Below are 126,045 nucleotides of genomic sequence, written 5' to 3'. Positions count from 1 at the left end.
TGCAGAGAGAATTTTATTTGGATGGGGATTTACTTCAACGTGAGATCTAAATTGCAGTGTAAAAATGAAATAGTCAGTATTTACCCTGCACAAAAACAAAATAACTCACCCAAGTCTAATTCTTTATGCACGTTACATCTGCCCCCTGCAGTGCATATGGTTTTGTCCATTTGAGAAGGAATTGGCCTCTGAGAGTGAATCAGAATAAGGGCCATAGTGCACGGGCAGCGCCATCATCACGTGAGCCTACGTCAATGAACCATACTTGCCTACTTTTGAAAACTATTTTCAGGGAGATTATAGTTGGTAATATAATTTTGCACAGTGCCCTATTGAGGGGGCGTGTCATGCTCCACCCAAAGGGCATGGCTAGTTCCATATATGGAGAGATTTTGAAAAGAGATTGTGAACGTGGCACCTAGAAGCGTGGGTGTGTACTGCTACATCTGAGAGGAATCTTTTAAAATTACTTTTATAAAAATGTAGATGGGCCGTTAGTAAGAGCTACTATACTTGGTAAAGTGCTGGGAAATGGTGCTGATGATTCAATGTAAATGTATCTATCTCTCATTCCTTTTTTCCCTAAAACTGTAACAGTGTAATGTGGGCTAGGTGACATGAGGGAGATTACTAGACTAATGAGGGAGAGAGGGAGATTGCTGCTATTTCAGGGAGTCTCCTGCAGAATGCAGGAGGGTAGGCAACTATGCAGTGAACATTTCCCAGAATGCAATGTTCCAGGTTCTGAGAGCAGCACACATCAGCGCCTATTAATGGTTTACATACAATGGGGCATCAAAGAGCTGGGATCCAGCGATCAACCCGAAGGAAGATCCGGATCTTTTAGCTGAATCATCTGCTCGCTTTGGGGGGAGAAAAGTTAATTTCGTAATAATGAAGCATGAAATCTCGCGAGAGGTCAGTAGCTCTCGCGAGATTTCCCCAGCACTTGAATTGCTAAGCACCATCGGGCGGGTGGATGGGCCATATTCAACAACAAAAAAAATCAGAGTTAATGAATGACGGTTCACCTTTCCGGGATCGGCGGCTCACTCATTCTTTTAAGTGATCCGTCCAAAAGAAACGCTTCGTTCGCGAACGCCCCATCTCTACAGGCTTCCACTCCTGCCCCGTAACTTACAGGCACTTTATCTGCAGCTCAGAATCAGATCCGTAATGTTTCCAGTGACCAAATATAGGCATACTAGGTGATTCATCGCGCCCTACGGGCGCTCTTCACACCGTCGTAAGGGGCTGCGCCCCCTTAATTTGTGAACGTTTGTATATGAGAAATATGGTTAGAATTGTATGAAAGATGCCCTGTATTGCAACTTAGGTGTCCGCGAATCGCGGGAGGGGGGGTCGCGGAGGGTGCCACGAATTGCAGGAGGGGGGGTCGCGGGGGGTGCCGCGAATTGCAGGAGGGGGGGTTGTGGGGGGGTGGATGCTACGAATCGCGGGAGGGGAGGGATTGCAGAGAATCGCGGAAGGGGGGTCGCGGGGTGGGTTGCCGCAAATCGCGGGAGGGGGGTTACGGGGGCGGGGGTTGCGGCGAATCATGGTAGGGGGGGTCGCGGGGGGTGTGCCGTGAATCACGGGAGGGGGGGTCACGGGGTGGGGTGCCGAGAATCGCGGGGGGGGTGTGTGTGTGCCGTGAATCGCGGGAGTGGGGGTTGCGGGGGGGGTGACGCGAATCGCCACAAGAAATAATCAACACAGAAAGGTCAACACATGTAAATGTTGACATAAGTGTGGCACTTCATTGGTGTCCATGTCGACACATGAGAATGAATATGAAAACATTCAAAAAATGAAAAAAAAAACTTCAAAAACTCATGTCAACCTTTTTCATTGTCGACCATAGCCATGTCAGTGTTTTCCATGTGCAATTTAATTCTGGAGCTGCCGCGAATCGCGGGGGGGTGCCGCGAATTGCGGGAGGGGGGGTCGCGGCGGTGGGTGCCGCGGATCGCGGGAGGGGGGGTTACGGGGCGGGGGTTGCGGCGAATCATGGGAGGGGGGTCACGGGGTGGGGTGCCGAGAATCGCGGGGGAGGTGTGTGTGTGTGTGTGCCGTGAATCGCGGGAGTGGGGGTTGTGGGGGTGGGGGGTGGGGTGGGGGGGTGTGTGACGCAAATCGCCACAAGAAAAAATCAACACAGAAAGGTCAACACATGTAAATGTTGACATAAGTGTGGCACTTCATTGGTGTCCATGTCGACACATGAGAATGAATATGAAAATATTAAAAAAATGACAAAAAAACTTCAAAAACTCATGTCAACCTTTTTCATTGTCGACCATAGCCATGTCAGTGTTTTCCATGTGCAATTTAATTCTGGAGCTGCCGCGAATCACGGGGAGGTGCCGCGAATTGCGGGAGGGGGGGGTCGCGGGGGTGGGTGCCACGAATCGCGGGAGGGCGGGGTTCACAGGGGTTCCGGTGGGGGGGTTGCAGCGAATTGCGGGAGGTGGGGGGTCACGGGGGGTGCCGCGAATCGCGGGAGGGGGGGTTGCGGGGGGGTGTGACGCGAATCGCCACAAGAAAAAATCAACACAGAAAGGTCAACACATGTAAATGTTGACATAAGTTTGCCACTTCATTGGTGTCCATGTCGACACATGACAATGAATATGAAAAAATTAAAAAAATTAAAAATAAATCTTCAAAAACTCATGTCAACCTTTTTCATTGTCGACCATAGCCATGTCAGTGTTTTCCATGTGCAATTTAATTCTGGGGCTGCTGCGAATTGCGGGGGGGGGGTGCCGCGAATCGCGGGAGGGGGGTCGCAGGGGGGGTGCCGCCAATCGTGCAAGGGGGGGTCGCGGGGGGGGTTCTTTTTGCCGCGAATCGCGGGAGGGAGGTCGCGGGGGGGGGGGGTGTTTTTTACGCGATTCGCGGGAGGGGGGAGTCGCGGGGTGGTGGTTATGCCGCGAATTGCGGGAGGGGTCGTGGGGGGGTTCTTTTTGCAGCGAATCGCGGGAGGGGGGGTCGCGGGGGTGTTTTTGCTGCGAATCGCGGTAGGGGGGGTCGCGGGGGAGCGGGTGTTTTTGCCGCGAATCGCGGGAGGGGGGGGGCGTGCGGTGCGGGGGGGGAGGTTTTGCCGCAAATCGCGGGAGGGGGGCGCTCACCTGGTGGCTGTGGAGTAGCAGTGCTGGGCAACATGGGAAGGCAGTGGGTGTCTGGCACTGTCTGTGGGCTCACTGGGCTGGTTCTCTGTCACATACCTCCCAACATGACCCTCTCCAGGAGGGACACAATGCTCTGTTTCTAGACTTCCCCTTAATGTATGATTGCCATCACCTGTTTTAAACAGGTTAATTTCTCAGAAAGGTGTTCAGCACAGATGAAGGCAATCACACATTAAGAGGAAAGTCCAGGAACAGAGCGTTATAGACACAGACACCCACTTTGAGTGACAGATGTAGCCAAATATATAGGAGATATGGATGAATGGATGCTTGCCTATATCTATATAATAATAGTGGAAGGAGGATTTTTATGATTATTTCTATGATGCCGGTGTCTGTGGCATATTCCAAAGTTTTTGGTTTATAGATCTGCTGAAAAATATTGCCTTTGCAATTGGCTGCTTTGTTTCAGAGTTATGTGGGAAACATCCCTCGTCCCACCCACGATTTTACATCCTAAGTTTGGTGAATATTCCATGACCCCCTGTATCTCCTGATATACTTAACCCATTAAAAATGGTTATTTTTTTAATTGTTGTTTTGGGATTGCGTGCCTGAAAGCTGCATTTAGAGTATGCTGTTCAGTGCAACCCTGTACTATACATATTAGGGCTGTAGTATCAGCACTTGCCACTGTGCTAATTATAAGCAGCACAAGCCTCATCTTCGATGGACAATCCAAGTAATCAGTATCTCCCAGTGTCTCCTTATAAAGGTTTTAGTTTATATACATGTGCTCCCTAGTCCATGAGTTATTTATAGCACTTCAGTATTGTCTATAGAGATGCTCAATTGTATGTTCTTTAACATCACAGTTAATTGTTATCACATTGTAAAGCCCAAGGACATGTGCTGAACACGAGAGGCAAGTAAATCAGTTATTGTAGCGAATTACAGCCACACTAGCAAACCTTTAAAATCTCCCTTTCCCGCAGAATAAAACACAATATACAGTTGGCCCCCAGGTCTGTACATAAGCACTGACTAATAGGTATCCGGACTATTGTTAGACAGCACTTACATAGACAGCCATTACATCGACACCATTAGTTCGACAGCTCAATAGGTCGACATGGTTTTAGGTCGACATACCATTAGGTCGACATGTCATTAGGTCGACAGCTCATTAGGTCGACATGTTTTTAGGTCGACACTGCCATTAGGTCGACAGTGTCTATGTCGACAGTCAAAAGGTCGACATGGTTTTTTTCACTGTTTTTTGAGCCGACATGTGCCGACAGGCGGTATTTCATGCCCTACTATCCACTAGGGCGTGGTGGGAGAATAAAATAGTGTGCCCGAAGCATTGCGAGCAAAGCGAGCGATGTGAGGGGCTGCGGTTCACTTCAAACTGTGTCCATGTCGACTGTGTCGACATTTCGGCCAAAAAACAGTGAAAAAACCATGTCGACCTTTTGACTGTCGACCTAATGACATGTCGACCTAAAACCATGTCGACCTAAAACCATGTCGACCTATTGAGCTGTCGAACTAATGGTGTCGATGTAATGGCTGTCTATGTAAGTGCTGTCTAATATCCGTCCCAGATCCGACACTGTCGACCTAATGGCAGTGTCGACCTAAAACATGTCGACCTAATGACATGTCGACCTAATGACATGTCGACCTAATGACATGTCGACCTAAAACCATGTCGACCTAAAACCATGTCGACCTATTGAGCTGTCGAACTAATGGTGTTGATGTAATGGCTGTCTATGTAAGTGCTGTCTAATATCCGTCCCAGATCCGACTAATATGGCTACAACTAGCGACCAGCAGAAGGGGAAGAGTAGTTCAGGTGCGTACACGAATACTTGCCAATTTATGAGATCTCCTCTCAGAGAGGAGACACAGAGGCAGCGGCAGCATGTCTGAGGGTGCAGGGGACGAAGTGACGTCACCAAGTCCCGTCCCCATACCACACAGAAGTCTACATTTCACACAAACGCCGCTATTTATGGGCCTTTGGAGGGGGGGCAGGGCTAATTTGCTGGATTTTAGCCCCACTACCTCTCCGAAGACCCGGAAATTCTGGCATTTACTCAGCTAGAAGGGGGAAGTGGAGACACCAGGGAACATGCTAGAGACTTGACTACCTTCCTGTGGTGGGGGGGCCTGTTAGGGATGCCACCAAGGTGGTATAGGTGGCGCTGTTGCACTTGCCAAGCAGTCCATAAAACCTCCTGCAGGCTATGGCTTCACCTATAACTGCCACTTTTCCCCGGCGGATTAGGTCCACCAGGTAATGGGGTGCCACCAGGTCTTTAAGGTGGACAAGGCTGCTACAGGAGGATGGGCAAAGCAAATACAGGACTGGAGTCAGACTGGGACACAAAAGGAAGGAACAGACACACAAGACAAATACTAACCTTAACACACTAGTGTGCGACTAGCACGCGACCACTTTGGCAGATAATATACACAAGCTCTACCATACCGGAAATGAAATTACCAAGCACTGGGTACTGAACCACAATGGCATTAGAGGTGCCGGCCCAGGCAGTGTCTAAATACAAAATAGTACAGGCAGACAAGAAACAGGACCGAATTGCAGAGCCGGCACAGGTGGGCAGATATAGAGAGGCTGGGCCGGTGTAAGAAAGGTCGCCAGTAGCAAAACAGACAGTACATATATATTACTTAGCGCAGTAGATGCTACTAGCGACACGACATTCAGCAGGACCAGTCTTTGGGGCAGTTCTGTTTAAAGACAGACAAATGAGTTAACACAGGTACATAAAAAGCTCTAGCACCCAGGAGCCGACACTTGCAGGGAAATAGCAAGCTAACGTATCTCAGGGTAATACAGGCTAGTCAGAATTAGATCAGGGTTAAGGGGCCCATGCACGGTCCGTTTAACGGATCCGTTTGGGTCTTAATTAGCACGCATCGGATCGCATGCCTAGTGCATGCGGTGTGCATGCAATGCCATCCGATGCGATGTATAGCTAGTACAAAAAGTATGTGCAGCACATACTTTTTGTACCGTACTATGTGATGCGCGGGAGCGCGCATCGCATAGTACAAAACGAACGGTCCGGGCTCCTTTAGTTAGGAAGGACTAAAGCAGCCCATACACGCTGCTATGAGGGCGTGCTTTCCGTGCTGTACTAGCACAGATCACATTGCATTGCATGTTCATCAGTTGTGCATGCAATGCGATGCAATTTGATGAAACCTAAGTACAAAAAGTATGTGCTTGCACATACTTTTTGTACTTAGGTTTCATCAAATTGCATCGCATTGCATGCACAACGGATGCACATGCAATGCAATGCAATGTGATCCGTGCTAGTACAGCACGCCCACAGAGCAGCGTGTATAGCAGCCCATACACGCTGCTATGAGAGCTGACCCGATGTGTGCTTTGAGGTGCGCGCTCCCGCGCACCTCATCGCACAGTACAAAAAGTATGTGCTTGCACATACGTTTTGTACCTAGTTCTCATCAAATCGCATCGCATTGCATGCACAACGTGTGCACATGCAATGCAATGCGATTTGATCCGTGCTAGTACAGCACGGAAAGCACGCCCATAAAGCAGCGTGTATGGGCTGCTTATGGGCTGCTTAAAGGTGCCCATACACGTACCAATTACCCGGTACTTTTTGTGCTAAAATAGCATTGCATCGCATGCACAACGATGCTATTGTAGCACAAAAAGTACCAGGTAATGAGTACGTGTATGGGCACCTTGAGTATGATCTGCAGCAAAAGCTAGAAACAAGCAGTATAACCAGCACAGAGCTTAGGGCAGGCTGGGTAATATAGGGAGTAATATCCAATCAGAACAGCAGGAATGGACAAGCCCCCTAAATGAGGAAAGTCACTGCAGGTGAGCAGTCTGACACACAAGGCAGAGTGCTAATTGCCTAATTATGTGACAGGTGAACTGCACACAGAACAAATACAAGAGTCAGGCTGCATTTACACAAACCCACCAGAAGCGGATCATAACAGGGCCTCGAGGACCAGACGATTTTCAGAAGCCTTTACCTGGAGGGAAGGCTAGTGTGGCATATGCACGATAACGACCAGTCAGAATTACATTTTCATGTTTATCGTCCAGTGGGGGTTATTCTGGTTGATTCCCTTGGATTTGTATTCGCATCCTTGCAAATCAACGTAACTCTGCCTTGTGAATGGTGGGGAACACCCACATAATTCGATGGTCGGTGACCATCGAATGACATGGAATGTGCATGCATATGTAAAGGTGCTCTGAGGCATGCTCACTCCCATTCGCTTCAATGGCATATCGATCCATTGTGGTGCATCATCCTTGATGCAATGCTGACGTATTACAGCAAGGATGTAGGAGGAAATATCTCAATATCACATCAGTTATGTTAGGGCTGCCCTTTTATGTCTGTGAATCAGGGCCGGTGCAAGGCACCGGAGCGCCCCAGGTAAGTCAGGGTGAGGGCGCCCCGGTGCCGGGGGGGGGGTGTGGTGGTACCTGTGGAAAAAACTTGCGGCCCCAGCATCCCTGCAGTGAAGGAGCAGTCAGGGGTGTCCGTGCGGCAGTGGTACCTGCGGCGCCGTCATGTGTGTAAAGCTGGCTGCGGCCGGCGGGGTCCCTGCAGTGAATAGAAAATAACTAGCGCTTCCCGCGCCGCCGCGCGCATAGTGCTAGTTATTTTCTATTCACTGCAGGGACCCCGCCGTACCACTGTCGCACGGACACCCCTGACCGCTCCAGCAAGTTTTTTACACAGTTCGCTGGGGGTGAGGGGCGAACTGCCGCCCTCCAGGTGCCGGAGCCCTAGGCAAATGCCTAGAGCTGCCTAGTGGTGGTGCCGGCTCTGCTGTGAATTACATATTTCACAGACATATTGGATGCACACCCACCGATCCATTCACAAGATTTTGTTCATGGATGTGACGATTGATACAGTATTTTTTCCAGGCTGCACCCAGCATATCTCCTGGAATTTTGAAGTGATCCCCAGAATTGACATTGGCACATCAGGAGGTAGGTGACATTCACTATATTCCCCACAGCCATACAAACTTTGCTTTTAACATTTTCTAAGTGCTGGAAATGTTTGTCCCAAAATATTAACACAGCTCTAAAAGAACAGAAGACTGTGGACTGTTGGCAGCAACACGCATATGTAATCTTTATATAAGGCAAACAAACTATTAAAATTGGAGACAGATCCAAGTAAAATAAACCAGGTCTTTGGCCCTGATAACGGGCCAGTCCACTGACATTGTCCATTTCACATTTGTTTCACAGAGAGCAATGTCATGTTTATTGTGATATTTTAAAGTGCTGTAACAGAAGAGAATCTGCATTTATAGAGAGAATCTGCACTTGTTCCCAGGGATGTTTTCCATGACAGGGTATTGTCTAATCGCTGTGCCCATATATCCACCCAAAAATGACACAACTCTCCTGTTGGATAAAATTGGCCACAGCGGCCATCTTTATTGAAACAATACAAGTTTAACAATAACCAAAACATTCCCCACGGAGGTGGTCCCCGAGGCCCCCAATAAATCTATCCACACGTTCAAGCACTTCCAGGAGTTCTTACCCCCAGCCGATAGCGATTGGCTCGAGGGCACCAATTGTCAACACCCAGTGCTCATTACTTAACCTCACCCAGGGGAGTCCAGCCCCCTCATGGGGCCCTCCCCGCCGCATAATTAAGCCTCAATGCCACTAACCTCGAGGACCCCCCTCCGCACAGGCCACTGTGACAAAAAGACATTATATCAATTATTTTACTTAAAACCTTCTAAAAAATAGGGAGGGTGGGTGGGAGCTGTTGAAAAATTCTCCCAGTGACCCCTATTTCCCGCCTGAACCCCGCTTATAAACCCTTCCAACACCCCGTTAAGCCCCTCCCCCTATGACCCTCTCCTTTGACACCCCTTCTATGACTATCCTGCTAATCAGCTCCCTACAAACCCTGTCAGGGGAGCCTACCCCTAGGCTTTGCCTCAAGTCCGGCTCCTACATGACAGGGTATTGTCTAATCGCTGTGCCCATATATCCACCCAAAAATGACACAACTCTCCTGTTGGATAAAATTGGCCACAGCGGCCATCTTTATTGAAACAATACAAGTTTAACAATAACCAAAACATTCCCCACGGAGGTGGTCCCCGAGGCCCCCAATAAATCTATCCACACGTTCAAGCACTTCCAGGAGTTCTTACCCCCAGCCGATAGCGATTGGCTCGAGGGCACCAATTGTCAACACCCAGTGCTCATTACTTAACCTCACCCAGGGGAGTCCAGCCCCCTCATGGGGCCCTACCCGCCGCATAATTAAGCCTCAATGCCACTAACCTCGAGGACCCCCCTCCGCACAGGCCACTGTGACAAAAAGACATTATATCAATTATTTTACCTAAAACCTTCTAAAAAATAGGGAGGGTGGGTGGGAGCTGTTGAAAAATTCTCCCAGTGACCCCTATTTCCCGCCTGAACCCCGCTTATAAACCCTTCCAACACCCCGTTAAGCCCCCCCCCCTATGACCCTCTCCTTTGACACCCCTTCTATGACTATCCTGCTAATCAGCTCCCTACAAACCCTGTCAGGGGAGCCTACCCCATGGCTTTGCCTCAAGTCCGGCTCCTACATGACAGGGTATTGTCTAATCGCTGTGCCCATATATCCACCCAAAAATGACACAGCTCTCCTGTTGGATAAAATTGGCCACAGCGGCCATCTTTATTGAAACAATACAAGTTTAACAATAACCAAAACATTCCCCACGGAGGTGGTCCCCGAGGCCCCCAATAAATCTATCCACACGTTCAAGCACTTCCAGGAGTTCTTACCCCCAGCCGATAGCGATTGGCTCGAGGGCACCAATTGTCAACACCCAGTGCTCATTACTTAACCTCACCCAGGGGAGTCCAGCCCCCTCATGGGGCCCTCCCCGCCGCATAATTAAGCCTCAATGCCACTAACCTCGAGGACCCCCCTCCGCCACCAAGCACGGGATTAAACCCTTAACCCTGTGCGCCCCCCCCACATCCGGAACGCTGTTTCAACTCCCTCTTGTAGTCCCAAAGACCAAATATCTATCCCTACAGCATTCAGGTGCACACCGTCCCCTCTCCAAAATGCCCCGGCACCAGACTCCAGTTCCCTGTGCCTCACCACCACAGCCCCGTTCCTGGCCATAAAACGCCCAATCGCCCTGTTAACTTTAATCCGTGCCTTATTGAGCTTGTCAGCCGACCTTGCAGCCCTCCAATATTGGCGAGGCACAATGTCCGACCAAACCGTGATCACGTCCGGAAACATTGCCCATAAACTCAGGAGATCAAACTTGATATCCCGTATCAACTCCCTAAATGGTCTGCCCCCAAGGTCGTTCCCACCAACATGCAACACTAATATATCGGGAGCCCTATCGAGCCGAACAAAACGGTGAAATTCCTGCAACACTCCACTCCATACCATACCGCGCTTCCCCAGCCAGCGGACCAATGCCTCCTCTCTATCCAAACCCAGCTGGCGGCCGTTCGGTCTGACATCCGCCCGTAAAGCTCCCCAAAAGACATATGAATGTCCTAAAATCCAAATCAGGCACGGAGATTGCCCTAAAAACAGAAAAACACGCAGTCAACCTCAACAATCCCCTAAGCGAACATAAGAACGAAAACGAGACGATTCCCACCGCCCAATACGCTTAATTAACTCATCACCAAAACCCATTCTAGCAGCCTCAGTTGCGGCCCCAATACGGAAAGAGTGACCAGCGTATTCCTCCCCCTTGAGGCCCAACGTCCGCTGGACCGCTCTAAACACACTTGTGAACTGGAACCGTGACAAAAAAGACCCATTTGCATGCACCAACAAAGGATCACTTCCCCTGCCCACTCTGACTTCCTTAAACCTCCTTAGCCGTGCCACCGGGCACATATCCGACCCTGGTACTGAGAAGAGAACTACCCTCTTCCCCCTCCCTAACTGATCCGTCTTTGACCTCCTCACCAAAAGCTCCACCCTATCCGAGTATAAATCTACATCCTCTTCCAACAAGCCACCCGGCCTGGACACACTTGGACTCACGAGCTCACCTATCCGCAATGCGCCGAAGAAGGCAAGCGAGAAGGCCACCCCGAACAACCTTTCCTCGAAATTGGAACTACAAACCGCCCCTAACCTCATGCCCATATTCTGCAACAACTGAAAGGAAACCGGCCTTCTCTGATCCTGTACCACATGGCCTCTCCTCCAACCTTTCAATGCTTGCGCAATCAGGAAATTCTTAGTGACATCAGGCCTACCGCCTGCACGAAACCCAAAAGCCAAGCCTGCCATGCAGCGCGTGATTTTTTCCACTGACCAACCAATCTCCTTACAATGGCCTATATATAACAGAACGGCCAACTCATCGTCATCCTCCTTCAAACCTGCTACCTCACGCCATTCCAACCAGCTCCGCCAGTCCTGATTATACGCCGACCATGTATTCGGGGCCAAAGATTCCCTGATGAGCTGGTCAACTACCCGTCCAGCAGATCCCAAAGCCGACTCGGGAACCCGGTCCCCTCCCTGTCCGCCTCTGGCGCCAACTCCCGGAAACGCTCCCACTGTGAACGAGATAAAGAATCCGCAATACCGTTAGAGACACCGGGGACGTGCCTCGCCACCACCCACAAATTCAACGCCAGGCATTCCAATACTAACTGCTGCAAAATAGTGACCACTGGCGGTGAAGATGCCGACAATTGGTTAATGGCCATGACAACCCCTAAATTGTCGCAGTGAAAACAAATCTTCCTATTGCGGAACAACTCCCCCCAAACCACTACTGCAACCAAAATAGGAAACAACTCCAATAATGCCAAGTTTTTTACCATGCCCCTCTGCACCCAAGACTCAGGCCACCGGCCTACACACCAATGTCCCTGGCAATATGCCCCAAAACCGCCACTCCCGGCCGCGTCTGTGAAGAGGTCTAGCTCCGTGGCCACACAGGCGTCCGACATCCACAAAGCTCTGCCGTTAAAAGCCTCCAAAAATGTTGCCCATACCCGCAAGTCACCTTTCAATTCACGACCTAATCTGACAAAATGATGAGGAAGTACCACCCCTGCTGTCGCCGCTGCCAGCCTCCTGCTGAATATGCGGCCCATAGGCATAATGCGACACGCGAAGTTCAATTTACCCAGCAAGAACTGCAATTCCCGCAATCTAATTTTCTTCACCAGCAATGCCCTCCCTACCTCAGCCTTCAAACCCAGCAATTTCTCCTCGGGCAAGCGGCACTCCATATTCTCGGTATCAATGACAATACCCAAAAAACTGATCACTGTCGCAGGGCCCTCTGTCTTACCAGGTGCAAGCGGGACCCCAAAGTCTGCCGCCACCCTTTCAACCGTCCTCAACAACAAGTCGCATACCCCAGTCCCCCCAGGACCAATACATAAGAAGTCATCTAGGTAATGAATAACTGAACTGCACCCAGAGACATACTTAACCACCCACTCCAAAAAGGAACTAAAGGCCTCAAAATAAGCACACGACAAGGAGCAACCCATCGGTAAACATCGATCAACAAAAAACTCCCCGTCCCAACAACATCCTAACAAACGCAAACTAGCTGGGTGAACCGGCAGCAAACGAAATGCCGATTTAATATCAGTTTTTGCCAACCGGGCCCCTTTCCCAAAACGCTTCACCCACTGAACAGCCGCGTCAAACGATGTATAAACCACCGAGCAGATGTCGGGGTCAATGCCATCATTGACCGACGCCCCTTTTGGAAAAGATAAATGGTGTATAAGACGAAACTTGTTTGCCTCCTTTTTTGGCACCACCCCCAATGGCGAGACTATCAAATCTGGCCATGGTGGCGACCCAAAAGGTTCCGCCATACGACCCAGTTGTACCTCCTTAAACAATTTATCCTGAACCACCTCTGGGTGTTCCCTTGCGGACTTCAAATTCCTCCTAAAAACCCCTGAAACCCGCACGTCGGAAGGTATCTTAAAACCTTCCTTAAACCCCTCCTCCAACAATGCGGCTGTCTGCTGGTCGGGATATCTACGTAGATAGCCCAGCATCCTTTCCAGCCGAACCGGCGTCGCCCCCTTTTGAATTATCGTCCCGTGACTTCCCCCTGAAGCATTTATTTGCACCATGGGTCCCTCCACACGAGGAACATTCATGCTTAAATTTGCATTTTGCCCCAAACCGGCATGACCCGTCGTTAAAGGCAAAACAGAGTCCCTTCTGCATGGCCGTCCCGTTTGTGGCCTCCCTCGGCCCCCCCCCCCGTCCCCACGAAAGGGCTGCCCGCTTTTCATGGGAGACGTCACCATTAACCATAAAGCAATATCCTTATGGTCCCAACGTATGTTAGGGCGCACAGCCTTCCTCTGTCTAAACTGTTCATCGTACCGGAGCCAGGCCAGGCCCCCATACACACGGTACGCCTCCCCTATCGCATCCATGTAACAAAACAAACCTGAACAATTGTCAGGTGCCTTTTCCCCAATCACGCTAGCTAAAATAGCAAATGCTTGTAACCAGTTCGTGAACGACCGCGGTATCAGCCGATACCGCCGACGTTCCTCCTCCTCCTTCTTCTCCTCCTTACGGGGCCCTATCCAGATTAAAACGCTCCAAAGGGAGCAGTGAAAATATATCCACGTATTCCCCTTTCCAAATCTTCTCCCTCACTTCTTGCTTCAGGTGGGCCCCCAATGGCCCCTCAAAACAGACATACACCTCCCCTTTTGCAGTGTCACTGAGCCTCCCACTCTCTTCCTGCGTCTCCCCACTGCTCCCTTGTGCCCCTGCACTACTGCCTGCTTTGCCCACTGCCGGCCACCGGCACCCCGCTGCCAGCCGGCACCCCACTGCTAACCGGCACACTACTGCTGACTGGCACACTACTGCTGGCTGGTGTGCCCGCATTATGCGGCACCCACGCCGCCGCCGGGGACGGCCCCGCCCCCTGCCGCAAACCAGACAACCAATCTGCAAAACCACTCAACAATTCAGTAAAACCCCTGCTCATCTCCCCTTGGAGGGCTAACCCTCCCCCCCCCCTGACTCTGCGCTAAAGCATTAACAGACATAGAGACAGACTCACCAGGCTGCCTGGGGCTGTGAACCCAGCAGCCGCAGATCCAGCGTCCTGACGGGCCCCAGCCAAAGTGGAAGGACCAGGTACTTCTCCATCATCTGCTGCCGGTGGCATCTCTCTTCTCCTGTCATCGCGACCCTCAGGTACAGCGCCAGCCGGCGTGACCTCACTGGGGGCGGAGTCAGATGGGCGCCGCTCGCTCCGTGTACCAGGCCTGCGTTCCTCAGCCGTACGTCTGCCTCCCTGGCACGACTCACCCCGCGCTGGGCAGCAGCATGCGCCGCATGCCCCGCCGCTCCAGGTCCAGTACCCCGCACCGCCGGATCTTCATGCACGGGGGGGGATCCCCCCCGCGCGGAGGGTTCCGCCTGCTAGCTGGATTCCTCCCAGACCTGGTCCTGCGGGCGGAAGGTGCCCGGCCCGCAGCCCGGCCTGGAGGGTCCCTGACGGGGCTCCGTGAACGGCGCTGAACCCTGGGGGACACCGATGGGCTGAAGCGCTCCGGAGGCCTAGACCTCCGAGGCCGTGCGCCCGCTGAAGCAGCCTCCTGCGTTGCTGCTCCCAGTCCCCCCAGCAGACCGGACATCTGCTGCTGCAGTCAATCAGCCCCTCTAGTGCCCGCTGCCTCCCTAAGGGCAGCAAGCGCAGCGGATACCTCTGCATCAGCGTCGCCTGGGGAAGACATGGGAGATGCCAGAGCTGCTTAGCTGTTGAGCTGTTGAAAAATTCTCCCAGTGACCCCTATTTCCGCCTGAACCCCGCTTATAAACCCTTCCAACACCCCGTTAAGCCCCTCCCCCTATGACCCTCTCCTTTGACACCCCTTCTATGACTATCCTGCTAATCAGCTCCCTACAAACCCTGTCAGGGGAGCCTACCCCTAGGCTTTGCCTCAAGTCCGGCTCCTACAATACGTTCCACAACCGATTGCTCACTTCCTGCCCTCTGTTCCACAACCGATTGCTCACTTCCTTTCCTCTGTTCCACAACTGGTTGCTCACTTCCTGCCCTCTATCACAACTGGGTTGCTCACTTCCTGCCCTCTGTTCCACAACCGGCTGCTCACTTCCTGCTCTCTGTTCCACAACTGGTTGCTCACTTCCTGACCTCTACTCCATCACCTGCTGCTTACTTCATGATAACTGCTCAATCACTTGCTCCTTACTTCCTGACCTCTGTTCCTGCAGATGGCTGCTCACTTCCTTACCTATGTTCAGCCTCGTCTGCTCACTTCCTTACCTATGTTCAGCCTCATCTGCTCACTTCCTGACTTCTGTTAGTGCACCTGGAAGGTCACTTCCTGACCTCTGTTCCACCACTGTCTGCTCACTTCCTGACCTCTGCTCCTGCACATGGCTGCTCAATTCCTGACCTCTGCTCTTGTTCATGGCTCCTCACTTCTTGACCTCTGATCCTACACCTGGCTGCTCACTTCCTGACCTCTGTTCCACCACTGTCTGCTCACTTCCTGACATCTGTTCCATCACTGGCTGCTTACTAACTGACCTCTGATCCATCATCTGCTGACCTTTGTTCCTACACCTGACTACTCATGTCCTGACTTCTTTTCCACCACTAGCTGGTTACTTCCTGACCTATGTGCCTGGCTGCTTACCTCCTGACCTCTGTTCAACCACGTGCTGCTCATTTCGTGACCTCTGTTCCACCACCTGCCACCCACTTCCTGACCTCTGTTGCTGTGGCTGGCTGCTTACTTACTGACCTCTGTTTTACAACTTGCTGCTCACTTCCTGACCTCCATACCCCCCAACATCTTAACTCCGGTAAGCATGACCCTGTACGCGCCAAAGGCACTTGTCTGAAATTCATGGCCTATACTCATTACGCTCCCATGAGGCCATGCCCCATTTCCACCACTGTTGGGGCATGGCCAGTGGCTCTGAGTGTCGCTGGTCATGCCCCCATCCCCTCTGTCTCCAGGAATAGACACTGTGCACATGCGCACAGCGTCTATTCACCGCAGAGCAGCGCCGGGCAGTGGGGACTCCCCACGGTCCCCCACCGGATGTGGGACCGTCCTAAAAACTTCAGCATGGATCTTTAATCTGAGTAGGTCTGAGGGTGCCTCTAATCTGCGACTGAGAGAGGCTGGAAGTGGCCAGCGCTGACGTCAGAGATCCCTTCATAACACCTGAGCATGCCTGATTTTTTTCCTGACACACTCAGAAAGCGTCTTGTTTCTGCCTCCAAACGCTGGTTTCCAGTCAGTCAAGCGGCAGCTACATTATGATTGCGATCCATTTGCATTTTCAGTCGTTAATTCCGCTCGCACATGCGCAATGCGAATGTTATGCATGCACAGTCGTTGCATAATCTCTCAATTCAAAAATTCTCTAATTAGCAATCCGTGCTGAATTAGGCCCTTAAAAACGATGGACAGGTCCAGGTTCTGCATTGTCAAACTTCCTGGACTTGGGTGTCCAGATCCGATGGCCATCCTGAATTAGCATACGCAGGCTGACCGGTAACTAAAACCATCGGCAATGGTGACCAGGAGCAGACACCCTGTACAAACTCCTTCGGCAAGTATCGCACTCACCGAGGCATTATGGGTAGTAGAGGAGCGTGGGCAGGGGGAGGCAGACATCAGCACCCGCCCCCTTTTCGACGGTCTCCAACAGTAAAAAAAAAGTAAGTTTTGATTGACTTTTATTGCCGGGGAAAGAAATCCTTCGATGGTAGGCGTTCTCGTACACGTCCCCTTGCATGCTGGCAGGGCAGGCATTCGACAGGGTGGTGCTGACCTGTCCACTAGGCTGCGAGAGTATGCAGCCTACCGAACAGGTCTGCTCCGAGTCGTTCCCAGAAGTTTGAAATGATCCCGGTAATTGACGTTGGCACATGGGGAGGTAGGTGACATTCACTGTATTCCACATTGCATTTCAGAAGGCGAGTGCTGGAAGTTTGTGTCCCAGAATATAACATAGCTTTAAATGGAAATGAATCTCGGAATGGTTGGCAAGCACACGCATATGTAATCTTTATATAAGGCAAACAAACTATTACATTTTGGAGACAGATCCAAGGAAAATAGCCCAGGTCTGTGGCCCTGATAACAAGTCAGTCCCCAAATATTTTCCATTGCTTATTTGTTTCTCAGAGGACAAATGGCCCGATTCACACCTGCACACTGCACTGCGAGTATTCGGAGCCCAGCAAGCTGGTAAACGCCACCCACCGCTCTTCCGAGCTCCCCCCGCCCCTGTGCACACGGGATTTCCCTCCTGCTGACAGGCTGAGTAAGTCCGGCACCGCGCAAGCCATAGAGAGAAGGAAGCTGCAGCTGACGTCACTCCCAAAAAATGCTAGGTTGTCAATCACCCTGCGAGCAGCATGGCTGCCTTCGTACAGCCGGTTCGCAGATTGCACACAGCGTACTGTGCAAATGTGTGGTCATCCAATAATTGCTCATGCTCAAATTCACAGGTCTGAATTGGGCCCAAAGTCACAATGTTTGTTGCTGTAACAAATGGGGGATTTCTAGAAATGTGGGTAATTACTTGTATCGACAGTCAGTAGGTCGACACCACTGATGGTCGACATGGTCTAAAGGTCGACATAAGCTTCAGGTTGCTAATGGGAATGTAGACAGACAAAAGGTCGACACAAGTTTTTCACGTCAACATGGACACTAGAAGAGTCCCCTTGCATCGCTTGCTGCACTCGGCACACTATTTTATTTTCCTCCACATAGTGGATGGTAGGGTTGAAATACCACCTGCCGCACATGTAGGACCAAAAAAATGTGAAAAACTGGTGTCGACCTTTAGTCCCTGTCGACCACTCAGTGATGTCAACCTACTGACTGTCAAACATAAGGGGCGAAATGTAATAGGGTGTGATTTTTGGACATGTGCGATTTTGGGTCAAAAACGGCCGAAATCGCACATTTTCCGAAAATCGCACATTTAATAGGTTGAAAATCGCGGTAAAAAATCGCACTTTTTACCGCGAAATCGCACTTTTAGAAGTGCGATTTTTAGTCACATTTCAATTCGCATCCAGATGTTTTCCCATTATAAAGTATACAACTCGCAAATGTAATAGGGTGTGATTTTTGGTCAATGTTACCAAAAATCGCAAAAAAAATAGACCAGGTTCTGACAGGCGAATTTGACAGAACCATGCACAGATCATTGAGATCTGTGCATGGTCCTGTTAATAAAAATGTGTAAAAGTGTTTTTATAAAAAAAAAAACGGCGTAGGGTCCCCCCTCCTAAGCATAACCAGCCCCGGGCTCATTGAGCCGGACCTGGTTCCAAAAATACGGGGGACAAAAAATCTGGGGGTCCCCCGTATTTTGAAACCAGCACCGGGCTCCAACAGCCCACGGTGTCATGCCACAGCCGGGGGACACTTTTTATACAAGGTCCCCCGGCCAAAACATGAGCACCGTGGCTGGTCAGCCTTGGACGGGGTACCTGGAGGAGTGGGGACCCCCCCAATAAAGGGGTCCCCCCCCCCCAGGCTTCACCCGTCCAGGGCTGAAGCCCGGGGCTGTCACCGGCGTCCGTGGCCAGTGGACGCCGGCCTGATAGGGTTAAATCGATCATACATATCATTACATTGCTTTATACCGGAGAACTACAAGTGCCAGCAGACCTCCCCCGCATGCTGGGACTTGGAGAACCACAAGTCCCAGCATGCGGGGCATTAATGGGCCCCGCTGGGACTTGTAGTCCACCTGTAAAAAGAATGTTTATAAAAAACACACACAGAGAGAATTAAAAGTTTATTACACACACCTCACTTTTACACCAGCGTTACTTACCATTCCTGGATCCAGCGCTGGTCTGGCTGCTTCACAGCCGGCTCCCCCCGCACTGACAGGCAGCGGGGAGAACCGGCTTTCTCCGTTGCCTCTAACAGCTTCTGTAGCGCTGTCCGAGTGCTACAGAGGCTGAGAGCGCGATTGGCCGATACGTCTCCATGGAGACGCATAGCTCAGTCCTGATTGGCTGAGCTATGCGTCTCCATGGAGACGCATAGCTCAGCCAATCGCGCTCTCAGCCTCTGTAGCACTCGGACAGCGCTACAGAAGCTGTTAGAGGCAACGGAGAAAGCCGGTTCTCCCCGCTGCCTGTCAGTGCGGGGGGAGCCGGCTGTGAAGCAGCCAGACCAGCGCTGGATCCAGGAATGGTAAGTAACGCTGGTGTAAAAGTGAGGTGTGTGTAATAAACTTTTAATTCTCTCTGTGTGTGTTTTTTATAAACATTCTTTTTACAGGTGGACTACAAGTCCCAGCGGGCCCATTAATGCCCCGCATGCTGGGACTTGTGGTTCTCCAAGTCCCAGCATGCGGGGGAGGTCTGCTGGCACTTGTAGTTCTCCGGTATAAAGCAATGTAATGATATGTATGATCGATTTAACCCTATCAGGCCGGCGTCCACTGGCCACGGACGCCGGTGACAGCCCCGGGCTTCAGCCCTGGACGGGTGAAGCCTGGGGGGGGGGACCCCTTTATTGGGGGGGTCCCCACTCCTCCAGGTACCCCGTCCAAGGCTGACCATCCACGGTGCTCATGTTTTGGCCGGGGGACCTTGTATAAAAAGTGTCCCCCGGCTGTGGCATGACACCGTGGGCTGTTGGAGCCCGGTGCTGGTTTCAAAATACGGGGGACCCCCAGATTTTTTGTCCCCCGTATTTTGGAACCAGGACCGGTCCAAGAGTCCGGGGCTGGTTTCAGAAATACGGGGGACCCCTATGCTTTTTGTCCCCCCATATTTTTGGAACCAGGTCCGGCTCAATGAGCCCGGGGCTGGTTATGCTTAGGAGGGGGGACCCCACGCCGTTTTTTTTTAAACTTTTTTTTTTTTGCACAAAATCGCATTTATGAAAATGCGCACATTTTCATGACTAAAAATCGCCCGAAATCGCGGCAAATCGCATTTTTTGCCGCTAATTCGCATCTCATTACATATGCGAATTCGCGGCAAAAAACGCGATTTTTAAAGGTGCTATTTCTGGCGAGTTTGGAACTCGTCCAAAAATCACACCCTATTACATTTCGCCCAAGGTGTCGACCTAATGAATGACGACCTAGACATGGTCGACCTAGGGTCCGGATACCATCCGAGGTGGCAAAGAGTCAGTAACAAGGGATAATACAGAATGCTATGATCACTAGGTACCAGAGTCAGAGCTTCAGCCAATCAGGGGCTCAGCCGCTGCTTAGTATGTAGCCCGTTGATACTGTGATGTCACTCCAAGCACATTGCACGTTACTGTCCCTGCGTGTGACTTTGGTTGGTGCATCATTTGGTACTTGTGTATTATCATGGCGCCCATCGCATCGCATACCTTAATTAGTGGTATGCGATGGTATGCGATGCGATATTCGGTTGAGAAGACCCGCAATGTACAATAAATATTGCATAGCATCGCATGCCAGCAAAATGGCATGCGATGCGATTTTTAATTGCACAAGCACCCTAATGGGTGCATACTATGTTAAATGCAACCCAATTGTCAACGCCACCCCCACTATCAACGCCAACCCTCCGACATTTTCATACCCCCACTATCCACGTCGGCGTGGAGTTGATTTTAGATAGTGTGGCGAGCGCAGTGAGGTGAGCGGACGCAGAATACATGTAAAGTAATCCGCTGCGCTCCCACGCTTCGGACTCGGTGGCTCGCTGCGCTCACCACACTATCTGAAATCAACTCCACGCCGACCTGGATAGTGGGGGTATGAAAAGGTCGGAGGACGCATACCGCCGCCCCTCGCGGGCTCGCAGCGCTTGCCACGCTTTGGTTTGGCGTTGATAGTGGGGGTTGCGTTGACAATGAGGGTGCATTTAACATAGTAAGCACACATCAGGGTGCTTGTACAATTAAAAATCGCATGTCATACAATTAATAATCGCATCTGATCGCATCGCATGCGATGTGATCAGATGCCCTGCGATCAAAATCTTGGGCGCCGTGATAATACACAAGTACCCATCATTTTTTAATTCTGCAAATAGTAGCTTTAAGAAAATACAATTTATAATTCTAAAACCCAACAATTGATCATTACGTAGCAGTATTATTTGCGCGGCAATTTGTTTTCAGGCAGGGAATGGGATAGAGCAGCAGACCCTGCTCCCGGCCGTACCTAGTTATTCTGTAAATGAGGATACAACCAAAGACATCACAGTGAGACCATAACTTCTCCAGTTCTGAGAACATCTGGAGGGTCTGGGACAGTGATAATGCTGAGACATAGGCAGACCATATCCATTTAATACAGGTAGACCACTGATAAACTGATAATTTGGAAGGAACCCTTGGTTCCAGCACTATGCCTGACAGATTGCTGGTGATGGTATAATTGACAGTGATATTGGTGGCATCCACAGGTGAGGGGTGAGGCAGAGCCTTTCCTGTCATAGAAATGTATACGCCGGAGTTTATAAAGTATGTCAAAAATACAAAGAATATATTTAAAAAAAAAATCTTTTTTTTGTTATTCTAATCATTTTTATAGTCAAAACTCTGGAGTAAAAATTATGCGGCAGGTGAGGCAGTGCCTCACCTGGCTACTTTTTCTGCACATATCTTATCAAAACTCAGCAAATCTCCAGCAGTATATACTGCTGCACATGTGTATAATGCCGGCATGTATCCCTGGGCTCATATAGGGCCTTATTCTAGTTCACTCTTTCTGACAAAATCTTAGATAGACAAAACCATGTGCACTGCAGGGGAGCAGATGTAAAATGTGCAGAGAGAATTAGATTTGGGTGAGTTATTTTGTTTCTGTGCAGGGTAAATACTGACTGCTTTATTTTTACACTGCAATATAGATCTCACTTTGAAGTAAAACCCCACCCAGATCTAATTCTCTCTGCACAAGTAACATAAAAATGTCATTATTGAAAATAACTTTTCACGATTACCTGCATTATCGTATGCACATGTGACAGTAATGCATCAATACACTTTATCAATATGAGAACAATTGTCCATCTGATGCATGTGGATACTCTTCATTTTCAGTGCATTTAAATCTGCTGCTATTGTACATTTGGCCACCAGAGGTCCTCACACGCACATAAGCTGCCCGGCTACCGATTCTGCTCCCTTTTGAGTGATGGTTGACATTAATCTATATGTATTCCGATTTACAGAACACCAGCAGATTCATTTCATCCAGCCAAAGGTCCATACACACTGGGTGATTTTGTGCTGAAAGCAGCAGTTGTGTCATGTGTACGGGCCAGCAGCGAGCGCTGATACATGCTCCCTTATAATCACCGGTTGCCTCCACCACTCATCTGCCGGTATTGCCAGTAGATGAGTGGCGGAGTGGACGGCTTTCCATAGCATTGCTTAGACAGATGAAAATCGCTCAGTGTGTATGCTCCTATAGACAGTGAAACACTTCCTCTGAATCGACCTTCATGACTATAGCCTAAGCCTATATCTAGAGCACATTTTGGGGACATCCAGCTTTAAAAGAGAGCCTGTTTGGAACATAAGGGGTGATTCAGATCTGATCGGTCAGGTTCAAATCTGCTGCTGCTGCCGCTTCACACTAGTGGTTGGGAAGGAAGGGGAAGCAGGGGAACACCCTGCATTTTAGGGGTGCGCCCAGGGGGGAGTGGCTGACATCACATGACATATGCTAGAAATGTCAGTCCAGGCTGACTTTTCTTTACGAACAGTGGAAAAATCATTTCACGGTAAGCGATCATCGAATGGTTTCTCATCCGTGTGGCCACATGTGAGGGGATGTGTAAGCGTGCTGCACATCCACTTGCATGCTACTGCAGGGATTCGTGCGCGGGGGGGGGGGGGATGTTCACCAGGGCTGTGTTTAACTGGTCTGAATCAGGCTCACAGTCTGGCCCTCGCAGAGCTCATTTACTCTGAGTGCTGCATCCTAAGCTATCTACCATGTAGCCTAAAGCTCCATACACACTAGGCCACCCCCCAGCACCAACATTGGTGCCGCCAGGGCCCAGCGGGAGGTGCAAGCATTGTCAAGTGCATACACACTTGCCAATGCCGGCTACGAGGTGAGCGACGGTGGGGGGGAGTGACAGCCATGCTGCCGCTGCAGCATGGGTGTCGTTAACAGGGACCTTCCTCATCCTGTCATGTTGGAGGAGGGTGGGAGGTCATTAGCGGTGCGCACATCATTAACATACCTCCCAACAGTCCCGATTGTCAGGGCCTGTCCCGCTGTCCAGACCGCGGGCGGCAGTGTCGCGTGGTGTGGGGGGGCTGTTGGGAGTCCCCCCTGTCAGTTGCTAAGCAGCGGGGAATAAACGCTGTGCGCATGCGCACAGCGTCTATTCCCGCAGCCAGGGGGCTGGGGGCATGGCTAGAGGCTCACAGAGCCTCTGGGTCATGCCCCCATAGCGGCAAAATGGGGGCGTGGCCTCGCGGGGAGCCGCGAGTATAGGCCACGCGCCCCCGCCCCCCCCCCCCCCCCCCCCCGAAAATTTCAGAACGCCTCCAGTGTGTATGGGGCTTGTACAAACATGTCCTTCCTCCCAAGCCTGAAGCTCCAGTCTACACTCAGCGTATGTGACACACGGGTAAGTATCAGGTTGGTCTTCAGGCAAGTACATCTTCCTTAGGTAATTCTGGTCACAGAACAACTTGTATAACATATAACATCAACAACATTGAATTTTAGACCACAATAAACTTTAGAAGTACAACAATGTAATTTTATTATTCTGGAACACTCCTTCATTTTTGCTAAGGTAATAAAGGGTTAATGGTTTACGTAGGTATCAACAAATAAAGATAACCATCAAAATAACATTGTTGCATTGGTCAATTTTACAATTGCAAACAAACAATTATTATGTACCTATAAATTGCAAAATAACAGAATAAGTACAGGTTGAGTATCCCTTATCCAAAATGCTCGGGACCAGGAGAATTTTGGATAACGGATTATTCCGTATTTCGGAATATTTTAATATTTCAATGATGTATTTTGAAGTATCTTGCATTTATGCTGTATAAATACATAATATACACACAAATATATTTTATTACCACATAAAATACACACAAATATATTTTAATTGTTCAAAAAACAAGGTTTCAAAACGTGAAACAAAATGTGTGTACTATCTCAGCACTGAATTTGAATGCCAAGCAATCATTGTCTTGCACATATATAGTGCCAGTTACATATCATGTCCCCAGTGATGCTGTTACAAATGTCCCCAGTGAGTTTTTAGCAAAAAAAAAAAATTTTGTCACTTTCTGGAATGTCCGTATTTCTGAATAATTTGGATAACGGATATTCGGATACGGGATACTCGACCTGTAATGATTACTATATATCTATAAATATGACCTCCCTAGAGGGTGAATGGGATGGCCAGTAGGTAATTTCAGAATTTTGGGATGACAGCCCAGATGAGTGCTAAGAGTTCCAACTTAAATGCACTGTAGTTACTGTCGTTTCTTTCGGTTTTCTTTAAGTTTGGCCTGGTAAACGCGATAATGCCTTCCTGTCCATACTGCTGCTGTGAAAGTACCGCACCAAGCCCTTGGAAGCTGGCGTCTGTGTACAGATGAAAGGGTTGGCTATAGTCAGGGTATAATAAATGGGAGTCGTTATCATTAATTGTTTGAGGGTTTTGAATGCTTCTTGTTGGTGTTTGGTCCAGATGATCGGCATACTGTATGCTTGTTTTGTTGGCATCTGTTAATTCCACAAAGTAACTCGTGTAGAGGGGAAGCTGTGCACCATCTTAGAACTAGGTATATGCATGGACTCCCTTGCTTTGGTCTTGATTCTAATTTATCATCAGGTTTTGGTTTGGATTTGGTTCAGTTTATCACTGATAAATGCAGCTAAAATCAAGTCATTTGTACAATCCGAAACTCGACATTCAGATTAAAATCAGAATTCCAAACCGCAGGAAGATCTGAACTGGTACTCGGTTCAGATTGGATCTCCTCCAGAGATGTAGATAGGGTTTTGGTTAGGATTAGATCTTCTGGAGAACCGGAACGCACATCTCGAGCTCAAATCATCCTGCCAGACATCAATCAAGATCAAATGGGCTTTGCTACTAGTAGTGGGGCGACCACTAAGGTCCTTGACCTAATCCATCAGGTTTTATCATCTGCCACGATTCCACTCCTATAGGACAAGAATGGGCTGGCACACTGATTATATGTTGTGTGGCAGGCAGATCATATTCTAGATTAGCTGATATGCATTTTTAGGTGTATGCAAATTGTAATAAATATGAGCATATGGTGATATGAGCACCTAGAAAATCCTGTTTGAAGAAAAAAGCTATACACATGTGAGACGCCATACCACTACATGGGTCTAGCAGTGGCATATCTATAATGGGTGCATGTGAGCCCCTGAGTCCCGGGGGGCCCAGACCAAGAATATTACACCCATATACTTGCTCTTCAGAGTCTAGCGGTGGCAGCTGGAGCGCTGCCGAATCCGCCGCACCATTTATCCAGAGATGCATGCACAGCTGGGTCTGACTACACATCGCTACTCCCAGCTGAGGAGGCTGCTCACGGGCCTCCTCGCTCAGACCCTACTGCACGTCACAGCTACCGGCAGAGGCTGAAGGCTGCATGCGGGCCTCTTCGCTCAGACCCGACTACACATAGCTGCTCCTGGCAGAGGGAGGGGACCCGGCTGAGGAGGCTGCACACGGGCCTCCTCGCTCAGACCTGATTACATATCGCTGCTCCTGGCAGAGGGAGGTGGCCCGGCTGATGAGGCTGCACTCGGGCCTCCTCGCTCAGACTTTACTACACATCAATGCACCCAGCAGAATGAGAGGGCCTGGCTGAGGAGGCTGCACACAGTCTAGTTAGTATAACTGCATATAAAGAGATCCTCAATCTATATCCACATAAAGCAGGCATGTCCAAACTATGGCCTTCCAGCTGTGGTGAAACTACAAGCCCCATCATGCCTTGCCACAGTTTTGCTATTAGGAATGCTAAAACTATGGCAAGGCATGCTGGGATGTGTAGTTTCACAACAGCTGGAGGGCCACAGTTTACACATGCCTGACCTAAAGGGTATAAGGATAACTATTGACACTTCCAATTCCAAACTCTTATGGGTAAATTTACTAACGCTTTTAAAAATTAAAAGAGATGATATTGCCCATCTGTCTGACATTTATCTATTGGATCCAAGACATGATAGATGAATCTGATTGGTTGCTATGGGCAATATCACCTCTTTAATTTTGGAAGCTTTACCCTTCATTACATGGACTGTGTAATTCTGGGTTATTATGTTTTTTTACTGGTGATACGGGCAGGACTGGGAGGCGGATACTTCCAGACATGCCAGAATCCCAGACGAGTAGGCAAGTTTTATTATGGTATTTTCTAGTAGAATAAATTGCACTGTGTCTCCAGACATATTCCTGGATCAGTGACGGAACTTGGGGGTTGTGGGCCCAGGTACAAAATTATAATTTAGCTCCCCCCTCCTCCGTTGGTTCATTCATTCAACATTGCTGAAATTGGTATAGGGGATGGCCAATGGATAACTCATTGCTGGTCTGGGCAGCAGTGGGGCCCCTTAGTCCTAAGGGGCCCTGGTGCAATGCACCTGCTGCACCAATGGTAGTTCCATCTCTGGCCAGGATAGCGCCAGACCTCATTCTGAACATGTAGTAGGTTGGACTATTCATAACGGCCTACTTTCCCAAACTGGCCAGGAGGCTCTTGAAAATCTGAAGGTGCTCCCACCATCCATAAAGGTTTACAGATCTGCCACATCCACCACCAGCCCCTTGCACTACCCCTTCAGCCAATCATGCCACCAAGAAAGCCCACCTCTGTGCTGGCCCCACCCCCATAGGCATCGGGGCAGCTTACTCGTTAAGTATGGACTATTGTGTTTAGTAGTGGCAGAAAAACAATAAGGGGCAAATTTAATACAGCTTCTAAAAATTTTAAGATGTGATGTTGCCCATAGCAACCAATCAGATTCTGTCTATCATTTCTCTGGATCGTCTTTTCATTTGTAGAAAATGTAGTAAGCCCCAGACATTGTTATACTGTATACACCCCAGTGTACACCCGACTCCAGATGTAGCAATAAAAGGGTACGGGTTGTTAGGTCAACAGTCAACGGGTGTCTAGATAGTCAAAATGTTGACACGTGAAAAAGGTCGACATGCATTAGGTCAACATGATGAAAAGGTCAAAACAAGCAAGAGGAGGACATGAAAACAGTAGACATAGAAAAAGTTCAACGTGAGGGTTTAATGTTTTTTTTTGGGTGTCTATGTCGACATAGGTTGACACGGACACCGTATATTTGTGGCTTGCTGTGCTCACCTTGCTTCGGGCACGGTGCCTCACTGTGCTTGGCACACTAATATTCTCCCTCTATGCCCAATAGGATGGTACAAAAAAAAATTCGACCCTTTTCCATGTTGACAGCTTTCCCGTCAACCTTTGGCTTGTGTCGGCCTTTTAACCATGTTGACCCCTTTTCATGTATTGACCTCTTGACCGTTGACCTTATACCTGTCTACCTAGACTGTTGACCTAATGAGCGCATCTCCTATAAATTATGTTTACAGCAAGGAAAAGAAAATCTGGAAGAGTGACAAATACTAATGTGTGTCCGGGACACATATATAGCCCTGTAATATCATCCATATGTTTGTTGTGGTGACCATGTGTTCAGTGTAACTAGGTACCAAGGGCATTGTAGGTTCTAGAAGATCAATCACTATACCTTGCTGCAAACTATCCTAAGTACACACTGAGGGGGAGATGGAGCAGTGTATGCTTGTTGTGTCACAGTACAGATAGTTACCTTGCCACTGTATCAACCTTTGGAGAGAGAAAAATTTGAGAAGTTCTCAAAATAATCAATCAGCAATTAACTGTCATTTCAAAAACTTTGTTAAGAAATTACATTGGACGTGGTTTGGTTTCTTTGTGCATCTCCACCACTTTATCTCTTTCCAATACTTGATGCATCTCTCCCAGGGCGGGATGTACTAAGCAGCAGCAGTACATGCCGCCGCCCATTGCGCCAATGTTCACCACATAGGTACTAACATATGCGGTGAGCAATTCAAAGGACAGCTCTCCCGATAAGAGCTGCCCTTTGCGATCCCCGCCACGGCCTATAATTCCTCGTTTCTAATGGGGAAGAACAACTACGCATGCGCAGAGAAGCTGGAGGCCAAGGGGCATGCTCGTGCCGGATCCCTCACACAGAAACGCTCCAAAAAGAAGCCCATAGGTTTACGCCAGCAAGGGGAGGGACTGTATTGAATTTGAAAATGCTGTAAAAACCCGGAAAGCAGTGTTTTTACCACATTTTTGTTTTAATACATCCCGCCCCCATTATGCTGGAAAAAAAATGTTGCTGACCCGCAGAGCATGCTGGAAGTTTAGTTCTACAAGACGTGGAGCCATCTTGAAAATATCACCTAAAAATATCGTATACTATATTTTCTGTTTAAAAAAATATATATTTTATGCAATCAAAAGTAAGATACTATAGCAGTGTTTTTCAACCAACCACTAGTGTGCCTTGAGCTAGATACGCCCACATCAATTTACAGCCACCATCACCAGTTAACTGTTATTCATTGGTCTCTTCCTGCTCCAATCATGGCTCTGTATCCTGGCATGAGACCACCCCAATGATTCTGTTTTTTTGTTTTTTTTCTGTGGTGGCCAATATGTTTTCCCTGTGGGGGTCTGATGATGTGCCTTGTTCATTTTTTAAATCTTGGTGTGCTGAGAGTTGAAAAAGGTTGAAAATCACTGTGCTATAGCCTAGAATTTCTTAAAAAATGTAATTCCCAGGCTCAGGAGTGAGCGGAGACATCCGTCTCAATCTACGGACAATAGTACTTTGAAATGTTTCCCCCACACGCCAAAGAGGTATGACAACTGCTTACTGTTATCAGTCCTCTCTCAGGGATTAGAGGCCGGATATAAATAACCTCTTTCCAGAGAAATCTTTCCCCCAGCTCTGATCTTCCAATGTCCTTGGCAACTGGGGAGCTTTCTGTCTACTACTGATAGAAGCAGAGTTTGGCCAGTGACAGTGTGACATTCCCGTGGTTAGATTTAAGATTCCAATTGGCTGCAACCTGTCTGTCTTTTACAGGTTTCACGATGTCCGGTTTGGTGGTCAGATCTCCGTATATCATTTACCAAGAACCAGACAAACAAAATAGTAGGACTTCAATCAGGGACAAATAACCAATGGGGCGGCAGATACAGTACCAGGCCTCAACATAAATATAGACCATTTATCATAGCTGCATGATAATGTCCAGCCGCCTAGTCTACTCTAAATCAGGGTTGCCGACTTTAACATTCTCCTCTCCGGGAGAAGCCCGGAGAGGAGAGTTTCAGCAGCCGCTCAGGGGGCGGGGCTTACGAGTGACATCACTAAGCCCCGCCCCCATACTGTTAAAAGCAGCAAATTCAGGTATCTCCATGGAGGGGGCGGGGCTAAAATGACGCGATTGTGCCGTTTTAGCTCCGCCCCCTCCTCTGAGACCCGAGGATTGCGGCATTTTAATGCCGCGATCCGGGGGTCGGCGGGGGTCCCCCCTGAATCCGGGAGGTTTGCCCACCCTTCCGGGGGCCGGGAGGGGGTACCCGATTTTCGGGAGACTCACGGAAATTCCGGGAGGGTCGGCAACCCTGCTCTAAATTACAAGTATTAAATCTGTATTTCCACCAAATTTTTAAATTTTGCCATTTTTTTTGTTTAGGGGCACACTGGATATGGTACTGGTGTGTGGCGCTGGCCACGCCTACACAGTTCTGGCCACACCCACACAGCAAGGTCACAGCTATCACTGGCCTCGTCCACACAGCATGAGTCACAGCTAGCACGGGGAACACCCATACAGCCCAGCACTGAGTACCAGCCAGAACTACACAGCATGAGTGACAACTAGCACTGGCCACACCCATACAGCACTAGTCACAACTGGGGATGGCCATCGTTGGATAGTTTTACATACAGTATCGATGGTCATCCATTATGTTTGACTGATTGGCCTGTAAGCCAATCAAAACACATTGGGCCGGGCTTCACTATTGTCGGGGGTTATGCTCAGTGTCTCGGCACTTTGTAAAAAAACAACAGCAAACCTTTGGTTTTGCTGTGCCATCAATGGAGGGAATGCATCTGGTTCTCCCCCATCGATGTCAAAAGTATTTGACATCAGCCATAAACCATAGATGATTTTGAATCATCAATGGTCATCCCTAGTCACAACTAGCACTGGCCACACCCACACAGTACTATTCACAACTAGCACTGGCCACACCCACATAGTACTATTCCCAGCTCCTCCCCTTCTAAGAATGGGTCCTTGTTCATTTTCAACTCCAAGCCCTTGTGGCCCTTCCTCCGGCCTTAACTTCAGAAGGAGGTGGTCCACAGCATAATTGTACTTCCAGCATGTTTATACCACTTTAATCTTCATTGCTCCAAGTATTGACTGGTAAAATAGGTGACTAACACATTCTAATCTAAACACCACAAAGCAAGGACAAAAACATTACACAATTTTTACGGCTCCTGTCATCTGAGTACAGCTTCCAGAAACACTTCGTCATTTATAGCTATACACAGGCCTTGACAAGTTTATTCGAAATCTAGGAGCCGGCTTCAGTTGTTAGGATCCAGAATTATTTTACAGCGCTGTGCTCACCGTAGGGAGGGATTGACCACAGAATTACTTGTGTAACCATTGCTTCTTCCAAAAAAACTACAATAGCAAAAAACACGAAACAGACAGACAAGCACAATATAATAATGTACCAGTATACATATAGGGCCTTGCTTAGCATGGCAAGTAAATAAGATCAAATTGCAAACACGGGTCTGTAGCTGCTGGTTCTCCTCCTGGGCTGCAACTTCCTTTCTTGGGTTGTGCCTCCCCTTGACTGTTTCTAACTTCCCTTGATGCACCTGGATGCAAAGTGGTTGAAGTACCACTGGGGGCGTAGGGAATACAGGAATACTTAGTGCATTATGGATGCAGTTGACATAAAAAATGGTAGCGCATGACCATTTTTGAGTTAGACATAACCGGATAGTCACAGAGTAAGTGGTTAGTCTCCATTGTCATAATTCCAAAGCTGGTTCTTGACTTGAACTTTTAACCGCTGTGGGTACATTTAAAGGTAGGGATGATGCTGAGCATACTCACTGATGTTGTCAAGTATCCGTGTATGAGGTCAGTGGAGATTTGGATACAGTTGGGTGGAATAGGGGCCGTGCAGCATGCAACATTGCGGCCTTGCCCCATGTGATGTTTTCCATGAGCCTACAGAACCATCTGGTTGAGTACATCATCTATAACAAACCCCCTGTCCCAGAATTACCATAATTTGCTGGCACTCAGCTGTCACCAGGAATTTAACTTTAAGCAGTACATAGCTACAGTATATAATACCAACATTATTTATATCAATTTTTAAATTGATTTTCATAATAGCACTGGTAATTTACACTGAAGAGTATGATAGCGTGTTTTTTTTTTTCAATGCAGAGATAATCTGGGAATACCTTCTTAATAGCACAGGCGCTTCACACATCAGATAAATGTTGACAGCGAACATGTTTTTTGAATAGAACAGATTAGTTGAAATGTGAAGACACAAGGGCAGATCTTTCAAATAGCACAGGTCATTTGCAAAGTGAAATAATGCTGATAAGTAAAGACAGAGATGGAGTAACAATAAGGAGTGTATGCATCAAATTTAAAAGGATAACAATTTAATGACATAATAAAATAAATCAAACAACACAATTGTTAAAATTGGGGGGGACCGGTTAGGAATGGGGGGACCTGTGGAGTAATCAATAGTCACCAATGGGGGATTGATATAACCTGCGTGGATAGATTCTGATGTCCAATTGCAGAGTAAGTCCGTTAGATGGTTTAGCGCTGCTCCATCTCTGTCTTTTTCTTGTTTGTTTATTATTTTGGAGTTGACCACCCCCGGTAGCAGCTCCTTAGTAGAAAATGACCCATATAAAGGCGCTCTTACAATTAACCCAGGTAAATTATTTCACTTAATGCTGATAGGTAATAGTTTTTCTGAATAGAAAAGATTAGTTGATTGTGGAGAAGATCTGGCAGATCTTCCGAGTAACAGAGGTAACTAATACTGACAGGTAAAAAGTTTTCAGAATAGAACAAATTAAACTTTAGAGACATGCTGGCAGGTCTTCCAGATAGCACAGGTAAATAAGCTCCACTAAGCATCACAGAGCATATATCCAAGTAATAATGATTGTTTACAACCTACCAAGGAGTGTTAAAGGCAAATCTCTAAAATGTCGGAACAGCCAATAACAAGTCCAGAAAACAAGAAAGGCTCCGAACTGCTACAATCTAGAGTCAGAGCACAGCCCAGCACAATGACTCCTGGCCTGCACACCTGACTGGTTGCCAAGACACCGATTAAAGCCAATAAAACAAACCTCACAAGGAGATTCTTCCGAAATCCAACAACTTATTCACTTTACCAGAAGTTGGGAGACCTTTCATTGAGGTAATGATGTAACTCTTGACACAGCAACAACATCATATAATGAACACCAGGCATAACACTGTGGCCTTTATTCAAAGTAAAAAGCTGGTTAGCACTGCACAGATTGTACAATATTCAGACACATCGGGCCTTATTCTAGTTCACTCTTTCTGACAAAATCCTTCTTAGATGGACAAAACCATGTGCACTGCAGGGGGGCAGATGTAATGTGCAGAGAGAATTAGATTTGGGTGAGTTATTTTGTTTCTATGCAGGGAAAATACTGACTGCTTTATTTTTACACTGCAATATAGATCTCACTTTGAAGTAAAACCCCACCCAAATCTAATTATCTCTGCACATGTTACATCTGCCCCACCTGCAGTGCACATGGTTTTGTCCATCTAAGAAGGATTTTGGCAGAAAGAGTGAACTAGAATAAGGCCCATCATCCGGTATTGGGTGGGGGATCAAATGCACACAGAACCACTCATTTCTTAAAATGCCTCTGAATTAGCTATTTAGGTAAGAAAAATGACATTGGGCAACTGGCAGAAACATGTCCGAACACATCACATCTTGAGCACATTATCATGGGGTTGCTGAGTACTTACTACTGTGCCAGTGACCACTATTGACTACCACACCTACTCTTTAACATTTCATTATCTTCGAGGTGGTGGTGGTGCTGCTGCTGCTGCTGCTGCTGCTGCTGCTCTCCTCTATTGTTTTTAATATTCAACTTCTGCACCCTGGTGGCCACCTGCAGTATTGCTGCAGCAAGGTCTTACTTTCATCTTGGTGCACCTCAACACAGTCATTTCCAAAGTTCAAAAAAGTTACCACGATTGTTGTACACCTGGTGCTGTGTGTTTGTGTGCTAGCAGAGGATCTGTGATGTCGCCAGTGGGCATTTTTGTACATGAGACAGGGGCTGCAGCATTAGCATACATATCATCTCTGATTTGCTGTGTACAAAGTACCTAATTCAGTAAGGCAGCAGCTTAGCATATGCAATCCTTAGCAACGTAAATGCAGGAGGAGGTGCATACCACCCCCTGCCTCCATACCACCCCCTGCCTCCATACCACCCCCTGCCTGCATTTGTGATCTCAGTTTAAGAGGAACATCGCAACCAAACTGCAGCCTGAGTAAGCCTAACTTTGCCTATAGCAGGATGGCTTACGAGGCCAAGGAAACTACAGTTCACTGCACAGTCCTTGGCCTGGCCATTCCACAAAAGGGTGTAACAAGCCGTCCCTGTCCGTCCCAAATTATGATAGAAAAGGTATAGAATACAATTACTAGAACTAGACCCAGGGACGGATTAAGGTCTTCGAGGGCCCTGGGCATCAAAATTGTGGTGCCCCCCCCCGACAGAGGAAGGTGGTACCTGGGCAGCAGGGATCCGGGCAGTGCCACAGCAGGTTCTGTGCAGTGCTGGGAAATCAGCGGGGTCCCTGCGGCAGATGGGCAGTCAGCGGCGGGGTCCCTGCGGCGGATGGGAACTAGTAGCGCTAATAGTTCCCATCTGCCGCAGGGACCCCGCCGCGGACAGTCCCGGTGCAACCCTGTACACATCGCATCAGTGAACCGGCAATATTGCCAGTTTGCTGATGTCATGCGGGGGCGGGGTTGAGAGGCAGAGCGTCTTTGGGGGCAGGAGAGGAGGAAGCACTTAGAGCTCCAAGCACCGCCTCCTCCATAGTGTAAACGGGAAACGGGTCGCTTGACCCAATTCACCCTTTAACACAGCAAAGCAACACGGGAACAAACTGGTAAGAACCCTTCTTTTTTTACCGGTTCGTATTGTCGTGTTGCTACCGGTTTTCTGTAACCGGTAACCCCTTTCACATCGCACAAATTACAGTGTTGAAGCAGCAGGATGCCGGCATGAACCCTGTAATTAGGTGCAATGTGAAAGGGGTATCAGGCTACCTGCCTTTATATAAATGTATCTAACCCCAAATGTGGGTATTGTAGCCATTATATCAGCTGTGTGTAGGTGACAGGTAAAATATACATTAAGAACTTACCGGTCTCATTATTCTGGCATTAGTAGTAAATGTCACAGTGACAACAAATTGCACGGCAGCTGCTCTGGTAACAGTCATATCATTCCTCTGTATACTAGATTATAAAATGGATGTTAGAGACAGAAACATTCATTATCTATTATTTGGGCTTCTTCTCTTATTTACTACACTGAAGAGGCCAAAAGAAATGCATAATATTTTCCACAATAGCCTGGATATAACACTCCGATGATAAAGGTAGAATGTTATAACAGATACAGTTGTGATAGAATCAGTAACCACAACACTGCATACTGCCCCATTTACTCACCACTGTCACCAGAGAGGAAGCCTGTCCCAGCTAGAGTGCAGCAGGTACCGTAATGTTGCTAATACAAGAGCTGGTATTTAAATTACATTACGGCTTGCATTAATATAGAAGGAGTTTATTCGAGGTGGATAGTTGGCAATATCCGAAAATAATTTTTAGGGGACGCTGACAGGGTGCATCATGCAATATACAATCCTGGAAAACCTCGGAACGCTACAATCCTCGTTATGTCATGCAGCAATTACCGACTTAAGTTTAATTATAATTAGAGATGTGCGGGCTCGGATTCCTCAGATCCGAGCCAGCACGGACGTCATCAATCCGGGCCCGGATACAAGCAGCGCTCGGCGCTTCCCGCCTTACTCGAATCCGGGCGCACGGGCAAAACGTCATCGCCCGGCGTCGGATTCTCGCGAGATCACGGAACCCTTAAATTCCGCAACCTCGCGCCGCCATCTTCACTCCAATCTCGGAGAAGGGTAGGGAAGGGTGTGCTGCTGCTGTGTGTGGTCTCTGCTGGGGCCCGTGCTGCTGTGTACTGTGTCTCTGCTCAGTGATCAAGACATCACCATTGCAAGGATGACTGGTGCTGTGTTCTGTCTCTCCTTTGTGCTGGGGCCTGCCTCTGCTGAGTCTGCTCCTGTATAGTCAGTCACAGTGTGATAGTCCACTGGTGCTGCTAGTGCCACTGCCTGCCCTGCACTGCCTAGTGTCTGCTGCAGTCTGCTCTCTGCTGTTGCCACTGGCTAGTGCCTACCAGTACCTATTGCAGTATATAATTCCAGTGTGCTGTTGCCCCTGGCTACCAGTACCTATCACAGTATATAATTCCAGTTTGCTGTTGCCACTGGCAGTGGCTACCAGTATTTTATTTATTGCAGTATATAATTCTAGTCTGCTGTTGCCACTGGCTACCAGTATTTATCGCAGTATATAATTCCAGTCTGCTGTTGCTGCTGGCTACCAGTATTATTTATCACAGTATATAAATCCAGTCTGCTGTTTCCACTGGCTACCAGTATTTATCGCAGTATATAATTCCAGTCTGTTGTTGCCGCTGGCTACCAGTATTATTTATCACAGTATATAAAAATCCAGTCTGCTGTTTCCACTGGCTACCAGTATTTATCGCAGTATATAATTCCAGTCTGCTGTTGCCACTGGCTACCAGTATTATTTATCACAGTATATAAAAATCCAGTCTGCTGTTTCCACTGGCTACCAGTATTTATCGCAGTATATAATTCCAGTCTGTTGCCACTGGCTACCAGTATTTATTGCAGTATATAATTCCAATCTGCTGTTTCCACTGGCTACCAGTACTATCAGTCCCGGGGTGCCCACATGTGTGCTGTATCCATCCAGGGGTGCCCACATGTGTGCTGTATTTGTCCAGGGGGTGCCCCCATGTGTCCTGTATCAGTCCTGGGGTGCCCGCATGTGTGCCCTATAATTCCAGGGGTGCCCCATGTGTCCCATATCAGACCAGGGGAGCTGCCCTTTTTTTTAATGAAAATAAAATTAAGGTGTTTTTTTTTTTTTTTTTTTACTGCAAGGGCTGTTAAATGCGCTGTAGTCCAGAGGTGAGCCAAGAGTGCTGTATAATTCATGGGGTGTTGCTAAGTAAGGTGTGCTGCTCTTTTTTATAATTAAAAGAATACACATTTTTATTTTTACTGCAGGAATTTGTCTGCCGTATAATTCCATGCCTGCCGCCATGTGTGCCGTAACAGTCCAGGGGTGCCGCCATCTGTGCCGTATAATTCCATGTGTGCTGTATCAGGTCAGGGGTGCCACTATCTGTGCCGTATAATTCCTGGGGTAAGCCAAGTCTGCCGTATAATTCATGGGGTGCTGCCAAGTGTGCTGTATTAGTCCAGGGGTGATGCTAAGCGTGCCATATCAGTCCAGGGGTGATGCTAGGTGTGCTGTATCAGACTAGGGTGGATGATAAGTGTGCCATATTAGTCCAGGGGTGATGCTAAATGTGCCATATCAGTCCAGGGGTGATGCTAGGTGTGCCGTATCAGACTAGGGGCGATGCTAAGTGTGCCATATCAGTCCAGGGGTGATGCTAAATGTGCCATATCAGTCCAGGGGTGATGCTACCTGTGCCATATCAGTCCAGGGGTAATTCTAGGTGTGCAGTATCAGCCTAGAGGGTATGCTAAGTGTGCCATATCGGTCTAGTGTTTGTGCCGCACACTTGTGTGGCTTATCATAGTTATCCAGCTACCTCGGTGCAACCTTTTGCCCTAAAAACAATATTGTAAGGTGTGAGCTGTTCAGAATAGACTGGAAATGAGTGGAAATGAATGTTATTGAGGTTAATATAGCGTAGGAGCAAAAAAAAAAAAAAATTCTGCGATTTTAGCAGTTTTTATGCTTTTTTAACAAAAAAATCAGAACCCAAAACCCAAGAAATCCAAACACAAAACACTTAGGAGGTGTTTTGGCAAAACCCATTAGAACCCAAAACCTCAAGGTAATCAGAACCCAAAACCCGAAAAGTGGCCGGTGCACATCTCTAATTATAATGAACTATCTCGTTGAAATATTCTCTGTAACGCGCTGCGTAGTATGTGAGCGATATATAAATTAACAAATCAGAATTATAGAAAATGATCCCTAGCGTGCATGTGTATCCTTGGGGTAGTGTCTAGATCCCCTTCAGTTTTGACAATTTTCCCACCATGCCCTGGGTCCACGTATACCTGCGAGCATAGCGAGCCCGCGAGGGTACAATGCAGCTAAAGGTACTTGTTTCCTAGCACGGCACCCACGATATTCAGTCGTATGACATCTTATGCATTGTATCGCATCGCATGCCATATACCCACATGTGATGCGATTTTAAATTGTATAAGCACCCTAATGGGTTTTTTCAATGGTAAATGGCCCCCCACGCCTCCCCCCACTATCAACGCCAACCCAAAGCGTGGCGAGCGCGCGAGGGGCGGCGGTACGCGTCCTCTGACCTTTTCATATATATATAGAGTGGCGAGCGCAGCGAGCCTGAAGCGTGGCGAGCGCAGCGAGCCCTGCGTATAACTTTACATGTATTCCGCCTCCCCTTGCGGGGCTCGCTGCGCTCGCCACGCTTCGGGCTCGGTGGCTCGCTGCGCTCACCAAACTATCTAAAATCAACTCCACGCCGACGTGGATGGTGGGGGTATGAAAAGGTCAGAGGATGCGTACTGCCGCCCCTCCCGGGCACACTTCGGGTTGGCGTTGATAGTGGGGGTGCTTTTAACATTGTAAGCACCCATTACGGTGCTTATACAAATAATCAGATAGGGGGCCCATTTAACATTGAAAACACCCATTAGGGTGCTGATACAATTTAAAATCGTATACCATTGTATATGGCATACAATGCGATGGTATACGATTTTAAATTGTATAACATCGGCTGCCATCGCGTAACATGGCTTATGGTATGCGATGCGATAGGCGCCGTGCTAGGAAACAAACAAGTACCCAGCTAAAATAAAACAAAATAACCTACACCTACGTGAATTACAAATAAAATAAAAAAGTTGTGAGGGCATCTAACATAACATCATATCCTGTGATCAAAACTGAAGGGGATCTAGTCTCTACCGTATTCTTGGTAGTGGTGTCACTAGGGAGGGGTGGGCACACGCTCACCTGCAAGAATATGCCCCTTTTTGGCAGACAGGTACACAGCTGTCCCCCCCACAGTTGTTGTGTGACGTGATTGGAGCTGAATAATGACCAGGGTGACGTGTTCACGGTGTCATGTTCTTGGTCCTACCCCTATTCACATCATGGTCCCATGCCACGCCCCCTCATGCTGCACCACGCCCCCCTGCTGCTCCGATCTGGCTGCCTGACTCCTCCTGGAGTGGACAGTCAGTATGTCGGCATGCATGATATCATTTAAACCAGCGCGTGCTCCGTGCTATTCGCTGCCAGATGACGGTTTCCTCATTGGAACTGGAATTCAGTTGAATGGTCGACCACTATTAGTCGACACATGAAAATGGTTGACATGGTTTAATCAAAAGGTCGACATGATTTTCTCATGATTTTTATTTTTTTAAACCGACTTGTTATTACTTAATGATCCAAGTGGGCATAGAGTTCAATTATAATAGTGTGCTGGGCGCAGCGAGGAAGAGTGCCCGAACTGAGTGGTTGCGTTATACTTATAAGGTGTCCATGTCAGCAGATTGACATAGACAACAAAACTCATGTTTACCTTTTTCTGTGTCGACCATTTCCATGCCAACCATTTGCTTGTGTCTACCTTTTATCAATGTTGACATAAGCCTTGTCAACCTTTTTCATGTGTTCATCTATTCACTGTCGACCTAAGGTTCCAAACTCTCATAAACTGTCTTTTGGGAAATGACATGTGACCAGGGGTGCTGACAGTTCTGCCAAGTTCCGGTTAAACGAGGGGGCGTGGCCAATCATGGCCAAATACAGGAGGCCTGGTCAACTTCCTATAAAAAAAATTACTTATTTTGTGTAGGCGTGAGATGGCCGCGTGCATCACGCAGGGAGCGCCGGGTGTCTAATCTGGCAAGCGGTAGGGTGCGGGTGTGATCGCACACCTGTGCGGGGAGAGAGCATATAGCACTGAGCAGCATGTGCTGGGCTGGGGAGAGAGACTGCTGCAGTGGCAGTTTGTTCTCTCTCCCTGCCTGGCTCACTGCAACAGGCGAGAGGGGAATGGGACCAGGGCCTGGTCTGGTTGCCATGGTAAAAAGTACACACTCCCCCTCTCTCTGTGCCACTGTATGTGACCACCATCACTACAAAAGTGTACCTTTGCAGGTTTGCTTTACTCACCACCGAAAAAAAAGATGTTTTCCATTTGTGCGTCGAATCCCTATCATGTTGTCATTTTGCAAGTGTTGACCTTTTGTACCAGTCTTCAAAATGCATTTTAATCATATGTGTCGACCTATTGATTGTCGATTTAGACATTGGCGATTTAACATCCGGACACCCACCCAAAGCATTTATTTATCATACCTCCCAACATGACCCTCTCCAGGAGGGACACAATGCTCTGTTTCTAGACTTCTCTCTTAATGATTACCTGCCATCGCCTGTGTTGAAAAACACCTTTCTTCTCAATTCCCTGTTCGGCACAGGTGACAGCAATCATACATTCAGAGGAAAGTCCAGGAACAGAGCATTGTGTCCCTCCTGGAGAGGGTCATGTTGGGAGGTATGATTTATTACATTTGCATCCAGGGTAAATACCTCCTGCTTGCGCATGTAGACCACACATGTTGGACAGCTTTATTAATAGACTGCAGTTTAGATCTGGTATCGGCCACGCCTCTCCCAACTTTCTCTGCACATTTTCATCTGCCCCACCTGCTGTGCAGGATGCTTTTGCCCAGGTGCACCGTAATTCAGAGATGGACACAGTTCCTTTAAATTATTTTCACTATAAAGGTGCCCACACACTAGAAAGATCTGCGATCTTAAGATGTGCGCATTAATTTAGCCTTCAAATCTTTTGTCCGATCTGGACAAAAGATTTCAGGCAAGCGCACATCTTTACCAAAGATTTTTCTTAAGATCCCGTGTGCGTTCCTATGGATCTTTTGTTAAATCTTCGGATCTTTTGTGCAGCACGTAAGATCAGAAAATTTAGCAAAAGATCCACGGGAGCGAGCATCGGCCGATTTTCGACCGATTTTCGACCGATTATCGGTAAATATCGGCCGATATATCGGCCGATTTATCGAAAATCGACCAATCGGACCAAAAATCGTTCTAGTGTGTGGGCACCTTTAGACATTGGCCAGGCTTTCCGGGATCTCGCCAGTGTCGGTAAAGGTGGCCATACATCAGAAAGATATTGTACCCAATCATACAATCTCAATTGATTGTATGCAGATTGTGTGCACATCTTGTGTACACAATCATGCAGCAGATGGATTGTATGATGGATTGTGTGTAGATTGCGTGACCAAAAACCACCAAGGACTGCCGGGGATTTCAAGGGAAATTGTACACAATCATGAGCACAATCGATCTTAAGATCGATCTTTCTGATGTATGGCCAGCTTTACACACACACACTATTGCATTTACCCCGAGGTGTCTGTTTAAAATTACATTGCAATCCATACTTGCCTACCTGACCCTCTCCATGAGGGAGAAAATGCTCTGCCCCTGGACATCCCTGGTAATGTGTGATTACCATCACCTGTGGTGACACCTTTCTTATTAATTACCTAGCTCCCAACAGGTGATGGCAATCATACATTACCAGGGGAGTCCAGGAACAGAGCATTGTGTCCCTGGCAAGTATGCTACAACCCAAAAGTCCAGAAGTGTAGCGAGTCCCATAGAAATACGTCCCTCAGCAACCATATTCCCTTATTGCAGATTTACCTATCCTACTAAATACATTCTAAAAAAAAAAAAAACTTTTTGCATGCAATTTGTTTTATCTTTGTATATAAATACCATAGGCGTATCTATAATGGGTGCAATGTCGACATTGCCAAAAGTTCGGTACAAGCAAAATGTCAACATGACAATGACATGCAAATGTCGACAATGTTTTTCATGATTTTTCACCACTTTTTTTAAAAAAAATATGCTTTACCATTCCCGAGGCGAGGCTACACTTTTTGGGGGTCCGCATACACGGGGGCCGACACTGACATTAAAAAAGTCGGTATTTTCCACATAAACCTTTTTGCTTTTGTCGACTTTTTTTCACCGTCTAATTTTTGTCAAGGTGCCTGTCCAGTGGCGGAACTCCCAACTGTCTCAATGTTCACTGGACTGTCCCAGAAATAGATGCTTTGCACATGCCATGCGCAGTGTCTATTCACTGTAGAGGGGGGATGGAGGCAGTGCTTTCACAGCACTGGCCATGCACCCATTGGTGACAGAAATGGGGGGGGGTGGACTCACGGGAGCACCACGAACATAGGTTATACCCCCCTGCCCGGGAGGCCACACCCCTTAATTCCTTGTCCCTCCTCCACTACAACCAATTTTGGGAGGTATGGGTTAGCCCAGGTGCAAAAATATCATTTGGGCACCCCTCCTCCACCCCAACCCAAGTTCAGGGGGAGGCAGAGTGTGACAGGGCAGGTCCACCTCTGTGCATGTTGAACTTTTGACTGTTGACCTAGACATTGTCTGGGAGCTGATCCACACCCCTGGTACAAGGCCAAATCCTACTCACTGCCAGAGAGGCGGGGACCACACAAAGCCTGCTCATGGGCCCCCACGTCTCTTAAAACTCCCCAATATAATAGATTTGTAATTACTGCTCACCGACTAATAATCCCAGGTAACACAATAGCCTTGATCCTTCCCTGTGTAATGTTTATAGTATATACTGTCTCCAGCAGCAGCAGCAGCTAAACCAGTAAAACACTGAGCATCCTGTACCAGGCTCTGAACCTACAGCAGAGATGAAGTCACTTTAACTACTAGTAATATAACAGCTTTCCCCACCTCTCCCATGGAGCTGGGCACTTGGATATATTACATGCAGCTGTCACCTAGGGCCCTGTAGCCTCCCAGGCATAATAGGGAGCTGCTATTCTGGTAATTACGGCTACTATAGTTCTGTGTTGCTAAAGTTTAGAGCAAGTAGTTTAGTCAGTGAGTGTGTGAGAGGGGTGTGTGTAAAGACACAGGGGCAGCCAGCCAAAGCACAGGGGAGGAAGGGGGGCGAGATGTGACCTGTTACTACACTGGTGCCTGCAAACTCTAAATCGGGGTGCAGTTATGGGCTGCCCGGCCAGTAAAATGTGCTGCCCCAGATCCAGGAACAAGGTAATTGCACTGTTATGTTTATTATTGCCTGTACTTTGCACTGGTAGAGGAAGTTCAGGGACTGACTTCTGGTTAGTGGTCTCCCTGACAGCCCCATTTCAGGGACTGACATTTCATAGGGTTGTAATGATGGCAGATTAAAACTGCCCCCCCCCCCCCCCCCCCCCCCTTTGTGTTTATGGGGGAAGGGGGGGGGGGGGGTAAATGTTAGGTTACTCTGCTAATGTGATTTGCATAACAGGGCTTTGTGATGTCATTGTTCTGGAGACGCCAACATTTACCACGGCACAGGCAGATCTGCGGCTGCTGGTCTTGTATTTGTCAGTGTTGACCTTTTGCACGCACGTCGACCTTTTGACTGTTGACCTAGACACTGTAGAACTGTCTATCAGCTCCCTTGTAGTGTACAGTGACAGGCTGCTGGGGGCTATGTGTGGGGGAGAGATGGGTGAGTGGCACCATCAGTGACAGAGGTCAGGCTCAGTGACCCTGGGTTAGAAGACTGGCATGTGTCTCCCGGCCTCCCCGGTTGTGCACCAGGTGTACTGAGCTAATCTGGTAACTGTGTAGGTGGCAGAACCCTGGGATCGGTCATTTGTACGCGTTAAAGCTGCATAGTGACATTGATAGGGAAACCCATTGTTAGTATTCAAATAATGGGTTAGTATTTATTATTATTATTGTTTTTAGCATTATTTACTATAATTCAATTTTCATTCAAAAGCATGTTGATTTGGCTGCTGGTACATAAATAAATTTTCTTGTAAATTGCTCCTACAGTATATGGCTAGATCACGGTTTGGAGAGAGATAAAGTAATAACCAATCAATCAGATCCTGTCATTTTTCAAACAATGGGTCAGATGCATTAAGCCTGGAGAAGAGATAAAGTGGAGATAAGGTAAAAGGAGATAAAGCACCAGCCAATCAACTCCCAACTGTCATTTTCAAACGCAGTTGATTGGCTGGTGCTTTATCTCCACTTTATCCCCAGTTTATCTCTTCTCCAGGCTTAATACATTTATTTACAGTTTCTTCTATAGTTCAGAATATTCTGTTGCACTTTACAATTGGATTTGCCCCAATGTTTGGTTCTCTCTCCTTTATCTCTCTCTCCTTCATCACGCTCTCTCTCCTTCATCACGCTCTCTCTCCTTCATCACGCTCTCTCTCTCCTCTTCATCACGCTCTCTCTCTTTCATCTTGCGCTCTCACTCCTTCATCTCCCTCTCTCATCTCTCTCTGAGATTTGCTAAATCTCCAAAATACCAGTGACAGGGTGTACCATTATACTTACTTCTCTGGTTCATTTTTACAGAGACTTACATTTGTGCAATAGATTCACAAATCCACTGCAAGAGTACGGTACACAGGGTTGGGATCATTTGGTCTATTGCATTATGGTAGAAAGTCATTAGGTCGACATGCTAAAAGGTCGACATGATTCTAGGTCGACATGGGAAAAGGTCGACATGATTCTAGGTCGAAAGGTCATTAGTTCGACAGGTCATTAGTTCGACAAGGTCATTAGTTCGACATTGTCTATGTCGACATTTACAAGGTCGACATGGGGTTTTTCACTGTTTTTTTACCTGAATGTCAACACAGTCGACATGTACACAGTTTAAAGTGCACTGCATCCCCTCGCATCGCTCGCTGCGCTCGCTATGCGTCGGGCACGGTGCCTCGCTACGCTCGGCACACTATTTTATTCTCCCACCACGCCCTAGTGGATGGTAGGGCATGAAATACCGCCTGTCGGCACATGTTGGCTCAAAAAACAGTGAAAAACTCCATGTCGACCTTGTGAATGTCGACATAGACAATGTCGAACTAATGACCTTTTCGAACTAATGACCTGTCGAACTAATGACCTTTCGAACTAGAATCATGTTGACCTTTTCCCATGTCGACCTAGAGTCATGTCGACCTTTTAGCATGTCGACCTAATGGATTCGACCTAATGACTTTCTACCATAATGCAGTAGACCAAATGACCGTATCCCGGTACACAGGCCGCTGCTGCTCACAGCAGAGGTCATGGGTTTGATTCCCACCATGGCCCTAACTGTGCGGAGTTAGTATATTCTCCCCGTACTTGCGTGGGTTTCCTCCGGGTACTCTGGTTTCCTCCCACAATCCAAAAATATACTGGTAGGTTAATTGGCTCCCAACAAAATGAACCCTAGAATGTCTGTGTGCGTGTACATGTGGTAGGGAATATAGATTGTAAGGTCCACATGGGGCAGGCACTGATGTGACTGTTCAAATATTCTTTTTAAAGCTGCAGAATATGTGTGCGCTATATAAATACTGGGAATAATTAAATAGTATAGTATAATACTCTTACTATTATGGCCTCTTCTGGGGGTGTGTCCTGGCAAGCGAACCATACCGAACTAAGGACGGGATGTACCAAGAGGAAAATGCGGTAAAACCCCCATTTTACTGCATTTTCAAATGTACTAATACCTGCCGCTGTGGCGTCACAGGGCAGGGTATCACCTCCCCCATGAAACTCCTCCTCCCCCTAGCATATGTCACAGCCGGATGTAGAGGGGAGGAGGCACCGGAGACAGCCGGGATGTGACGGAGACCCCCCTGCACACCACATCACAGGTATCGCGGGGGGGGGGGGGGGGGGGGTCTCAGTCACCACACTGCGTTGCTAGCTGCATATGTTAATACATATGTGTTAGCAACGCTGCGAGGGGCGGCAATGTATTTTAATACAACCCGCCCTAAGTTAACATGAAAACTCATGTCGAATTTTTTATGTCCCGGCCATTGCTGTTAACATTTTTCATGTGTCAATCTTATATCTATGTCGACCATCTGGTGTCGACCTAGACACTTTTGACACATTATACCATAACCCATGCAGGGTGCTGTGCGATTAGTGGTTTACCCCTTGGTGCCAGCTTAGTGTTATGAATGGTTTTGCCCTCCCCGAGCAGCTGGGTGATTGTAACACAGACCCTGTAGTCGGAGGATCTCCTGCCAGGGAAGTGTTGATGGGCAGGAATGTGCTTTGGCTGCTTTAAGTGATTCCGTCTTTGCGGCAGTGACCGTTCTGCTCCCTCACATTCTGGCAGTGCGAGGTTAGTGCTCACTACCGCTCGCACACCCACATAGTTATGTCCTGTCAGTACCACGGAGCACTAGAGTGCTTCTATTTATTACTCCCTCGCCAACTGTCCATAATTTCCAGGGGCTGTCTTAAGGTGCCCATACACTAGTAAGATTTATCTTCAGATCTGGCTGGTTGGAACAAAAACATGGCTATGGATGAGTGACAGTTTGTCAGTTTTCCAGCATTTCCAAGCAAATGGTCAACTCTCATTTGCTCTCATCCATAACCATGTTTTTGTTCCAACCAGACAGATCTGCAGATAAATCTGCGTGTGTATGGCCACCTTTAGGCGTTGGACCTTATTCTGATTGACTCGCAAGGCTGCGAAATTCGCTGCCTTGCGAGTCCATCAGACGCCGCCCGCTGCATGTATTGCCAGGCTCCCCCCACTCGCTCGCACGGGCCCCCGCAAGGCGACGAAATGGATGATTTACATAATCATCCATTCGCAGGCGGGGAGAAGTCATTCCATGGTCCCCGACCATCGAATGATTTCTCCAGCGCCCGCAGTTCAGAGACACCTATATAGTGACTCTAAACTGCGGGCGCCCTGTGCGAGGATGAGGTGATGTCAGCTGCCCGCCCCCCGCATGTCCGTCATGGCCTCATACCCCCTGAGAATGCCCATGAAACGATGAGCGTTCCCTTATGCTAATGGGGCTGCCGGCACCCCTTGCCCTTCTCCACCCCCCGCTCGCCATGTAGGGTGCGTGCAACCAGCGAACCAAATGTTTGCATGTCCCGCAAAATCGCATGCGATTTAATAAGATGTTTGATGCCATGAAATTAGCTATACAATAATATGATTGTATGTCCCAAAAATAGGTTTAACGCACCCCCCCACTATCCACGCCAGCCCGAAGCATGGCGAGTGCAGCGGAACGCGGCCTCCTACCTTTTCATTCCCCCACTAGCCACGTCGGTGTGGAGTTGATTTTATATAGTGTGGCGAGCACAGCAAGCCACCGAGCCCGAAGCGGGGCGAGCGGACGCGGATTACTTTACATGTATTCCGCGACCCCTCGCTGCGCTCGCCACGTTTCGGGCGCTATATAAAATCAACTCCACACCGACGTGGATAGTGGGGGTATGAAAAAGTCGGTGGACACGTTCCGCCGCCACACTTCGGGGTGGGGGGGTGCGTTAAACCTATTTTGGGACATACAATCATATTATTGTATACTTAATGACCTGGCATCGCACACCCTATAAAATCGCATGTGATTTTGCGGCAGATGCGATAGCCCGGGGCTGAGAGAGCAGTGAATAAATTACATAGGAAAATCGCATCGCACATTGCATGGCCCTAAAATGGCCCATGTGATGCGATTTCCCTACGCAGAATAGTCCACTAAGCAAATTGCTTAGTGGGCACCGTTCTAGGAAACAAGTACCTTAATTCCTTTGTTCTCATACTCTGATCTTTGTAAATTAATATACTGGGGTGAATATGTCATAATCCGCAGTTTTGCACTAATACTAATAGGCCCTTATTATGGTTCACTCGCAATAGCAAATGTGCGCTGCATGTGGGGCAGATGTAACATGTGCAGAGAGAATTACGCTGTGTACACACGGGGGCGATAGGGGCTAAAATCGCTGGAAACATGGTCGCTGGCGACCATATTTCCAGCGATTGGAGTGGGCACCAGCGATAAATCGCCGGGTGCGCGCTCCCGTTTTTAGCCCCCTTATGATTGCTGCTCCTGCGACCAGCTGGTTACCTCTGCGGCACTGCCCAGCAGAGGTTCCCTTTCATCAGCGACCATCTCTGGTCGCTGATGAAAAGGAGAAACTGAGCAATATATTGCTCAGCCATATATTGCTAGCAATATATCTCCCCCGTGTGTACGGGGCTTTAGATTTGAGTGGGATTTTACTTCAAAGTGAGATCTATATTGCAGTATATAAATAAAGCAGCCAGTATTTACCCTGCACAGAAACAAAATAACTCTCCCAAATCTAATTCTCTCTGCACATGTTACATCTGCCCCACCTGCAGTGCACATGGTTTTGTCCATTTGAGAAGGAATTTGCCTTTGTGAGTGAACCAGAATAAGGGCCATAATCTCTTCTAATAAGAAATTATTTATCGGGGTAGCTCATCAGTATTTTGGAAGGCTATCGTTAGTTCCGGGATTTTACCCAGCTCGTTAACCCTTTGGGAAATTGTCAAAATAGGTGTGAAAATTGCCAACCAAAACTATTGACTAGACTTCCATTAAACCACTTATTTGTAGGTCCAAGGTCCAGCCTAGGGATGGTCATCAATGTTTTCTCCATCGATGGTCACCAATCATGGTACTAATGAAGGATTTCCTCGATGGTGTGAAACCATCTGTAATGGAAACATCAATGGTTTAAACCACCGATGGTCACCCCTGCTTTAATGTTCAATGAGCTGAGGCGGGGCTTTGCTGGTGATGAAGCTAGAGCTAGGCTCCACGTTCCGACACCCTGAAGAAGAAAAAAAAAATCACAGTATTCCATGCAGTCTACCCATCTGCATGGAATACCGTTGAAAAGTCCATCTCAAAATGGCCACCGCCTCAGAGGAGATCATTCTGAAGGATGCTAGAGGAGGAGGTGGTGGCCATTTTTGCAGGGAAATTGCTATTGAGGCTTATATGAAAAAAGGCAACAGGCACAAACACAGAAGTGCAGAAAAAAACCTGATGACTCACTGGGATGTATAATATGGTGTCAGGGCCATAACTATGGGGCATAATATGGTGCAAGGGGAATTACTGGGTGTGAAAATATTGTAGATTTTTTTTATTTCCTGTTGCAGCCAGCGTCAGGGGTGCAGGGTCAAAACATGGGGTGTAAGGTCTTTTCCTGCAAGGCCTTACCCATTACAGCAAAGCCTTACCTCCTTTTGGGGGGGGGGGGGGTGTCAGATTGTTCTCTGGCTGCAGCCAGGGGGCGTGGGGCGGTGGCAGATAGTCACGCCCATGGGGACAACCAGTGCTTCACATTGATGTGGGCGGGCAGCTAACATCACCGGTTGTCAGCTGCCCGCCCACTTCCCTCTGAATGCCCATGCACATCAAAGGTTACCTTAGAGTAAACGTTATTGGTCGTCAACCATCAAATGATGTGGGTGTTCCCCCACAGCCTGTTAAACATCCATTCGCAGCCTGCGTGCAAGGGGGGGTGTGCGTATCAGCATTTGCAATGCGGCATCTGGCAGCCTTGGGAATCAACCAGAATAAGGTCCATAGACCATCAGTGGTTTCAAATCATCGATTGTTGATGGCCATCCATAGACCAGACTGACAACATGTGTTTCCTCTACTCCATAATTAGGTTTGCAGAAGCTGACTTGCAGCGGTTGCGGCAGTAATGGGGTGACTTCTGTCTGCGTGCACCCATACAGTATATGGAGTTAGAGGCTGCAGGTCTGTGCCATCCTGTACGGTACACAGACACTCCCAGCTCCTTTTTTATTAGCAGACGGCACAAATCTCGTAAACACTGTTTGACATTACAAATGGGGTTGGCATGAGCAGTGAATCTGTTTCTCAGTACAGCAGAGATTGTACATTCCTTCTAGGGATCTGTCCGAGGTACAGACAGTGTGAAGCCTGGCTCAGCCTAGGGAGGGCTCTGTGTACTCCTGCTGCAAGGCCAGCGAATGGACCGCCTCACGTTTTCTGCTGTTCTTGGTATTAAACGGGAGAACGGTGTTATCTCTGTGGCAGACTGCTGGCACCGTGTGATAACTTAATTACATGACTTCTACTTATTGGGAGTGATTCATAGTTGGAGGCAAAACCGTCGATGCAATAATACAAAAATACACTCACATTCCACGTTTAGCTTCAGTGGGATGCATCTGACGGTCTTACAATGATTGGGAGGGATAGATTATTATCTATATATTTATAAAAGGCTAAATATGCCTCTGAGGTGAAGTACTGCCTGTGACCACTAGAGGCCACTCGACAGACTAAGGCCCTTATTCTGGTTCACTCGCAAAGACAAAAACCTTCTCAAATGGACAAAACTGTGCTGCACTGCAGGTGGGGCAGATGTAACATGTGCAGAGACAATTAGATTTGGGTGAGTTATTTTGTTTCTGTGCAGGGAAAATACTGACTGCTTTATTTTTACACTGCAATATAAATCTCACTTCGAAGTAAAACCCCACCCAAATCTAACTCTGCACAAGTTACATCTGCCCCACCTGCAGTGCACATGGTTTTGTCCATTTGAGAAGGAATGAGGGAGCTGTGAAGACACCTCCACGCACCTGTTTCCCCACCTTAGGGGTATGGCCAGAGCTCTTTGAGCTGCTGGCCATAGAGGTTATGCCTTACCTCTCTCCAAGGCTTGGTGCATAGACCCAGAGTTACTACTGGAAACAACAATCAAACACTGGGGCAGATTTAAGTTTTTAAAGATACTTGATAGTCTGTTGCTATGGGTTACTGCACTTTATTAGTAAACCATCCCCACTGTGCACAAGCCGGAAGACTCACACACTTCGGGAAGCTCCGCCAGCCTTCCAGGAGCGTATGCCCCCACCCGGATGCCATTTCTCTTCCTTGTGGAGTGTACGTGCACTTGACCCTTGCACCCTGCAGTTGGCATGCACTTGAGGTTAATTTGGGTTAATCTCCGGTTGGTTAATAATGTTTACTAGTAATTGTCAGTGTAGACTGGCAGCAGGGTCACTGTCATGAGACCCCGAGCAAGGGGAATGTGAAGTGCTGGGGCAGGATTCATGTTATTTATTCTTTCCCTTGTTGATGCTTGTGGCATTTCCATCCACAAAGAGACCCGCATATACAGAGAGAGATATGGCTTTGTACAGGAAGCCCCCATCCGGCGCTGCTGGTTCCCGGAGACATAACAACGTCTGTAGATATCGTGGCTGTGATATGCATGTGGGCCCCCTGATTCATGCATCCCCTTATACTGCAAATGGTATAGTCCAAATTGCCAGCAGTATCACCCACAGGGTCCCCCTGCTTCTCACCAAGGCGTTTTATCGTGTCATTTATTTAGGGCAGAGATGCTACAAGCAGTGCAGTGGTTCTAAACATCACTAGCCCAAACATGTCGCGTTTTCCAGGTCCCCTGGCAGGTGCACAGGTGTGTGACCGCTTGTCCGCCCGTATAACCTTAGTGTCCATTCTACCACCCTGCTTCTTTCAAAAGCCAAGCCATGATGTGAAATTGACGGCCGCCGGGTCCTGGCATTGGCTGGTAAGGGGGCCCTTATTCCAACACAGGCTGTTTTCTACTGTCAAACCCAGGGGCCGCATAGCGTGGTGCGATTTGCAAATCTCACCACGTGGACACAACATTAGACATTTGTGGCACCGTTATTTTGTATTTACACTAACAGGCAGGAATGTTCCTGTGGCTTGTGTAAGGTGGCACTAATTTAGGAGCTCCAGGGTAGATGGGGTCAGTAGTGACGGCATCCAGGATTATTCCACCAGTACATCACTGTTCCCTCTACACCAGGGGTGTCCAAACTTTTTGCGACGAGGGCCAGATTTGTTGAAGTGTAAATGTGTGGGGGCCGACCATTTAGCCTGACCTTCTTTGAATCATTAATCACATCAGAATGGTCCCCCACTTTGCCCCCATTCACTCTTTGCCCCCCAGCCTTCCCTTCACTGTATTTCCCCCAGCCTGCCCCTCCTTCACTGTATGTCCCCCATTCACTGTATGTCCCCCACTCTGCACCCATTCACTCTGTCCCCCAGCCTGCCCCCATTTCTCTTAATGTCCATCAGTGCCTCCATTCACTGTATGTCCCCCAGCCTGACATTCCTTCACTGTATGTCCCCCACTCTGCCCCCTCCCTTCTCTGTATGTTTCCCAGCCCCTTGTGTGAGCCAGAGGAAGGAGAGGCAAAGCAGGCACTGCAAGGACAGGAGATGCTTGGGCTCCCGCTGCTGCCCTCCTCCGCTCTGCATGTTACAGGAGCAAGCTTCCCCCTTGCTGTACCCCCTCCCCAAACACTGCTGTCACTGAGATTGTGGAGTAGAGTGATATACGATTGCAGCAGCAGGGGTAGGACGCCAAATACATCTGACTGTGGCGGCCGGCACCTCCTCACTGCAGCAGACAGCAAGGTAAAGGCGCGCTCGCCGGGACCCCACCTTTAGTGTCCTGTGCTGTTCTTCCCACATCTGGAGGCTGTGGGCCGCTTGAAATGACAGCACGGGCCGCAATTGGCCCCCGGGCCTGACTTTGGACATGCCTGCTCTACACTGTTTGCTGTGTAAATACTGTAAGTTAAGATTAAGGGCCAGATGTACCGTATCAAGCTTCAAAAAGTGATAGAGCGTAGAGTAACAGTCAGCTCCTAACTGTCACGCCACACGCTGGTTATAAAAACAATGACAGTTGGGAGCTTACTTGCTGGTGGTTTATCACTCTCCACTTTTTGAAGCTTGATACATCTGGCCCTGATTTACAAAAACAAACAGAACACAGGGGTGCATTAAAAGGGCAATTCAATTCAGCGCAATGTTCAATAATGTCAGGAATGTGTTCCCTGAGCTGCTCAGATCTCCCGGCATCTAAATCTGAAGGTGTATGGGTTGACGTGCATTGAGTTAACCACTGAAGATCGACAGGGCATAGGTTGTCACCTGAAATAGGTCGACGGGGTTGGAAGGTCGAAACAAGCATTACGTCGGCAAAGGGAAGTTCAACATGCCCTGAGAATGTTTCGACATGGACACTGTCAAAGTGTACCACCAAGTGCCCGGTGCCCATTCTAATTAGTGTAAAAACCTAACAACAGATATAACCTCACACAGAGCCCCGACTCCCCGGGATTCACACATGTTTTATATCTTCTGTGTCATCAACTCATTTATTTTCCCACACAACCCTCCTGTTTTCCATCTGAATCCCACATTTAAAAAACATCTCTTCTATCAAACTTGACAGAGCGCCGCTGGCGTAGGGATACAAGTATGTCATCCGTGAGACGCCCTTACATTCCTACGCCCCACATGTGAGAAAGGGAAGGTTCCTTCTACTAAGGCAATGGGACTCCTTTACTCACATGGGTTTGGATCATAGTTTTGACAGTGTCTATGTCAGCATGCACAACATTGATGTGGGGGGAAAAGGTGGACACTAGCATAAAATCGACATGGGAATGGTCGACTCAAAATCTGGATCGCATTATGGGCCTGATTCAGCAAGGCTCATTAAGCAGCGGCAAGCGAGCCCTGAAATGCCGCTCAGCCGAACATCTGCCCCCACTAAGCTAAATCCCCTATGTACCATGCAAGGGGATGTACGCAAATGCACCCCTCGCATGCTGCCAAAGGGGAGAGAAATCATTGGATGGTCACCTACCATCGAATAATTTCTCTCCCCATCGAACTGACTGGGCGGTTGCTGACGATCCCCTGATGCCACCCCCTGCATGCCCCCTCCCACAGGGCCGAATTAGGCCTCGTCCAATCAGTATAGAATAACCCCCTATATTTGTGTGTACTATAAACTAAGACAGTGGTTCCCAAGCTCTGTGTCGTGGCTCCCTGGGGTGCTTTGGGACACTTGCAGGGGTGCCACAGGTTGGTGGTCCAGGACCAGTTCCAAATATTTATGGACAAAACCAGTGCTGGTGGCTGCCAATCCTAAAATATGTGTACAATCATAAGCAAATCATGCATTTTAACACATAACTGAACCTAATTTTATATCGATTTTTTTGGGACCTAGGGGTGCCTTGGAAGAATTCTGATACTCTAGGCTGCCGTGATTCGAAAAAGATTGGGAACCCCTGAACTAAGAGCTAAATGAATAGCGGCCAATCACTTGAACATGACAGATAACCGTTGATTGCTGATTGGTCACGTGTTTTATTGTGCTAATATTGCATCTAAACACAATGATACAACAGCAACCATCGGATACGTCTTCAGTGGCATCCCCGGTCCCAAGGATGCATTGCACATGTGCGGGGGTGACGTCACCGGCGCACCCACACAATACATCCTTAGGATCAGGGATGCCGCTTGTGGGCGGGAGGGGGGATAAACAAAAAAAACGGTCCTGGGAGTGAAGTGCAGTGCCCTGGTTCAGGAAAGTGGGCGATTTTCAAGGTCATTCATTTGCTATATTATGACTTGACTTGCACACCAGGGGCACTAGAATCATTGGCATGTCTATGCTTAAATGCTTGTTGTGATATATTTCTATATAACATTAGTAAGCATATATTTGGAAGTATTGATACTAACATTGCTGTCTGGAATATGGGGTTTCTTGATTGCAACTATATATTTGCTGTGATATTTCTTCTCTTCTCATTCAGCACAATACACATGATGCAATAAATTCCAAATGCAATTTGACCTTGTGTGAATTTATCCCTAAACATAGAAGTATTTTTTTGGGTGTATTAGATGTTTTTTTTGTAAACACCGACTGCATCTTGTACGTGCTGTTTTCCATACTATTATAGCATTAGCTAAATCATTATTAATACAAGATACTCTAATTAAAGAAAACTTACGGTACTTATGTAATATCTGGGCTCCCGTTTTTCTTATGAGACCGCGTCCCCTCGGTGGCTCGCTGCGCTCGCCACACTATATAAAATCAACTCCATGCGCAGTTGGATAGTAGGGGTATGAAAAAATGGGGTGCATTTAACATGGGAGCCCAGATAATACATAAGTACCAAACTTACTAACAAAAATTCTTACTCTGAATAACTCGCAGCAGCATGCTATGGATCAGTGCACACCAGCACAGATAAACAGACCCTGCGTGTTATCATGTACTGCTTTCTCTCTCTCCTGTCAGAGGTTCCCACAAGAAGGGATAAAGAGAGTCGCCAACAGGGACAGCTACAGCATATAACAGTGATTACAACACTATCCTTGCAAAGAAACTCCTTAGTGGCATCTCTGTCAGAATCTGAGGAATACGGGAGATTATTAGTACAATGCAAGACAGCAGGAGATTTTTGGCTAAAATGGGAGCCGGGTTGGCAACTATGCATTGTATCACCGTTATCATGTGATGGTTGAAGGTTCATTTAGTTTTCAAACTCAAGGCTGGGGAGGAGATGTGTGTGTATATGTGTGTGAGAGAGTGTGTGCAGTACTGTTGCCCATGGCACCCTACGGCGAGTAGTGTCTAAAGGTCACTCCGGGCATGCGCCCTTCAGTGTGCGGAGCCTCCCACAGTGTCCAGGCAGCTCTTCATGTTCACCTTCCAGCAGGCCCGCACACTGACATGACATCACATGTCCGGTGCATGGCCAGCACAGAGCTCCGGTGCTGCATTGGACATGTGTCCTGGGTAATTTTTGGGATGATTTGAGAAGTCACGAAACAATGTGGTTATTAACAGGCCAATTTAAGAAAGATCTGCCTCGGCCTTGCTTCTGGCATTAAGGGGATGTGTATTTTATGCGCACGGGTCATATACCCCCATAATACTTCTTGAGACTTTAATTATGTCATTCTTCATACCCAGGGTATACATCCGTAGTCTGTCCAGGATCGTTTTGTGTGAATCCAATTGATGTAACTACAGTCTTGTAACATGTACAGAACAAATTGTTCTGTAACCGTGTTTACTCTTCAAATTGGAAACCGTTCCCCTGCAATGATGTGATGACTGTTTCATTAATGCATGCTGTAAATAAGTAATCTCTCTTTCTCTCTCTCTCTCTCTCTCTCTCTCTCTCTCTCTATCAGAAAAAAACGAAGCAGGCTGATCAGACATCTCAAGAGCTTAATGACTTGACCGGTAAGAAGATTACCCGTATTATATAGTTGCCTGAGCAGTAAATAACAGGGGTGTAGAAGGACATACTGTGCGTTGCCGAGCACTGGTTACTTACTACCATTCTGGCCAACAAGTTATACCAAGGCGGCAGGGTCAGCAGACTAGTTTTTACATCCGATGAGAAGATTTAGAAGGTAAATACAGCAGCCACCTATTTTTGGGTCTAACAGCTTTACTCTGCCAGGGGTCCTACATGGCTGATCTCCTGACAAACATTGGGCAGAAATTGGCATTTCCGGTGGAAGCGTATGAAGCCACGTAGCGAGATGAAGTGGAGGCGTCGCCTAAATCAACAAATCAGCTTCATCATTTTTCTGGGCTTTATCTGTGAAATGACAGAAACTGGTTGGTTGGTTTGGGCATCTACAACTCTCTCTCTACAAGGCTTGATACATCTCGTTCCCTATGTGTAAGGGTATGTACTGGTTATCCCAAAATACCATTGGGCTCTTCAAAGATGGACAACTCCTTTTATCTGATGTTCAAACTTAAACCAGATAGTAGTTTAAAAACAACACGGACAAGTGATATTCATGTAATGGACATAATAATTTATAGAAAGCATATATATATCCTTTGTTTGCATAAGCTCCACCAACCAAAATATCTACATTTTGGTTCACACCTCATAATTGGGTAACCAAATCTGCTTGGGTTAGTTAGTGATCAATGTTGTGATCGGGTGCGACTTCCTTTTATATTGTGTCTAAAACCTTTTCACCGTATTTATAGCATTACGTGACTGGTAATATTTGAGTAAAAGACCACAAACCAAACAGATACTTGGGGGGGGGGGGGGGGGTGAAGGATGACTGCCTCAATCATGTCCCCTCTTGTCCTTATGCATAGGAAATGGGTCCAGTGATTTGCTGCAGAAGATCAAGGATCATGAACAAGAACTCCGGAACCTCCTTCAGAGGCACCAGGAAGAGAAGACCGCTCTGGAAGAGGCCAATAAAGCCAAGCTGGAAACCCGGGAACATGAGCTGCTCGAACAGGTCAGATTGTGTATCTCTAAGGGCATTTATATACATGTCCCATAATGTATCCAGTACGTCATTAGAAGAAGCAATAGTTGTACCATGTATTCCACAGTGGTGTTCCAAGTGGTGGCCCAGCGCCACCTCTGACACCTTCTCCTGATGGGTGACGCTGCCTCCGCTCTGATGCCAACTGTAAAAGTGTATAGAATCAATGAAACAAACTGGTTCGTACTTTGAACTACTGTAAATAGAAATTGCTTGTTGGACATATTCATCATATTCTATTGGAATACACCCTCCACAGCTGGATTGAGGTGGGGACAGAAGTTTACAGTGTCACAGGCCCCCATCTCTAAGGGGGCCCCACGGCCGGAGCAGCACACTGCTGCACTGTTAGAGATGTGGTCTGCGCTGCCTCTGTTACTGCAAAGCAGCCACCGTGCACTAGGACTCCTATCGCCCACCCACAGGTTACAAGTGGCCAGATGCACCAAGCTTCAAAAGAGATAAAATGAAAATGGAGAGTGATAAACAGCCAGCCAATCGGCTCCTGTCTGACATTTTTCAAACACCGCCTGTGACATGGCAGGTAGGAGCTGACTGGTTGGCTGTTTATCACTCTCCATTTTATCACTTTTGAAGCTTAGTGCATCTGGCCCACGATCAGTTGCTTAGGAAATTGCGACCGCTGGTCTCTCACTGCAGCACAGTTGGGGGTCCCACCATTTCTACATTTCATTACCTTATTTAATTCGCTTCACTTACAATTTGTTTCCCGCAAAACCACTCCGAAATTGTCAGAGATTCTTTATTTTTAAAAAAAAATATTTAATTGATAACAAATCTATATCTAGGGGGTGTTTTACACCAGCCTTCCCCCACTCCTTGTCCATAGGCCTCCCCACCGTGTAATAAGCCACTTTTTTGCAACCCTACCCTGTGATCAATGTCTTTAATTATTCTTATTGTCTCCTCTCTAGCATCATTTACCTTTCTTTCTTAGATTTTTTTTATATATAGGGCGAGATTCTATATAGCAGAGATGCGGTAAAAACCCCGTTTTCGGGGTTTCTACCGCATCTCTATATGCTATATTGTGCCTCCGCAGTGTCAGCGCTGCGGAGGGAATCGCCAGCAAAGCTGGCGAATCCCTGCAGAAGCCTATGGGCTTCTTACCGCAGCGCTGTTTGAGGGATCCGTCACGGATCCCTCCCAGCATGCCCTGCGGCCGGCGCCGGGGTCTGCGCATGCGCAGATGGACTCCCGGGTCACAGACCCGGAAGTCCAGCACCGGCACCGCATCGCAAGGGACAGCTCTTACCGCAAGAGCTGTCCCTTGCGTTAATAACGACATATGTTACAGCATATGCCGTTATTAAAAATGCGATGTCCGGCGAAGGGGGGCCGCGGATGTTATAACATCCCGCCCAAAGTCCGCTTCCCCCAACCACAGTAGCCATTCATTTCCTTCTTTGGGTTCTCCCCCGCCACCATAGGCATAGCACCCCATCACCTCCCATACGGATGTTGAGGGGGGGACTAATGATCAGTCTCCCTTGTTGTGCTGGGAGAGGAACCAAGGGCCCATTCAGACCTGCGCACTAGGCCGCATATATTCGCTGCAGGTAAACACCGCCCACAGCGGGTCATCGTATCGCATGTGATGTAACCTTTCCAGGTATCGTACTCCCGGCACTGTCGCATCACATGCGACAGTGCCAGGCAAAGGGTTAATTGGTAGGAGTTCTGATTAGTTCCAATAACAGTGCTTCACTCGAAAAAAGAACATTTGGGGATATTTTATAGAACCATAGAATTTGATGGCAGATCGGAACCATTTGGCTCCTCTAGTCTGACCCTTTTATAACCATATTGTTTCCTGAAAACTTATTTGATCCTTATTTATTTGTAAGGTTTTCCTTGTCTATTACATTGCTCTCTTAGCCTCTACCACCTCTGATGGAGGCTATTCTGCTAGTCCACTAACCTTTCTGGGGTGTACGGCAACTGTTAGGCCGGAACTCATCCTGATTTATGGCTCTGGAATGTTAGGAGGTATGCGATTGGAGATTTACTTCCTTTTATTTTTTTCTTTCTTCCACAGAGTTTTGTGGATGTAACCTATATTCACGAGGAGGCAGCCTCCATAGGAATAAGTGATTATTCTGGTTTATTTATATAATGCCACTAATTTAAGCAGCGCTGTACAGAGAATACACACTATATGGACAAAAGTATTCCAACTCCTGACCACTATGTTCTCTCACCCAAACAGACATGTTTAATAGAAAAGGGCCTTTCACAAACTGTTGCCACAAAGTTGGAAGCGTAGAATTGTTCAAAATGTCATGGTACACTGAAGCAATTATACCCCTTTCACACCAGCCAAAATTTCCGGGTTGGCCCCTGGAACAACCCGCGACTAGCGCTGGTGTGAAAGGTTCTCGGGCTAAATTCCTGGGAAAATTTGCCGGGATTTCAACCCTGCTCGCTAGCAGGGTTGCTCCCGCAACCAGCCTGGGTTACTGGCTGGTGTGAAAGGTACTTACCGAGCAGCAGCTGGTGGGGTCCAGACTGCGGGGATTCGGGCAGCTGCAGCTGAGCGCTCTTAGCGCTATTTGTTGGGCAGCGGGGAGGGAAGCATTGCTGGATTTGAAAAAGTATTGAAAAGACTGGCTGGATGCTGATGCGTCTGGGCAGTCTTTTTAATATGTTTTCAAATCCAGCATCGCTTCCCTCCCCGCTGCCCGACAAATAGCGCTACAAACGGCCAGGACCCTGCCGCCCGCTGTCTGGATGCCGCTGCCCCCCTCACACCAGAAAATGCAGAGTCAAGGGTGTTGTGAAAGGGACCAACCCAGGAATGTCCCTGCTTGATCCAGGGACCATTTTCCCGGGTAAGTCCCTGCATTTTCTGGTGTGAAAGGGGTATTAGATTGGCCTTCACTGGAGATAACGGGCCTAGCCCAAACCCTGAAATACTGCCCCATGCCATTATCCCTCCTTCACCAAACCTAGCAGTTGGCTTAATGCAGTTAGGCAAGAAACGTTCTGGCGTGATTCGTCACTCTGCAGAACATGTTTCCACTGAGTCACAGTCCAGTCTTGGTGGACTTTACACCACTCCATCCGACATAAGGAGTGTGAGTCCCGGCTGGTGATGTCTGGAAGCATTTTTGGGTGGCAGTTGGTGTGGCTGCCCTATTTGAATTCCTGCAGCAGTCCCCCTCTGGATCCGCCACTGATTCTATTTATCGTGTCAAACTTATATTTTTATAACCGCAGTACCTCAATCTTTATTTCAATGGGTTCCTTTATTCCTTTGCTTCCTTGTTCGGAAACTTTAGTGTGCTTTTAATAGGCCTTTTGTAGAAACCATGCAACTGTCCCACAGTACAGTATCTGCAGATTTGCTGTATGTAACTTTGTATATTTCCTTTGTGTACATAGATAATAAGCGTCTCTCTCAATGTAGCGGACTCTAATACCTACCAGAGGGAGAATAGAGCAGCCCATTATGTATATGAATGAATAGATATGGAAAGCTATATATAGAACAGGTCTGACGTGCTCTTTGTAGAATTGTCATAAACTAATTGGAGCACTGCCTCCAAGGAAAGACTTGAATCCACTAAATGTTTGTTTAATGAGTAATACGACTGCGTAAAGAAAACATTGTTACTGTAATCTGTACTCTCCGGTTAGGTCAGGGAGAGTATCGTGTATACATTACGCAGGTGGAGGGATTTTCCTGTCACTATACCAGTTTGTGGCAGTGACGAGGCCTACATAACGTTACCTCAGCCTTTTTATTCTACAAATAGTGTTTGTAAGCAGGAAGGAGACACCAGGGGGGGGAAGTAATAGGGGGCCAGATGCACTAAGCTTCAAAAGTGATAAAATGGAGAGTGATAAACAGCCAGCCAATCAGCTCCTACCTTTCATGTCACAGACTGTGTTTGAAAAATGACAGGAGCTGATTGGCTGGTTGTTTATCACTCTCCATTTTATCACTTTTGAAGCTTAGTGCATCCGGCCCAGGGTGAGAGAATCAGAAAGTGAGAGATTTGTTATGAAATCTCCAGGTTTTTTTTTGTTTTTTTTTAAAGCGGCAATCATTTTACACTGATTGCCGCTTTAAAAAAAATAGACATTTTATACCAAATCTCTCACCTTTTTGATTCTCTCACCCTATTACATTTCCTCACTGAAGAGGTCACACACTATTGAGATATCCGTCTAAACCAGGGGTGTCCAAACTTTTTGCGACGAGGGCCAGTTTTGGTGAGGTAAAAATGTGGGGGGCCGACCATTCAACCTGACATTCTTTGAATCATTAATCACATCAGAATGGTCCCCCACTCTGCCCCCATTCACTGTATATTCCCTAGACTGCCCCTTCACTGTATATTCCCTAGACTGCCCACCCCCTTCTCTGTATTTCCTCCACCCTGCCCCCATTCACTGTATATACCCCAGCCTGCTCCTCCTTCACTGTATGTTCCCCTCTCTGCACCCATTCACTCTGTCTGCCTGCCTGTCCCCCCTTCTCTGAATGTCCATCACTGCCTCCATTCACTATATGTCCCCCAGCCTGACCCTCCTTCACTGCATGTCCCTCACTCTGCCCCCATTGACTGTATGTCCCCCTGCCTGCCCCACCCTTCTCTGTATGTTTCCCATCCCCTTGTGTGAGCCAGAGGACGTAGAGGCAAAGCAGGAACTGCAAGGACAGGAGATGCTTGGGCTCCCGCTGCTGCCCTCCTCCACTCTGTATGTTAGGGGAGCAAGCTGTGATTGTGGAGGAGGGTGATATACAATTGCAGCTGCAGGGGTTGGATGCATACTCACCTGAAAGATGCCAAAAACCTCTCACTGTGCCGGCCGGCACCTCCTCACTGCTGCAGACAGCAAGGTAAAGGCACGCACACCGGGGCCCCACCTTTAGTGCTGTGTGTCCCATATCTGATGTGGGACACTTCTGGCCGCTTCTGGCTGTAGCTGCGGGCCGCTTGAAATGAAAGCACGGGCCGCAAATGGCCCCCGGGCCTGACTTTGGACATACCTGGTCTAAACAAAGCACCCTATATAGGACACCATACGGTCTATAGTGGATTTCTTCTGATCCACATGGTATTTTAATCATACATACATACATACATACATACACTGGGACTGTTGTTTGTAAGGTCAGATTGTTTGTCAGGTCTTTTTCACCTTCCTATACCATGCCAAGGAGAGTTAATGCCATACGATAACATTAGATCCTATTAATTCTACTGAGAACTACTAAGCATAAGTGAATTCAGTGCGACCGCTAAGAGTAAGGTACCCCTGATGAAGTCTTGAATAAGATGAAACGCGTTGGGTCTTTGCATTCCAGTCCACACAAAGCTATCAAGAATATTAACCCAGAAGCGTTTGTTATGCAATTATTATATAATACCTCGATTTTTATGTGAAATTTTTAGAATGATGTGTTTGATTGAACTTTTTAATAAATCTGCGCCCCCAAAGCACCAACTCCCCCAAACCATTGTTACACCACTGCTTGTAAGCTATAGCACCAGAATATATGGCAAACGAGGCAATGCTTTACTATTTTTGTTTGGTGGCCACTGGGACCGAGGTGATCCCTGGTGCAAATTGCTGCATCATGCCTCCAACAGTACAGTGACATCACTAGCCGGGCACTGCACTGTGATGTAATCATGCGGGTGGGCAGCCTGGATTGTGATTCTTTTTCATTATGAAGCCAAAAGTGCAATCAAATATAGTTTGGTGTAATAATAGTGTAAATAATGTATGTTATGTGTTTCCCACGCCTTGTGTCTTGCAGGCTAGACGAGATGCAGAAACGGAGATAGAAAAGCGTCTTTCAGAACAGGTCTCGATCATGAAAAGTGATATGGAACAGAAATGTGCAGGTAACAAGAGCCCGGAACATTTCTGTCGTATTGTAGGCGGAATCTGTAATAAATAGGTGACATGGGATAGGGGTTTGCAGAGCAGTGAGTCCTGTGCACTTCCTGGGGACCTGTGACATCACGGACATATGTCACCTCCCCTATGGTTCCCAGTTATTTGATATGGATGAGTTTATACTTATGGATATATTTTGAAAGTGAACCTTAAAAGTGAACTAGAGGGTAGATGTATTACCTGTCATTGTGGGGGAGAAGCGGTATCCGCGCCTACACCGCTTCTACCCCATGTACGAAGGAGAAGTGAGGGCGCTATGTGTCCCTGTCATAAATGGCACCGCTATCTACAATATAGAGGGTCAATGTGTGAATGGTCAGTGGCACTGACTGCTGTGACACCTGCAGCTATCCATTTTGACACCTGCAGGTGTCGTTGCACATACACCACAGCAGGGACGGCGCTGTCCCTGGCTGTGGCACTAGCCCGCTCCAGGCTGCACCAGAGATCTTGCGTGCCTAGTGAATTCTCGCACACGCCCAGTGGAATTGGCTTAGGGAGAGCCACAGCTCATCAGCAGCAGGCTGGAAATGCTGTGGGGGGTCTGGCAGTAATCACCAGAAGGGACAGTTTTTCTTCTCTCACACAGCACATGTAGACGGAGAGCACTCACTAGGAGAGACCTTTGTCGAGATGTATGTGGCACAGTGGCGTAATCTGTCACATGCAGGGACTGCCTATGCAATGGCAGCGCTCCCTGCTAATCCCAGCCAGACAAGCGTCCCCAGCAGGCGGTACTTTACCCCTCAGGATTTGCCAGTCCAGATTGCAATGGCAGAGAACCTTATTGGCTTCTACAGGCTGCCGCTGATGCAGTCTGTAGTAGCCAGATAATTTCTTAGCAGTGCCAGCTGTAAGCCTTGCTCATGAACTTAGCCCCACCCATGTTGCCGCTGGACTTTAGTCCCACCTCATGGTGATGTCTGCCATCAATCATCATGAGAACAGGGAGCCAGCAGACTGCCACCCGGCTAGACAGAAAAGCAGCCTCATCCGATGCGGCGTATGTTCAGAGAGGCAAAAAATATATGTGCACAGATGTGTCCTATGCACACACCTGCATTCCATATAAGTTCATTGGTGTGAACGCTGCTGCAAATGGTATATATTATGAGTATGTGTGCGATAGGAGACTGATCTATAAGCATACATAGAGTATATATCATACCAAGGGTGGAAAATAACACAAATGATACCACCTAGCCCGCTATGTGACTTCGAACACATAACCTTTTGTCTAAATACACACAATACAATATGACAGCCCAGTTGTGTCACATAGCAGGACACTTGCACTTTGCAGACTCACCACTACGAAGCACAATTCCTGTTCCATAACACTAGCTGCCAATTGTATTTCACACTAAATACTGAAATGCAGGAGAAAGGTTCCTTTGTATTACTCCTATCCGGCCCGGAATTAGAAAGCTGGCACAGAGTTAACCAATGCATGATATTACAAACCGGCTTCAGCATAAAATGATCCAGACTTTTCACAGCATTAAACACAGTTTGTAACCTATGACTAAGGGGGAAATGTATTACGCTCGGTGAAGTGGTAAAGTGGTTGGTACTTTACCACCGGCCAATCAGCTACTAACTGTCAAGTTACAGGCTGGGTTTGGAAAGTGAAAGGAGCTGATTGGCTGCTGGCCACGTTATCACTTCTTCTATCAACTTGAGCTTGGAGAAGAACCACAAAGTAGATAGGATAGGAGTGGAGGTAGAACTCATTAGCCATTTTTTCACCTGTTGGAAGTCCAACTTCTGTTTCCTGTAGCTCCAAAGAGGGGTGGGCGGAGCCATGAAGGGCTGCACTGCGCCCTGTGACGGCCATGACATTACCAAGCCCCTGACCAATGATGTTACAAAAGGGTGGAGCCTAAAGTATCCGCAAGTGCAGCACTGTCCAGAGTGTCCTCAGGATGCTCAGACTGCAGGGTGCCTATCTAAAGGGCACTGGGCCAGCAGTGCAACAGAGATCCTGGCTGCAGGGTGGTATTCTAGATACCTACTGCTAGCTAGGTGGAAGGCTCGTCCATGCTAGGCCTGCAGACTTAACACCCCCTACTTGTGTCGACCTTTTCCTGTGTCGAGATTTTCCCAGCGAACCTTTTGCTTGTGTCGATATCTTGCCTATGTCGACCCTTTTCATGTGTCCTGCTTGTCGACCTAATAATTCACACCCAGTTCGACCTATGGACCCAAGTTTGCGGTACAGCATGTAATGGGTTCTCTGAGCTGGCATCCGGGTTGGAGCTGTGTATATGCTGAGGCCTATTTCTGAAAGGGACATAACTCTAAAGGGGCCCACACACGTGGTGACTCTGCTGAGCGATGCTAGATCACCCAGCTTACAGCGCCGCAGAGCAATGTTTCAGCGCTGTGTGCTGAGCCATCTGTCAGGGCCAGTGTTCTTCTCTTGGTGAGAACACTGGCCCCGACCGGCGGTCTAACTAGATTTATCCAGCATGCACAGTAATAATGCCGGGCAATAGCGTCGCGAAGGGCCACGCATCACTATCACTGTGGCCCCTACACACGGAGCGATGTAGGGGCATTCTCTAAACTAGATCTAGTGAGCTTGCTTAGAAAATGCCCTGAAATCGGCGCGTGTGAAGCCCATTACCTGGACAAGGGTAACAGACTAGATAGATAGATAGATAGATGGATATATATATAGATAGATATACATGTCATTACTGGCAGATTGTGTGCTCTTATCTGACGATCCGTTTTCTCTTCCTGCAGAGTTACAGGAAAGTCACAGCCAGCAAATCGCTTCTCTCACAGAAACCTACCAAAGATTAACCACTTCCCTCCAGGTTTGCTTCTTTTTTTTTACTCCTCTTAGTATCTTACTTCCGCTGCGTGTGGTGGGACTTTAACCCATTTGTGCTTCTTAACTTATACATTATGTAGTTGAGATATTATAAGACTTTTCGCCTGATTCACAGGAGGATGTAGGGTCGATGCTGTATGCAGTTGGCCTATATTCGGAGTCTGCGCCTGCGTCCCATTCGCACATGCATGCATCCCGGCTGTTTCAGACCGTATTCCGTTCGGTCTGGCAATCCGCATGGGATACTGTTGAAATGGAGTCATGAGACCCCTGACAATGAGCAGGTAGTGGGGCATTAATATGTGAGGCATAATTTGGCACAAGGGGCATAATTGTGCGGGGCATTCTGTATAGGGCAGAAACCTTGTTTGCGGTTATCTACCAGTTCCTACCCATAGACTTCTATGGGAAATTTTCCCCGTAGAAGCGTATGGGCTCCACTTGACTGACCGCACAGGAAAGCTGTGGTGATCCTTGATTGGCTGGCAGGTCCCAAAGTGACAAATGTCACATTGGAGACCTGCCATTTGCGGAAGGGAATCCATGTGTTTACACATGGATTTCCTTTTGTCGCTGGATCTTGATTGCCAGTTTTGTTTTTGATTTTTAACCACTGGGATACCTACATGGACCAAAGAGGACCGATTTACACAGGATTAGGTGAGTATGTTTATTTTTTTCATTACAGGTTACCTATGGATTTCCAAGAAGCGAATGTGAATGTCTACCAGGGATGTAGGTAAGTATGTGTCAGTATGTATGTGAGTGGAATGTGCAAGAGTGTGTAATAAAGCTGTAATTTTATGGTGTGTGTACTGTCTTGTAATATTTGTTTTACTGGTGGGGCTAGAGGTATCAGTGAGCCCTTTAATGACCTGCATACTGGTTCTCTAAGTATCAATATGCGGGGGAGTCTTGTTGGGACCTGTAGTTCCACAAGTAAAATGCAATACTCCATTTTTTTAAATTTTGAAGACCGCTACGTACTTTTACCCCCATGTTTTCTAAACCACGACTGATCCATGAGCCGCTGCTGGTTCTTTATTTGCAGGCCTCGCACAAATTTTTCCCTGTATATTTAGATTCCGGACCGGCTCAGAGTGCACTGAGCTGGTTATGCTTCGGAGGGGGGACCCCACTCAGTTTAAAAAAAAAAAAAATTAACTCCTTTAACTAATTTTACACAAAGAAACTTCGCACTGATCATCGCATGGATGTCATTGATGCCTTTGGAAAGTCCTGCCGAGATTTGCATGCGAGAACACAGGGCTAGTTCTGCGCCTCTGCCATACCCTCCAACATTTCCAACGCAAAAATTGGTACAGAGGGGTGTGGCCATTTGTAAAGGGGGAGTGGTCTTGGCCTTTTTACTTTCCACTACATATCCCAATTTCTTTAAGCATACCATTTTAAAATAAATACTTTGCTGGCTGTCCCAACCTGGAACAGTCAGTCCCGTCGGCAGTGCGGGGTCTGGCCAGAAGATCAGCCGCTGTTACTCCCCACTGCCGGGTTCTCCATGCTGCGGCACATCAGCTGCCGGGTTCTCCATGCTGCGGCACATCAGGCCGCTCACTCTTTGATCCCGGCAGCTTGTGCTGTAGCGAATGGGTGCGGTGTGGGGAGAGAAATACAAATTCAGTCACTGGCACTACTGATTGGGCTCACACAGTATGCCGGAACTTGTATTCTCCCCACAGCCGTGACATCCCCCAACCAGAGTCTCTCCCTGAGCAGGGGGAGGCGGGCCTGCCACGTCCCTCTGCCTTGCACCCTGGGAGATGTATTCCTGGCCAGCCACTCCCCCACACTCCCTGGGGAGCAGTCGGCAATGTTATGAACTACATCTCCTAGAGTCCCTTAGTCAGCCAGAACTGATTTAAAAAAAAAACGGTACAATCGGAAATTGTACAGTTTATTTTAGCTGGTACAGACTGTTAAAAACCGGTACTATACCGGCTAAAACGTTACAGTTGGAGGGGATGCCCAGCTTAACCATCATTGGTAATGTGTGTAAAACATCTTTTACTTATATCACTGAATCAGGCCCATAGAGCACAGCTTTTGGTACTCTGCTGCAGTCTACAATAAATACCACAGCTAGCTTTTAGAATGAATTTACTGTACCAATTTAGAACATACAGAAGGCTTGTAGTAGGTTACTCTAGAACCCTGTCTATTCCTCCAAGCTTATCCTGTGGTCGTCAACTTATTCCTGCTCTTATCATATTTGGGTGTTATACCTACAGTAGTAACACTTGCTGATATTATTAGATAGCATTCTCTTTTTAACCTATTATAGTGCTTAAGGTAATGCATGGTCCTTGTGAAGCTTAGAGGACCATTCATATAACCTGCGAAGCCTAACAAGCTGGTCCAACAGATCCGTATAGATCACCCTAAAATAGTGGTGACTCGAACTGGTAACTGGTAGAGGCTAGGGTGGTATCGGGATCAGTGGGATCCCAGGATTTGGCATTAAAATCCACATCATTTAAATCAATCCCGGGATTCCAAGATTAGCATGCACGTGCGCAATCTAATGCCCTTCAGTATTTGAGTGCCCACTCAGACGGTGCCCGGCTGCTTCCGTCCAGGCTGTGCAGCTCTGCGCATGACGTGATGTCAGAGGTCAGCCTGCCACTGCTCCACTCCCTCCTTTTCCTACCACCCACCGCACCTTTCCGCCGCTGCTGCACCACCCGCAGAACCTCTCTGTTGGCCACCACACTGCACCTCTTCGCCGACGCATCTCTCCTTCACCGCACTAACCACCAACCAGCCCATGCAAGGTAAACGTGCTGCACGGCTGTTTTTCATATATATTATGGTGGCTCAATCCCAGGTATCCTTGGAATCCAGAGATTGTGCATTTTTCAATCCTGAACCCCCAGGATTGGCATCCCTATTAGAGGCCAAGGTGTAAATTTACTAAAGCTTCCAAAAATGAAAAGAAGTCCATTGCAACCAATCAGCTTCTGTCTGTCATTTCTCTATTGCACAGGTTCTCAAACTCGGTCCTCAGAACCCTACACTGTGCATGCTTTGCAGGTCTCCTCACAGAGGGCCAGATGTATCAAGCTTCAAAAGTGTTAAAATGGAGAGCGATAAACAACCAGCCAATCAGCTCCTACCTGTCATGTCACAGACTGTGTTTGAAAAAGGGCAGGAAGGAGCTGATTGGCTGGCTGCCCTTTTTCAAACCCAGCCTGTGACATGACAGGTAGGAGCTGATTGGCTGGTTATATATCACTCTCCATTTTATCACTTTTGAAGCTTGATACATATGGCCCAGAATCAATAGTGAAATAATTAACTCCACCTGTGGATCTTTTCAAATGTGAACTGTGTGGGGTCCTGAGAACCGAGTTTGAGAACCCCTGCTCTATATCATCCTAGGAAACTATAGACAAAATCTGATTGGTTGATATGGGCAAAATCACCTCTTTTTTATTAATTTTTTTAAGCTTTAGTCAATTTACCCTTACGTGTGCTAGAATGTATCACAATGTACTTTTTTGGCACTGTTGCTGATTTAGTTTCATGTTTCTTTATGGGCACTTCACAAATCATCTTCTTGTAGGAAACAGTCGCTGGATTAAATGCCCAGTTGGCTTCTTTCCGAGAAAAAATGAAACGCGTCGAGGACTCTGTCTTGAATCAAGACTACAAAAGACATGTACAGGTAATACCTGGATCATATGCTGGTCTGTATTTTATATTCACGAACTGTATAAACAGATTATTTTGGTTTGTTGATTACCTTAGTTTATCATCAATGTCTTTTTATGTTGTCTTTGATGACTAATAATAGCTCTGCTCATACAGTATTTGTTATATCTGGATGCAATAAAAATAGGCAACTTTTACCTAAATAATAAAAATACAGAGGGCCAGATGCAGTAAGCTTCAAAAGTGATAAAATGGAGGGTGATAAACAGGCAGCCAATCAGCTCCTACCTGCCATGTCACAGGCTGTGTTTGAAAAATGTCAGGCAGGAGCTGATTGGTTGGTTGTTTATCACTCTCCATTTTATCACTTTTGAAGCTTAGTGCATCTGGCCCAGAATAGAAGTAATAAAGCTATTACAAAAAAATATTAGAATCAGGGAACCAAAAGGTTTTAATGTCCATACAAACATGCAGTGCAGGCAGCCATGTTGTGGGCTGAGGTAATATTCAGCCTATGAGTTCCCCAGGAATTATAGACTCATTGGGCCAGATGCACTAAGCTTCAAAAGGGATAAAATGGAGAATGATAAACAACCAACCAATCAGCTCCTGCCTGACATTTTTCAAACACAGTCTGTGACATGGCAGGTAGGAGCTGATTGGCTGGCTGTTTATCACTCTCCATTTTATCCCTTTTGAAGCTTAGTGCATCTGGCTCTTTATCTGGAATTCCAATAATTTAGGGAAATCCAGAAAGGAAATAAGTAAGTTATTGCAGCTGTTAGGTGATTTTCGCATACACATAAAAATAAACATCAAATGGTTTTCGCTGTGAGGAGGTCTCCTAAAGAATTTCATGTAGGCAGAGAGCGCATGGACAGACAGAGGGGGTAGATGTATGATGCAGTGATAAGAGTGGAGAATCTGCCGATCATTTTATAGAATGAACTTGATAAATATTACCTCAAAACTGATTGGTTGCCATGGGTAATGTCTCCACCTGCACTCTTATCACTGCTTCTTCGTACATCTGCCCCCAGAGTCATTTGCAAATGTGGTTTGATAGTTTTTATGCACAGCATTCCAAATTCTTGAAAAGCCTGGAATACCCAAGTCACAGGCTTTCTGGGTAATAGTCATTCATTTCTTGTAAATCGATGGGTTGCATTCTCATGGATATTGTTCCCACTCCAAAAATGGCTGCCGCTACTGTAGACTATACCGGTCTGCTGTCCTAGAATGGCTGCAACGTTCCCCAAAAACAAACGGTACTCCCAGCCAGCACAACCCGCCCTGCACCATCCCCTTCCCTTGGCCGGGGGGGGGGGGGGGGGGGCAGATGTCTCAGCATGCCTGCCCCGACCTAGTGCAACTCCCCTCAGCCAGGCCCGCAGAATTCCGTACCGCGACTGCTGGCCGGTCGAATATTTTTACCATCGATAAGGGAGAAGAAGATTGTTTCCCTCCATCGATGGCACAGCAAAACCGATGTTTTGTTTCTGGTTTTTTTTTTTTTTTTACGGTACTGGGAAACGGAGCATTGATCCGCCCTTGAAACATCCCTGAAGCCCCGTCCCCACATTCTGATTGGCCCACGGGTCAGTCATCAAAGCAAATGGATGACCATCGATAGGGAAAGCTATCAATGGTCATCCATCACAGTCTTTGTTACTATCGGTGGCTGGCTGCAGTATCACCATCAATAGTGGTTGCAGTATCACATACAAAGCTTTCTGCGCAATCTCTGTAAAGCAATTCACATGTATCATGTATGCACCCATTTAAATGCTCCAAAATTAGAACTTTTCCAATGGCCAAGCTAAATCCAGGTCCTGTTTACTCCTTTACAGTCTGTTACTCGCGCAGTTATTTTCCAGCACAGCGTTGTAATCCTGTTCCTTTGATAATCTGTCTACAGTTAGGTGTGTTTGTACATTCCAGTCCGCAGCGTAATCGTGCTGGCAGAGCTTTAAAGGGGCAGGCCTGTAATCTCAGGGAAGAAAGGGCTATAAATACCAGGGCCGTCTTTTATACGCTCTGCTCTGTGTAGCGCTTATTGTGTTTCCATGTCAAGCCTTTGGGTACTGATGACATTTTTCCGCAGTATGAAGTTTCCACAATAGACTCGTATTTGCCCCACAAGACAATCTAACAGCACAAATCTAAATCAAGGTCAATTGGGTTTCTGGTCAGAATGATAATAGCTGCTGTCACGGGGTCTATTGTCACAAACACGTTACGGGGTCTTATTCCGAGATGGATGCAGCTGCGAGTATATGCAAATGGTAGTATTAGCCCCTCACCCCGCCATACCAGCATGCGTCTGAGTCAGATCGATAACGCCCACTTTGCGAAATGACTTTGTGATCACCATTGTTGCCTGCGACATAGAATTCGGACCATGGCTTATTTAATAATCCAATTCATTGCGCACAAGTATTTACTACTGCATACCTCCCAACATGACCCATTCCAGGAGGGACAAGATGCTCTGTTCCTGGACTTCCATGCCAGTGGCAGTTGCAGAGGTGAGGCTGCAGCACAGTCCAAAATTCAGATAGGGGAGCCCCAGCAACTGCCACCCCAAACACTACAGTCCAGGACACCGGCAGGTGTGGCTCCTCCTAATTTTGGACAGTGGTGCAGTCCCACGTCTGCAACTGCCACTGACAAGGAAGTCCAGGGATAGAGTATTCCATCCCTCCTGGAATGGGTCATGCTGGGAGGTATGCCACTATAACCCATAGCAACCAATCAGATATTTGCTTTCATTTTCAAATTCTCACTGTAAATAATATATTACCCCCCCCCTCCCCCCTTGAACTGGGCAGTGTCTCCCTGAAGCGGAGAAGGGCAGGGAGACGCTGCCCAGCAGCCGCAATGCTGGGACGCGCGTGCGTGTGAGATGCACGCGCGTCCCAGTCCCTATCGCCGGCGCTGGCCAGTGAAAGGGATCTGGCTGGCACCACCAAGGATGGCAGTGGCTCCATCTGTAGGTCGACATAGTTAAGGTCAACAGTGTTGTAAAGTCTACACAAGCATTGCTGACAATGGGAAGGCCGACAGTCCAAAGATAAAGGTCAACATGAGTTTTAAACTTTTTTTTTTGTCCCAGATGTTGACCTAGACAGGGTCCATGTCGACTAAGAGCTCGCTGTGCTCACCATGCTTCAGGCACTATTTTATTCTCTTACCACGACGTAGGGCACGAAATACCGCCTGTCGGCACATGTCGGTTCACTAAAACAGAAAAAACTCACGTCGACCTTTTCACTGTCAACCTTCCGTCCCTGTGGAACTTAGCCATGTCGACCTATTTCAAGTTTCGACCAAAGGCCTGTCCTCCATCAGTGGTTGACCCAATGCATGTTGACCTAATAACAATATCCCTTCATTAGTGATTAGTAATGTAACTCTGATATGTTCCTAGGACTATGGGAGCCCGGGTCAGTTCTGGGAGCAGGAGCTGCAGAGCTTGCACTTTGTAATAGAGATGAAGAACGAGCTGATACAAGAACAAGACAAGAGGCTGCTCATCCAGAAAGACACGGTGAGGACTGGGCACTACGGAAGGATCCGGTACCAATACTTTATATACTGTACCTATGGTATTACGGTATTACCAGCAAACAGACGGACTGGGAAATATTCCACCGTTTGTACCTATGTATGTTACAGATTGTGGTCCCTGCAAAAATTGAGTTGGACACATACACAGGTGGACTCGCGGCGGGTCCGGCGACTCACGCTGAGGTCCAGGAGAGAGGGGGGCATCACACACTGCTATTCCCCTCTCTCCACATGCGCGGTGCGTGTGTGCGCGCGTGAACAGATACAGGGCCGATTCGCTGATATAGGGAGTCTATGTTCCTTTCATCTGCATCTCCATCACAGTTGTGATGGAATACGCAGTTGCTGAGCATGTTGGGTTAGCTTCGGTAGACGTCTCTAGTCACTTACGGGGCCACAAAGTTCTCTCACTGAAGTAAGATCACTGCAGCGTGGCATTGTACCCGCATCCAAACCAGGAACGTTGTCAGTTGTACAGGATTACGATAGCTGTCCTTATAACTCTCAGGTCCAATTATAATTACTGTGTGCCACCTTGGTCTAATTGCTGACTGCTACATGACAGTGATCAGACAGGGCAGCGCGCTACAGAGCAGCCAATGGTTCATTCACAGCTATGGAGGGATTCAGACCTTATCGCTGAGCTGCAGGGAGCTGGTAAACGCTACATCACCGAACGCACACTCCTCTGCTCCTGTGCATGGCTACAAACGCGTACGCAGCCATGCACACAGGGGGGAAATCATTCACCATCTGATGATTTTCTCCCTGCTCGCAGTGCAAAGTAAGCCAGGACTCACTCGGCGCTGCCAAGGCCATGGGGAGAAGGATGCCACTGATGATGTCAGCTGTTGAATTCACAGTGCGGTGAGTGGGTCCGAATCAGGCCACTAGTTGTGCTTGCTTTTGTCACCGATGGCCTGAATCACAGGGGGATACGGTTGTGGCATTAGACATGCTACATGTGTGTCCCAATGATTTACCGCCTGGTGACTCAATATGACTTTAGAAGAGGGGGGGGAGACCATTGGTGGGCATTCCTAAGATCTAACAGGGATTGGGTCGCCAGATACATACGTGCTATGACCAGCAACTGCTGCTATTGCTGGTGTGTGACTGATGTGCGTCTGATTGTGCATCTTAATATGCAGAGAAGCAGATTAAAGCCGCAGCCGGTTACTGTCTGCACAATGGCCCTTATTCTAGTTGACTCGGACGGATGCATATTTTCTTATGGCCACCGAGTGTTCTTAGCCTCGCCTACCATACGGATCGCTCACACCGTCCGAATGCGGTAAGACGCCGAGCGAACGGACTGTGAGTTGATGTGTCATGTGATCAACTCCCATCTGTGGGAACCTCCCCCATCCTCCGATGGTCGCCGACCATCGAATGATGGACCGAGCGGTCAGACAGCTCCTAGTGCTCCAGACCACTCAGACATTTCTCCGTGCGAACGCAGGGATATGGGCGGGCAGCTGGCATCCGGCTATATCAGCTGTCCGCCCCCCACACGTGCATCACGGCCGCATTACCATATGTACGCCCGGCATTTTCATGGGAACGCCCATGAAACACGGGGCGTATGCTTATGGTAATGAGCCCAAACAGCCCTTCATGCCCCTCTCCACCCCCTGCTCGGATTGTTCCGACAGATCATTTTCTGTACGGAACTCACGCCGTATTCGCACGTGCGCAGCATTCGCACATGCGCAGAAATGCCTCTGCACATGCGCAAACACAATACATCGGTCGTCCGACCGAACACGCAGCCGTCCGACTCAATCAGAATAAGGGCCAAATTCCATTGGTTGCAGCATTAGCAGAAAGTCTCGCTGCCTGATACTGACGCAGTAGGCCAGCAACTGCATCCACGTCTGTGAGCTTTGGATGATTGCTGTTAAAAGCTGCAATCTGCAGCAGTTCATACTATAGAAACCTTTAATTACTGGCCATTTATAGTTACAAAGCTACTAGGGCAGGGGTGTCCAAACTTTTTGCGACGAGGGCCAGATTTGGTGAAGTGTAAATGTGTGGGGGCCGACCATTCAGCCTGACATTCTTTGAATCATTAATCACATCAGAATGGTCCCCCACTCTGCCCCCATTCATTCTATGTCCCCCAGCCTGCCCCTTCACTGTATTTCCCCCAGCCTGCCCCCATTCACTGTATGTCCCTCAGCCTGCCCCTCCTTCACTGTATGTCCCCCATTCACTGTATGTTCCCCACTCTGCACCCATTCACTCTGTCCCCCAGCCTGCCCCCCTTCTCTTAATGTCCATCAGTGCCTCCATTCATTGTATGTCCCCAAGCCTGACCCTCCACTGTATGACTCCCATTCACTGTATGGCCCCCATTCACTATGTACCCCACTTTGCCCCCATTCACTGTATGTCCCCCAGCCTGCCCCTGCTCCCCCTTCTCTGAATGGCCATCACTGCCTCCATTCACTGTATGTCCCCCAGCCTGAACCTTCTTTACTGTATGTCCCCGACTCTGCCCCCTCCCTTCTCTGTATGTTTACCAGCCCCTTGTGTGAGCCAGAGGAAGGAGAGGCAAAGCAGGCACTGCAAGGACAGGAGATGCTTGGGCTCCCGCAGCTGCCCTCCTCCGCTCTGCATGTTACGGGAGCAAGCTTCCCCCCACTGCTGTCACTGTGATTGTGGAGTAGGGTGATATTCGATTGCAGCAGCAGGTGTAGGACGCCAAACACATCTGACTGTGGCGGCCGGCACCTCCTCACTGCAGCAGACAGCAAGGTAAAGGCGCGCTCGCCTGGACCCCACCTTTAGTGTCCTGTGCTGTACTTCCCACATCTGATGCTCTGCCTGCTTAAATCTGGAGGCTGCGGGCCGCTTGAAATGACAGCGCGGTCCGCAATTGGCCCCCGGGCCTGACTTTGGACATGCCTGTACTAAGGTTCCCTCTCAGGATGTAATTGATGCCATTGATGTGGACTTGATCACACTGACAACAGCTCTGAGCAATTATTTGTTTTATATAAAAAAAAATAAGGTGCCGTGAGCAGTTTGTTATACAGCAATGGATCAGCTGGAGGATTATTCATCTGATGGGTTGTACCGGCCACACGTCTGCAGCGTTACATGAATTACACAGGTTTTGTGGCTGGCTGAGGGAAGCCTTCACTTCAGATGGATCTAATCGGCCGCAGATCCTGTGTAATCCATGAGCGTCCCAGTTTGAAGGTATAGGGCCAAATGTAATTGGGCGCGAGAATCAGAAAGTTGAGAGATTTTGGGAGATGTTTTCCTTGTTTTTTTAAAGTGGCAATCATTTACGTGGCAAAATCAGGTTGATTTTGCCATGTAAATGATTGCCACTTTAAATAAAATGGAGAACCCTATTAGCCATCCTCCTGATCTCCACAGAGGAGCCGCTTACCTCACTGCTACCGCCTTATGTGGTCATGGCTGGAAATATACCGACCGGCTGATCGGGAGAATTTAATCCATTCAGCCGAGGCTGAGAGAGAGAGAGCAATCTCAGCCAGTCAGCTGCCAGCTGTCGCTGTCCGCTCACTCAGCGCTTCCCAGACACTGCGGACTGCCTGCTCTGCCGCTGCACCCACAGCCCCCACGCTTCATGCTGCCCGGACCCCCTGTATCCGTCCCGGACTGCCAACTGCACAGCTGCAGCCCAAAACCCTGGGGGGCTTCAACATTTCAGTCAGGGCGCTAGGAGGCCTGGAGCCGGCCCTGTGTGTACCCAGCTTTACGCTATGTTATATCCCATCTAATTTCATCATCGTTTCCTTCTTTCTCCCCCTCTGGCAGATGGACAGAAATGTGATCTTAGAGGAGAAAGTGAGGACTCTGCAGCAGGAGACTGAGGCCTTGAGAGTACAGACGCAGAACCAGGCCATGCGGACAGTGTACGTACATTGCTGAATATACAGTATATAGGTCCAGACTGATTTGCGCACAGATATAAAGCATACTTGCCTACTTTTAAATTCTCCTCTCTGGAGGAGTCTGTCAGCATCACGCGTGGGGGCGGGGGCCTGATGTAGACGTCATCAAGCCCTGCCCCCAGCATGGCAAATAACCCCGATTTGTGGGGCCTCGTGGAGGGACGGGGCTAAAAGGCACTATTTGCCTATTTAGCCCCACCCCTCCCCGTGAATAGCTGCGAATCGCGGCAATTCATTGATGCGGCCGGGCAGCTGCAGGGGAGATCTGGAGGGTGAGGCATAATCCGTGAGGATTGCCCACCTTTCTGGGGGGCCGGGAGGGGGACACGATTTCCAGGACCCTCCCGGCCATTCCGGGAGGGTAGGCCACCCTGATATCCCACATAAAATGTATCAGTATAATCTAGCAGTGTAGCTTTGTCGCTTCCATTTGTTTTTAATAATGCAGAGAAGATGCACATTTTGATTGAGACAGATGGTCAGTGCAGCCATTTTGACTGGGATCTGTCATGCCAAGAGGGTCTTTTTGACTCAACTGAAGCTACATTGTATGAGGGCACATCTGTATACACAGTGTGTGTGTGTGTTTCTGTACACAAATGCTTATACTGTATATTTTCTCAATTTATCTTCTTCCATTTTGTTGTAGCCGTTTGTCTGAGGAGCTTTTGAGCACCCAGGTTGCCCTAGAAAAGGAAAAACAGCTAAGAGAACAGCTTCAGCGTGACAAAGAGCAGCACTTATACCGAGCAGTGAATGGAGACGGTCCTCCGCCATTTTCACTACCCATCACCAACCAGGAAGTGTCCATACTGGTAACCTAGGCCAAGGACTGGAAGCCCACTTTACACCAAGGACCTCATCATAGACAGCTGATTCAGATACTGTTTTATACCACGGCAACTGTTTTGCCAGTAGGGCACAATGCCTGCTCTCATGGAAACAGACTAAAGTTGTGGTGTATTTATTATATTTAATTATTGAGTATGAGTATTTCTTGTCACCGATTTCAATGACTGACAACAGCGAATCACTTTCTGCACACCATGTGAAAAGTTACTTTTCACCAGAATTACGACACAAAATTGTCTAATACTCACGTTCTATTTCCTGTACTTGTAGACTTATATGCACATTGCGAAGACCAGACATTGGGCCATATGCACTAAGATTGGAAAGTGATAAAATGAAGAGTGATAAGCCACCAACCTATCAGCTGACAGATAGGAGCTGATTGGTTGATGGTTTATTACTCTCTATTTGATCACTTTTTATGGCTTAGTATAGGCATGTCCAAATTGTGGCCCTCCAGCTGTTGTAAAACTACACCTCCCAGCATGCCTTGCCATAGTTTTACCATTCCCTAATGGCAATACTCTGGCAAGGCTTGCTGGGATGTGTAATTTCACAACAGCTGGAGGGCCATAGTTTGGACGTGCCTGGCTTAGTACATCTCGCCCCATGTATGGAGATTATAGAAGATTTCCTTACACTGCAGTCAAAACAAATTGTTTTTTTTTATTATTACTGTGGAACTACAAATCCCACGAATCTTAGATCTTATGTTTGCTTAAATATCAATGTGACAATACACAGGGTTTTCAATCAAAGCTATTATTACTTTGCACATTCAATTATATAATATATAATAATGTAATTGGAATAGCGGACGTCATTTAAGCAGGGTGGCCTACCCTCCCGGAATGGCCGGGAGGTTCCCGGAAATCGGGTCCCCCTCCCGGCCCCCCGGAAAGGGTGGCAATCCTCCCGCATATGCCCCCCAGCTCCCGTGATGGGGGGGTTCGCAGGCAAAATGCCGCGATCGTGGCATTTTAGCCCCGCCCCCCGCAGTGCAATGCCTGAAATACCGGCATTGCACGGTGGGGGGGCGGGGCTAAAATGACGCGACGCTGTAGGCACGCTCCTCACAAGGCATCATCTGTGTGGTCACGCCCCTGAACCGCCTCTTTTTCCACTCCTGGATATGGCCCCGCCCCCCTGCCTAACAGAGCTGGCTGCCCTCTCCCGGAGAGGGCAGCTCAAAAGTCGGCAAGTATGCATTTAAGTAAACTGATTAGCGGAGACTTGCCACTTTAACTACGCCTATTAACTATTCTCACTCTATTCCCAAAATATTAATGGGGTTTTCCACCTTTTAGAAAATAATTTATTTATTGGTAAGTTTACTTTTTAATAATGCTTTTTTGAGATCTGTTTTGTGTCATCTTTGTCTGATTATATAAGTACATTACAAAACGGCATAGGGGGCGGCCATAAATAATTAGAAAATGTTTCAGTTCAAAGTGTTCAATAAATTACAATCTTTTTTTTTTTTTTTACTGAGTGCAGTACCAACTGACAGCCTGCAGATGGTGCTGTGTTCCGTACAGAGATGACTGCAACGTAAATTTTAAATTATTGTTCCTTGTTTTAACTTTTTTCTTTGCCTGTGATACTGCATCAGCAATCTGTGTCATGTTTTTTTTTTATCGGAAATGTTCCTGCTATATGTAGATTTTACAGTGACACTTTAGCTCTTGAAATGTGCAGCGTCCTCCTGATTTTACTTTTTCAGATGTACAGTTTAGACTCCATTTCATAAGTAATAAATATTTTTTATCATCACACAAGCTCTGTAGTTCCTATAAATTTGTTTTTCACAGTGATTCCAACGTGGTTTTACACACACCACTGTGTCTGTTCTTCTATTAATGGCCATTTTAGGATGCAGAAGTAATACAGGGCCTGATTGACACCAGTTCGAGCGAACATGTAAACACCAGTCACAAATATGTACTTGAGGCAGCCATTTTGTGGCTATAGAATGCAGCCTGTGCAGCCATAGGGAGACACCACTGAGGCATTCGGAATGGTTAGGCTGCGTTTAATAATCTCTTCAGAAGTGCAGATGCCAGTGGCACCATTTTGAAATGCATGTAGATGATATGTAGATATTATGCTAGGCCAGGCATGTCCAAACTCTGGCCCTTCAGCTGTTGTGAAACTACACATCCCAGCATGCCTTGCATCAGGGAACAATTTGAATAGGGCTTCCCTTATTTTTTTACAACCAGCACCAGGTCCAAGGGCCGGTCCTGGTTCCCAAAATACGTGGGACAAAATGGCTTGGGGTCCCCCGTATTTTAAGAACCAGCACCAGGCCCAACCATCCAGCAGATTAATGGCACAGCCGGGGGGAGACTTTTTTTACATGTCCCCCCGGCCAAAGCATTAACCCCCTGACCGGTCAGCTTGGGGACACCGCCCAGTTGCATCGAGGACAGCCCCAGGCTTTAGCATGGGCAGGTAAGTTCTTGAGGGCGAGACCCCTTATTTGGGGGGGTCCCCACTTCCCCAGGACCCCTGCCCAAGCTGACCGGTCAGAGGGATGAATGCTTGTATAAAAAGTCTCCCCCCGGCTGTGGCATTAATTTGTTGGCTGGTTGGGCCTGGTGCTGGTTCTTAAAATACGGGGGACGCCTAGTCATTTGGCCCCCCATATTTTGGGAACCAGGACCGGCCCTTGGACCTGGTGCTGGTTGTAAAAAATAAGGGAACCCTATTCAAATAGGGTTATATGGTTGTAAAATAACTACTTACAACCAGGACCGGCTTTGTGAGGGGGGGGGGGGGGGGGGGGATAAATTTGCATATGGCTAAAACAGCCCTATGCATTCGTATTAAGAATACGATTTTTCGTATTCTTACTAAGTTTCCCTTCCTGTGTGCAGTTGTGGGAGAAAGCAAAAATATATATACACATAATGTTATTTTTGGACCTTACAGTTTGGTCAGGCGTTGTACATATGGGGGTACACTAATACCCTTTCACACCACCGCAAAAACACTGTTTTTTTCCTCGTGGACCGGGGTCAGCAGCGATGTAAAAGGGGTTAACCCGTGTCCATTTAAATAGGGCAGTGTAAACTGGTATGCCGGGTCATCCAACCCCGCTCCTGTTTACAGCAATGGGGAAGCCCGACCTCCGGACCACAGCGTCCTGCAGTCAACATGGAGGTTGGGCGGGGGGGTGCACACAGCCTCCACTGCCGTACTTTGCAGACAGCAGCGGAGGCAGGGAGGAGGTGAATGGATGCCTGTGTGCGGCATACATTCACCTCGTCGATTGGGGCAGCGTAGCAGTTTACCCAGCAGCACGGCGATCGGTGGTCTCGGCGCTTGGAGATGAGGTCATCTCCAAGTATCAAACCCGTTTACACTGCGGGCCGGCACCGCATTGTAAACGTTGCAAATCCCGGATCCGATCTGGTATTTGGAACCATGTTCCAAATACCAGGTCAGAGCCAGGATTTTGGTTTAAAATGGGTATTACTATGCATCCGTTTTCAACACATAAAAATACAAAGTTCGAAATTGAGAAAAGTATTATTATCACTGGCTGCTGTTATTCGTTGCTTATGTATTTATTAGTTTCTGTCCCGAGGTCGTCAGAGAAGGTCTGGTTCCCGTCAGTACAACAGACGCCCAGTGCGTTCCGGGGATCATTATACAACAAATGACTCTGATGGCAGTTATGATCAATATAGTGGTTCCTCCCATCCTGGTCCATCTGCCCCTTTAGGGGTTCTTACCCGCAAACAGCTCCTCCGCGAAAACGACACCGGTCGAGACGCGGAGGCAAAAAGTTCAGAGCGAAGAAGGCCAGGCAGGCCGCCCTTGAACAGGACACCACGATAGTCTTTAATCTTTCCTCCCACAGGTTAACCGTTGCTGAATCCAAGGTTCTTAGTCGCGGACTTTCTTTTGTACCAACTAATTCTATCAATGACTTTGATTGGCAACTTCAGAAATATCGCCTGAATAGGCAATTACGCCTTCGTGAACATTATTCAAAATCTCCTCCAGTTGCCTCTGAATCTATTGCTCCTGTCCCTGCGCAATTGCACAATTTATTGCCTAGATCTAAGTTTGACCCCTTGTCAAATAATACATCTATTAAGACCTTTTCTAGGATGCTTGATGTTAATGTGAAATTGTCTATTAAAGCACAGTCTAAATCTCATGGTAAAATGCATAGTAATTTGTCTGCTGGTGAGTTTAAGGCTTTCAAATCTTTGTCAGCTAATCGTGATACTATCATTCTCCCCGCTGATAAAGGAGGGGCAGTGGTGATACAGGATTTGGATTCTTACAGACTGGAAATTTAACGCCAGTTGGCTGACCATAATGTCTATCAGCTTTTAACTGGCGATCCCACCAAAGCGTACACTAAATTGTTATGTTCTATTGTAGACCGGGCGGTCCTGAATGGCATCATTGGCAAAACTCTTGGTGAAGCATTGGTCCCTGGTTGGCCTGTTACACCAGTTATTTACACGCTTCCCAAGATACATAAACATCCTACGGTGCCCCCATTATATCAGCCAATGGTTCCTTATTTCAGAACTGCTCGGTCTATCTTGATTCTCTATTACAGCCTTGCATTATACAGCACCCACGTTATCTTCTTGATACCACTGCATTTATTAACAAATTACAAAATCTGCATGACATCCCTGCTGGATGTTTTCTTTGCAGTATTGACGTATCGAGTTTATACACCGTGATTCCCAATGCTGCTGGGGTACAGGCAGTACGGGATCTTATCGATGGACATGTGTCCTATACTGGGCCTTCTGTGGATTTGGTGTGCGACTTGCTGCTGCTGCTTACCCATAACTATTTTATACATGACGGCCGGTTCTACCTCCAGCGCTCTGGTTGTGCGATGGAGTCCAATGTGGCCCCATCGTACGCCAACGCCTACATGTTTGTGGCCGAGGAGGACATATTTTTCAAGGACCCCTATGTATCTAGTATGATCTTTTTTTATACCAGATAAATAGATGACATCTTTGTGGTTTGGACTGGCAGTGAGCAGCAGTTCGTCGACATGCTTAGTCGACATAATGCATCTATGTCACCACTGAAATTTACCTATGTCATCAGCCCTAATAGGGTCAGTTTTCTTGATGTATCAGTTAGTGTGTGTGATGGTGTGATCTCGACCTCATTGTACAGGAAAGAGACAGATCGCAACACGATTTTACATTTTACCAGCTTTCATCCTAGACCACTCGAATTCAGACTTCCCTTTTCCCAGTTTATAAGTGTTTGCCGTATTTGTAGTGATCGTGATGAGGCGATTGAACAAATTAACTGGTACTTATGTAATATCTGGGCTCCCGTTTTTCTTATGAGATCACTTCGGGCTCGCTGCGCTCGCCACACTATATAAAATCAATTCCATGCGTAGTTGGATAGTAGGGGTATGAAAAAATGGGTACTTGTGTATTTTGGCGGCGCCCCCGATGTCCGTCGTACGATGAACGTATCGCATCGCATGCTATGTACCCGATGGCATGCGATGCGACGCGATTTTGACCCCCTATACGATAAAAAATCGTATAAGCACCCTAAAGGGTGCTTTTGAGCACCCTAATGGGTGCTTACAATGTTAAATGCACCCCCACGCCACCCCCCCACTATAAACGTGAACCCGAAGCGTGGCGAGGGGCGGCGGTACGCGTCCTACGACCTTTTCATACCCCCACTATCCACGTCGGCGTGGAGTATAGAATAGTGTGGCGAGCCACCGAGCCCGAAGCGTGGCGAGGGGACGCGGATACCTTCACAGGTAAACGCGTCCCTTTGCGGGCTTCACAGGTATCCGCTGCGCTCGCCACGCTTCGGGCTCGGTGGCTCGCTGCGCTCGCCACACTATTCTATTCTCAACTCCACGCCGACGTGGATAGTGGGGGTATGAAAAGGTCGTAGGACGCGTACCGCCGCCGCTCGCCACGCTTTGGGTTCACGTTTATAGTGGGGGGGTGGCGTGGGGGTGCATTTAACATTGTAAGCACCCATTAGGGTGCTTAACATTGTATAAGCACCCATTAGGGTGCTTATACAATGTTTAATCGCATCGCATCATATGGCATTGTATGCCATGTACAATGGCATACAATTTAAAAATTGTATGCCATCGTGCACTATCGTACGATATCGCGTCGCATAGCATAACATCGTATGCGTTATGGTATGCGATGCGATGGGCGCCTCCAAAATACACAAGTACCAAAAAATGGGGTGCATTTAACCTGGGAGCCCAGATAATACATTAGTACCGATTAACTTTATGATTGGCAATTTTTTTGGTACGGGGGTATGATCTTGACCTTTTGTCCAAAGCAAGGGATAAAGCATTGTCTATTCTGAGAGAAGACCTTCTTAGGGTTAAAATTAAGTCCAGTCAGTCTGTCCGATCTAAATTACCTTGGGTTAACCATTTCAATACTAGCAGCGATACTATACGTACAGTGGCTAGACGGCATTGGCCCATTTTGGGTTCTGACAAAGACCTGAAGTTGGCCAATACTGACTTAATGTCGTGCTACACCCGTGGCAAGAATGTCAGGGACTGGGTGGTTCGCACAGACATCACACCACAGATTGATAATTCAGCACAGTCCTCCTTTCTTGGGAGGAAGAATGGCTGTTTTAAGTGTTTAAATTGTACCACTTGCAGGAGCATGATTAGTGGGGACAGCTTCAACCATCCATTCAGTGGTAAACGCTATACCATTAGGCATAAGGTCACCTGCACCACACGGTACATTGTTTACCTCATTTCATGTCCGTGTGGATTGCATTATGTCGGGAAAACTGACCGCACTTTAAAGGAGAGGATGGCTGGGCATCTTACCGCCATCCGTGCAGCCCTGCATTCTGGTACCAGTGATCAGCCTGTTGCGAGACATTTCGCACAGGCAGGCCACAGTATGGCCAATTTACATTATATTATTATCGATCACATACTATTGAGACTTAGGGGTGGCAACAGGTCCTTGGCCCTTCTTAAGTGTGAATCTCGCTGGATACACCGCTTGAAAACCATGACGCCCTTTGGTCTTAATGACCATTTAGGGTTTCACGCTTTTCTGTGATTCCAGTGATACCTCTGTTGATCTAAATTTAAACTTAAATTTATTTAAATTTTTCATGTTGATAAAACTGTTTTCATGTTCAAATATTTTATATGTTATCATGCAGCCTTGTGTACTATATCATTGCACTATATCATTATATTGTATTGGCTTGCTCTGCATTCATGTATGCATTCTTTCATTCATATACGCATTTTTTGACTTGTTACTGTATGTCTATTGGCACCGCACTTGTCTCCCCCTGTGGCTATCTGTCATTTGCATGGTTTCGCCTCCTTGAACGGACGCTCACTGGCTGTCATTGACGGTGCGCTTTGATCACGTAGTGGTTTCCATGGTGACGCGTCCCTGTGGGTGGTTTCCATGGTGGCTGTGACATGTCTGGCGCGCGTTGATGACGCTGCTCAGGTCGCCCGGCGGGAAGCGTGCCTGTGCGTGCACGGGTGAACGGGGATATAAGGTGAGTGTTTTATGCTTATTGTATGCCTGATGACGATTATTAAAATCGAAACGTAGCAGAAGTTCCTGCCTTCGTGTATCTTTCTTCATTCCGTGTGCTGCTGCAGCTGCTTGGATGCAGCGTGAGTATACTGCATATTAACCCTGAATAGGGTTCCAGCTGGCACCGGGACTTTGTTTTGGATTGTGGGTTGTGCCTTACCTATCGATATATATATATATATATATATATATATATATATATTAGTACTTTTGTAGATCGGCACTCCTCCAGGTTTAGTACAAGTAATGCCTAGGTGCCAATCAGAGTGTGCGCACATACCATATAACATAGATTGTCAGCGGCACTCGTAGGACTTTGAATGTAACAAACACGCAGACACTGAAGTCTGGGGGCAACTTTTCAGTTTTAATCAACCGTTTTCAAGCTTGAAAACGGTTGATTAAATTATATATATACGCATAACTTATAAATTATATATATACACATAACTGCCTAGGGATTGATTTTGACATTCCTCTAGTATATTGAAAATGAAGACTTTTAATACGAGATACAAGTAAGTAACAGATACAACTTCCTGGCTTTAGGGGCCGTTCTACGGTAAGACTGTATAACCAGTCTGTCAGATACTTTATGTAAGGGATACTTTTATCCTGGAGGAAAGACACCATGGCTGTTGGGATCAGGTAAGCGTAAGGCAGATGCCCTGGTTGCAGATCACTGTCCCGGGTGCGTTATCCTTAGTTCCGTCCTGCGGGGAGGACAGCCACCCTCGTGGTTACGGACGTGCTCCCCTGTAAGTTTTGTGCTGTGCAGGTGTAAGTGCCGTCATCCCCTGCCCGAGATTCATCGATGGCCAGAACGCTTTGGGACTCTTGCATCAACTGTCCCCCTCGTCTGGTCTGCGACGTGCTCTCACGCACATAAGGCGGTCTCCCAATCTGTAGACAGACACAGTTGAAGTTTATAGTCTCACCAAGGGGCCCGTTTATCAGTAAATATTTTGGCTTATTCTCCCAAAACACCCATGTTTGGTTTTTGCAAAGGACAAAACCATGTGCACTGCAGGTGGGGTTGATGCAGTGCACATGGTTTTGTCCATTAGAGAGTGAATTTGCCTTTGTGAGTGAACCAGAATAAGGGCCTGTATCTAATGTTCTCATCAACACGTCAGTGTTCCGACCAGGAGGCCCCTGTTTTTATGGAATAAAATAACTGTTCAGCGTATATATGTGCTTACCTGCTGTCCAGGATACTCCCAGGTAAACTCCACACCGATCTCCAGCTCACCCAGGACAGTACAGGTGACTATGAAATTCTCCCCGGCCCGCACGCTGCTCTTTGAGGCTTCCACAGTAGGTTTGGGTGGAGCTGATGGGTCTGCAATAAACAGTTATGTATGAGTGAAGGGTTGGATTATAAAATACTTGTTTTGAGCCTGGGTAGGATCTTCTACTTCAGGCCTAATCAACCTCTAGCTCAACAGCTCTTGTGAAACTACAAGTCCCAGCATACCTTGCAACAGTTTTGCTATTATAGAATGTTAGAACTGTGGCAAAGAGTGCTGGGATGTGTAGTTTTCCAACATCTGGATAGCCACAAGTTTGCCAGACCTGTTCTATCAGATTCTACTTAATATTTATTTAGCGCCTTCTAGAAGATAATAGATACTGATTGGTTACTACGGGCAACACCTCATCTTCAGTAGAACTCCCATCTCCCAGCTGCATGTTAGAACCATGAAAAGGTCAGGTCATTTAGCCAAACCAAATATGCATATGTAGGTGTGGCATGTCCGACCATCTGAACACACAAACTGTATTGGGGCATATGTAATAGTGTCATACTTACCTACTCTTAAAGTTGCCTCTCTCTGAGCTGTCCGGAGAAGAGACCCAATGCTGCACATTGGGTGGCGGGGCCAAGGCTGATGTCACAAAGCCCCGCCCCCAATCCAAACAAACTCTGCAATTTGTGGGTCCATGGGGAGGGGGTGGGGCTAAAATGATTCTATTCCTGTGGACCCGCATATTCTGGAATTGGTTTTAGCAGCTCCGGGGGTTGTGGGGGCTTTGGGGAGCATGCGGAAGACTTGCTCACCTTCTCGGTGGGCCAGATTTTTGGGAGCCTCTTGACCATTCGGGGAGGGTAGACAAATATAGTGTCTGAGATTGCAGGAGATGCAGAATGCCAATCAAACATTGATTTTTTTTTTAATTATTGAAGCGGAAATTATTTACAAGGCAAGTAAGAATTACACAGAGGTCCTGGTGGACCTCTGTGTCTGTGTATTTCTTACTTAAATAAGACCTGTGAGTGCCGCTGCTGACTAACCATTTACATATAGATATAGATAATATGCTTTGTCAAGATGCAGCATACCAGACGCCCTCACAGCTCCAGTGTTTAGGTATCCTGACACCTTGTATTGTGTCTCTTGACAAAGGCCACCTAGTGGCCGAAACTTCAACTACATGATAAAAAGTAAGATATAATTTTTTGGTGATGTACCATTATTAAAATGTCATTGCTATAATCCGGTGAGTGCCCTTATGGGATTGAAAGGATCCTACAAATTACTATTATTGGGACGTATTGTGTCACCGTACAGGAGCACCCCATAAATTTACAAAGGATGGTCATGAGTGCCATTGTAAAGTGCAACGGAATCTGCTGCGCTATAGAAGAAATCAAATTAAAATAAATGAGTGCAGATTCCCTTCAATATATATATATAAATATAAAATACACAATGCGTCAGTCTGCCCTGCTGCCCAGCATACTAAGGGGGACATTCTTGAAACTAAAAATGCAGTAAAAACCCCGTTATCAGGGTTTTTACTGCATTTTGGGATGCTTTAAGCATCCCCCGCCGAGTTATCGGAACGGGGGCATTGCCAGAAAAATCTTGCTATGCCCCACAGAAGCCTATGGGCTTCTACCATGACCCACCGCCGCTCTGCACCAACCCACCGCCACCCCACACCGACCCCCGCCACCCTGCACCGACCCACCCTCACTTGTGTCCGGGCAGCACAGAGAAGTGCTGCACGGACCTGTGACCTCCTCCTCCCTGCACTGTGATCCTCTGCCGGGTGCAGGGAGGAGGAGAACCAGCCCCCCCCCCCCTTCGCAGCAGCAGCATTAGCCGGGTAAGGGAGGGAGGGGAAAGCCACTGGGACCCGCTGACTCACCGCAAAGGACAGCTCTTAACGCAAGAGCTGTCCTTTGCCATAATTATCGCATATGTTAAAGCATATGCGATAATTATGTATGCGATGGGCGGCGATGTGCGGGATGTAAGAACATCCCGTCCTAAATAACTACTAAACGCTGCAGCAGAAACAGCAGCCAGCAGGTAACAGGTCTGATGCCTCACCTCACAACGAGGTCCTGGCAGGCTGAAACTTTTGTGATGGCGCGAGTGCCGTGACGTCACGCAGCGCAAAGAGGGTGCCTGGTCAGTGTGTGCAGATCGCTATCTTGGATAGTAAAGTATGAAAAAACACCTGTTCTGGAAAAAATGTGAAAAACCACAGTCAACCTTTTTGATGTAGACTTTTCACATGTTGACCTATTGTATGTCTCAAACTTTTGACCATCTTCGATCTAAGGTATGTCAATTTTTCTGATGTGTCGAGGAGTAAGTAAAAAGTTACCCATAGCAACCAATCAGCTACTATGCATCGTTTCATAGAATGGGGCAGATATATTAAGCCCGGTGAAGAGATAAAGTGGAAGGTGATAGTGCACCAGCTAATCAGCTCCCAACTGCCATTTTTCAAACACAGCTGATTGGCTGGAGCGTTATCACCTTCCACTTTATCTCTTCACCAGGCCTAATACATCTGCCCCAATGTACCTTCTAAATGCTACTGTAGAAGCCGCGGACAATGAGCTGGAACACTTACAGTGCACGTATATCAGCATGTACTTGGTGGACATCTGCCTCAGGTTCCCTAACTCCGCAATGCAGTACAGGGACCCAGCCAGCGAGCGCTGCGGCTGGTAGATGATGAATCCTTTCTTCAGGTCATAGGAAATCTTCACCCCGTCCACGGCGATCGGCTCAGGCGGGAACTCTCTGTGCAGGGTCACCTTGGCCAGCGGGTTGGTGACCTGGCAGGGGAGCAAGGCCGGCTGCCGCGTACGCAGCTGGACCACCACATAATAGTCTTCCGTCGGGACGAAAAGTTCCTGGGGATCTACATGGGAAGAACGAGACAGGATTGGCGTCCTGGAGACACACTGTGACAATTCCACCAGTTTATCAATAATTATATGAGGCATATGTATCGGTATATAGTCACTAGGTCGACATACATTAGGCCGGCCCCTAAGGGTCGACAGGGCTTCGGTCGAAGTAGGTCGACATGAAATAGGTCGACATGGCTAAGGTCGACAAGCTTTACGTCGACAGTCAAATGTTTGAGATGAGTTTTCATGTTTTTTGAGCCGACATGTGTCGACAGGTGTCATTTCATACCCTACTATCCACTAAGGCTTTAAGGGAGAATATAAGAGTGTGCTGACTAAAACTAGCCATGGGAGGGGATGCAATATCAAGGGGGAATACATGCTGGTTGCCAAGGGGGAATACATGCTGGTTGCCAAGGGGGAGTGAATTGCTCGTTGCGAAGGGGGAGTGAGATGCTGCCTCTTCCCCAGCCGCACACAAGGGAAAGGCGTGACAGCTGGGAGAGGAACTGTGCGCTGCCCGTCTGTATACACAAAGCAGGTCCAGGGCTATTTTGAAGTCTCCAGCTGGACCGCGAGCCAATAGGAGTTTGCGGTCCGGCAGCCAATCAGGAGCCACCAACGCCTATAGGGCCTGTTTGAGAGGTGTATTCTTGTACAGCAAGGCATAATATGGCGACACCATATTCATTAAAAAAAATTATATTTACTTCTAATCTTTCTTTTTTTATTCCATCATAAACTCAGATGTCCTTTTATAAGCTCCAAATAAAATAATAGTCGCTCACCTGTAACAAAGACATACGTTTTGCCCATTTTCTCTTCTCCATCGTGGCAGCGGTCCCCGGTGCACTGGAAGCCGCCACAGCTGAATTCCCCGGTATCCGCCGCGGTGGTGTTCACCAGGATGAGCTGGCTGTATCGGCCAAAATGTTTTATCCTGGAATGAAATGACTGGTCAGGTTCACCAGACAAGCTGTGATTGTGCCCTTGTGGTGGTATCAGGACACCAGGGAGAAACATCAGGAGGTCCCACACTAGACTGGTCACAACAACCAACCAGCCTTGTATTGCTCTATGGGCCTGATTCAGAACTGCTCGCTAGGATGCGTATATTCAATGTCTACCGAGCAGGTAAAGGCCTCTCCACCGAATGCAAGCCCACCCGCCCCAACCGGGAGCGGATGTGTGTGCTTTCACATCCGCTCACATGCAGCCGCATGGAGGAGAAATCATACGATGGTCGCACGCCATCGAATGCGATGCGCTCTACTCCCCTCAGGCTCAGAGTGAGAAGGGAAGCGGCGGCAGATAATAGAGGGAGCCACCTGGATCACTGCCGCAAGCTACTGGTAGCTCGCAAGCAACGGGTTGGCGACCACTGCATTAAACCACTATTAAGCCACTATTAAAAAAAACTGGAGTGGCCACAGCCTGTGCACACATTACACCAGGTAGAGCCCCTCAGCCACAAATATGCAGAGGGCAGCTGTAGTCGTATGGCCCGCACCACTAAAAGTGTAGACACTGTAGTGACCATTACGCATTATGCCACACACCGTAATGCCAGTTACACCTAATACCATAATGCCAGTTACACATAATGGCACATACACATACATCGTAATGCCCGTTACACATAATGCCACACACTGTGATGCCCGTTACACATAATACCATAATGCCAGTTACACATAATGGCACATACACATACATCGTAATGCCCGTTACACATAGTGCCACACACTGTGATGCCCGTTACACATAATGCCACACACCATAATGCCATTTACACATAATGCCCTGCTGTTTTCTCACTTCTGTGGAGTCTCTGGCCCAAGGGTACAGCTACATGCTCCTTTTACTGGACAGAGTTTTCGCACTTGCCGAGCCGGGACAGGAAGGTCCAGGGGTGGGCAGGGGGCGGCAGCAGGGGCACAACCAGGTCAGAGGGGATGCCTCCATGCAGTTCAGCCTGCCTCCTGTATTCTTTTTCCCCATTCCCCATGTGCAGTCACAGGGGACTGCCTCCCTGTACAGCCAGCTACCACTTCATCACCCTCCCCGCCGTGTTTGGCGCCCAGCTTTTACAATGCGATCCTGGGCGGTAATATCCTTGATAAATGGGCCCCTATGACTTCTCTCAGGTGCTCAGAGACATTTAGTAAAACTGTCTAACCTTATTTTCCGCTAGTTGTACTTACTTCAGCCTTCCCTCATCATCCTCGTGCAAGTAATGGGGATAGTTCCATCGCACAGATGTCCCTTTGCAGCGGAGATCCAGCGTCTGACCGGCTTTCACGGTCACCGTGTCGCCAGCCTGTTGAAACTTCCCTCTCTGCAGGACCTGAAACAAGATGGACGCTGCTGCGTGCCTCTGCGCTGGAGATGTAGCAGGTTTAGCCTTCGATGGACGTTTTATAGGGTCCTGTTTGGGCTTCTTTGTGACCGGTTTCGTGGACACTCCATCAGCTGTTTGTTTTGTTGCCTTTTTGCCTGTGGCCTTGTCTGGTTTCTGTGTGACGTCGCATTCAGCTGTAGGTACATTACTAGTTACTGAACCATTTCACATAACACTATGTATAACAGAATAGTATGGCTGCCCCCATCACTTTGCCCATTGAAAATGTACAGTGATAGAACAAAAACATTTTGCACAGGTCATTGTATCAAATGCAAATAGCAAAAACATAATAACTGTACAGTATATAAATGCGACTAAGGGCCTGATTCTGGTTGACTGGGCTGACTTAGACTTGCGGCGTCTGGGTTCCGAGAACGGGGCAGGCAGCTGATATCCTGTGGCGTCAGCCATCTGCCCTGGCAGGCAGGTGCCCGTCTGCATCACGTGGGGACGCCCAGCGTTTTTCTTGGTGCACCCAACATTTTGGTGGTTACGCCCAGGAAATGCAGGATGTTTGCATGCAAACGCCCACTGCTCGCCTCCGTTCCACCCACCCTTGTGTGAGCGCCACGGAGCCAATGCAAGTCTCCAGCACAGGAGCCCTGAATATGTGCATGCGCATTTCTAAAACATTGGTCCCCGGTGCTGGGACCCTGAGTTCTTATGTGCAGTCATACTTACAAAAGTCGATTCCGACATCGGGTAAATGCCTGCCGGGATCCCGACTGTCGGGACTAGGACTGTTTAATGCGCAAGGAGGCGTATTAGGAAAGATCTGAATTAAGCTGCTGGCCCATCAGAGCATGGTGGTGGGGCCATTGTTATTCCGCCATTCATGGCAACACTATTTGACATCAAGCATTAACCATTTCCATCAATGGTTTATTAACATCAATAACCAATGGCCATCCCTAGCTTATGGCAATGCTAAAAAATGACAGGTAGAATATGATTGGTTGCAGGCCGCCAAGAGATCTGATTAGTCCTGGCAAGCTTGAGGGTGGCGACGAGCGATACCTCCTTGTGAATACTGGGGCCCTCTGTAGAAGCACCGCCCACTAAAGTGGGTGTGGCCACATTCTCTCAGGGGCATGGTTACTCCTCCTTGGAAGGCCTGGGCTATTGGATAGACACGACCCCTGATTGGGTGCTATAGGTTACAGCACTGCTGACACGTGCCTATACCACCGGTGTATTACATACCCCTCTATATTTAATATTGCTTCATTTTTGAATGAGTTGTCTCTTTGGTAAACCCATGCGATTATAAGGCAGCAGATCATATGAAGCATGGCCATAGTGAATGCAGCCAGGCTTAGACTTTAGCAAGAGGAGAAACTTTAATTTACAGCAAAAATGCACAATGTCCCCTTTGTATATTGTGTTACATTAGAACCATGGCCAGAGTCATCGTCAGTAAGATATAGCACCTACAGTATCTGGCATAGGACGGACAGACAGGTCTTACCTAGAAGGAAGAGGCTGGGCAGCAGGATCAGCAGCACTTTGTAGTCCATAGCTGGGCAATGTAGGATCCTGCAAATTCCACTACAGAGTGTGAGGAGGGTCTCTGTGTACAGTGGTTATGGTCAGTGCAGATTCCAGCAGCCAGGGAGGAGGGGAGGTGCAGCGAGGGGACATGGCAGGGAGGTGGGGAGATGGAAGAGAGGTGGGATTGTACTCAGGGATACATTCCCAGCCAGTTCAGGTCGCTTCAGGGATGGAGCATTTATTACCAGGTAGAAGGGGCCATTCTGGAGGGTATGGACGTGACCAGCTGTACCCCCTGGTAGCACGGAGTTAGGAAGGGAGACGCATCTTGCAGCGACTACGTTCATACACCAGGAATATACAGTGAGGCTGCCGTTACTATATAAAACGTTTAAACATAAGGGGTGAAGTTGCAATAGTTAGAAACATAGAAGAATGTGATTGCACATAAGAACCACTTGGATCTAGGGCCCGATTCTGGTTCAGTTGCAAAAGCAAATTCTCTCTCTAATGGAAAAAAAAACATGCTGCACTGCAGGTGGGGCAGATGTAACTCGTGCAGAGAGAGTTAGATTTGGGTGAGTTATTTTGTTTCTGTGCAGGGAAAATGCCAGTTAGGGACATGGTGGGATTCAAACCCATGACACCTCAGTGATACAATACTCTCAACATTTGCAGCCATCAGCTCGGGACTGTTAAAAAGGGGTCATGGCCTCAGTTGGAAGGGGGCATGGCCTCAGTTGGAAGGGGGCATGGCCTCAGTTGGAAGGGGGCATGGCCTCAGTTGGAAGGGGGCATGGCCTCAGTTGGAAGGGGGCATGGCCTCAGTTGGAAGGGGGCATGGCCTCAGGTAGGTTTTCATCATTTTGGGGGCATGTCCAGGGTGGGATATGATCATTAGGTTGACATGCATTGGATCGACCACTAAAGGTCATCAGGCCTTATGTCGACACCTGAAATGGGTTGACATGGCTACGGTCAACAGGGTTAGAAGGTCGACACAAGCATGACAATGACAAGGTGTCAACACAAATTTTTCACGTTTGTTTTGAGCCGACATGTGCCGACAGGTGGTATTTCACGCCCTACCATCCACTAGGGCGTGGAGGGAGAATAGAGTATTGTTCCAAGCACAGCGAGCCAACGCGAGGGAAGGCGGAACACTTTGACCGTGTCCACGTCGACTATGCCGACATTCGGGGAAAAAACTCATGGTGACCTTTTGACTTTGCTATTGTCGACCTAATGCTTGTGTCGACATTCCAACCCTGTCAACCTTAGCCATGTCGACACATTTCAGGTGTCGACCTTCAGTGGTTGACCCAATGACCCATACCCATCCAGGACTCCCCAGCAGCTGGGCAGCCCCCCCCCCCCCCCCAGCTCACCTCCCAGCGATGTTTTCCACAGCATCTATCTAGATCAGGCATGTCCAATCTACGGCCGTCCAGCTGTTGTGAAACTACAAGTCCCATCATGCCTTGCCACAGTTTTGCTATTAGGGAATGCTAAGACTCTGGCAAGGCATGCTGGGGTGTGTAGTTTCACAACATCTGGAGGGCCACAGTTTGGACATGCCTGATCTAGATTATAAGCTTGCGAGCAGGGCCCTCCTACCTCTATGTCATTTTGTTACTACCCAGTATGTTCCATCACTGTTTCCTATTGTAAAGCGCAACAGAATTTGCTGCGCTATATAAGAAACTGTAAATAAATGATAAATAGGTATCACTTGTCCAAAGGCACCCCCAACCGTCCTCCCATCTGTACGACACTGCGGCTCATAGGTAGGACAGCAGTACAGTGTCCGTCCGAATAGTAGGACTGTTCCACTGAATTCGGGGCATTGGGAGGTACGGCGCAGTCACCGGTGAGGCAGTTATGCTAACCATTACACCATTTATACTGTTTATTGCTAATGCAGACACAAACATTGGGAATAAACAGGCATTATTACATACCTCCCAACATATTCCTTGGAGACACCGGCAATCCCAGCATGCACCGCTGCCCCCACAGTTTCCGGGGAAGACCTTGCTCAGCCCCAACCTCAGCAGCACCAGGAAGCGCTCCCACCCCAGCGCAATCTATTGTGCCTGCGCTGAGCCCCCCCCCCCCCAGGACCCGGCACCCGAGGCTGCAACCTAATTATCCTGTTGGTTAATCAGGCTTTGAGTGCGACTACGACGCACATGTGCACTAAGTGTGGCTTCATCTGTACGTGGTACTACTGGTCCCAGCATAAACTACTTGCGTATGCTGGCACTTGTAGAACTACAAACAACCCATAGCTTTTCTATAATATCAACTGTAGAACAACAAGCACAATCATGCCCTGCTGGGTCCTGTAGTGCCACATATTAAAATACTTATAAAATACCACAATATAAGTGTGGCGAGCCACCGAGCCCGAAGCGTGGCGAGGGGACTCGGATTACTTTACATGTATTCCGCGTCCGCTCGCCACTCTTCGGGCTCGGTGGCTCGCTGCGCTCGCCACACTATCTAAAATCAACTCCACGCCGACGTGGATAGTGGGGGTATTAAAAAATCGGAGGACGCGTATCGCCGCCCCACGTGGGCTCGCTGCGCTCGCCACGCTTCCGGTTAGCGTTGATAGTGGGGGTCGCGTTAACAATGGGGGGGCATTTAACATTGTAAGCACCCATCAGGGTGCTTGTACAATTAGAAATCGAATGACATCACATCGCATGCCATTTGCTGGAATGCGATGCGATATTTAATTGTACATTCGGAATTTTTCACACGAAAATTGCATCGCATACCATCGCATACCCTATTTAGTTGTATGTGATGCGATGCAATGGGCGCCGTGATAATACACAAGTACCTTTTTTTTTCAGTTTTAGCCTGGATAACACAATTTTTTTTTTTTTTTGGTGGTAGTTTAGTTTTTTATGTTTAGTATTTTCCTATGTGGCACTACATGTCCCAGCAAGCCCTATTATTTACAAACCGTATACAGGTGTTTTTCAAACCGGTCCTCAGCCATGTCCTTAGCACCCACAATGTATTAATCTACAGCGGAAATGAAGGATTCTACAGATGACGAGTGTAAACTATGAGCCACACTGATGGAGCAGCAGCACCTTGCTGCACTGCATTACCTCGCACTGATTAATGGGGTGGGGTTTCATTAATGACCCTCATAGCAGCATGCAGTGCACCTGAGTCAGGTGAGAACCTGGCCTATCAGATCGCTGCTCCTGCCTCATTCTCATGGTATAAAGTTCAGGCCTGTGGCTGTGAGCAGTATTGGCAGCTGCTGGAACAATGGCTGGTGTTGGGAAAGGTTTGGGGCTAGCAGGACTAATCTGGATCTGCAGTTGGCAGTGCCTCATGGGAGGCATGCAGGATTATTGGGATGATGCCTCACATCTGCAGTGTGGCCCCAGAAGCATGAATTTTACCCTTCCCTCTGTGTTGGGGGATGCAGTTTTTGTCCTAGCTGTTATTGGTGAGTAGAACTGCTTCTATATAACCCATAGAAAGTGTCTCCGGTGTAAGAACTCTGAATGTTCCCCTATGTGTATGGGGTGTGTTAATATATCTGTTCTATGTGCCTTGTTTTAGCTTCATGGTAAAAACTATTGGTGTCTGGCTATACTATTGATGCTTAACTTCATTTAAAAAAAAAAAAAACCCTACTAGGATTGTAATCCAACTGAATACTAATCAGCAGATGTAATTATTTGCATGTTAAAGCTGTGGATGGGGAGTCTGTCCTTCATAACAAAGTTCAATTCCAATCTTATTGGACCTTTAGCGGTGCATAGACTTCTGCCACCTCTTCAGGGTTGATCTGGCACATAGGAGCATAGGGCAAATCCCCAGTGGGCCCCCTCCCTTTTCCGGCAATATCACACTTCAGACAGCACGTTCCAATTATACACTTAACTCTATTAGAAGTTCACTTCTAATGGCCGTCCATTCCAAACATCTCTGGGAATTGGTCTTGCTTTGTTGGAACTGGCCACATGCTTTAAACATGGGACCCAACACTGCATCCCCATAGTGAACCAGTCCAACATTGCACATTTCTAAGTCTATTTAAGCTGTGGTATAGGATTTACCAGGCAATTAACTTCCAACGCACAACTGCTGTGCCTCACAACCCGTTCTGCGGTTACTGACAGCCGTATCCATGTTCCTCAACAACCAGTGGCTGTTACAGCCACAAACAGGGTATCTGTCATGACTGCCATCCAGGTCAGATAATCTGCCTTAATCTATTATGTCAGTATCTCCTTCTTTTGCAGCTAATCTGCCTACAGCCATGGCTGAAAGAATGGTATGCTGGCCATACATCAGACCAGCATTCATCCAACTAGTTTGTTGGATGTAATAAAAATCTGGTACTGGATTCGAGAAAACAAGAATGAGCAATTGCTCACAAACCTGACTGTGAAATTATTTCTGTCAAACATACAACGACATTACTTTGAGTGGCAGGTTTTATCCGATTCCAGATTTTCGGAGCAAATGACTAAATTACATACAGTATGCACCCATCTAATACCAGATTTTTATTCCAACCAACTAGTTTTATGGAAGTTGGGATGAAATGTAATCGGAAGAGCGATTCCAAAAGTGAGAGACTTGGTAAATCTCCAGTGGGGCCAGCATTAGATTTGAGTAACTGGCTTTTCCCATTAGGGTGGTGGCAGCAGTTAAACCCCTCTTGGCAGCCTTTATAGCAGGGGTGGGCAATAAGCAGCCATTGATGCGCTACGAATGCCTTGCGTTAGTCTTAGCATGGCCAAAATAAGGCAAGGCACGCTGGGATGTGTAGTTCATAAACAGCTTATTGCCCACCAATGCTCTATAGCCACTGCACTCACAAAGTTCTGACCCATGCAAATTATTTCTAGCCAGATCTCTGCAGAATGTATGATCCATTGGAGGGTCAAAAGTCTTCCAAAGGAGTAACTAATCTGGTCTCGGCCTATTAATCAAAGTGTTTGTTTAATCCCTTGTGTCTGGTGGTAAAAGTAGACTTAACCAGCTCCTTGTGGGTATTGTAGGCTTACTATGAACTGTCCTGTTGTATTTACTGTCTTTAGATGGTGCTGGGAAGTCTCACTACCTCCACACTGACTCTACTTGCGGGACTTGGGTTGGACAGACATCAGATGGGTCTATGGCTGTCGGTTCTGCTTACAATGGATGCTATGTCAGAGAAGAGGTAAGGAAATTGTGGTCTGACAACCAGGGCAGCCGAGAGGAATGCAGGGCCCCGGTAAAATTTTGGGGCGGGAGATGTAGCCACCTCTCCCGATTAGGCCACACACCAAAAATGTTAAGGGGGTGAAAAAAACACTTCAAAGTAGAGGGGAGTGTTGTTGTGCCTCCCTCCCTCAGCAGCAGCACACACCTGAACCTGTCAGCACATCACATGCTGTAGGTGTGTGCTGCCCGGGATGGATTGGACCAGGGCCCCCGCTGGGACTCTCCAGCAAGCCTGGGCCCGGGTTATTAGTAACAGCCCCCCCCCCCCCCCCCCGGAACATCTATAATCAGCTTATGTATGACTACAGCATGTGCATAGATCTGTAGCCCTAATATTGGACTTGTGACCATAGGATGGAGACTACATGATGACTATAACCCTGGAAGAAGTTCTACGTGATGGGAAAGCTCAATACCACAAGAAGGACCTGAAGTGCCCTAGTCTCCCAGGTGACTTTCTAATACTGGCAAATGCATAAGGTTTAAGGGTAGTGGCATTTGGGATACTTCAGTTATCTATCATACCATGGCCTAAACATAAATCATGTAGTATCCAGCAGAGTGTAATTCCCTTGCGTCTGGGATGGGACTCACAATGGTGAGTTTCATGGGCCTGACAATTATCCTAATGTTCCTAGATTCTAGGAGGAAATGCAGAGTGATATCTGTTTCTAACTCCCCTTCTGGGGGGAGGGAGAGAAAGTAGCAAATGACTGCTGCAAACAAATGTATTAATCATTAGTTGCTATGGATGATGCCACTTTCCCTTGTACTACAGTCATTTCCATTGTTGCTTAACCGCGGATGAAAGGGACAAACATAGAAAGCAGAGAAACTACTAGCCAATCGGCTCCTGTCACACTTCAAACCCTACCTGTAACACGGAAGTTAGGCGCTGGTACTTACTAAAGCTACATTATATTATGATTTGTGACGCTGCCCTCAGTCCTTAAGGCACACAACTGTCCAGGTTTTAAGGGTCGCTATAATTAAGCAAAGGTGGCTTAAGTATTACAGATAGAGCCATCCTCATCTAGCCCTTTAATAGGATTACTCTGCTAATTCTCCCCCCCCCCCCCCCCCCCCCACTGTATTGCAGCTGAGAATATTAGGCCTTGGCTATCCAGAGAAGACTGGCTGGGGAGGGCTCAATCTGTATATCTGACCTATTTATCAACCTGGACTATTGGCTTGTCTTGAGGACCATGGTTTGGAAAGGGTTATAGAATAAGTGTTCTTGCTTGAGTTAGATACCACCGAACACTTCATTTCTAAATTGTATAAATGGGGGTGGGGAATGTCTTAATTCATACTGTAGAACCTGGGTTGGAAACGATGGCCTCCTTGTTGGACTCCAATTTCATAACTGGTACGAAACTGATCTGTGACTGCAAGTAGTAGAGCTTAAACAGTATGTGTGGGGGTGGGCTTCTACAATACTACTTGGAGTGGAACTAGGGCAAGAGTGACCTCAAACTGAGAAGAAATTGAGCGAGGTCCTCATATATTGAGGCTGAATCTGCATGTTAAAATTCATCAATAAACATACTTAGTGGATTTTTAATCAACAGATGTTGTAGGTGCTTCCACTACAGCTGTTGGAATGGGGTAATATAGGAGGTTGTAGTCCAAAGGTTGCATAAGGTTTTGTTGGGGTCGCTCTCTAATCCTCACTCCTTTCTGTTCCTAGCTATGGATGCTCCCAGCCCACAAGTCTGCTCTTCTGTCCAGCCATCAGATCGGTTGCCATGTGCTAATGCCTCTGTGACCCAGGCTGTCTGCGAAAGCATCGGATGCTGCTTCTCCTCCACAAGTGCCTCTGGAGTCCGTTGTTATTATGGTGATGCATGTGAGTCTGGGTAGTGTACAATATATGGCTTGGATGATGGACTATAAAAGCAAACTGTAGTAGCGTATTGTGTCCATAAAGATATGGCGTGGTAATATTGCTGGCATCCTGATTTGGGCTGAAGTGTACAGGATGGGTAATGTCGCAATAGCATGTAAGCATCTAGCCACAAGACTCGCATCTTTGTCACAGTAGATGAAGCGTTTCATTGGCCAATGGAATATTTGCTCTATTGTCCCCTGGGCATGAAGGGTCCACCAGGGAAACTCGGTGGTAGGGTTGTCTGCTAACTAGTGTGCATAGTCTGGGCCCCATGAAAAATATTAAACTGCTAGGACATGTTTAATAACAGGAATGCACTACAGAAAATGCGTAGACCTGTGCAATATAATGTGTATGTAATCTAGAACCTGATTAGAGGTGGGGCCCACCATAGGCTTTAATTGCGGAACAGTCTAACCTTGCATAGGAAATGACCTTGTAACTTTCCCCCTCTAGTGACTGCACAGTGTACAGACGACTACAACATGGTGGTTGCCATATCCACGTACCTGACCTTTCCATCCCTAATTCTGGATTCCGTCAATGTGATTGGCCTGAACCCCACCTCCTGTCCTCCTCTGAGCGTCTCTCAGTCAAGTTCATTTATAGTGTTCGAGTTTCCTCTGTCCTGTGCAGGGACCAGTCAGGTAGGACTTAAACATGACCTTGCTTCCTTATGCAAACATGACTTGGTTCATCTCCATTAACCAGCACACCTTGGAACTGGCCTAATGTGACTCTGGCCAGTACATTATCTCCTGACCTTGCAGGAGGCTTGTATTAGAGTTGTGTTCTAAAACATAGCACTTCTAGTCATGCGTCTGTCTGAAATATAAAAGGGGAATGACTTACTAGACATGTTCTACTAGTATCACTGGCTCATTAAGTTTAGGACCAAGCTTATCAGAACTTTTGGATTTTAGGACCTAGCATACAAAGATGTTTGTTATGGTGGTTTCTTGCCACTGACAAAGCAACTATAAACCTGGGCAGTCAGATGTCCCACACTTCAACCTTCCTAACAATATAACCTATGCCATAGTGGGTTCTTGTACCAAAACCAAGTTCTTCTAGCAGTAACATGACATTACAGTTCACCCTAATGGGCAGGTTCTCAAACTCTGTCTCCACACAGTGCATGTTTTCCAGGTCTCCTCACAGAATCAAGGAAAACAATTGGTTCCACCTGTGGATATTTTAAAATGTCTGAGTAATTAATGCACCTGCCAGGTGACCTGGAAAACCTGAACCTTGTGTCCTGAGAACCGCACCCTAATGTAGTATTGATTACACACTGCCTCCAAAAGGAGCTGTTACTTGTAGTGTGCTAATGGAATCGCCTCCCTTTAGGAAACTGCATGGGGTGGTCAAACCGGTCCTCGTTTTCCAGATCACCTAGCTGGTGCACAGCTTTAGTCAATACTAACTGTCACATTTTCAAACCTGCTACATTCATTCCTACTAGAGATCCACAGGCTGCCTGGAAAACATGCACCTTTGTTAGATCTTGAGGACCGGTTTGGCCACCCCTTTAATCATGCAGCAGTGATTATTTTAACCTGCCTCAGAAGCAGGTGTGGTAATGACGGGCAAATCCTCAACCTGGCCTGTAAGCCACCGCGGGGGGCGCTGTGCATGTGGGGGCTGCGGTGCTATAGACACACACCGCAGCCTTACCTATCATGCTGGTCCCGGCGGCTCCGTTCTTCTGCTAAGGACCACCACAAAATGGCCGCCCCCATATAGCACACAGTTCTCTGAAACTGTCTGCTGAATGGGGGCGGCCATTTTGTGGTGGTCCTCAGCAGAAGAACAGAGCCGCCGGGACCAGCGAGATGGGGGGGCACCCAAAACGTAGCTGGGGCACTTGATGGCTGAAGTTGAGAATTACTTCAACAGTGTCTTGAAGGTAAATGCATTCCTTTACCATTTTTTTTTTTTTTTTTTTTTTTTATTTATTTTTTTATGTAAGTGTTAGTCTTCATAAAATACAACCCTTGTCGCAGGTGTCTAGTCTACTGTAAATTGGATACATTATGCTGTAAGCAGTGCCGGCGCAAGGCAGAGGGGGGTGCCGGCAAATGCGGCAGGCAAATTCGGCAGGCCACTGCGGCGTTCTGGGGGGGAAGGGTGCAGGTGATTGTGGCGGCAGGCTGCCGCAGTGTTCGGGGGGGGGGGGTTTGGCAGGGGGTGTCAGGTGATGCGGCGGGCCACCGCATCATTTCCCGGGGGGGGGTGTCAAGTGATGCAGTGACCACTGCTAAGTGATGGGAGGGGGATCAGGTGACCTAGACACTCGGGGGGGGGGGGGGGGGGGGGCTGGTGGTGGCGACGGCCCTGGCTGTAAGGACAATGCGACTACTTGCTACAAAAGGTTTCTCTAGTGATCTAAAGCTTTTGGTTACTTCTGCAGGTCACTGACCAATCCATAACCTATGAATATACATTTGTGGCAACAAAAGAAGTACAGAGATGGCGGTCTTCCGCAATCACACGGGACAGTACAATGAGGTAAGTAGCTTTTTTTTTTTTTTTTTTTTTTTTTATTGCAGGGAGTATGATTCTGGCGCAAGTGATCCACTTACTCTACTTTACTCGATGTAGGCTGACTGTCCGCTGCATCTACTCTCGGACTGGGGTTGTCCCTCTACAAGTTGAAGTGCTCACACTGCCCCCACCCCTTCCTGTGTCCACCTCTGGTCCTCTGCTCCTGGAGATGAGGATAGCAATAGGTAACTAGCAATGTTCTACAGTCTTATCCCTTCATGATGTAACCTGTCAAGTTTCTAACAGAATTTAAGATTGGCAAATACAGTAATTAGCAGTACAGAAATCCCTACAATGAATAGTCAATAACTCGGTGAGTTTTGACTTATTTTTTTTCTTGAGGGCTTAGGCTTCATGGTAGAAGCTGCTTTCTAATGTCATATCATTATGTCTGTAATTTTAGTCTACAACAGATGGTGCCCCTCTTCAGGCTGGTGTTGGCATCGCCAGCTTCAGCTATCTGCTGCCGGAAGGGGGCACGAGACGCTCGCGCACCCTGTTCCGGCAGAGGTCCTTGCTGCTCATCGGTGGCCTCCCTGCCCATCTCCCTGAAGCTGAGATGGGCAGGGATACCTGCCACCGAGTGACTGGGACACACGTAATGTCCCAGTCAGGTGGAGTCACCATTCTGGCGACCGCTGGAGCTGAATGAGGGGCTCCATCTGTATATATCTGATCGCAGGACTTGGTTCCAGTCTTCTAATTTTCTTGGCCTGAAGCTTATTTGAAGTCCATTTTTGGTCTTGATTCACACTTTATGCTTAAGTGAGGGCTGCTCTGTGTTAAACAATGGCTTGTGCTTGTCTTGCAGATGGAGGCTATAGTTCCTATTATGCTGATGCAGACTATCCTGTAATCCAGTTGCTCAGAGATCCAGTCTTCCTGGAGGTCAGAATTTTGCAAAGAACTGATCCAAACCTGGTTCTGGTCTTAAACAACTGCTGGGCCACCCAGTCTTCCCTACCTACCGACAGTACACAATGGCCGATCTTGTTCAATGGGTAAGAACTTATGTTTCAAAGAAACCATTCAATGGTACACACTATCAACAACTTGTATATGTCTATAGCGCATGATCATCTTGGTATTCTGTATCAGATGTCCTTTTGCTGGAGACAACTACCTCACTCAGCTGGTGTCCATCCAGTCAGTACCTTTCCCAACCTACTACAAGCGCTTTGCTATCAGCACCTTCACTTTTGTGGATCCAGGAACCAGTTTGGCTCTCGCAGGACTGGTAAGCAAACCAAATGTACTAACTGACTTGTGTGAATTTGTCATTTGGAAGCCAAGGTTCATTTTCTTGTAACTTTACGGTCCTACAGGTCTACTTTCACTGCAGTGCCTCAGTGTGCGTCCCCTCTGCCACCGTTTCATGCTCGATGAATTGTGCACCAAGGAACAGTGAGTTACAGAACTTTGTTATTAGTGAGCAATTCGTACAAGCAGAAGTGTAAGCAAAGTGCCTGAATTATCTATATTCTAAGATCCAAACTAGGCTACATCAGCTTGTCTTTATACTGACTTAATGCCAATCCTTCATGTAACTTGTGCCAACTTGCTACTACAACACAAATTCAGGGGGCACCAGAACTGACTATATAGCTTACATTATGGCAAGCTCTGCAGTACATGTGTTGAAGGCTTAAATTCAAGGGTGTAACTACCATGGGTGCAGCTGCTATGGGGCCTGGAGCTGAAGGGGGGGGGGGGGGGGGGGGAGGAGAGAGAGAGAGAGAGAGAGAAGTCTTAACTGTATGTAAAACATATTAGACAGTAATCACAATCGGTTGCTAAGTGAGGGGGACCTTATCAACTCTTGCTATGGGGTCTACAGATATCTAGATATGCCCCTGCTTGGTTCTCCATCATGAATACTGTATACCATTGATCTGCTGGTTCAATATCTAATGTAACAACTTATATATTTTTTTCTCCTTGCAGAGAGAATGGCTGACAACTGGGCTGATGAAGAAACTCTGACCACTGTCTCTTCCAATGGGCCAGTCCTATTTAATGCTGATGAAATCGAGTGGAGCAAAGACTTCAGTGAAGAGGAAGAAGGTAGTGTCAAATCCACTATAGTGATCACTTTTTGGCCTCCCAATGTTACTGTGTGCTCCTCCAATAACTTCCCCATAGCCTATGGTTAACATCAAACAGGAATAGGTTTGTGGAAAGTGGATGACATTGGTGTGCTCTCCCTTGTATTATGAGCTGTACCACACATTTGGCTTCAGATCTAGCCTGCATCAATTTGAAAAGTACCACTGTGAACTGATCCAAATTCTAGCCTTATTCGCAGAAAATGGACTCATTGTGGCAAGAGGTTCTGCCATCTGCTTATCTACATCCTCTATTGCTATCCTTATCTTAAAGGTTTGTGTGGATGACTAGACTTCCCTGGCTTATAATACAGGCACCTTTTGTAGGCCTACCACTTGGATGGGTAGCAATTCACACATCCTTTGACTCTGTAGTGTTCATCAGTCAAACTTTACTTATTCTAAGTAATCTAGTGGTACTGACCAGGAGTCCTGACAGTCAGTATATTGTCCCTCTATAGATCCTTTCCTACCCATCTCTGAAATTACTTTATTTTCTCCCAACAGATAACCTTGGTTTCCAATCAACCTTGACCTGGTTAAGAATATCAGCAGCTGTTGGTGCAGTTCTGATGGTAGTACTTGTGACTATTTGTCTTCATAGAAGAAAAAATGGCAATATGACTGCTAATGTAAATGCTTAAATAAAAGTGCTCTTCCAACACTGCTTTTGTGGGAGCTTGTTTTATTGGTATTGGAGCATCTAAGACCCTGGTTATGTTCTACTGCATGGAACCTTATGATAGACAGTCTCTAACAGAATGTTTAGTGTTCATGCAAACTAGCAACTCGTAGATCCCGGAACACTGATTTCTGACTCTATGCTGCTCAGGGCACCTTGTGGTTGGTATGTATAAAGTCTTGTGCATGGCAGTTGGGTATTGCTGCAGCACTACCCATCTGCCAATGATTAATGGTGCTAAGCATCAGGAGCAAAGGCACACTCACAAAGTCCCATGAAACTTTGCACAAGAGGTAAGAGGCTTGTGCTGAGCTCTGATTGGTGGAGTTCAGGCCCACGAAGGACAGCAGCAGCCTTGTCATGGGAGGGTTTTTAATCAGAGGCAGTGCTGAGCCTGGGAGGTGTCCTACAGAGGGACAAATGCAGTCTTCATGTGTCAATAAATTAAAACTCTCCACCTCCCCTCTGCAGTTCAGAGGGCCCCCCCCTGTCTGCAGTTTATAAGGGGGGGAGGGCCCTGGTTTCGTCCGGCCCTGATGCTGATACTCTCACATGCTTCTTATCTGACCCCAGTGTTGCCCTGATATTACAGCTTACAATTGGCCTTCACTTGGGTTTTCTACTGCCTAGCTACAGTATGTGGTTAAAAGGCTGTACATAACCAATGTAACTCAGCTCATTGAAAGGTCATGCTGGGGTGCATGAAAAATGGACTGTGTATTTGGATCAATGAGGAGTTGGTAATGGCAATGCTGCAGAATTTAATGCTGGAATTCAACATCTGTGTAGTGCTTGAATAGGATATTACTGAACTGCTATTCCCAAAAATAATTCCAGTTAAAACAAATGTTGAGAGTTCTGCATTGCTCACAGTAGTAGGGGAAGTTCTAGCCCAGTTCAACATTCAAATAGTGGAGGCATTGCAACTGCTGCTCCAAACTGGCAGTTGGTGTTGCTCCCCTACTTGGATTGTGCTGCAGCCCCATTTTTGGAGTGGTCACTACCAGTGTTCCCTCTACGAGTGTGCGCACAGACATGACAACAGAGCGCACAAAGCAGAAGTGGTCCCTTTTTGCAGTTGTGCACTCAATTAATGTGTTTCACCCATTAACTACATCATGTGCTGTGTATTAAATGTTTAATATAATTTTGAAGTAGTAACACAAATGCTGAACATCATTTTCCAGTAATATAAGTGATGCATAAAAATTTCCTTCAAAAGTTGCACAGCCAAAATCTTTTGCCGCACACAGCCTTCATAAAATTAGAGGGAACATTGGTCACTACTCACAAGGGACATGTCACAGGGTGGTACATAAAGTCTCTGAATGCAAATAGTGCACCACAATAGCAATGAGTCTGCTATAAAATATAACTTTCTTATATACATACATATTCTGCAGCACTTTACAGAGTATATTTGAACATTGTACACAGTTAAGTCGCACAGGATTACATACACAATTGTTAAATTCCTACGGAGGCACCAGAGCGGGTTGCTCTGTTGAAGCAGGAAGCGAAACGCGCATAGCGTACAGGTGGTCTCCCATGTGTTACACCATATCACTCATCCACGCAGCACATAACTAGCCCTTGTTAGGGCTGTAATTTTGAATTGTATTTTATATATATTTGTATCTGCCTTAATAGCGGCAAGTGTGGATGCCAATTCCATAGCATCCACATACACTGCAACGGGCAATCATAGCTCATTGGGATATGCCTAATAGTGGGAGACTATTTTTAGTCATCATTCTAAACAGCCCATTGAAGTACTGCCATAATTTCCAATATATGGATGAAACTGTGAGAAATGGAGTACTCTATCTTTTGTGGGTTGGTTTAATTCTCACATAACCTGCTACTCCCAAAATGTGTTTAACCAGAACCCTGATCGCATTGTACCTCATTCCAAATATTATACATGTTGGAGATAATAATATAACAAAATGCTTTATGTGTATTTTTAAGAGGTAGTAAGCTTTTTGTCGACTATGCACCTCAGATTGGTAGAAGGACTCAGATTGGTAGAAGGACTCAGATTGGTAGAAGGACTCAGATTGGTAGAAGGACTCAGATTGGTAGAAGGACTCAGATTGGTAGAAGGACTCAGATTGGTAGAAGGACTCAGATTGGTAGAAGGACTCAGATTGGTAGAAGGACTCAGATTGGTAGAAGGACTCAGATTGGTAGAAGGACTCAGATTGGTAGAAGGACTCAGATTGGTAGAAGGACTCAGATTGGTAGAAGGACTCAGATTGGTAGAAGGACTCAGATTGGTAGAAGGACTCAGATTGGTAGAAGGACTCAGATTGGTAGAAGGACTCAGATTGGTAGAAGGACTCAGATTGGTAGAAGGACTCAGATTGGTAGAAGGACTCAGATTGGTAGAAGGACTCAGATTGGTAGAAGGACTCAGATTGGTAGAAGGACTCAGATTGGTAGAAGGACTCAGATTGGTAGAAGGACTCAGATTGGTAGAAGGACTCAGATTGGTAGAAGGACTCAGATTCCAATCAATGTGTTAACACAACACTTGCCTCACCCTTATACACTGTAGAGGTCTATAACACTTCGGGATCAGGCGATACTGCAACGGGCGCCTGTGTTCCGGGGGGGGTTTGTGGGCTATAATGCGATGGGTGCCCGCAGCCTCCTTGTCCAGGGGGGGGGGGGGGAGAGGATAGCATTGATTCACGGGCAGGATGGGGGGAGGGAGAGGGAAGCCCACTGTCTTACCTGTACTGCTCCCAGCTTTCTATGGTACCTCTCCTAGGCGGCTCATTACCGCCCTCCAGTGGCCGGTGCCCTAGGCAAATGCCTAGTGGTGGTGCTGGCCTTGATTGTAGGGTTAACTTTCTGGGAGCCAATTAGCATATTTTTGGATTGTGGGAGGAAACTGGAGTACCCAGAGGAAACCCACACAAGTATGGGGAGAATATACAAACTCTGCACAGTTAGGGGCATGGTGGGAATCAAACCATGACAGCAGTGCTATGAGGCAGTAATGCTAACCATTACACCACCTGTACTGCAAGGATGATTGTTGGTACATAAACTCAAGAGCCATGAAGTATTTCTGAGTGGTATATAACACCCTAATCTCGATGTGCCTGAGAATCACAGGGGAAACCATAGGGCTGCCGGAAGGGATCCTGACAGTCATTAACCCGACGTCGGGATCCCGACTGTTAAAACACTGACGGCCGGGTTCCCGATGGCCATCGGCTATTTTCCCTCGTGGGGGTCCACGACCCCCATAGAGGTAGAATAGGTGGCGAGCGTAGCTCGCCACCGCGCCCGCAGCGTGGCGAGCCCGCAAGGGGCTTTGTTGCGCTGGCCACGCTGTCTGAGACCAGGCAGTCGGGATACCGACTGTCGGTGAATCATACCACACCCAACCATAGTCCCAGGCATTCAACATGTGGTGGTCATCCCATATTTGAGGAAAAACCTTTATTGCCATAAGTGTCCTTAATCAGAACATACTGTAGTCAAGTTTTGTTGTGCAAAATAAGATAGACTGTGATAGCAACAGCTACTATACAGCCATGGCACAGGATTGGGTCTGACTACCTCTGACTGCCATCTTTTTGTGGAAAAAATCCTCAAATCCGTATCAACGCTCATGGAGAAATGTCAATAATTGATTGGTCTACCACTGATCTGGTGTTAGTGACTGATAAAGAAGTCTCATGCTTAAGATTAACTTTGAGTGAGTGTTTGTAGAGTCGTGACCTCCTGCACTGTACGTGCAAGAGAGACTGGGTGTTTGCTTTCCGGGACAGTGCTATGACTGGCCTAACTATGTCGCTAGCAAATGTTACTGTCAAAAGACTAGTACTGCGGTCAATGTATATCATATGACTTGACGTAGTCTCATTGTCTGCCAAAGACTAATGTCTTGTGATCAGAGACCGCTTTGAGCAAGATGGGGTGTCGGGAGAGCAGGCCTCAGCTGTACATGCTGGGCATTAGGACCCAGAGTCTGCAGGGAGGTTACAGCACTTGTGCAGACTGCAGCCATTCCCTTTGCTGTGAAGCGGTGTCACCGGCCGCACTGCAGACATGTAAGAGGAGATGCCGAATAACTGCATTATCCATGGTTTCATAACTCTGCAGTTCTAAAGCGCTATATAAATATAATTATTAAAAGAGCCAGCAACATAGCAGAGATATGGTATTACAGCACAAATGAAACCAAGTGAAAACCATCAACCTATTGCCCAATCATCTTAATGCAGGCTCATTGCAGCCATATTTGGTATTATCATGTACCTGCGATTACCAACTCACAGTGCTAGTGCCAACATTGGCCACCAGCGTGATGCACTCGGCTCATTCTCTACTGAGCCTGCCGCTACATACATGCCAGCGCTAAAGCTTCCCACCCCCTTCATGGCTGTTTCCCTGTGTCCGGCAGGCCCACAATGTCTCCTGGGAGTAATGGGATGACTCCCACAGTGCCCTGGTACTGCATTTGGGTGGGGATGGGAGATGGTTTTCCAGTATGGGCCCCCGCATACTCAGAGACCAGCGGTGTTTCCCTGCAGCCTATGCACCCAGCCAGTAACTGAGCGGCAGGTTGCTGTGTTTTATAGTACCCACACCAGTCTTGATCCGGCCCCAGGGGGGGAATCATGAAAGGATAGGTTATAAATGAAAGGTATAGGGAGAGAACTGGAGGGGTTATTTATGGGCAGGTAAGAGCAGTGCCAGATTAAGGTCTAAATGGGCCTGGAGCTGAAAATTATCAAGGGCCTATTAGTGGCCAGCACCTAATAATGTGGGGGGGCGTGACCAATGTTCTGTTTGGGTGGTCTGCTCATGGGTGTGTCTGTATTTATGTAAATGCTTTCAACTAATTATATATGCCTGGAAAAGGCAGGGGGCTGGCATAGGAAAAATGCAGGGAGATATATTGGTGGGTGCCCTCCAAAGGTGCACCCGCTGGACGCAGATGTCCTAACATACTTTCTGGGTGAGGCAGCACTCCACTAATAAAAAAATACTGAAAGCCAAAACTTGGTAATCAACATTTCAGCAACTTTTATGTGGTCACCTAAGTTTATCACACCATATACCCCTTATACAAATCATGCAACACAATAGTAACCCCCTTATACTGTCCTTGCCTCTTACACATTATGCCACATGGACTGAGCCAAAATTCACACTATGGCACACGGATTGAGTCAAAATTCATGTTATGCCACACAGATTAAGGCAAAATTCACATTTTGCCACATGGATTGAGCCAAAATACACACTATACCAAACAGATTGAGCAAAAATGCACAATAATGCACACTATGCTTCATAAAAAGGGGTATTGCGCACACATTAAAAATTGACATCGTAATGCCCATTACATTACTACACACCATAATGTCCATTACGTATTACACCAAACACCATAAAGCCGGGCAGGGAGCAGAGGAGTCCCCGGCTGTATTCAGAGCACTGCAGGTCCTGGCTATTTGAAATAATACCCCTTTCTCTAACATCCGGCAGGGGACACTGGCGTTCACGCTGGGTAATAGAGGTGGATGGCTGGGAACTGGCACACTGTAACTTTAAACAGCCGGCTCCTCCCCTCTAGTACCCACAATCCCCAGTTAGAAAAATTGTGCACTGGGAGCTGGCCACGCAGGAGTTTGTCTCCGTTATAGCATCCCATTAGTGTTGTTTCTAGCTGGTGCTCAAAGGTTCTGCTGCTGCAGCTTTGAGTGTTATATACATTTCTCTCCCTGCAAGGGAGCTTGGCGCCGCTGGCTAGTCCAGCGTTCTGTCAGGGTCTCATCAAAGACGCCTGCCAGACTTCTGTGTTCCTGCGGTCCCCCTCCAAAGGGACCGTCAGACACTACCTGCCTGCCTGTCTGTCCCGCGGTGAAGACGTCCAAATTGTAAGTACCCCTTCAGCGGGGCGTTCTGTGTCAGCTCAGGGCGCGCGTGTGTACCGGCGCGGCTACCGCCGAGTGCTGAGGTTAACCCTCGCTGGGCGGGAGGCGGCTGCGGGACGCTGGTAGCGCTGCCGGGAGCAGTTCAGACGCTACCGCACGCGGCGGGCGCCATATTTAAAAATCAATGCCGCGGGTGAGGGGGGCTTTGGGGGCAGTGTAAAGTGATAATACTGAATTGTGTTATGCTGTGCTGAATATTGCTGTTTACAGCTTTATTCTAAAAGCGCTGTTTCTGCTTGTCACCTTTTCCCTTAGGTGCACACAGCAGTGGGACTGTTAACCCCTGGTTTCCCTTGATATAGCTGTATAGCTTTGAGTAAGGGGGAGGGTGTTTTGCTTACAAGGAGGCTGTGCTTCCCTCTGGTGCCCACAGTCCCTTTGCCCTTACACCTCCTCTGTGTTACCTGTGTGTGTGTGTGTGTGGGTTCATTTGTTGAAAAATGACTGGCAAGGCTTCCACAAAAGCCTCTCAAAAGGCTTTTTGCTGCATCTCATGTGGTGTAAAATTCTCGCAGACATCTGCGGAGGGCAAGGCTACTAAGTGTGAGGCATGCCGGGGTATAGCTGGCCCTCAGCCTGAGTCTTCTAGCGCGCCGCCTGCTTGGGCTTCCTCATTGGTGGGCGCTATGTCTCAGTTGTCCTCTGAACTGGCGGAGTCCAGGGTGGCTCAGCCAGCGTGGGTCTCTTCTTTAACCAGATCCATGGATTCGTTTGTTTCTTCGGTGTCTGCCCCTGCCATTCAGCAAAGGCGTCCGAAACGGCCGTTGGTACATTACCACGACTCTGATGATTCGGGAGATGATCCGGTGTTTTTGGGTGACGACCTGGATCCGGATTTGGATGATGACCAGGGGGTTCCGCAGGCAACGGATACAGAACCAGCCCCGGCTGGGGTGGAGGCTCTGATAGTTGCTGTGAAGCGGGTCCTTAATTTTCCTGAGGAGCCAGAGCCTGTGTCCCAGGATCTAGGGCTCTTTGAGGTACGTCCAAAACAGCTGGTTGTTTTTCCTTTTCCCAAGCAGGAGCAGCTGAATTCCGCATGGTTGAACCCGGATAAGAGGTTCCAGGTTCCGAAGAAGTTCCTTTCATTATATCCTTTTCAGCCGTCTGCACTTGCGCAGTGGGTGACGCCGCCACCTGTGGATGCGTCTTTCTCGCGTCTATCCAAGAAGACTACCCTGCCGGTCCCGGGGGCTACCACCTTAAAGGACCCTGCAGATAGGAAGCTGGAGAATACACTCAAAGCTATCTATGTGGCGTCTGGGACGCAGCTGCGTCCAGCAGTGGTATCAGCCTGGGTAAGTAAGGCTGTTTCTAAATGGGCGGAACAGTTAATCCAGGGCCTGGAAGAAGGGGTTCCCCGCCAGGATTTAAGGGTTCTGGCAGAACATATCCGGGAATCGGCGGATTTCCTTACGGACGCGTCCAAGGACATCACGACGGTCGCTACCAGGGTATCGGCTAACTCTATCGCCGCCAGGAGAGCCTTGTGGTTGCGGTCCTGGCAAGCGGACATGGAGTCAAAGAAGGCGGTAGAAGCTTTGCCGTTTACTGGAGACATGCTGTTCGGCCCGGAGCTGGATAAATGGATCTCCCAGGCCACGGGAGGTAAGTCGGCTTTTCTGCCATCTGCTCCTCCACCAGCGAGACGGCAGTACACGGGACCTTCGTTTAATTCTTTTCGGCCGCAGCAGTCCTTTCGCGGCAGGGGAAGAGGCGCTTCCTCTTCCTTTCGTGGGTTCCGTGGTAAGACAAGAGGACAGCCTGCGGCCAGGGCCCAGCTGCCCAAGCCCCAGGAAAAACCTGCAGCGTGACTATCCCCCAGCTATGCTGGGGGATTCCCAGGTTGGGGCCCGTCTTCTGGAATTTCGACAACAGTGGCTTGCCACCACGTCGGATCCTTGGGTCCGTCTGCTCATTTTGGACGGATACAAGATTCAGTTTGCTGGTCCCCCACCTTTAAGATTTTTCACGACTGCTCTGCCACGCGAGCAGGAGAAAAGAGTACAGCTGCAAGGGGCTATGGAGAAACTTTTGAAATCCAGAGTGATCATGCCAGTGCCGTTCGAGGAGAGGGAGAGAGGGTTTTACTCAAACCTGTTCACAGTTCCCAAACCAGATGGATCCGCGAGACCCATTTTAAACCTCAAGGCACTCAACTTGTACGTCCAGTACCATCCTTTCAAGATGGAGTCAATACACTCTGTCATAGCCTCTCTGGAGCCTCAGGAGTTCTTGCTTTCTTTAGATATAAAGGATGCATACCTTCACGTCCCGATATGGGTTCACCATCAATCTTTTCTCAGGTTCGCTGTTGGACAGGAGCATTTCCAGTTCCGCGCTCTTCCGTTCGGGCTGTCCTCAGCCCCTCGCGTTTTTACGAAGCTGTTGTCAGTCCTACTAGCCTGTCTGAGGCTTCAGGGCATCAATATCGTGCCGTACTTGGACGACCTGCTGTTAAAGGCGCCATCTCCTTCGATCCTGCAGGAGCATGCTCACAGAACAATTCTGTTCCTGACGCAGCACGGGTGGATAATGAACTATCCGAAGTCCTCGTTGGTACCGTCCCAACGCTTACAATTCCTGGGCCTGTTGCTGGATACCAGAGCACAGAGAATATTCCTACCAGAGAACAAGATCGCCTCCATCAGGTTGTTGGTGCGTCAGATTCTACTCCACAAGAGAGTTCAGATCCTGCTTTGCATTCGGCTGATAGGAAAGATGGTGGCAGCTTTCCCGGCGCTTCAGTTCGGGAGGTTCCACTCTCGAATCTTTCAGTTGGACTTGCTTCGTCAATGGTCAGGCTCTCACCTGTTCATCCACCGGACGGTACGGCTATCCAGTCGGGCAAGGTCGTCACTGCTGTGGTGGCTACACAGACAGAATTTGGATCAGGGCCGGCGGTTCGCCATATGGGATTGGGTTGTTCTGACAACAGACGCCAGTCTCACAGGTTGGGGCGCGGTCATCCTAGATCGTCGACTACAGGGTCTCTGGAGTCAGTGGGAAACAAGTCTGCCCATAAACGTACTGGAGCTCAGGGCGGTTCTCAATGCTCTACTGGCGGTTCCAGACATTGTTCAGGGGAAGGCCGTCAAGGTCCAGTCGGACAACGCGACGGCTGTCGCGTACCTCAACAGACAAGGAGGCACCAAAAGCAGGGGCGCCATGAAGGAGGCCGCAAGGATCCTAGACTGGGCAGAGAGACACGAGGTGATTCTGTCGGCAGTATACCTTCCAGGAGTCGACAATTGGGAGGCCGATTTCCTGAGCAGACAGAAGTTCCATCCGGGGGAATGGTCTCTGCATCCCGACGTGTTTCAAGAGCTAGTCAGGAGATGGGGTCTGCCTCAGGTAGACCTCATGGCCTCCAGGCAGAACCATCAACTTCCCCGTTACGTCTCACGGACAAGAGACGCCGGTGCTTGGGCAGTGGACGCTCTGGAGGTTCGGTGGCCATTCCAGTTCGTCTACCTGTTTCCCCCGATTCCGCTTCTAGGAAGGGTTCTCAAAAAGATAAGAAGGGAAGAGGTCCGAGCAGTGTTGATTGCCCCGTTCTGGCCCAGACGCACTTGGTTCGCGGAGATTCAGTCTCTACTCATAGACCGGCCTTGGACACTCCCGGACAGGCCGGATCTCCTCCAGCAGGGACCGTTTCTGCACCCGGCACTGAAGCCACTCCGTTTGACGGCGTGGCTATTGAAGAAGACATCTTAAGGAAGAAAGGGATACCGAACTCGGTAATTCCCACGATGATGGCGGCCCGTAAGCCGGTCTCGGCAAAACATTATCACCGGATATGGCGAGCATATTCCACTTGGTGTTCTACTCGGGGTTACTCGTTTAGGAGTTTTCATCTGCCTAGGCTACTTCGGTTTCTGCAGTCGGGATTGGATTCAGGACTTCGTCTAGCTTCACTAAAGGTGCAAGTTTCTTCACTGTCCATCCTGTTTCAGAAGAAGCTGGCTTCATTACCAGAAGTCAAGACGTTTTTGCAAGGGGTGGCTAGAGTCCAGCCCCCCTTCGTTCCGCCTACTCCGCCGTGGGATCTGCCTTTAGTTCTACGGTTTCTACAGTCCGATACTTTTGAGCCCTTGGAGCAGGTAGATTTGAAGTTCCTGACATGGAAGACAGTCACGCTGTTGGCTTTGGCTTCGGCAAGAAGAGTCTCAGAGTTGGGTGCTCTGTCTTGCCGGGCACCATTTCTTGTTTTTCATTCGGACAGGGCGGAGCTTCGTACAAGGGCCTCCTTCCTACCTAAGGTGGTTACGCCATTTCACGTAAATCAACCGATTGTCATCCCTACTTTTACGGACTCTGATCCGCAGTCGGTCTCCCTCGATGTGGTACGAGCGTTGCGTGTTTATGTGTCCAGAACAGCATCTTTGAGGAAATCAGATGGCCTATTTGTCCTGTACGACGCCATAAAACGGGGTTGGCCGGCCTCTAAGCAGACCATAGCGCGCTGGATAAAACTCACTATTCGGCAGGCCTATTTGGCGGAGGGTAGGGCTCCGCCTTCCTCTATCACAGCTCACTCCACCCGATCGGTGGGCACTTCGTGGGCGGCGCGACGGGGCGCGTCTTCAGTTCAGTTATGTAGAGCGGCTACATGGTCGTCCTCTCACACCTTCATTAGGTTTTATAAGTTCGACACGTTCGCCTCTTCAACGGCGGATTTTGGTCGTTTGGTTTTGCAGGCTCCTCAGAGTTCTCCCGCCCAAGGGGGAATCTTTGGAACCTCCCCAGCGTGAACGCCAGTGTCCCCTGCCGGATGTTAGAGAAAAGAGGAATTTGGTACCTACCGGTAATTCCGTTTCTCTGAATCCGCAGGGGACACTGGCCTCCCTCCCTACTCTGGTCGCCTGCCGGTCATTGTGGTCATGTGTGTACAGTTGTTGTGTCTGTATATATGCATATATGTTGTAAATATGTAGTTATTTGTCAGTAATAGTCTGGTGTCCTTCCTCTTGTTCCAATTTTCCTAACTGGGGATTGTGGGTACTAGAGGGGAGGAGCCGGCTGTTTAAAGTTACAGTGTGCCAGTTCCCAGCCATCCACCTCTATTACCCAGCGTGAACGCCAGTGTCCCCTGCGGATTCAGAGAAACGGAATTACCGGTAGGTACCAAATTCCTCTTTTCACACCAGAAAATGCAGGGATTTACCCAGGAATATGGTCCCAGGATCATGCAGGGACATTCCAGGGCTGGCCTCTTTTACACCAGCCATTTTCTGGTGTAAGGGGGAGAACCCCCCCCTTTAAACAACCAGCTATATCTTCAGAACCAACTGACCCATTTACATGTGGGCTTCTTATGATTTTGGTCCTGTGAAACTGGGCCATTTGGTTCCAGAGAAATCTGTCCTCAAACAACAATTTCAGAAATGAAAAAAAATTGATTTATCCGCAATATCTTTAGAACCAATGAACCAGCCTGGTATCAGATTGAAGGCCCTATTTGGGTTCGACTGAGATCAACCTTGAGCTTCTGTGATGCCGGAGGAGGAACTGGCAGCTGCTGGAACTGGGTGGGGGTCAGAATTAGCGGGTCCCATGTTATCATATGGGGAAAACGCTCCAGCTTTGCCTGGCGGTATCTCCGGTTCCCGCGGGGATGGCAACGTGGGGCCAGGCTTGTTGGAAAGCCCTGGCCCTCAGCTACAAAATGGGCCTATGTGGAGAGTGGGCCTGGAGCTTTAGCTCCATCAGGCCCATTGTTAATCGGCCCTGGGTATTATAAATGTACACCAAGGATGGCAAGATTTAATAATATGGATAGATTACATTAAATATTACAATAGGGCAGTACGGATGGTGTAATGGTTAGCATTACTGCCTCACAGCACTGAGGTCATGGGTTCTATCCCCACCATGGCCCTAACTGTGCAGAATTTGTATGTTCTCCCTGTACTTGAGTGGGTTTCTTCCCACAATACCAAAATATACTGGTAGGCTAATTGGCTCCCAACAAAATTAACCCTAGAATGAATGTGTGTGCATATTCATGTGGTACGGAATATAAATTGTAAGCTCCCCTGGGGCAGAGACTGATGTGAATGCTCAAATATTCTCTGTAGAGCACTGCAGAATATGTGTGCGCTATATATGAAACTGCTAATAAAATATTACTGAGTCAGGGCTGTGTTTGGCACACTGCACGTTTGCATAGAGATAAAGCTGGTGTTGATGTGCTGGGAATCAGGTCCTGCATAATCTGATAAAGTAGCAGCCAATGGGAGAGCCTGACCTTCTGAGGAGAAGCAGCACAGCACTGGCAGTGCAGAAGGGATAGGCTGCTGTGGGAACAAATGTGTTGGGGCAAACAGCAGCAGGGCAGTGTTCCCATGTCCTGCTCCTCATTGAGCCTACCATTACTGCCCCCCTATTCTATTTCCAGTGTTTCCCATACCGAACCAGCTGATTACACCCATTTCACTGACTCCACACCTAGAAACCACACCAGTCACAGTGGTACTCTCCTCTTGCTCTGCCCCCCATTCCAATCTAGTGTCCTCCACCATCTCACTGACTGCATTTCCCTTCTACCCTCCCTGTGCTCCTCCATTGCATTACTCTCTCTACCTGGCATCACCAGCTGCCTCTCCTAGTTATCCATTCCCTGGTGTCACCCAATCTTCCTAACTATTGTGATACCACTCCCACTTTTTAAAGCATGTGCAAAATTACCCCCCTCCACCCATATTTTTTTTCCAGATCTACCTCTGGTGACAAGATGTAACAAGGGCCGCATAGGCCCGAGTGTAATTAAGAGCCTGTGAATTTGCAGAGTTAAATAAAGTTGTAAACATTAAGATAAGGCCGGAGGCTAATAATGAGTGGCAGTTAGATCTGCCCTATCGGGTAGCTGGGGGGCGTCAGCTTAGAGAGGGGTACTTATAGGAAAGCAGGCAGGAAGGACTTCCTCTTTGAGTCTGGATTTCTGCTGGGACAATCCTGTGTGACCAAGCGCAAGGACAAACGAAGCTAAGTATTTTCTACTTATTCTGGTCCATCGGCTAGTTACTGTACCTCAAAGATGTCAGGGCGTCCCAAGCGCAGCGCTCCCCCCCCCCCTGTTGGCTGGCGGACGCTGCCCCCTGATCACTGTAGCAGGGCGTGGGGGTGGTAAAACGCCAGCCGCGGCCCAGTATATGGCGGCCACAGAGCGCCAGCGCGACTCTGTGCGCCCTCTCTCCCCGGCACTGCAGCGCGGAATTGTTCCCCTGTCTGCAGTCAGTCCCAGCAGCAGCGGAGCGTCCATCTTGGGGATCACGCAGTCCCCGGCGGCTGCCCGATTCCATCACCAGGCTGCGTCTAGCGCGGCTGGTGATGTCAGCAGCACACCAACACGCGGGGGTATGCCAGGCACCTCGGCCGAGGCGCTGGCGGCCCCCGCAGCTCAGGATAGGTCGCCCAGTACCAGGGTGGGGGTGCACATAGCACAGGTTCACCGCGAGGAGGAGCAAAGGGGGATGAGTACACCTCCTCCAGCTCCTGGTGCCCACGTTTATGCGCTGCCTTATGAGGGCAGCAGGGGGGCATCAACCCCGCCCTCAACTAGCGCCAGCCCAATGCAGGTGATTACAGGAGGCCCAGCAAGGCTGCCTGCAATACTCAGGGGGCCGCCCTTAGTCACGCTGCAGGCCTCCCTGGCACACACTGTAGAGCCTCTACTGCCAGGCAGCTTCGCCCCGCTGACGGGAACTTTTACTGGGGGGCAACCGGCGTTAACCCGCGGCAGCGGGGAAGGCACGGGGCCTACCACAGCTCAGTTCTATCCGGGGCAGCAAGCAGCATGGCACCAAGGCCCTGGGAAAACCCAGGCACCACAGGGGCTGTTCCCTCCCTCGGCCCCCTTACAGCAAGGGCACCAAGGGTTGGGCCAGTCATCATTCTACCTGGGGTTCCAGCAATTTCAGCAGCCCCAGGCCAATCCACACCAGCAGGGGGTCTGGCCTTTTCCTACAGCAGTAGCAACCGGCCACCCGGGGTACCCACCAGCGCAGCAACCCATGGCACACCAGCCTTCCTGGGGCCAACATCCCTCTTTCCCCTATTTCCAGCAACACAGTGGGACACCACCTTACGGGTCTGCTTGGCCATTGTTCCAACAGCCCACGGCTAGCTGGGCGTCAGGGTTGCAGCATTCCTATCAGAGCGGGGTTCAGCCACACCCATATGGGCAACAGCCAAACTTCACCCCTCCACGCCCGCACTATACACCCACAGGGAGTGCAGAAAGGGGTAGGGCACCCAGGGGTGATGTAGGGTTTTCCACAACGTCGGGCTCCATGGGTAATGCCTTGCATTTGTCTCCTGAAACATCTACAGGTTCGGACGGGGCCATGAGGGCCATGAGCTCGACACAGAGTGCCACGCAAGGAATCCTGCAAGTTTCGGGGTCGGGTCAGAGGTCATCTACCCCGGCCGCCACAGCGGTCACGAGCGGCAGGGACCCCGGGGGCGCCTCCGGGGACGAAGGGCAATCTCGCGGGTCATCAAGGCCCAAGCCTTCAGAACAACCCGGGACACAAGAGACAGAGGCAGAGCCTGAGGACAGGGCTGAATCCACGGAGGGTAAGAACACTGACAATTCGTTATGTGAATCCTCATCTTACCACTCCACAGCTAGTAGCGGGGACGAGGGGCAGTCAGGGCGCCCGCGCAAGCTTGCCAAGTTGGTTGCGCGAGCTGTAGCTAAGAGGGTCAGAGGCACAAAGCGCAAACAGAGGGACGCGCCCCCCCCCCCCCCCCCCCGTTACAGAAACGGCTGGGGATAAGGTTCACTGCTCCAACACGGCCATATCCAGGGGGCTCCGTAGGGGAGTGAAAGAGAGAATTAAGAAGGGGAAGTTTGTGGACCTCTTCACTTTAACGGCCGATATGAAAAAGGAATTCGACAAGGCCAAGAAATCCTCAGCCAACGGGGAGCTCGCATTCAAGAGTTTCCACAATTGGCTCAGGGGTTTCCTCATCTTCTCCTCGTGCTACCTTAGCACCAGGCCAGATGAGCACTTGAATGTTCTCCGCTACCTATTTTTGGTGAACAAAACATTCATCAGCTACAGGAACGGGGCCTGGCGGGACTATGACGAGAAGTTCAGCCGGGCTCACGAGGGGTCCACAAGCATGCCCATGGGTTGCAAACATGTGGAGATATGGCTAGAGGTCATAGGAAAAGGTCAACCATCCACTGAGCAATCTGGCAGGAAGCCCTTTCTCGGGGGGAAACCCGGGGCGAAGGCCCCGGGCAAGGGTAGATGTTTTGCCTTTAACGACGGCAAATGCGAGAGAGGCGCAAAGTGCCGCTACAGACACGAATGCCGTTGGTGCGGGGCAGGTCACTCGGGAAAGGTCTGCAAGTCTGGGAGGGCCCAGAAACAGGGTGACGCAGGGCCTAGCAACAAGTAAGGCACACTCCCCCATAGTCCTGGACGAGTTGGCTCGCCGCCTAGCCTCTTACCCCGATAGGGAGGCGGCACAGTTCTTATTTAGTGGTTTTAAGTTCGGTTTTCAGTTACCCATACCTGAGTCAGTCCTAGTGAGGTCCCATAAGAACCTCAAATCGGCGAGGGACTTTCCGGGGGTCGTGAGACAGAAAGTGTATGCAGAGATAGAACTGGGAAGGATGGCAGGCCCTTTTGCGGCCGAACCCTTGCCCCGCATGTGCTTCTCCCCTTTAGGCGTAGTCCCTAAGAAGACGCCGGGGAAGTACAGGTTAATACAACACTTGTCTTACCCCCCCCCCCGGAAGGTCTATCAACGACGCCATACCGGAATCACAGTGTAGCGTGCATTACCAGCTCTTCGATGAAGTTCTTGAGATTGTGAAGGGCTTTGGTCAAGGGGCACTAATGGCGAAACTGGACATAGAGTCCGCTTTCCGGCTGCTCCCCTTGCACCCCACTTCATTCCGCTTTATGGGTTTTAGGCTAGAAGGGGGCATATATATAGACAAATGCCTGCCCATGGGGTGCTCGGTCTCCTGTTCCTACTTTGAGAGATTCAGCACCTTCCTGCATTGGTGCATACAGGAAGGCGCGAGCTGCAAAGGGGTGGCTTATTATCTGGATGATTTTCTTTTCGTGGGACCAGGAGATGACGACACATGTAAGCACATTCTGGAAGGGGCCAAAGACATATTGACAGCCATAGGTGTCCCCATAGCAGCTGACAAGACAGAGGGTCCCACCAGGGTGATATCCTATTTGGGTATCGAAATAGACTCTGAGGGTGGATGTTGCAGACTGCCGGAGGATAAGGTGGCGAAGCTGCAGGCGCTTATTGAGGAGTGCCGGCGGAAGGGGAGGGTCCGGTTGCGGCTGATTCAGTCGCTGCTGGGATCTTTCAATTTCGCTTGCCGCATCATTCCGATGGGGAGGGTGTTTCTGCAGGAAGCTGGAGAGGGCCACAGCGGGGGTGAGAGACCCACACCATACAGTTAGGCTAGGGCAAGAGATAAAGGGTGACCTAGCGGTCTGGTCCAGTTTCCTGGAGCATTTTAACAGGGAGCTGCTGTGGCCGGCGGAACCAGCCTCCAGTGTGGAGCTACAGCTCTACACGGACGCGGCAGGCTCTACGGGATTCGGGGCTTACTTGCAGGGGGAATGGTGCTGCGCGCCATGGCCACAGTCATGGATCGACCGAGGTTTCACGGTCAATCTGTTACTGCTGGAGCTCTTTCCCATAATTGTGGCGGTCGAGTTGTGGGCCAGCCATTTGGCGGACAGGAACATAGTGTTCTGGTGCGACAACATGGGAGTTGTTCATGCGATTAACAACCAGAGGGCCACATCGCCAGAGGCATTGCGCCTACTGAGACACCTAGTTTTACATTGTCTGCAACACAATATCCACTTTAGGGCCCGACACGTCCCGGGGGTCGACAACAGCATAGCAGACGCACTCTCGAGGTTCCAGTTCGAGAGATTTCGCGAGCTGGCAACAGAGGCTGCTATCACAGGGCTCAGCTGTCCCCCTTTTGTATGGCAGGTCATAGAGTCGGCATGAAGTCACTGGCCCTGCTATCTTTGGCCCCGTCCACACGTAGAGCTTACGGGGCGGCTTGGAGGGATTGGTCAGCCTTTCAGATCTCACCGGAGGCAGAGGGTAAGTCGGTCGAGGACCGGTTACTAGCCTTCGTCTGGGAGCATTATAGAAACGGCAGGTCAAAGTCGGCTATGGCGGCGGCTTTGGCAGGTATAGCTTTCCATTCCAAGTTGCTAGGCGAACCCGATCCTACTAGATCTTTTGTACTGGCCAAAGCGTTAAAAGGGTGGGCCAGGGCACAGCCGGGGGTTCCAGACTCCCGTCGCCCAATTGATGAGAGCATGCTGATGGACCTTATGCAGTGTTTGAATAAAGTAGCAGAAAATGGATATGAGGCGGCGCTATTCAAAGTGGCCTTTTCCTTCGCATTTTTTGGAGCCTTTAGGGTAAGCGAGTTAGTGGCTGCTAACAAACAAGCGCGGTCAGGGCTCTTGAAAGAAAACGTAGTTTTCCGCGAGGGGAAGATACTTTGCAAGATAGGGAAGTCCAAGACAGACCAAGCGGGTAAGGGCGTCTGGATAACATTGAGAGCGCACTGCAATAAGGTGATATGTCCTGTATCTTTGGCTCAGGAGTATGTCGCGGGAGATTACCGGGCACCGCGGCACAGTTCCTGGCACACAAGGAGGTGGGGCCACTTACCCGATTCCAGTTTGCGGCTGTGTTTCGGAGATGTGTCGCGGCCTTGGGTCTCCCTGAGAAAGAGTATGGAACGCATTCGTTCAGAATTGGGGCGGCAACTTGCGCAGCCGCAGCGGGGCTTCCACCATCCTCAGTTCAAGCGGTGGGGAGGTGGAAGTCAGCCGCCTATAAGAAATATGTAAGGTTAGATAAGTTGTAGATAGCGCCTGTTGCGCTGACCCGAAAACATACTGTTTACAATCGGTTTTGGAACTTTAGCGTTCCGGAATCGACGGTGTGAAGGGAATTTTTTTACTTTTTCCTCTGCAGGGGACTTAATTACAATTGGCTTTCCCCCATCAGTCCACCAGAGGTTTTTTTAAGATTTTTCCCCTTCACTATAGTCAATGCATTTCAGTTGTGTTTTACAGTATAATGTTATATGCTAACCTTAGGTTTTCTCTTTTTCAGCCCCTCCCCCTCCCTCACTGACTCTGGGCAGGGTTTGGTTAGTGGGGCACTTTTATATATATTGGGCTGCTAGGCACCCGTTGGCAGCCACGGCCCCGGAGCTGTCTCAGGCCCGGGAAGTGCAATGGCTAGGCATTAGGGGTTTTCAGTGGGATGGCCTGTGGGACCTGCTGGTATCCAAAGCCCGGAGATGGGGCAGGCCGGATGTCTTAATCATACACCTGGGTGGCAATGACTTGGTCAAGCGGACCGGCATTGCGTTGACCATACAAATTGAGAAGGACATGGCGAAGATACAGGAGCGTTGGCCAGGTGTACTGCTGGTTTGGTCTGACATAGTGCCCCGTTTCACATGGCGGGGGTGTCGGAGCATAGAGGCTGTTGAGAAGGCCAGAAAGAAAGTGAACCACGCCGTCTCCAGATACATAGTGGCGAGGGGTGGTAAAGCAGTCAGGCATCCCACCATTTTAAAAAGCAACCCGAAGCTGTATAGGCCGGACGGGGTTCATTTATCGGACCTCGGTATGGCTATTTTCCTGCAGGATATTCTTTTGTGTTTAGCATAGTTAGGGCGTAGGTAGTTGTTTTTGGGGTGGCGGGCCTTGTGGCACTGGTTGACCCGGCGGGGTAAGCGTGCCAAGGCAGTGGCGGTTGAGCGCTCTCGACCAGCACTTAGGTGTGGTGTCAGGTGGTCTCCGTAGGGTATGGCCCGCCCCTCTGCCAAGAAGGTAGGCGAGTCCCGACTCAACGCGGTGGGGCGCTGGACACTTCCTGGAAGTGCCCGCGTCTGGCCCTAGGAGGGGCGTGGCATGCCGCTGCGGAGCAGGCTGTACACACAATTGTTGAGTGATGCCAGCGAGTGGGGCGACCTGGTCGCCGCCATGAGGGGCATCCGCGTTTTGAGGGTGCTGGTCTCAAGTGCTTCTTCTTGCCATCCCTAAAACAATTAGGGTCATACTATCTTTAAATAAATATCCTAGATGACCTTTAAACTTACACAGTTGGTGTCCGTGTCTTATTTATTAGTTAAGGTGTCAGTGTGAGTTATTTCTAGGCTTAAGTGTTAGATAAAGGTATAAGATAAAAAGCAGCATAATTCTCTAGGCGCCTTACAATCCCCTACATGGGTAGAGTAATGAGGTGAAATGTGTAAGGGCTTTACCTGGCAAAAAAAATGATGCTTTAGCACAGTGGTAACTGCTATTTTTATTTGTTTGGCTAAATGGAAAATGCAATCTACAAGGAAAATAAAGTTTGGATCAGAGTCACAACTGCTCCCTGATTTTTTGTAAATTTGGTGATATTAAATGCAAAAGTGGTTTGAAAATATTCCTTCACATTTTTGCTAAATATTTACTAAGCATGTTGACCAGGGTTGCCGACCTTTGAACACTTCTCTCCAGGAGAAGCACGGAGAGGAGACTTTCAGCAGGAGTTTGGGGGAGGGGCTTAAGCGTGACGTCATTAAGGCCTGTCCCCATGAAGAAAATGACCCAGTGGGGGTGGGGCTAGATGGCAATTATGACACTTTCACCCCGCCCCAGAGATCGGCATAATAAGGTTATTTAAACGCTGCAGTCGGGGGGGGGGGGGGGTGAAGTCACAATCAGGGTGGGGGAGCCGGAAGGGTGACCCACTTGTCAGGACCCTTTGGGAGGGTAGGCAACCATGATATTGAGTCAATTCTGGTTTTAATGCAGGAGTTTGTGATTTTTTTTTTTTACCCATTTGAAGACCCAGAATGATCAACCCAGGTTATCCGGTAAATAAGGGGAGGGGGTGTGTGGAGAAGACAAGTTAGGCAGATTATGGGATTGAGGGGGGGGGGCGAGGTACACTAGACCCATCAAATGTATCTGTTTAAATGCCAGATCGTTCAGACTCTGTAGTGAGAACATGGCATTCCTCCAACCCTGTATTTTCTATTAGGAGAAGGGCTCAAGTGCCATCTAGTGGCTAAGTTGTTCCACAGCAGTTTATCCAACTTTACTACACTATAGGCCAAATTGTTGTGGTTTGTCTACATCTGGGGTAGCCAACCTAAAGGCCCCCATACATTAGTCCGACTTGTCCTAAGGACAAGTCGGACCTGATTCCCCCCTGCAGCTCCCCGGGAGGGGGACACACGAT

At 48.2% G+C, this 126,045-nt stretch overlaps 3 protein-coding genes across 3 annotated transcripts; 2 read left to right on the top strand and 1 right to left on the bottom strand.

The window, feature by feature from the left end:
* Nucleotides 1–42,617: 42,617 nt before the first annotated feature.
* Nucleotides 42,618–79,462, top strand: CCDC69 (coiled-coil domain containing 69). The gene is made up of 9 exons (XM_083181458.1): nucleotides 42,618–42,930; nucleotides 55,761–55,812; nucleotides 56,701–56,849; nucleotides 62,674–62,761; nucleotides 65,568–65,641; nucleotides 69,242–69,343; nucleotides 72,761–72,880; nucleotides 76,696–76,793; nucleotides 77,482–79,462. Exons 1-9 carry the CDS (start codon nucleotides 42,883–42,885, stop codon nucleotides 77,654–77,656), a joined length of 906 nt encoding a protein of 301 aa, XP_083037584.1. The 5' UTR covers nucleotides 42,618–42,882; the 3' UTR covers nucleotides 77,657–79,462.
* Nucleotides 79,463–85,823: 6,361 nt separating this feature from the next.
* On the bottom strand, nucleotides 85,824–93,447 carry LOC146072264 (platelet-derived growth factor receptor-like protein). The gene is made up of 6 exons (XM_083179583.1): nucleotides 93,311–93,447; nucleotides 91,643–91,973; nucleotides 90,227–90,378; nucleotides 89,153–89,446; nucleotides 86,482–86,621; nucleotides 85,824–86,182 (listed from the first exon to the last, which is right to left on the bottom strand). The coding sequence occupies exons 1-6, from the start codon at nucleotides 93,357–93,359 to the stop codon at nucleotides 85,982–85,984; spliced, it is 1,167 nt and encodes a 388-aa protein (XP_083035709.1). The 5' UTR covers nucleotides 93,360–93,447; the 3' UTR covers nucleotides 85,824–85,981.
* A 3,147-nt stretch (nucleotides 93,448–96,594) lies between these two features.
* Nucleotides 96,595–105,793, top strand: LOC146073895 (zona pellucida sperm-binding protein 4-like). Its single transcript, XM_083181457.1, has 12 exons — nucleotides 96,595–96,811; nucleotides 98,418–98,539; nucleotides 98,937–99,033; nucleotides 100,274–100,432; nucleotides 100,931–101,121; nucleotides 102,888–102,985; nucleotides 103,079–103,206; nucleotides 103,833–104,022; nucleotides 104,120–104,258; nucleotides 104,347–104,425; nucleotides 104,966–105,085; nucleotides 105,634–105,793. The coding sequence occupies exons 1-12, from the start codon at nucleotides 96,628–96,630 to the stop codon at nucleotides 105,768–105,770; spliced, it is 1,644 nt and encodes a 547-aa protein (XP_083037583.1). The 5' UTR covers nucleotides 96,595–96,627; the 3' UTR covers nucleotides 105,771–105,793.
* Nucleotides 105,794–126,045: the final 20,252 nt, after the last annotated feature.

Source organism: Crinia signifera, chromosome 4, assembly GCF_055691185.1.
Source record: "Crinia signifera chromosome 4, ASM5569118v1, whole genome shotgun sequence".
In the NCBI taxonomy this organism is placed as follows: domain Eukaryota; kingdom Metazoa; phylum Chordata; class Amphibia; order Anura; family Myobatrachidae; genus Crinia; species Crinia signifera.
Note: the sequence above shows the minus strand (reverse complement) of the source record. Positions and strands in the feature narration are given on the sequence as shown.

Coding starts and splice junctions, on each gene's coding strand:
- LOC146072264 (XM_083179583.1), bottom strand. CDS start 93,359: ATGGACTACAAAGTGCTGCTGATCCTGCTGCCCAGCCTCTTCCTTCTA. Junction 89,447..90,226: donor AACGTATGTCTTTGTTACAG/GTGAGCGACTAT, acceptor CTTCCCATGTAG/ATCCCCAGGAACTTTTCGTC. Junction 86,183..86,481: donor GGGAGTATCCTGGACAGCAG/GTAAGCACATAT, acceptor GTCTGTCTACAG/ATTGGGAGACCGCCTTATGT.
- CCDC69 (XM_083181458.1), top strand. CDS start 42,883: ATGGGCTGCCCGGCCAGTAAAATGTGCTGCCCCAGATCCAGGAACAAG. Junction 55,813..56,700: donor AGAGCTTAATGACTTGACCG/GTAAGAAGATTA, acceptor CCTTATGCATAG/GAAATGGGTCCAGTGATTTG. Junction 76,794..77,481: donor AACCAGGCCATGCGGACAGT/GTACGTACATTG, acceptor ATTTTGTTGTAG/CCGTTTGTCTGAGGAGCTTT.
- LOC146073895 (XM_083181457.1), top strand. CDS start 96,628: ATGGCTGGTGTTGGGAAAGGTTTGGGGCTAGCAGGACTAATCTGGATC. Junction 102,986..103,078: donor ACACGGGACAGTACAATGAG/GTAAGTAGCTTT, acceptor TACTCGATGTAG/GCTGACTGTCCGCTGCATCT. Junction 104,259..104,346: donor GTTTGGCTCTCGCAGGACTG/GTAAGCAAACCA, acceptor ACGGTCCTACAG/GTCTACTTTCACTGCAGTGC.